We start from the raw sequence: 111,335 nt of genomic DNA, 5'->3' as shown, positions 1-111,335 counted from the left end.
AAAAACATTTAACACAAAAAAGTGAGATTGATAAATTATCAATGAAGCAGACGTAAAAAAGACAAAACTAGCCAAAACAAACAGAGATAAGATAAATGACCCACTATTACTTCAAACTAATGTGATAGTAGAACAAAATGCTCCAAAACATAAATAGTTAGTAAGCACCAAGTTATCCACAATGGGGTTCTAAGGGTCCGCGGACCGCACAAACGTCAGATATTCCGACGATTACCGATTTGCGCCGCATTTAAAAAGGGATTGTGGCGCACGCGATCAGATTTTGGTGCAATCGCGCCAGCGTTCATGCAACACAAATCAGGGGGCGGGCCGTCAGTCAATCCTACGGATTCGGACTGAGCGCGGGATTTACCATTTAAATTGTGTCGCAAGACAATGCATTTATATACACCAGGAGGAAGAAGGTGAACTCCGGCGGACCTAAGCGGGGAAGCAACACGTGCATGATATCGGGGGCACAATCTTAGGGAATCGCACTGGAGTCCATGAACGCATAGCGAGGATTGCGACAGGACCGGGTAAGTAAATGTGCCCCAATATCTGTGTTGGATATTATTATGCAAAAACAGGATTGGAAATGCTGTTTAACCCCTTAGACACTGCATTCAAACATGGACCACCAATTACAATAGTAGGGTGCCAATGACATCACCTGGCAACATGGGGTCCATATCTTTCTATTGGGCTATACCGGAGGCTTGGCCTAATTACCTTCTTTTGAATGTTATTCTTTTGAATAAAAACGTTATTGCCCTCAGAGTATGGCGACATATAGGCAAAGGCGGTTTCCTTAAAAAGTTATTTTACTTGCTTGAGTAGTAAAACATAAGAAAACCTGTAAATGATGTCTCTGCAATAAAACTAACCTGTAGAATAATTTTATCATGTTTATTATACGGTACGGTGAACTGCGTAGAAGTTTTAATTAACCCCTTAACGCTCTGCGCCGTAGCTCTACGGCGCAGAGGTATAAGGAGTGTATTAAGAGGGCTCACGGGCTGAGTCCTCTTCATACAAAGGTGGGGGTTTTTGCTTTTCAGAAAACCCCCACCGCTAATAACCGCGGTCGGTGCTTGCACCGATCGCAGCTTTTAACCACGTCATTGCCGCTGGCAAAGACACAGGCGGCGTTTAAAAAACGGCGGCGCGCGGGCGCCGCCATCTTTATTGCGATCGACGCGCCCCGAACGTCATCGGGGGGCGCCGATCGGTTGCCATGGTAGCCCCGGGTCTTCTTTTGACACAAGGCTACATGGCTTCTGCAGATTCGTTACAATGAGCCAGTGGCTCATTGTAATGAATGTGCTGCAAAAATGCCATATATTGCAATACAGAAGTATTGCAGTATATGGTAGGAGCGATCTGACCATCTAGGGTTAATGTACCCTAGATGGTCTAAAAAAACAGTGAAAAAAAAAAGAAAAAAAAAGTTTAAAAATAAAAAAAAAAAAAAATATATAAAAAATTCAAATCACCCCCCTTTCACTAGAACGGATTTAAAACATAATAAACAGTAAAAATCACAAACATATTAGGTATCGCCACGTCCCAAAATGCCCGATCTATCAAAATATAAAAACGGTTACAGCCGGCAGTGACCTCCGAGGCGGGAAATGGCGCCCAAATGTCCGAAATGCGACTTTTACACCTTTTTACATCACATAAAAAATGAAATAAAAAATGATCAAAATGTCGCACAGACCTCAAAATGGTAGCAATGAAAACGTCGCCTCAAAAATGACACCACACACATCTCAGTGCACCAAAGTATGAAAAAGTTATTAGCGTCAGAAGATGGCAAAAAAAATTTTTTCTTTTTTGTACACATTCATTTAATTTTTGAAAATGTATTAAAACACAATAAAACCTATATAAATTTGGTATCACCGCGATCGCACCGAACCAAAGAGAAAAGCTGAGGTGTTATTTTGAGTGCACAGTCAAAGTCAAAAAATCTGAGCCCACAAGAACGTGACGCATGTGCGTTTTTTTTTTCAGTTTTTCCACATTTGGAATTTTTTTTCAGCTTCGCAGTACACGTCATGTTAAAATAAATAACATTATGGGAAAGTAAAATTTGTTACGCACAAAATAAGCCCTCACACAGGTCTGTACACGTAAAAATGAAAAAGTTATGGATTTTTGAAGTTGGAGAGCGAGAAATGAGCGGAAAAACCCTGCATCCTTAAGGGGTTAAAAACTGTGTGGCAAAAGAGCTGTTTTATTCTGTTCCACTGCAGGAAAGAGTTAATACATTTAAATCATAATGCTTTTTTTACCATGAAAATGAAATTAAAAAAGTAATGTCTTTTGAAATTTAAATGGGAAAAATAGAGAAAAGTGCTGTGAAGCATTTTATAGGCTGTGTGCTTAAGGTGTTAAGGAGCATTGGATATGGCTTTGAACTTCACATGACGGAGCTCAGGAATGCAGACAATACAATTCTCTGCAGCTAATTCCACATCCACTTAAAAGGGAACTCTGCAATATTCACCTTTAACTTAACAGAGGTTAATTGCAAAACAAACCAAATTAAGACACAGTGGCGACACAGCAGTTAAGCGGGGGGCAGATGAGGGCGTAATACTCTTTATTATTTATAATCTCTTTTGGACTGCCCATAGTACATGTACACAGTGGCGTAACAACAGCCATAGCAGTCGTACAGGGCTGCTACAGGGCCCGGGTGGCACAGTAATGTGCAGTAATGCGGGCCCCTATGCCGTTCCTGTCCGCCCGCCTCATCTTTGACTCTTAATTTACGACCGCCTTGACGGCTCCGTCTGCGGCTGCTCGGCTCGCCTCTTCCATCTGAGGCGCACCTCTCTGGCCCACCGGCCACGTGTACCCAGCCCGCATCACCAGTCTGCCTCTCCCATCCATGGCACGCCTCTCCGAACTGCCTCAATTCTTCGTGGCATAGATTCAACAAGGTGCTGGAAGCATTCCTCAGAGATTTTGGTCCATATTGACATGATGGCATCACACAGTTGCCGCAGATTTGTCGGCTGCACATCCATGATGCGAATCTCTCGTTCCACCACATCCCAAAGATGCTCTATTGGATTGATATCTGGTGACTGTGGAGGCCATTTGAGTACAGTGAACTCATTGTCATGTTCAAGAAACCAGTCTGAGATTATTCCAGCTTTATGACATGGCGCATTATCCTGCTGAAAGTAGCCATCAGATGTTGGGTACATTGTGGTCATAAAGGAATGGACATGGTCAGCAACAATACTCAGGTAGGCTGTGGCGTTGCAACGATGCTCAATTGGTACCAAGGGGCCCAAAGAGTGCCAAGAAAATATTCCCCACACCATGACACCATCACCACCAGCCTGAACCGTTGATAGAAGGCAGGATGGATCCATGCTTTCATGTTGTTGACGCCAAATTCTGACCCTACCATCCGAATGTCGCAGCAGAAATCGAGACTCATCAGACCAGGCAGCGTTTTTCCAATCTTCTACTGTCCAATTTCGATGAGCTTGTGCAAATTGTAGCCTCAGTTTCCTGTTCTTAGCTGAAAGGAGTGGCACCCGGTGTGGTCTTCTGCTGCTGTAGCCCATCTGCCTCAAAGTTCGATGTACTGTGCGTTCAGAGATGCTCTTCTGCCTACCTTGGTTGTAACGGATGGCGATTTGAGTCACTGTTGCCTTTCTATCAGTTCGAACCAGTCTGCCCATTCTCCTCTGGCACCAACAAGGCATTTCCGCCCACAGAACTGCCGCTCACTGGATATTTTTTCTTTTTCGGACCATTTTATGTAAACCCTAGAGATGGTTGTGCGTGAAAATCCCAGTAGATCAGCAGTTTCTGAAATACTCAGACCAGCCCTTCTGGCACCAACAACCATGCCACGTTCAAAGGCACTCAAATCACCTTTCTTCCCCATACTGATGCTCGCTTTGAACTGCAGGAGATTGTCTTGACCATGTCTACATGCCTAAATGCACTGAGTTGCCACCATGTGATTGGCTGATTAGAAATTAAGTGTTAACGAGCAGTTGGACAGGTGTACCTAATAAAGTGGCCGGTGAGTGTATATATATAGATACTACTGTAAGAGTGTGAACCTAGAGGGCACTGGAGAGCGACCCACAACCAGGGTTGAAAAGGACCTTGACCACTCCCATCCCTGGCCAACACCAGAGGGAGAGCTCTCAGCAAGCCAGTGCCGTGTGTCCTGCAGTTAGCAGGTGGACTTGTTTGGTTGAGCTCACTGAGAGCCAGAGCGCTGAGCAGGAACACCAGCAGTGTTCCTTGAACTTAGAAGATAGCTAGGGTTCAAGAAGTGGGGTAGTGCCCTATGTAGAGGCTAAGCTGTTTGTTGTTTTTGTTCTTGTAATAGTTTTAAAGCTGAATAAAGCCGTTTCTGTTGGATTGCTACAAGCTCCTACATTATTGTTTTGGCGCTCAGCACCACAAAAGTCACCTGTAAGGTCCAGAAGCTTCTACCTTTGATGCTAAATTATCCCCAAACCCCACACTATGTATAAATAGAATGTGTATGAACTATATAATATGGGTGTAATTGGATGTGTATATATTATAAGTGTGTAAAATAAGTTTGCATAATGTGTACATACTGCATGAATTTCTATATACAGGCAGTCGCCAGGTTACATACAATTTGTATGTAAGTTGGAACAGTATACTTTATTATTGTAACCCCAGTCAAATTTTTTTTGGTCTCTATGACAATTGGATTTTAAAAATGTTGGATTGTCATAAGAACCAGGAAAAACAATAAATCTTAATTGCAGGCACCATTGATAACTGTTAAAGCTGTTTATTGTAGCCTAGGACTAAAGTACAGTAAATTACCAAAATCCAGAGGTCCGTTTGTAACTAGGAGTCGTATGTAAGTCAAATGTTCTTAAGTAGGGGACCGCCTGTACTTGTGAATATATAAATGTGTGTGTATGAGTGTATACATGTATGTATGCGTGTAAAAGTGTATAAAAATTGTGTACCGTATTTTCTGCCCTATAGGGCGCACCGGACTATAAGGCGCATTAGTCCGATGCGCCTTATATATGTAATAATTACATATATAAGGCGCATCGGACTATAAGGCGCGGGGTCCGGCGGCCGGGGGCGTGGCGGAGGTCCGGGGGCGTGGCGGAGACCCGACGTGACGCGGCGACGGGACGCGGCGACGAGACGCGACGCCGAGACGCGACAGGGAACGCGGGAAAGGTGAGCGGAGAAGGTGAGGGGGAGGTGGAGGAGGGCAGCGGACCATACTTACATAGGTCCCCGCTACCGGAGACAGCAGATCTCCCGCTGGAGATCTCCGGTAGCGGGGACCTATGTAAGTATGGTCCGCTGCCCTGTGCCCAGCGCCATACATAGGGCGCACCGGACTATAAGGCGCACTTTGGATTTCCACGGAAATCCAATGCTTTTAAGTGCGCCTTATAGTCCGGAAAATACGGTATATGAGTATAGAACTTTGTGTGTGTATATAAATGAGTGTTCAAATAGATATTTGTTATGGGGTCTAGCCTCTCCTAGTTACGCCCCTGCATGTACACCCTCAAGAGATTAAGGCTTTATGACTAAGCTTTACAGGCTGAACTGTTTCTATGCAGGATTATACAGAAGACACCTGTAGCTAACTCCTGCAATCACTGTTGCCATCAAAGATTACCATTTCACATGGCTGCTGCTGTTCTGCTACCCCTGACATGACCACGGGTCACTGATTGGTTGCCGTGACGGCTTGGAGCCTACGGGTGACTACTATGGCTGTCAATGAACACTTTCTATCACAGCCTGCTGGAGGCAATTTGCAAAACAAGCTGTATATATTTACAATATATTGCAATAAAGCAGCTTTTGCAGTACATTGCAATTTTTTGCAAGAGCAATCACCCCTGGGGTGAAAAAGTAGTTACATATATACTTGAATATAAGTCGCCACAAATATAGAATGAGGCACCTAATTTTACTACAAAAAACTGGGAAAACTTATTGACTCAAGTATAAGCGAAGAGTAAGAAATGCATTGGTCACAGCCGTCTCTCACTTATAAAGTACCCATCAGCCGCTTCTTCTCACTAATGAAATGTCCTGCAGCCTCCAATCCCTAATTAAATGCCTTGCAGCCTCTGCTCACTAATGAAATGCCCTGCAGCCTCAGCAAACCATTGAAATGCCCTGCAGCCTCCCCTCATTAATGAAATTTCCAGCAGCCACCCTCAGTAATAGATTGCCCTGCAGTAGCCTCCCCAGTAGTGAAATGACCAGTAGCAGACCCCATTAAATAAAAAAAATAAACTCAGAACTTACTTCACAGCTCCTCTTCTCTCTCAGCTTCCTGTGCAACACTGGGTAGAAACGGGTCAATGCACTATTCCTACACCCACAGTAGGATGTCATCAGTTCATGGACTCATCAATACTTGTGCAGTTAGACAAGAAGTTGAGACAGAAGAGGAGCTGTGGAAGTCTCTGAAGTAAGTACTGATTTTATCTTTTTATAATTGCGTTTTTAACGGACTGCTTAAAACGGGCCAAAAACTTGTTCAAAACGCCATGTGTGCCATCACCCTAAGTGGTTATATCTTTGAAATGTTTTAACATATCCAAGTGATTTTGAGACTGTTTTCTTGTGACACGTTACACTTCATATTAGTTGAAAAATTTGGTTGATGTATTCTGTGTTTATATCTGAAAAGAATATTGGCAAAAATTTGGAAAAATTCTGAATTTTTAAAATGTAAAATTTTCTACTTTTCTGACACAGCCATAACAGCAAAATAACTAACATTTACCAAATGTCTGCTTTATGTTGACATGTTTTTATGCATCCTCTCATTTTTATAGAATGTTACGAGTCTTAGAACTTTAGGTTTTCTCAAAAAATGTCAAAGTCAGACTCTTGAGGGACCTGCTCAGCTTTCGTGTCACTTTGAGAGACTTAAATAATAGTAAAACCCCATAAATTATCCTATTTTAGAAACACTTTAATTTAAAAGGTATTTTTAAAAGAAATTGACACATTCTCAGTAGAATACCAAAACGCTCCACAAAGTTTGATTTCTCCTGAGTATGCCAATACGCCATATGGCGTGGTAAACTGCTATATGGGCACAGGCCAGGGCATTAAAGGGGAGGTTCTCCATTTAGAGCAGATTTGTGCTGTCACATTTTAAAGGCTATACAATTTTTAATCTGGACATAGAAGGTCTTATTTTCTGCGAGATTAGATGCACTTTAAAAATACTCCATTTTAGTCAGGATTATTGATGTGATTTTATTTACTGTTTTATGTATGGAGGAAAAGAAAATCATCCGTTATGGTTTCAGATTTTGTTTATTTTTTAGGCCATTCGCCGTTCCATAAAAATAATATGTTATCTTTATTCTATAGATCACTATGATTACTGTGATACCTCATTTATATAGTTTTTTTTATATATTTTTACAATTTTACTGAAGGAAGACTAATATTGAGAAAATCTCATTTGTTTTAATATTGCCATCATTTTGGAGGCAAAACTTTAGTGTTTTTCAGTGGACAGAACTGTTTGAAGGCTTATGTTTTGCGCGATGAGTGGTACTATTTTGGCGCATATAATTTTTCATCAAATCCCTTCAATAAAACGTGATAAAAAAGGTTAATACTTTTGGGAAGTTTTTTTTTTTAGTACCGTTTATACTCGAGTATAAGCCAACCCGAGTATAAGCTGAGACCCCTAATTTTAACACAAAAAACTGAAAAAACCTATTGATGAGTATAAACCAAGGGTTGGAAATGCATTGGTCACAACCTCCCCAGTATATAGCCTGCCAGCCCCCTGTAGTATATAGCCTGCCACCCCCCTTAAGCATATAGCCTGCCAGCCCCCTGTAGCATATAGCCTGCTAGCACCCTGTAGTACATAGCCAGCCAGCTTCCTGTAGTATATAGCCTGCTAGCCCCCTGTGGCATATAGCCTGCCAGCCCCCTGTAGCATATAGCCTGCCAGCCCCCTAAGCATATAGCCGGCCAGCTCCAGCCCCCCAGTATACAGCCCGCCAGTCTCTGCCCCTAATATAATTCCTGTATACACATATGTTGCCCGGCCACGATAAGGTGAGCACACACAAAGCATTATACCATGCATGGGAAAAATGCATGCATGTGTGCTTCCATACCATGCATGGGAAAAAGATAGAGCTTGCTCTATCTTTTCCCATGGTTATGACCGGGCGCCAGGCTTCACTATGGAGCACTCATCCCTTGGCCTTTTCAGTGCACAGTGGTATACATTCCTAGACTATAGCCGAGTGAGCATACGTCCATGTAAAAAGCCTAACACGTACATAACGTATGACGTATGTAACAAAAATAATGAATAATAGCACCAGGGTATTTATGAGACACACACAGTTATTTAACATATCACTGTGCGAAGATATTATCTCACTTGCAAGCTTTAGGACTCAGAGTCCAGAGACCAAACAGAATGTTCATGGCTTCTTTGTGGTTTCCCATTCTTCCTCAACATTAGAAGGCAATGCTGCTTTTGAAGAGGATCCGGAAGCTTGTCCCATTTTTGAAGCACCATTCTTGATGATCATTTTTACAGGGAATCCACATTTGTAAGGGAATTTGGGGAAACGCAGCCTCCTGAAATTCCCTCCTCCTGGCAATTGTGGTACTGGATAAATCAGTAAACAGATAAATGTCCTAGAATCTTTCAGGGAGCTCTCCTATATCTCAAGCTGCCCTCTTGGCTTATCCTTAAAGTTAACAAAGTGCTATCTGGTTATCATATCTGTAGACACATTGGGGCTCATTTACTTTTGTCGAGTTTCCTGAATATTTCCGATTTGCGCCAAATTTTTGGCACGCGCGATTAGATTGTGTCGCATCGGCGCCAGGTTTCAAGCGACAGAAATCGGGGGCGTGGCCATCAGACAACCCAACGGATTTGGAAAAAACACGGAATTAAAAAAAATAATTGTGTTGCAAGATCAGCACTCACGTGCACCGGGACGAAGAAGGTGAACTCCAGCGGACTTCAGCGCAGCAGTGACACCTGCTGGATATCGGGTGCACGACCTTAGTGAATGTCAGCAGACCTGGAATCGCGACTGGACCGGGTAAGTAGATGTGCCCCATTGTGTGGTAGCATTTTGGATTCATACAGTCTATAGTCCCAATCAATTAGCATGTCAGGAGTATATGGTAAAAGGGCCACAAACATGTCAGTAACAAATTCACCCAACGCTTCAGGTTTAACAGATTCTGGTCAAAGAAACCAAATATTGTTCATGTTGATAGGGAGGACCGATCCTGAATAACAATGGTCCATTTCCAGATTGTTACTAAGTCATTATGAGCTCAAATGAGTTGTGGCATTTTAGACTCCATCTACACTGTATGGTCTCCAAATGCAGTGCATTCACGCTGAAAAGTTTGCTGGAGCAAAGATGTCAAATCACCCAACAGGGTTGTAAACAGGTCTTCAGAGACAGGCCCAAATGATGGAGAGCTAGTCAGCATTGCTGAGGGAGAAGAGTGTTGCGGATTGCTCACCTGTAAGATTGCTGACTGCAGAGAGGCATAAGTCCCTCTGCTGCTTGTTGGTGTCACAGAAGACTATGAAAGTCGGGTAAAACCAGCCAGGGAATTTAGTGAAAGAGATAGAGATCCTGCGTGTTGTGAGGAAGAGGCTGCTTCCCTTGTGTTTCCATCTCCATTTTGTTACCTTGTGGATGAAAAGAATTCCGCTGTGCAGTTCCCCTTTTCTTTTTCAGTTTACCTATGTCACAGGCAAGACACTACAAGTATAAATCACAGCGTCTCCCTCTATGCACTGCCGGCTACGCCTCTGCCCAGGTTTTATTTTTTTCTTATTAATGTGGAACTATTAAGATTTTTCTGTCTTAGAAATAAGGGCCCAACCTTTGCTACCCAAATATTATCCCTACTCCACCAAATGTTATTTGGAGAAATGCCATCAGGGAGGTAATGTTCTCCTGTAAGATATCAAACCTAGACTACAGACCACCAGATAGAAAGACAGGATTTGTCATTCCACAGAACTAATATGCATTTTTCTAGCATCCCGTTTCATTGAAAAAAAAGTCTTTTTGGTTATTTTCGCAAAGAGAACAAAAAAGCATGTGTAAAGTAGCAACATCACTTTATTGAAAAAATTGGACAACAGACAACATCAGCAAGACAAACAAAATATAAAACCATTTAAAAAGGAATGCACCCCAGTGCACCCATCAGTCCAAGATCAACCGGAGCCCGACACCTGATAATGTCGGGTTATTATTTTTGGTTATTTTCATCAAGCAAGTTCAAATTGCCCTTGAAAAATCCTACATATTACAGATTTGTTACAAGGTTTTGCGGAAGACAAGACAAAACATGAGTATGAATTTGTTGAATAGAATTTTTAATTTGTTACTTGGCATACCTTAATTCTTGATTTAAGCAATTTCACCAGGTAACATGGCTCATAGTCACAGGTTAATTTCCATTAACCTGTTCTGACAAGCTTTGTGCTGGCACAATTCTACATACTCCACCTAAACCGCACCCTTACTTGCTGGACATATTGTAATCATCTTTGCTTACAAGAGAAATTGATACTACAGATTATTTGCATTGTTATAAAGGTTGTAATGATATAAAGTAATTTCAACATTTTTGCTATACTAAGACTTAAAGAAGGCCTGCAAGACCTGTTATAGTAAAGACTTGTATTTTATTTGAAATAGAAACTCTGGATCCTAGAATTCTGTGAGCTATTCCTATGATACTATGAGTAAATTATGTTATTGTGTGTTGTTGTGTGTTCTACCACAGTTTGATAGTCTCATAATTTGTGCTGATAGTATCAGAAACTGCAGGGAAACACCCATAACATGTAATTATTATCAATCTTTATTTGTATAGCACCATTATATTCTGTAGATCATGGCATAAAATTGGTGTATAAGGTGCATAATTGAAAGGTAAGACATTAAATCAATAAATTATGTAGCAGAGTCCAAAGTGTTTGTGGCCGGCAGAATAACATGTATATTGGTATCTGGTGCCGATGGAATACATACTTAAGAGGGGAAAAAACAGCAGAGATTATTGGAAAGAAAGTGATAGTTACATGCATTTAGTTAGTAAGTGTGATAGGCTTGCCTGAAGAAATGGGTTTTTAGGGCACATGTTTTACTTTGGTATTTGGGTATTAATCTAATATTAGTCTGTGTAGGTTTGATAGTTCAGTTGGGCCTCATATTCACATGCCGATGCTGTCTCACAAACTAGGGCCCACAATTATTAAAGTGTTTCCACCAGCTTTCTGTCTGACTGTGCACTAGAAAGTATGTTCAAACTGCTTACACATGTATTTAAGAAGTGTTTGCACCACTTTTGTGTCGCTGCTGCACTGTGTCCCACAAAATAAAAAGTATGTGTACCAAAAGGGGCGTTCCAGTGCACAGTTGGATCATATGCTACAATTCGGCCTTGCAACATAAATCTGTCTGCGCCACAATTTTAAAGCATGAAGAAAGTGCATGTAGCTGGAGAAGTGCTGGGGGGTCTGGATTTCATGCACCCTCTACAGGCAAACTGCACATAGTGCAGTTTGTACTGTTTTTGAGAAATGCGGGCCTGGGACTCACCAGATGTCTTCAGCTCCATGCAGCAATTCAGCCCCACTGTGCACCTAAAAATACTACAGTCACTTACAGTATAATCGCCATAGAGAGTATATACAGGCAGACCCCTCCTGTCATAGGTAGTAGTATTAGTAATATATACAAGCAAGCCCTAGTACCCATCATAGATAGTATATACAGGCAGGCCCCCTCCCCTTATAGGTAGTATACATAGGCAAGACTCCCCATATATTGTATATGCAGACAGGATCGCCCATAGATAGTATATACAGACAGAGACCCCCATAGATAGTATATACAGACAGCCTTTACCCCATAGGTGGTATATACAGGCAGACCCCCCCCCCACAGATAGTATATACAGACAAGACCCCCTCCCCTCTTGTAAAAAAAATAAAAATAAAAGTAAATACTCACCTCCATGCTCTAGCGTTCCCCGGCCACTGTAGTCTCTAATGCTCTTCTCCCAGCTGCCGCATGCTCTCTGCAGTGACACAGGCCATTACACCTTTGATCCGCCTCAAACTTTACGGATCCACCTCTGCCACCTGAGATGTGGCCCTGATCATACTATAAAAGAGGTGCACCATCTTTTGTTGTATATAAAGTACTGTAACAGAAACCTTGTATCCTAATAATGTGTTATATATTATTTAGAACCCCCCCCCCACACCTAAAAAGAAAAAAATCTGTACCATATAATAATAATAATTACTTTATTTATATAGCACACACAGATTACGCAGCGCTGCACAGAGCTTGCCAGACAGTCCCCAATGGACAAGTTTAGTGACATACAGTCATTTCTTTTTCAATCTAGGAAGAATTATGTGAAGCAGTGAAGAATGCAGGACGTAAGCTTGTAGTTCTTGCTTTTTCCTCTGGCAACTGTGGACCATGCAAATTAACCAACCCCCGCCTGGAGGTAAGTTCACATGATTTAATGTCATAAATATTTTATGTCTTTGTAGTGATCATTTACCATATATACTCGAGTATAAGCCTAGTTTTTCAGCAAAAAAAATGTGCTGAAACCCCAAACTCGGCTTATACTCGAGTAAAAAAATATAGTTTTACCAGTTTTTTGTGGTAAAATTAGGGGCCTCGGCTTATACTTGGGTCGGCTTACACTCGAGTATATACGGTAGTTTATACAGAAAGAAGTCAGTTACTAAATAATCTCCAGAGGCTTTTGGAAATGGGCTTTTTAATACAAAATACAAAATGTACCAAAAAATGTGCAATATTAAATATAATACAGATAATATACAGATAGTGGATCAGGAACTATTTACACAACGAAAAACAAACACCATATAGAGAGTTGAGTAGGCACTATGTAGAGTGGAGTAGGTGCTATATACAAACATCTATGGAGGCACTATATATAGAGTGTAGCAGGCACTATATAGATATAAAACGGTAGGTGCTACATACATGGAGTCAATCAAGCGCTATGAAGCAGGTGCTATATCTAGAGACTAGAATACACCTATCTAATTTGGCCCACCAACTTAAAACAACAGCTCTTTGTGCTCCCACTTATAATAGTCCCATCGTGTGGTCCTTTTTTGGGACCATTTAAACTGACCTCCCTTATATGGCCCAGAAACTTATAATGTAAACCAAAATAACTGTATCCATAATGAAAATAAAGGAAAGGTGGTTACACATTTGCACAGATTTTTTCTATCCATTTCTAAGAGACAAATACATCATCATTCTTTGCATTTGTGATACATCGAGAGAAGAGAATGCACCCATAGATAATCCATTCTTAGAACTAACAAAAGCACTTTACATTTTTTTTTACAGGCAATGAGCATTCAGATGCCTGACATCTTGTTTTTCAAAATAGATGTTAACAAAGCAGATGTAAGTAACACAAAAACAGCAATTCTTTTGTTTTTTCCAATTCTAACCAAACCAAATCATGATCTTCTGCCCTTTTCCGTTTACTAAACCGTATGAGCAGCTGGTGGTGGTAGGCACTACCTATAGTGATATACAAACACCCATATTGTTACAATCAAGTAAATTGATAAATGTCCACCTGTGCTATATGATCAATATAAATGATTGCTGTATAAATGAACATTGGGAAATTACTTCTATTGGGGAATGGTATAATATAAAACACCCTAGATTATGTAATAATGCTGACAGTAAGTACAAGTTGAACCCTTAATGGGACCTCAACTTGTATTTAGAATTCCTGGGGAATAGATCATATATGTCTTACTTGATTATGCAGCAAAGTTCTGTTCTCCTTGATGGCAATAAAGATAACAGCATAGTGAGGATGCGCAGGAAGACAGAGTGAAGGTAATATTCTGTCTTCTATTATTTTTCCTCAGTGAGCCTCCAGCCGTTTTTCTCTCCCTCAAATTACAATGTAAGTCCCACCCTTCTGTGACATCACAGGTGGTGGAGACAAATCCACTATGCGGTTGAGGTACCATTAAGTTCGGGGTAGCACTTGTACTTACTGTCAGTATTATTACATAATCTAGGGTGTTTTATATTATAACATTCCCCTATAAAAGTAATTACTTTCTACTGATATTGAAGTGCCGGTGGACATTTATCAATTTACCAGTTTTTACAGTTCTACTAAAGCTGATTTTACTGCTTTTTATTTATAGGAAGTTGTAGAAAAATACCAGATCAAAGGAGTACCTACATTCCATTTCTACAGGAATGGTAAACTGGTATGTTCTAAATGTAACTTGTATTTACAAAGATCCTTTTCAATTGCTGATTTTAATTGTAGCATTTTTAATTAATTTGCACACAATTTGCTCTCTGCTAAAATGTCTTGTAAATAGCTGTGTTATGCACTGTAAATAATGCTGCCTCTTTTCCACTACCATTCAGATAAATGTATATTTTATACTATAAGGTCAAAGGTATTATATGACTTTTGATTTATGGCTGTGTACACACACTTTCACAGCAATCGATGGAAAGCATAAAAGTAGTCTACATGCTGACATCCCGTATCTCTTTCTGTGTTCGCTACAAGTTAGTTGGAAAACAAACCTTTTGGGTTGGAAGAACAAAAATAAAGAACTAAAATAATTTGGTTACAAAAGTATCCACACCTTTGAACTAATATTTGGAGAAACCTTTGTACTTTTAACATTTAAATGTGATTGGCCAATGCTCAATTTTAATAGGATGTTCACATTTATGAAAACGCATTATTTTATTTTTGTTATTTTCCCCAATGCTACGCATTATTGCCAACTTTTATTAAAGTGTTTGCACCAGTTTCCTGTCTGACTTTGCACAAAAAAGAACATGAAAACTGCTTGCACATGTATTTATAAACTGTCTGCGCCAGTTTTGTGTGGCTCTGCTCTGTGTCCAACAAGACAGAAAAAATGTTAGCGCTTAGTCAGACTGTGCGGCACAATTCTATTTAATGTATGTATCTATTCAGCAGCATGAACAAAGTGCACCAAAAAAAAAGTGGTGCATTCTGCAAGAGCAGGGCAGGGGGCGCCAGATTCATGTTAAACCTGCACCACAATTCATGGTTCTGGCTCATAAATGTGGGCCTATGGGTCATTTCCCTGGTAAAAATGATCTGAAATACTGTAACTTGCATTGGTCTAATTTCTTTACTTGGAAAAAAATGGCCCTTTAACAGGGCTGTTAACAGGGCTATTGTACTGTAAACGATCCTGTCAAATTAGAGTGCTTCCCAGAGAGGGTTTCCCCAGAATTCTGAGAAACTCTGGTGGGGAAAGGAAAAAATAAAGTTAACATTCGTCATACATTGAACTATTGTTTGTCTTTCCTAACATATTTTCTCCATTCTAGGTATATCAATTCCAAGGTGGAAATCCTGACTACCTGTGCAGAACAGTTGAAGAGCTAAGGTTCCAGATGTAATAAGTTACAGTTTCAATAAAATAAATCATTTTGAATAAACATCCTATAAATCCTTGTCAGTTATTTGTTCACCGCGAATGATAAACGTGGCTTATAGGCGCTATCATGTCAAATAAAGAAATTTCTTTTTTAGTGAATAACGAAAATTAGCATAAATTATAAGCATTTATAGCCGTGCATCCTATATAATATTTAGCAATATAGTCACAATCTTGTTCTACCGTTCTATAAATAGAAGGTCATTGTAGATGGCCTGCAGATGGATAGATTCATGCAGAAGTAATGGCCCTAATAAAGGTAATTTTCGCATTTCATCAAAAAATACCAAGCAGTGTGTATTGAAAGAATATTTTCTTTGTTTTTTCAAAAAATATTTTGTTTGCTTTTTCAATAGTTATTAAAACAAGATTCCTTAACCCCTACGGGACTCGGCCTCTTTTGGTCTTTAGGACACGGCCCCATTTTTCAAATCTGACCTGTGTCACTATAAGTGGTTATAGCTTTGGAACGCTATGAGATATCCAGGGGATTTTGAGATAGTACTTCAAATTAGTTTAAAAATTTGGATGAAATGTTTTGTGTTCAGTTATGAAAAAAAACAAAATTCAGCAAAAATGTTGAAAAATTATTTATTTTCAACATTGTAAATTCATTACTTTTGATGCAGATAGTTATAGCACCCAAATACATTAATAACTAACATTTCCCAAATGTCTGCTTTATGTTGGCATGTTTTTTAAGATTCCACATATTTTACTAGAATGTTATGAGGCTGAGAATTTAGTTATCATTTTTCACATTTTTTGTAAAATCAGCAAAACCCGCATTTAGATGGACCTGCTCAACTTGTAATTGACACTGAGAGGCCTAAATAATAGTGAGACTCGTAAATTACCCCATTGTGGAAACTACACACCTCAATGTATGAAAAACCACTTTTAAGAAGTTTTTTAACCCTTTAGGTGTTTTATAGGGATTAAAACAAAATGGAGGTGCAGTCTACAAATTGTAATATTTTTTCACAATACACTCATTGTGGGTGGAAAATTAAACATTTACAATGGATTAAATGAAAAAAGGCTCCACAAAGTTTGATGCCCAATTTCTCCCAAGTACACTGATACTATATGTGGTGGTAACCTGCTGTATGGGCGCACGGCTGGGCAAAGAAGGGAAGGAAGCGCCATCCAGATCAGATTTGCTATGTCACTTTGTACAGGATATATTTTTTTTTCTTTTTTTAATGTGGACCTATAGGGGCTTATTTCTTTTGCCACATGAGATGCACTTTTCTGGTAGGTAATTTTGGGGCATCTATAGCTAATTGGTGAGATTTTATTAACTCTTTGTTGGTGGAGGAAATGAAAATCATCAATTTTTAGGAAAATTTCTATGGTTTTTTTTGGCCGTTAACCATACCATAAAAATAGTATATTATTTTTATTCTATGGGTCGCCACGATTACAAAAAGACCTCATTTATATAGATTTTTTACTTTTTCCAATTTTTACTGAATAAAAAGTAATTTGGCAAAAATGTTGTTAATTTTAGCATCACAGTCTTTCATATGCATAACTTTTTTATTTTTCGGCTTACAAATCCGGTTAAGGGCTTATTTTTTGCGAGAAGGTTTGTTCTTTTTAGTGTTAATAATTTAGAGTGCATAACATTATTAAAATCACTTTTTAGAGCATTTCTTATAGGGTATTAATTAAAAATTATTTTTTGGAGTTTTTTTTTTTTTTTTATAGGGTCCACTTTGCGGATCTCATAACAATTCTGTTTTATTATGCAGATTGCTACGGACACAGGGATACCAAATATGTGGGTATTTGGGGTATTTTATTCATTTGTACTGAATAAAAACTAATTTGGAGAAAATCTTGTTCATTTTAGCATTTTTTCGGCTGACAAATCTGGTTAGGGGCTTATTTTTAGTTCTTCTTAGTGTGCTTATTTTAGAGTGCATAACACTTTTTAAATCACTTTTTAGAGCATTTTTATAGGGTATTAATTAAAAATTATCTTTTTTCGGAATATTTTTTTGTTTTGTTTTTTCCGGCGTTTACCATGCGGGTCCAGTAATGATTCTGTTTTATTATACAGATTGTTAAGGACGCGGCAATATGAATGTATTTATTTTTTATTCATTCTAATGTGTAGTATTTTAGTATTTTTACATGTTTTTACTTTTCCATACTTGATGCTCTGATCGCTGGTTCAGGTTCAATACACTGCTCTACAATACTATTTTATTGTAGAGCAGTGTAAACTGTCTGAGCCGGTAAGCGGCACAGGGGATCCGATCCATAGCGGAAACACCCGAGCTGACTCTGATCGAGGGTGTTACAGCGCAGTGTCAGCTGTGATAGACATCTGACAGCCGCTGTTTCTGGTACCGGCTCTGTTCGTGAGACAGTGCCAGAAGCAGGATGTTATAGCACGTCCCTGTGCACTTAGCATCTAGCCGCGGGGACGTACTATAACGTCCTGGTGCGTCTGGGGGTTAAAAAAAGGAACAACATATCCAAACATCAAAGGAGATCATATATTCAGGTACATAATCTAGTAATGCTGAAGTTTGACGAGCTGTGATCTGGTGGAACCGGTTCAGGAAAAAGAAGTCAAGTAAAGTGTCCAACCTGCTCCAATTAAGAAGAACAATAGGGTGAATAGGGACGTGCCCCTTTTCAGTAACATGCTGTGTCCCTGTGTCTAGGATTGGGAGCTACCAAGACGATCCGCTCCAAGTTATTGGAATAGGTTGTTTTTTAAGACCAATTATATGAGCAAGTATAAGTGAGTTAATAATAATTATAACAAGAAACAATAAAATTGAAAACCTTCCCCCCTAGCGTGACAGTTTCAGTCTCCAGCACCCCTCCCTCCCATTACCCCAGGCCACCTTTGCTGAAAAATGGAATCCCCCCAACCCCTCTCTAATATCTTCGGTGCAATACCACTGCATATATATAAAGGATTGAACTAAGGCTATAGTTTTCTTCCTAATGGGGTGATAAACTATAAAGACTTTCCATTTAAAAAAAATGTTTTTGCCCCCCTTCTGTTTGTGATGCATTGTGTCTAATTTATTTGTGTTCAACAACAATTTCGGCTGTTCAGCCAGTTGCATGATATCAGTTGGTAGTGGGAGCAACCAGCTGTGGAAAATATGCAACTAGCAGGTTTATATTTGGAAGCTAACATTTTTGGAGGACTGTAACCCGAGCCCACCTGATTCATCTGGATCCTCCTCATCACACACTAGGTCATGGAAGAAACATTCATGTGGTAGGAAATGAAGCTTCACGTGCCACAATGTGTTAATATATCTACTCACAGATAGCCAAAAACTCTGTATCCCTGGACATTCCCATACCCTGTGCCGAAGATCAGTGTGATGTTGGTCAAGCATGTTGTAAGGCATTCTGGCTGGGACAGAGATGTGTTAAAGTTAAAACCACAGACTGCCCAGTGCATAAGTTTAAAGTATGTTTCACTTCTCACTGATGACCCTGGCTGTGTGTTTTGCTTCATTGTCATACTGGAAGACCTGATGAAAACCTATCTTCAATGCTATTACTGAGGAAAGGCCAAAATCACATGATACATAGCCACATCCTCACTTCAAAATGTTGTAGTTATCCTGTCCCCTTTGCAGAAAAGCACCCCCAATGTATGATTTTTACTTTACAATTGGGACGGCGTTCTTGTGGTTGTACTCATCCTTCCTCTTTCTCCAAACATGGCAAGTGGAGTTGATAGCAGAAAGTTCTATTTGGTCTCATTTGTCACGTTTTCAGATGCCATCTCTAGATTATCTTCTAGATGGTCATTGTCAAATTTCAAACGGGTCTGGGCATGTGCTTGTGCGAGCAGTGGGATCTCAACAAGTCCTGCAGGTTTTTACGCGGGTGTAGTGAATTACTTTTTGGTCATGTAGTTTTATTTCTCAGTCGATCAAAACCATTTTTCATTTATTTTTTAATACATATTTTTTTTTTTTAATTGTTTATGTATACAAAAGGTTTGTAGACCTTTTTCACTTTAAAGTATTTTCATTTTTTTTCCTCTGGTTTCAAGTGATCAGGGTAGATAAAGGAAAAGTTTAGAACAGTTTAGGAACAGTTTACTGCCATAAGCAGTATATTTTTATAAATTCCTTTATTTGCATTTTATTAACCCCTTAACGCTGAAGCCACTTTTCGCTTTGCTGACACGGTCCATTTTTTAAAATCTGACTTGTCTATTTAAGTGGTTATAACTTTGGAACGCTTTACATATCCAGTTGATTTTGAGGTTGTTTTTCATGACACATTGTACTTCATGTTGGTTGAGAAATTTTATCAATATGTTTAGTATTTATTTATGAAATGAATGGAAATTTGGCAAAAATTTTGAAAAAAACAATGTTTTCCAAATTCAAAATTTTCTACTTTTTGGAAAGTTGGTCATATCACTAAAATAACTTGATAACTAACATTTTCCATATGTCTGCTTTAACTTGGCATCATTTTTCAAACATCTTTTCCTTTATTTAGGATGTTAGGAGGCTTATAGGTGCAATTTTTCAGATTTTCACGAAAATCATCAAAACCTACTTTTGGAGGGTCAATTTAGTTAGAAGTGACTTTATATGGCCCACATTACAGAAAACCCCCACAAATGACAACATTTTAGAAACTACACCCCTCAAAATATTCAAAACAACCTTTGGGAATTTTGTTAACCCTTTGAGCGTTTCATGAGGATGAAAAATAAATGAAAGTGAAATTACAGAAATGTCATTTTATCTTATAATAGATTCATTGAACACTAAAATTTGCACCTTCACAATGGGTTAAAAAGGAAAATGCATTTGACAATGTTTAGTGCAATTCCTCCTGAGCATGCCAATGCCCATTTTGTCACTGTACCCTGCTGTACGGGCACAGGGGGGCACTTGGAATGGAAAGAGCGTTGTTTCGTTTTTGCAGGGCAAATATGGCTGAAAAAGTTTTCATGTGTCAGGATGCATTTGAAGAGCCCTAATGGTACCAAAACAGAGGAAAGCCCCAACAAGAGACACCATTTTGGAAAGTACAACCCTTCCAGAGTTTAGCAAGGTGTAATTTGTGTATTTGCCCCAACAGGGGTTTGATTCAATTAGGCCCCAAAAGGGAAAAAAGGTGACATTTTTCTCAAAAAAGTCACTTTTACCCCAAATTTTTGTAAGCCACAAGGGATAAAGGATGAAACAACCCCCATAAATGTGTAAAACTATTTCTCCTAAACACATAATTGCACCACTTGTGCATATAAAGTGTTGTATGGGTACACACTAGGGCTCAGAAGGGAAAGAGGGGCTTTGGCCTTTTAGAAGCCAGATTTGACAGACATCCTTTACATGTGTCAGGATGCATTTAGAGAGCCGTAGTGGTACCAAAACAGAGGGGAACCCCAACAACTATCACCATTTTGGAAAGCACACCCCTTTGAGAATTTAGCAAGGTGTAATATGTGTATTTTCTGCTACAGGTGTTTGCTTCAATTAGGTCCCTAAAAGGAAAAAGATGGAAATTTTCCCAAAAAAGTCACTTTTACGGCTAATTTTTGTATCCCATAAGGCATTAAAGATGAAACAACCCCAAAAAAAAGTGTACTAGCATTTCTCCCGAGTATAAAATTGCCCCACACATGCAAATAAAATATTGTATGGGTACGCAGTGAAGCTCAGAAGGGAAAGAGGGGCGTTGGCCTTTTAGAAGCCAAATTTGACAGACATCCTTTAGATGTGTCAGGATGCATTTAGAGAGCCGTAGCGATACCAAAACAAAGGGGAACCCCAACAAGTATCACCATTTTGGAAAGCACACCCCTTTGAGAATTTAGCAAGGTGTAATATGTGTATTTGTCCATAAAGGTGTTTGATTTAATTAGGACTTACCGTAAATTGGAAAAAGGTTAACATTTTCCTATAAAGGTCATTTTACCCCTAATTTTTTATAGCCACAAGGGATAAAAAAAATGTAATAACCCCCCAAAATGTGTAAACCTATTTCTCTCAAGTGTAGAAGTACCCAAAATGTGTATATAAAATGTTGTATGGGCGCACTCTAGAAGGAAAGAGAGATGTTTGCCTTTTAGAAGCCAAATTTGAAAGAAATGTTTGACATGCATTTGGAGAACCCTAGTGGTATAAAACAGATAAGAATCCGAAAAGAGACCCTCATTTTTGAAAGCACACCCCTTGGAGAATTTTGCAATGTGTAATATATGTATTTGCCCCTACAGGTGAATGATCCAATTAGGCCCTAAAAATTAAAAAGTTGAAAATTTTCCTATAAATTTCACTTTTACCCCTAATATTTGTAAACCACATGGGATAATATATTAAATAACCCCAAAAAAGGTGTGAAACTATTTCTCACGAGTGTAGAAGTCCCCTACATGTGCATATAAAATGCTTTATGGACGCACAGTAGAGGAAAAGAGGGATTTTTTTCTTTAAGAGGCCAAATTTGACAGAAATCCTTCACATGTGTCAGGATTTGGAGAGCCCTTGTGGTACCAAAACAGAGGAAAACCCAAAAAGTTACCCTAATTGTTGAATGTACACCCCTTGGGGAATATAGCAAGGTGTAATATGTGGTGTAGTGTAATACACGTGGTGAAATGAGCATTTTGAACATATAGGGGGTTTCCAAATATGATGTGCAATGGAGTCCAAGATGGAAATTGCAATTATTTCTGGAAAGTTATGTGGTGCTTATTATGGGGCGCCCGTTATGTTGTGCCTGTTATGTGGCGCCCATTATGTGATCCTCAGTTTGTGCCACTGTAAATGTCAGCTCTCGGATTAGGAAGCCATATTTCCTGATGTGAGAAAGACCCAACATGCGATCCTAAACTCTAGCCAGAAAATCCAGCAGGGCTTTGGAATGATAAAGCACTTGGAATATAAATAAATAATAATAATAATAAATAAATAAATAACTTGGAGAATTATAAAGGATCTGCTAACAAATCCAGAGACTTAGAGGGAAAATAGAAGACCTAAATAAAAAACATAAAACCCACAAGTGCCTGTAGTTTGCAAACTACATCCCGCAATGAAATAATGGAGGCCTATAGGGAGCAAAGTGACCTAACAGTTGTTACAATTATTCATTTTACCAAAATGAATTCACAACAGGTTGGGCGTGAATTGTGAATGTGTGGAAAGAGGTGGAATATACCAAGGGACCAACTAAACTTTTGTCACTGTGGAGTTGTCACAGGTCTCTTAGTAGTATATAGTGTCCATCCTAACTCCTCTTTTGGAACAAAAGAGAAGCAGCAGAATTCACCGGAAAAATGCTGTCCTGGCAAAACACAGGAACATCTAAACCAGAGGTAGTGGGGCCCCCGTCCTTCTTGTCCCAATATTAGTTTCCTAATATCTTCCTCTTGAAAACTGAGAAATGATACGACAGGACTTGCACATTGGAACAGCTCATAAGAGTTGTACAGCATAATCTGTACTATGTACACAGCCAGCGCTTTGTTTTTTGTAGGGCAATTATTGCCAAGGGTTGCTCTTATTCACCCTAGCGATGCCCATTGTGACGAATATTGCTGCTTTTGGCTGGACCAAATTGACCAGCCAACAGCGGCACACATGGACAGAGGGGGGCAACAAAACCCCTCTGGACGGCAAGGAAAAATTGGTGGCTGTCAGGAACAGTCGCCACCCTGCCCTGATCACTTTGTCTACAGACATGGTGATCGGTATTACTGACGTCATAAGTAAATTCGCTGCTATTGGCTGGTCTGAATTGATGAGCCAATAGCAGCGATCATGAACTGGGGGGGTGGGAGGGGACGTAACCCTTCTGGTCCATGGGGCAGGATGGATGGCTGTCAGGAACAGCCGCCATCTTGCCCCGATCACTGTGTCTGAACCGTGTTGGAAAGTCACTACCCGCCGCATCGTTCTATGACACCGCGCGTTGGGAATAGACTATACAATCTTTATTTATTTTTTAAGCAATTTAGGAAAATAAGGGCTTATTTTTTGTGAGACAAGATGCACTGTAAAAAAAACCTTCATTTTAGTGGGTTTTTAGCTTATTGAAGCAACTTTATTAACTCTTCACGTGTGGAGGAAAATAAAATCATCAATTCTTGTTTTGGATTTTTAGCATTTTTTGGGGGGGGTGTTCACTATAGCATAACAATAATATATTATCTTTATTCTACGGATCACTACGATTATGGTGATACCTCATTTATATAGTTTTGTTTATATTTGTCCAATTTTATTGAAGGAAAACTATAGTATTTTTTGGTTGACGGAGCTGGTTGTAAGTAGAGATGAGCGAGCACTAAAATGCTCGGGTACTCGTTATTCGAGACGAACTTTTCCCGATGCTCGAGTGCTCGTTTCGAGTAACGAGCCCCATTGAAGTCAATGGGAGACTCGAGCATTTTTCAAGGGGACCAAGGCTCTGCACAGGGAAGCTTGGCCAAACACCTGGGAACCTCAGAAAAGGATGGAAACACCACGGAAATGGACAGGAAACAGCAGGGGCAGCATGCATGGATGCCTCTGAGGCTGCTTAAATGCACCATTATGCCAAAATTATGGGCAACAGCATGGCCATGACAGAGTGACAGAATGAAGCTAGATAGCATCTAAAACATCCAATAATTGACCCTGACACTATAGGGGACGGCATGCAGAGGCAGCGGCAGCAGCGGAAGGCTAGAGAGTGGCATGGCGACATACCCTAAATGGACTCAGGCTTCAAAACAATGGGTAGCAGAGAGGAACCAAAGGAGGTGAGCAAGAAGCGCTCAAATAATATCGGTACATGATAAAAGTTTGCCAGTATATTTTGTGGATTACACAGCAGGGTGGCGACAAAGTTAACATGGAAGCCATGAAAACAATCCAAAATTCTGCCTGACACAGCTCGTTTGATAAGGGGACGATGTATGGAGGCAGTGAACTAGTAGTAGATTAAAGGTGCTGCAGTTAAAAATATGTTAGTTGTTTCTTGGCATGGAGCTGGCGCTCCGCTGCCAGGCGAGCTTTCGCCAATCCAAGCCCCTGTCTCTAGGCTACTCCCCAAACAGCACTTCTAAGAACCTTTTGTATAAGATCAAGTGTAGTAGCGTTCTTATAAGTTTAGGATATGGCGGGTGAGGGGAATGTAAACATCTGCGCAAGAAGCGCTGAAATAATATCCGTAAATGGCAAAAGTTTGCCAGTATATTTTGTGGATTACACAGCAGGGTGGCGACAAAGTTAACAAGTTTGTTGTGGAAGCCATGAAAACAACCCAAAATTCTGCCTGACACAGCACGTTTGATAAGGCGGGCATGTATGGAGGCAGTGAACTAGTAGTAGATTAAAGGTGCTGCAGTTAAAACTATGTTAGTTGGTTCTTGGCATGGAGCTGGCGCTCCGCTGCCAGGCGAGCTTTCGCCAATCCAAGCCCCTGTCTCTAGGCTACTCCCCAAACAGCACTTCTAAGAACCTTTTGTATAAGATCAAGTGTAGTAGCGTTCTTATAAGTTTGGGATATGGCGGGTGAGGGGAATGTAAACAGATGCGCAAGAAGCGCTGAAATAATATCCGTAAATGGTAAAAGTTTGCCAGTGTATTTTGTGGATAACACAGCAGGGTGGCGACAAAGTTAACAACTTTGATGTGGAATCCATGAAAACAACCCAAATTTCGGCCTGACAAACCTCGTTTGATAAAGGGACGATGTATGGAGGCAGCTATATGGACGACTTTTGGAGGTAGCAATGGAGACAACGTGTGGAGGCTGCTATGGAGACAATTCAATTTGGATAGTGCCTGTATGTGGCAGTCCAAAAAATTTTTCAAACCAGAGGAGCAGGTAGGTGGCCCTCCAGAAAAATGGAATAGATTGAGTGCCTGTATGTGGCAGTCCAAAAAAGTTTTTAAACCAGAGGAGCAGGTAGGTGGCCCTCCAGAAAAATGGAATAGATTGAGTGCCTGTATGTGGCAGTCCAAAAAAGTTTTCAAACCAGAGGAGCAGGTAGGTGGCCCTCCAGAAAAATTGAATAGATTGAGTGCCTGTATGTGGCAGTCCAAAAAAGTTTTCAAACCAGAGGAGCAGGTAGGTGGCCCTCCAGAAAAATGGAATAGATTGAGTGCCTGTATGTGGCAGTCCAAAAAATTTTTCAAACCAGAGGAGCAGGTAGGTGGAGCTCCAGAAAAATTGAATAGATTGAGTGCCTGTATGTGGCACTCCCAAAAATTGTTTAAAACAGAGGACCGGTCGGTGGCCCTCCAGAAAAATTAAATGCATAAAGTACTATAGGTAGAGCCAGTGGGCCCTGTCAAAAAATAGCCAGTTTCCTCTGCTTTACTGTACAAAGAGCAGGAGAAGGAGGAAAATGAGGAGGAGGAGGAGTGGATAAATTATTCAGGTTGAGCTTCCTTCACCTGCTGGAGATTGGAAATTAGGAGAAATCCATGCTTTATTCATCTTGATAAGCGTCAGCCTGTCAGCGCTGTCAGTCGACAGGCGTGTACGCTTATCGGTGATGATGCCACCAGCTGCACTGAAAACCCGCTCGGACAAGACGCTAGCGGCAGGGCAGGCAAGAACCTCCAAGGCGTACAGCGCCAGTTCGTGCCACATGTCCAGCTTTGAAACCCAGTAGTTGTAGGGAGCTGTGTGATCATTTAGGACGATGGTATGGTCAGCTACGTACTCCCTCACCATCTTTCTGTAAAGATCAGCCCTACTCTGCCGAGACTGGGGACAGGTGACAGTGTCTTGCTGGGGTGACATAAAGCTGGCAAAAGCCTTGTAAAGCGTACCCTTGCCACTGCTGGACAAGCTGCCTGCTCGCCTACTCTCCCTCGCTACTTGTCCCGCAGAACTACGCACTCTGCCGCTAGCGCTGTCAGAAGGGAAATACTGTTTCAGCTTGTGCACCAGGGCCTGCTGGTATTCATGCATTCTCACACTCCTTTCCTCTCCAGGGATGAGAGTGGAAAGATTTTGCTTGTACCGTGGGTCCAGGAGAGTGAACACCCAGTAATCGGTGCTGGAATAAATTCTTTGAACGCGAGGGTCACGGGATAGGCAGCCTAGCATGAAATCTGCCATATGCGCCAGAGTACCAACGCGTAAGAATTCGCTCCCCTCACTGGCCTGACTGTCCATTTCCTCCTCCTCCAACTCCTCCAATTCCTCTTCTTCTGCCCATACACGCTCAACAGTGAAGGACTCAACAATGGTCCCCTCTTGTGTCTCGCCAACATTCTCCTCCTCTTCCTCCTCATCCTCCTCCACCTCCACCTCCTCCGATATGCGCTGAGAAACAGACCTAAGGGTGCTTTGGCTATCAACAAGGGAATCTTCTTCCCCCGTCTCTTGTGAGGAGCGCAAAGCTTCCGACTTCATGCTGACCAGAGAGTTTTTCAACAGGCCAAGCAGCGGGATGGTGAGGCTGATGATGGCGGCATCGCCACTGACCATCTGTGTTGACTCCTCAAAGTTACTCAGCACCTGACAGATATCAGACATCCACGTCCACTCCTCATTGTAGACTTGAGGAAGCTGACTGACCTGACTACCAGTTCTGGTGGAAGTTGACATCTGGCAGTCTACAATCGCTCGGCGCTGCTGGTAAACTCTGGATAACATGGTCAGTGTTGAATTCCACCTCGTGGGCACGTCGCACAACAGTCGGTGAGCGGGCAGTTGGAGGCGGCGCTGCGCTGCCCTGAGAGTGGCAGCATCTGTGCTGGACTTCCTGAAATGCGCACAGATGCGGCGCACCTTCGTGAGCAAATCAGACAGATTGGGGTATGTCTTGAGGAAACGCTGAACTATCAGATTTAACACATGGGCCAGGCATGGCACATGTGTCAGTCTGCCGAGTTGCAGAGCCGCCACCAGGTTACGGCCGTTGTCACACACAACCATGCCTGGCTTCAGGTTCAGCGGTGCCAGCCACAGATCAGTCTGCGCCGTGATGCCCTGTAATAGTTCTTGGGCGGTGTGCCTTTTATCGCCTAGACTCAGCAGTTTGAGCACCGCCTGCTGTCGCTTAGCGACGGCACTGCTGCTGTGCCTAGAGCTACCGACTGATGGCGCCATGCCCACGGATGGTCGTTCGGAGGAGGAGGTGGAGGAGGGGTGGGAGGAGGAGGAGGCATAGTAGGCCTGAAACACCTGGACCGAGGTAGGCCCCGCAATCCTCGGCGTCGGCAGTATATGACCAGCCGCAGGGTCAGACTCGGTCCCAGCCTCCACCAAGTTAACCCAATGTGCCGTCAGAGATATATAGTGGCCCTGCCCGGCAGCACTCGTCCACGTGTCCGTGGTCAGGTGGACCTTGTCAGAAACGGCGTTGGTCAGGGCACGGATTATGTTGTCTGACACGTGCTGGTGCAGGGCTGGGACGGCACATCGGGAAAAGTAGTGGCGGCTGGGGACCGAATACCGAGGGGCGGCCGCCGCCATGAGGCTGCGAAAGGCCTCGGTCTCTACTAGCCTATAGGGCAGCATCTCCAGGCTTAGCAATCTGGAGATGTGCACATTAAGGGCTTGGGCGTGCGGGTGGGTTGCACTATATTTGCGTTTCCGCTCCAGCGTCTGGGGTATGGAGAGCTGAACGCTGGTGGATGCTGTGGAGGATCGTGGAGGCGACGATGGGGTTTTTGTGGCAGGGTCCTGGGCAGGGGGCTGACTATCAGCTGACACAGGGGAAGGAGCAGTGGTGTGCACGGCCGGAGGTGAACGCGCTTGTTGCCACTGAGTGGGGTGTTTAGCATTCATATGCCTGCGCATACTGGTGGTAGTTAAGCTAGTAGTGGTGGAACCCCTGCTGATCCTGGTTTGGCAAATGTGGCACACCACAGTCCGTCGGTCATCCGGTGTTTCCTTAAAGAACCTCCAGACTTCTGAAAATCTAGCCCTCGCCGCAGGAGCCCTTGCCACGGGAGCTTCACTAGTTGACACATTTGGCGCTGATGCACCAGCTCTGGCCCTGCCTCTCCGTCTGGCCCCACCACTGCCTCTTCCAATCTGTTCTGGTCGAGGACTCTCCTCCGTCTCAGAAGCACTGTGTTCACCCGGCCTCTCAACCCAGCTTGGGTCTGTCACCTCATCATCCTCCGATCCCTCAGTCTGCTCCCCCCTCGGACTTCCTGCCCTGACAACAACTTCCCCACTGTCTGACAACCGTGTCTCCTCATCGTCGGACACCTCTTTACACACTTCTTCCACTACGTCAACAAGGTCATCATCACCCACAGACTGCGACTGGTGGAAAACCTGGGCATCGGAAAATTGCTCATCAGCAACCGGACAAGTGGTTTGTGACTGTGGGAATGGTCCAGAAAACAGTTCCTCAGAGTATGCCAGTTCAAATGGCAAATTTTGCTGGGAGGGGGCAGACTGGGGGGGAGGAGGCTGAGGTGCAGGAGCTGGAGGAGTGCCGATTTCGGTGACATGGGTGGACTGCGTGGAAGACTGACTGGTGGACAAATTGCTCGAAGCATTGTCGGCAATCCACGACATCACCTGTTCGCACTGTTCTGGCCTCAACAGTGCTCTACCACGATTCCCAGTAACTTCAGACATGAACCTAGTGAGTGTAGCTCTGCGGCGTTCCCCTGCTCCCTCATAAGCAGGTGGTGTCTCACCCCGCCCAGGACCACGGCCTCTGACCCCTGCAGTAGTTGGACGCCCACGTCCCCGCCCTCGTCCTCTACCCCTAGCCCTCGGGTTAAACATTTTGAAAATGAGAGTTATAACTTGAATTTTTTTTTTAACTTTTTTTTTTTTTTTTGTGTTTTTTAGTTTTTAAAACCAAACGATGCTATCCTATTGCTATGGCTATTTTATAGCCAAGTATGAAAGCACACTGCTATGCCAGATGAGATGACGCTGAGTTATGAAAAAAATAAACGTAAAATAAAAAAGGAAATGGCAGACTGTGCCTAATTGAAATACAACCCCGGGCCCTAATAAATTTTCCCACTTCGGTCTTTGCGATGGATATGTGCGTCACTAAAACACAGTGGTCGCAAGTCTGACTCCAAATTGCTCACAATTTACTAGTAGATGCACTGCAACAACTACAGCCACCAGCAGATCAACCAGAAATCAAATATATATAACGCTACTGTAGGCGTAATTAAGCCGTTTGTATTCTCCTATGGCTATTTTCTAGCCAAGTATTACAGCACACTACTATGCCAGATGAGATGACGCTGAGTTATGAAAAAAATAAACGTAAAATAAAAAAGGAAATGGCAGACTGTGCCTAATTGAAATACAACCCCGGGCCCTAATAAATTTTCCCACTTCGGTCTTTGCGATGGATATGTGCGTCACTAAAACACAGTGGTCGCAAGTCTGACTCCAAATTGCTCACAATTTACTAGTAGATGCACTGCAACAACTACAGCCACCAGCAGATCAACCAGAAATCAAATATATATAACGCTACTGTAGGCGTAATTAAGCCGTTTGTATTCTCCTATGGCTATTTTCTAGCCAAGTATTACAGCACACTACTATGCCAGATGAGATGATGCTGAGTTATGAAAAAAATAAACGTAAAATAAAAAAGGAAATGGCAGACTGTGCCTAATTGAAATACAACCCCGGGCCCTAATAAATTTTCCCACTTCGGTCTTTGCGATGGATATGTGCGTCACTAAAACACAGTGGTCGCAAGTCTGACTCCAAATTGCTCACAATTTACTAGTAGATGCACTGCAACAACTACAGCCACCAGCAGATCAACCAGAAATCAAATATATATAACGCTACTGTAGGCGTAATTAAGCCGTTTGTATTCTCCTATGGCTATTTTCTAGCCAAGTATTACAGCACACTACTATGCCAGATGAGATGATGCTGAGTTATGAAAAAAATAAACGTAAAATAAAAAAGGAAATGGCAGACTGTGCCTAATTGAAATACAACCCCGGGCCCTAATAAATTTTCCCACTTCGGTCTTTGCGATGGATATGTGCGTCACTAAAACACAGTGGTCGCAAGTCTGACTCCAAATTGCTCACAATTTACTAGTAGATGCACTGCAACAACTACAGCCACCAGCAGATCAACCAGAAATCAAATATATATAACGCTACTGTAGGCGTAATTAAGCCGTTTGTATTCTCCTATGGCTATTTTCTAGCCAAGTATTACAGCATACTACTATGCCAGATGAGATGACGCTGAGTTATGAAAAAAATAAACGTAAAATAAAAAAGGAAATGGCAGACTGTGCCTAATTGAAATACAACCCCGGGCCCTAATAAATTTTCCCACTTCGGTCTTTGCGATGGATATGTGCGTCACTAAAACACAGTGGTCGCAAGTCTGACTCCAAATTGCTCACAATTTACTAGTAGATGCACTGCAACAACTACAGCCACCAGCAGATCAACCAGAAATCAAATATATATAACGCTACTGTAGGCGTAATTAAGCCGTTTGTATTCTCCTATGGCTATTTTCTAGCCAAGTATTACAGCACACTACTATGCCAGATGAGATGATGCTGAGTTATGAAAAAAATAAACGTAAAATAAAAAAGGAAATGGCAGACTGTGCCTAATTGAAATACAACCCCGGGCCCTAATAAATTTTCCCACTTCGGTCTTTGCGATGGATATGTGCGTCACTAAAACACAGTGGTCGCAAGTCTGACTCCAAATTGCTCACAATTTACTAGTAGATGCACTGCAACAACTACAGCCACCAGCAGATCAACCAGAAATCAAATATATATAACGCTACTGTAGGCGTAATTAAGCCGTTTGTATTCTCCTATGGCTATTTTCTAGCCAAGTATTACAGCACACTACTATGCCAGATGAGATGACGCTGAGTTATGAAAAAAATAAACGTAAAATAAAAAAGGAAATGGCAGACTGTGCCTAATTGAAATACAACCCCGGGCCCTAATAAATTTTCCCACTTTGGTCTTTGCGATGGATATGTGCGTCACTAAAACACAGTGGTCGCAAGTCTGACTCCAAATTGCTCACAATTTACTAGTAGATGCACTGCAACAACTACAGCCACCAGCAGATCAACCAGAAATCAAATATATATAACGCTACTGTAGGCGTAATTAAGCCGTTTGTATTCTCCTATGGCTATTTTCTAGCCAAGTATTACAGCACACTACTATGCCAGATGAGATGATGCTGAGTTATGAAAAAAATAAACGTAAAATAAAAAAGGAAATGGCAGACTGTGCCTAATTGAAATACAACCCCGGGCCCTAATAAATTTTCCCACTTCGGTCTTTGCGATGGATATGTGCGTCACTAAAACACAGTGGTCGCAAGTCTGACTCCAAATTGCTCACAATTTACTAGTAGATGCACTGCAACAACTACAGCCACCAGCAGATCAACCAGAAATCAAATATATATTACGCTACTGTAGGCGTAATTAAGCCGTTTGTATTCTCCTATGGCTATTTTCTAGCCAAGTATTACAGCACACTACTATGCCAGATGAGATGACGCTGAGTTATGAAAAAAATAAACGTAAAATAAAAAAGGAAATGGCAGACTGTGCCTAATTGAAATACAACCCCGGGCCCTAATAAATTTTCCCACTTTGGTCTTTGCGATGGATATGTGCGTCAATAAAACACAGTGGTCGCAAGTCTGACTCCAAATTGCTCACAATTTACTAGTAGATGCACTGCAACAACTACAGCCACCAGCAGATCAACCAGAAATCAAATATATATAACGCTACTGTAGGCGTAATTAAGCCGTTTGTATTCTCCTATGGCTATTTTCTAGCCAAGTATTACAGCACACTACTATGCCAGATGAGATGATGCTGAGTTATGAAAAAAATAAACGTAAAATAAAAAAGGAAATGGCAGACTGTGCCTAATTGAAATACAACCCCGGGCCCTAATAAATTTTCCCACTTCGGTCTTTGCGATGGATATGTGCGTCACTAAAACACAGTGGTCGCAAGTCTGACTCCAAATTGCTCACAATTTACTAGTAGATGCACTGCAACAACTACAGCCACCAGCAGATCAACCAGAAATCAAATATATATAACGCTACTGTAGGCGTAATTAAGCCGTTTGTATTCTCCTATGGCTATTTTCTAGCCAAGTATTACAGCACACTACTATGCCAGATGAGATGACGCTGAGTTATGAAAAAAATAAACGTAAAATAAAAAAGGAAATGGCAGACTGTGCCTAATTGAAATACAACCCCGGGCCCTAATAAATTTTCCCACTTTGGTCTTTGCGATGGATATGTGCGTCACTAAAACACAGTGGTCGCAAGTCTGACTCCAAATTGCTCACAATTTACTAGTAGATGCACTGCAACAACTACAGCCACCAGCAGATCAACCAGAAATCAAATATATATAACGCTACTGTAGGCGTAATTAAGCCGTTTGTATTCTCCTATGGCTATTTTCTAGCCAAGTATTACAGCACACTACTATGCCAGATGAGATGACGCTGAGTTATGAAAAAAATAAACGTAAAATAAAAAAGGAAATGGCAGACTGTGCCTAATTGAAATACAACCCCGGGCCCTAATAAATTTTCCCACTTCGGTCTTTGCGATGGATATGTGCGTCACTAAAACACAGTGGTCGCAAGTCTGACTCCAAATTGCTCACAATTTACTAGTAGATGCACTGCAACAACTACAGCCACCAGCAGATCAACCAGAAATCAAATATATATAACGCTACTGTAGGCGTAATTAAGCCGTTTGTATTCTCCTATGGCTATTTTCTAGCCAAGTATTACAGCACACTACTATGCCAGATGAGATGACGCTGAGTTATGAAAAAAATAAACGTAAAATAAAAAAGGAAATGGCAGACTGTGCCTAATTGAAATACAACCCCGGGCCCTAATAAATTTTCCCACTTCGGTCTTTGCGATGGATATGTGCGTCACTAAAACACAGTGGTCGCAAGTCTGACTCCAAATTGCTCACAATTTACTAGTAGATGCACTGCAACAACTACAGCCACCAGCAGATCAACCAGAAATCAAATATATATAACGCTACTGTAGGCGTAAGTAAGACGTTTGTATTCTCCTATGGCTATTTTCTAGCCAAGTATTACAGCACACTACTATGCCAGATGAGATGACGCTGAGTTATGAAAAAAATAAACGTAAAATAAAAAAGGAAATGGCAGACTGTGCCTAATTGAAATACAACCCCGGGCCCTAATAAATTTTCCCACTTCGGTCTTTGCGATGGATATGTGCGTCACTAAAACACAGTGGTCGCAAGTCTGACTCCAAATTGCTCACAATTTACTAGTAGATGCACTGCAACAACTACAGCCACCAGCAGATCAACCAGAAATCAAATATATATAACGCTACTGTAGGCGTAAGTAAGACGTTTGTATTCTCCTATGGCTATTTTCTAGCCAAGTATTACAGCACACTACTATGCAAGATGAGATGACACTGAGTTATTAAAACAATAAACGTAAACTAAAAAGAAACTGGCAGACTGTGCCTAATTCTACTCAAACCCCTAATAAATTTTCCCACTTTGGTGTTTGAGGTGGATATGTGTGTCACTAAGAGCTAAACACAACGGTAGCAAGTCCCCCTGCAAATTCCTCGCAATATGGTACTAGCTGCAAATAATAAAAAAAAAAAATTAGAACATTATTGTAGCCCTAAGAAGGGCTGTTGGGTTCTTTTAGAATCACTCCTGCCTAACAGTAAGCTAATAGAACACCCTAACGCTTTCCCTGACCAGCAGCAGCTCTCTCCCTAGCGGCATCCAGACAGAGAATGATCCGAACAGCGCGGGCAGCGGCTAGTCTATCCCAGGGTCACCTGATCTGGCCAGCCAACCACTGCTATCTACGTGTAAGGGTACCACGTCATGCTGGGTGGAGTGCAGAGTCTCCTGGCTTGTGATTGGCTCTGTTTCTGGCCGCCAAAAAGCAAAACGGCGGGAGCTGCCATTTTCTCGAGCGGGCAAAATACTCGTCCGAGCAACGAGCAGTTACGAGTACGCTAATGCTCGATCGAGCATCAAGCTCGGACGAGTATGTTCGCTCATCTCTAGTTGTAAGCTTATTTTTTGCGTGACAAGTTGTTCTTTTCAGTGGTATCATTCTGGTGCTTGTAACTTTTTCGTATCACTTTTTAGAACATTTTTTGTAAAGCAATTTGATAAAAAATGTTCATTTTTGTCAAGTTTTTTTTACCACCTTCACCAAGCGGGTCCAATTATGATTAGAATTTATTGTACAGATTGTTACGGAAGCAGCAAACCAAATAAGTGGTGTTTTTTGTGATTTAGTGTTTTTTATACTTTATTACTTGTGTACAGGGAAATGTGGTGTTTGGGGGGGGGACTTTCACTTTCTTTTATTATTAATTTTTATTTTAAAAAACCTTTATTTATTGTTTTTTTTTTTACAGTTCCTGACATGTAAGCTTGAACAAGTGATCTTCTGATCACTTGTTCAAGCTCTTCTACAGGTTACACAGTACAATACAGATGCATTGCACTGTGTAATGTAAGACACTGAGCTGCTGCGCATACCCAGTTTCTCACAGCCGGGTCCTGCCAGAAGGCAGGGACATGGCACCCGGAGCAAGATCGCGCAGCCCCGGGACACTGGCATCGGTAAGCGCCCCGGGGGGTGATTCACTTTAAATGGCTCTAACACGCCGCGGTAATGGGGTTAACACAGAAATCTCTGATCGCGGGTGTTATAGGCGGGTGTCGGCTGTAAGGGTGTCGGCCATATAGTACTGCATTTTGCGGGAACGCACCTCCCGCAATGCAGTACTATTACGTCAAATGTCGGGAAGGGGTTAAAGGGGTTGTCCACTTTCAGCAAATAATTGATATGGTTTGTGTAAGGAAAAGTTATACAATTTTCCAATATACTTTCCATATCAGTTCCTCACGGTTTTCTAGATCTCCGCCTGCTTTCCTGTTATAGGAAGCTTTTATGTTAAACTTCCAGTTGATGGAGGTGCACATCTCATTATAACACACATCTCTGATTACTCTCTGTGATACTAACGAGACTAACACCTATGTGACCATGGACAGATTTCTTTCCACTGTATATTGGAAAATTGTATAACTTTTCCTTACACAAACCATATCAGTTATTTGCTGAAAACTGGACAAACCCTGAATGACCTTGCTGTTTTTCATTTTTGCATTTCCATTTTTCCCTCCTCAGCTTCAGTTTTTCCGTATTTATTCCATATGCCGTATTCCATGTTATGAAACACACACCGTTTTCATGGGGACTTTTATTTCTGGAGTCCAAATTACAACACTTCAGTATTAATTGGGTCAGTATAATCGACTAAATACCAAATTTATATAGTTTTCATTATATTTTAGTATAGCACCCGGAGCAAGATCGCGCAGCCCCGGGACACTGGCATCGGTAAGCGCCCCGGGGGGGGGGGGGGGGGAGGGGGGCGGCGATTCACTTTAAATGGCTCTAACACGCCGCGGTAATGGGGTTAACACAGAAATCTCTGATCGCGGGTGTTATAGGCGGGTGTCGGCTGTAAGGGTGTCGGCCATATAGTACTGCATTTTGCGGGAACGCACCTCCCGCAATGCAGTACTATTACGTCAAATGTCGGGAAGGGGTTAAAGGGGTTATCCACTTTCAGCAAATAATTGATATGGTTTGTGTAAGGAAAAGTAATACAATTTTCCAATATACTTTCCATATCAGTTCCTCACGGTTTTCTAGATCTCCGCCTGCTTTCCTGTTATAGGAAGCTTTTATGTTAAACTTCCAGTTGATGGAGGTGCACATCTCATTATAACACACATCTCTGATTACTCTCTGTGATACTAACGAGACTAACACCTATGTGACCATGGACAGATTTCTTTCCACTGTATATTGGAAAATTGTATAACTTTTCCTTACACAAACCATATCAGTTATTTGCTGAAAACTGGACAAACCCTGAATGACCTTGCTGTTTTTCATTTTTGCATTTCCATTTTTCCCTCCTCAGCTTCAGTTTTTCCGTATTTATTCCATATTCCGTATTCCATGTTATGAAACACACACCGTTTTCATGGGGACTTTTATTTCTGGAGTCCAAATTACAACACTTCAGTATTAATTGGGTCAGTATAATCGACTAAATACCAAATTTATATAGTTTTCATTATATTTTAGTATCTTAAAATATACAGTATATAAATATACTATAAATATATGAAAAAGTTATTTTTCATATATTTTTTTTTCTTTTTGCTACACATTTGTTTTTGTTTAATTTTTGAAAATGTATTAAAACACAATAAAACCTGTATAAATTTGGTATCACCATGATCGTACCAAACCAAAGGACAAAGCAGAGGTGTTATTTGGAGCGCACAATGAAAGACGTAAAAACAGTTTTTTGTAATTCTGTTAGGCCCCTTCCACACTAGCGTTGCATTTCACGTCAGGGTGCAATGCGTGAAAAACTGACGTTTTTGGCTGCGTTTTTGTTCCATTTTTCCTTGGAGTAATTAGCGTTTTTGCGTTTTTCACGCGCGTGTTGTTAGCGTTTTTTTTGCGTTTTCGGCGCGTTTTTCACGGGCGAGTCAATGGGAGACTCGAGCATTTTTCAAAGGGACCATGGTTTGGGATTAAAATGTGTTATTTAATTGAAAAATAATGTCTTCTGATAAGTTGCAAACATCTGCGATCTATTCTTCACTGTTCCCCGTGTATATTATCTCCCGACAAGTTAGCAGATGTGAAGAACAGTGAAGAATAGAATAAAAACAGTGAACACAGTGAACACAGTGAACACAGGATCATTTAAGAGAAAAACACAGTGCAGAACACAGTGCAGAATAGATTACAGATGTTCGGCACATCTGCTTACTTGTCGGGAGATACGCGCGGAACGGTGCGCCCAAAATAGCATGTGAAGAACAATATATATGTGTGAAGAACACATTGCAGATGTATTTAAACATCTGCAATGTGTTCTTCACACACATATATATTGTTCTTCACATGCTATTTTGGGCGCACCGTTCTGCGCGTATCTCCTGACTAGTAAGCAGATGTGCCGAACATCTGTAATCTATTCTGCACTGTGTTCTGCACTGTGTTTTTATCTTAAATGATCCTGTGGTCACTGTTTTCACTGTGTTCACTGTTTTTATTCTATTCTTCACTGTTCTTCATTGTGTTTTTTTAATTAAATGATCGTTCTCGAGCAGGGGAAATACTGTTATTCTGGTCACCTAGCAACCCTTACGTTTAAAACGCATTGCACTCGCATTGCACTTGCAATGATTGCGAGTGCAATGCGTTCTTGATGCATCTCCATAGACTTGAATGGGGCGGGAAAAACGCGCGTGACACGCAAAAGTAGAGCATGCTGCGATTTTGACACGCGTGAAAATGAACGCAAGCACGCGCGTGAAAACCAACGCTAATGAAGAAAGACCCATTGAATACAATGGGACAGAGTGCAATGCAAGTTCTGCGCGTCAAATGCACGCGCAGAACTCGCGCGTGAAAAACGCCAGTGTGGAAGGGGCCTTAATGTATTACTAGATTTACGTCCATATAATGGAGACTGCCATACAAAAGCTTCTAGAAATATTGTAATGCATGTACGCTTCTATCTGTTTCATGTTATTTTTATTATAAAATCCAATAAAAAGAAAGATCCAAAAAAGAAAACGGACAACCCACTTTCAGCAAAATTCCCTCCAGGATTGACCTGCATTTAGTGCCATCCATATCTATTCTGACCTGGTTAGAAGCATCAGCAAAGGGTATGGTATGTTCATAGCATTTGGCATTTAGGACACAGAGTACAATTTTGGTCTTAGGTTAGCGCAGCAACTTTTCCCATATTCTTTCCATGTCCCCTACATGGGTTTTTGTAAACAGCAAACTGGACTTTGCTTTCAAATACAACTCTAATATAAAAGCCAGTTTTATGTAGTACATGACTAATAGTTGTCCTATAGACCTTCCCATGAGCTGTGTCTGCAGCTCCTCCAGAAGGACCCTGCACATTTCGGCATGTGGCTGTGAATGTAATCTGCACTGTTCTTGGCAATGTTATTGGGGCCCTGTTGGAGCTTTTTTTGCAAGTGCTCTAAATGACTTCTGTTTTTTAAGGGAAAGCGTCTCCATAAGCCCCTTCTTTGACTATTTCTGAATACACTTTAAATGTGAAATGTGTGAGGGCCTGATTATTGTGATTCACTTTTTGCTACCTCTCTTCAATTTTTATTGAATAGGATTTATAAGCCTCATACATGGACAAATGAGAACCTTAAAAACTAATCACATGTCTTTATATGCTTTATTTATGTAGTAAATATTCATTATTTATTCAGAGAAATCAAACCCTCAAAAAAAGATATAAAATATGTAAACAACTATTTACATATTTACAATTACAATTTATTAAAATTCAGACAACGGAATGAACACAACTTAATAACTACTTTTATTTTCTTGCTGCAACAGAAAAAAAAATGCTTACTGTGGACTACAGCTTCTTTGTGTTAGCTAATTATCATAGAATTTCAGATATTCGAAATATTAATAGAACAACAACAATTTAATTTAACCAATTTCAATAGAAATGAAGGCATTAGAATTGATTATTTGGCAGTTATGATGGCTTTCCCAGTGTTGTCTCCTTTAAGCATCCCAATAAATCCAGCAGGCATGTTGTCAAATCCCTTGGTAATGTGCTCATGGTACTTCAGCTTCCCCTTAAAAATAATTTGTAAATAAGATGCATTGTAGAAATGAAATATAGTCAATGTATTCTAAACTATTAGGGAACACAGAAGCCTAGGGCAAATAATATATACAGTCCATTGGTAATACTTTTACAAAGTAAGGGTTCATGCACGTGGCTTTAAAGAGGACCTGCCAGGACAATTTGGGACAGTAAACCACCCACGCACTAGAATGAGGTAAGTATAAAAGTTTTTTTTATTTTAATAGTGCACATAAAGGGGCTTGATAAAGGGCGATTTGGTACACTAATCTACTAGTCCATAAGGAACTGTGGGTTTGTTTAGTGTCCAAATTCGCCCTGACAGGTCCTCTTTAGAGTATTACAGAGATGCATATACCCTCTACTGAACCTTTGAATATATAGTGTAGAGGTTTGTATTGTAAAGAAATGACCAAATTTGAGACATTGCACATATTTGGTGTTTTAGCGTTGTGTTTTGTAAAACACCATATTACATATTAGAGGTCTTATAGAGATTTTATATTTCTAAGTATTGCAGTCAAGTTCACTATAATACGGTTTTAGTTTGGTGGGGGGGCTTTTTGGTTTCCAAAAAATTTGCACAGTCTAGACTGTGCCATAACATAATAACATGATTATTTTCCAGTTCATAACCATTGTGAAGACACCAAAAGTTTTCATTTTTACAGCTTTCACCAAAGGGCTGACTATTATGCTACTCTTATGTGTAAGGCCTCGTCTGAATACCCAGCGTTCTGCGCATGTGCAGTAGCCCCGGCCTCAGAGCTATGGCCGCGCACCCGCAGGCCTGCGCATGCGCAGAACGCAAGGTATTCGGACGAGGGCGCGCAGCTACGAGGAGCTGGTAGTCGGAGGAAAAAGGCTACTGGGGCGTGGATTAGCCGCAACGGTAGCCTCATGTCCCGCTACTCCACGCCCCAGTAGCCGCTTAAAAAAATGTGCGTACCCGCGGATTAAAGTTTACTAAAGGATAGCAGGGACGTGAGGATTAGCCCAAAAAAGGGCTATCCTCACGTCCCATTCATCCACCTACCACCCGATCTACCTTTATAGGTAGAATCGTGGTGGTAGGTGCCCTTTAAGGGCTTTTGTGAACCACTGTGCATACAGCTTAAGAGTTTCTCAAAAGTTTAGTGATGATAATGAAGAAGTTACCTCAATAACCCATTGCATTAATTTCTCCAAACCCTCATCATATCTGTCTTGCCAACGGTGAACTGTAAAGCCTTCCATTCGCAATTCATGAAAGATTAAAGGGAAGTGGACATATTCTCCTGCAACAAATGAATGCCACATTATTTAAAATCATTTCATGTCTTAACCAATTGTCTATAAGAGGCTATTGAAAAACATATATAGAAGAATTAAAGGTTATTATTGTATTATGATATAATCCTAATTAGCAGTAGATGGTTACTCTTCTACAAATTAAATAGTCACATTAATGAGGGTTTTACCCATAAATTCATAGAGGAAAACATCCCATTGAATAGATTTGCAGTAATCTCTGCAGCAAAATCAGCGCCAAAAACTGTTTGTTTCGGGGATTGCACAGCTTGGACAGGTATTTAACAGGTGTCTGTCCTGGCATTGTGTCACACGAAATCAGTTTTTGGCGCAGCTGCACCGGCTTTCATGCGACGGAAATTGGGGGGCATGCCGTCAGATGATCCGACTGATTCAGACTGAGTGGGGGATTTAACTTTCAAATCGTGACGCAAGACAATGCACTTACATGCACCATGAAGAAAAAGATGAACTCTGTCGGGGAAGCGAAACATGCAGGATATCGGGCGCACAGTGCATTATCGCCAGACAATGCACTTTTGGGGATTTTCGTGGACAGGTTAGTAAATGTGCTCCAATATCTCCTATTTATAAAACTAGAGTGTAGGAAATGATAATAGTGTGATAGCCATTATGTCTTTTTTATTATATGTTACTGGTGATTTTCACAAATTACACTTCATAAATTGAATGAGATATAGTGAATGGGTGTAGATGCTGTATTTTGGTAATGGAGCTTTATACAATTTATACCAAATTAGCACCTACTGTGTATTTTGCTTAAAATATGGTCAATACCTTTTCTAGGTGTTGTATCATTGTATAGGGCAATAGCTCCACAAACAGCAATTCTTCCATATTTTCTCATCTGAGGTAAGGCCACATCTGCAAAGTATCCTCCAACCTAAATTACATGTAAGCACATACACAATGTCAGTAAGGTCGGACTGAAAAGTCTTCATTCAATAAACATGGTGTTGTCAATCATTTATTGACGGGGTATTCCCATGAAGACAAGATTCTTAAATATACTCACAAAATAACACATTCTCTAATTCAATGTTATTAACAAAAATACAGCATTACACATATATAACTCCAACCTGTCTCTATCAGTCCTGGAGATTATATTTTTGTTGTCCCTATAAACTTCTGACTATGGTAGGGCAGATTCCTCTTGCACAAATAGCTTCTCTTGGAATCCCGGGGGACAGGAAGGAGGCAAAGAGCACTACAGATAGAGGCACGTCCTGTCCAGTGCAGAGTAAACTTTCTCTACAAACTCTACAGATAAGATAAGGTCTTGATCCTAGTGGAGGTGGGCATAGCAGTGCTGACTGTGTGTTTTATTGGTTGAGTAAGGTTGCAGAGCTCAGTGTGTCATTGTGTCTTATCCATACATATCAAGTGTAGAAAAGCCCTAGACCCGGATAGTCTAAACACTTTGTCAGCACATAGCAGAGAGGAATCATGAAGTGTCAGGTCAGATAGTGTTCTGCTACAATCTGTAATCTTACAATGACCTACCTAGACAGTGATAGCAACACCAACAGCAATAAAACCTACTCAAATTGCAAAATAAGTGGTAAACATCACTAGAGGAAACCCCTTCAACAATAGTAGTATGATATGGAGAAGGACTCATGGGATGAGACCTCTCCATACAGAGTGGTCGAACAAGTCTGTAGCACTTAAATAGCAGTCAGACATGACTGTGGCACTCAGGGTTTTTAAAGCTGTCAAAAAGCAATCTTTAATAGATGGACCGTTGTGTTAATGTACTGCAATACAGCGTATATAAAATATAATAACAGGATGTAAAAATAAATAATCTATAAAGTGAACCCTATGAATAGAAGAAATGTCTGAAACATTGCTCTTCTGTCATTTTGCCACTCATAAAAAAATGTATAAAAAGTGATCAAAAGGCTTAAACTCTGTTTAATAAAGTGCAGTATTAAAAGGTTACAAGTGTTAGAAGTTGGTGAGAGTGATAGAAATAGTTTTTTATTTAAGTAAAACATAAGACACTATAAGGCTTTAATATTTCTGTGATGGTGACTTTTAGAGTGAAGTTGACATGTCACTAGAACTGCAGAAAAAAGTCGTATAAACAGAGTTTGTGAGAAAATGCCGTAATTATGTTTTTACTCAACTTTGCCACTTTTGAATTTTTTTTCAGCTTCCCAGAACATTACAAGGAATATTATACAGCTTTATATGGTACAATTATGGTAAAGTACAACAAAAAAAGGGTGTCTGTTTGGCTGCCCAAGCGTGAGATGCACAACTATGTTTAAACAATAAAAATAGTACTTACATTCTCAAAGAAACAGTCATAACCTTCAGGAGATGCCTTCTTTAATGCCTCCTCCAATGAGCCCACAGTCTTATAGTTGAAGGCTTCATCAAAGCCAATATCTTTCAGATATTGTACTTTGTCATCTGAACCAGCTGAACCAACCACCTTACAACCCTAAGATGGACATTAGATTTTAGCTGCCAGTAAAATTAATAATTTACTTTCCATTTAAATTGTGCCATTTCACATTTTACTAAAACAAAGCAATAATGTTATAATTATGATTCATACTCACAAATTCTATTGACCAGACACAGACAGGGGTCCTCTTATCATCTGATATCATGACTAAATATTTAAAGGGGATAGACAACATTTAAACAACACTACCCATATTCTCTGGTGGCAAACTAATAACTGCAGTTGAATCATAAAATATATTCAACATATCTAAACTTTAGATAAAATGAATTCTGGTAAATCTTCTTAATTTTCTATTTCTAGCAGTTGTCCACCCTGTAAGCTCTATGTATGGTTGTCAGCCCTTTCAGAACTGGTGGTTGTAGACTTAGCTGCTGCGACTCATTGCTCCTGCTACCATTTACATAGAACTTCTGTGTAGTCTGAGACATCACTGTTCTGTACCTTTTAGATTGTGGGTTTATTAGACAGTAAATTTAGGGGAAAAAATGTTGCTGAAGCTCATCTATAAGATTGTTTCTTCTCTTCTATTTCTATTAATAAATATAATCAAGGATTGATGCTGTTAACCTTGATATAATATTTTTTGTCAAATATTTGTCAACTAGCACAAATTTAATGTAAACAAACTAGAAGTTGTTTAGACCATGAACTAGACTGTTGTTATAGAATAAATATGTGTGAAATCAAAACTGTAAACCAATGGAAAATATAAGATGCAAAAATGTTCTCAAAGGTAATCATACTCACTATAATTTTTGCGATCTGGCCTACTAGTGACCCAACAGCCCCAGCTGCTCCATTGACCAAAACTATTTCTCCTTTTTTGGCAATGCAAATCTCTTTTAAGCCAAAATAAGCTGTTAAACTGTAAAACATAATTATGGTTGTCATGTCATTTACCCTCAGGTATGTTTCTTTTAATTATAATACACAAAAATACCAAATTGCTATTTATAAGTAAATAACCTGCCCTAACAACATATTAAAAATATTATAAAATGACCATAAACATTAATGACAAAATTCTTCTACATCTGTTCCATAAGACAAGTAAGAAAATGTTTGTTTGCGCCTCGAATAAATAGTGAATTAAATGTGTATAAGTTTATATAGTTGTTCTATGGTTATATAAATCATGAGATAAATATGTTGTGATAATAAATACTAATAATCATAGTAATTATTATTTACTTACCCAGGCATTCCAATTGTTCCAAGAGCCAGGGACTTAGGAATATGGTCAGGCCAATTTGGTATTAAAGGAGTCAAATCTTTGCCTTGAGAGATAGAATGAGTTGTCCAACCAGCATTTGAAAGAACATAACTGCCAACTGGAAATGCCTTATTATTACTTTCCAAAACTCTATGGAGAAAAAATGGTAAACATAAATGTAGTTCACTTCTGTATCTCAATTCATTGAAATAAACTAAGTAATTATATTACCCTTATTAAATGTATCTCTGCAATTTACAACTCCAAATTTAAAAGTTGGAGTTGTAAAGAGTCCCGTGTGCCTTTTGTCATTGCATATTGGTGTCTTTTGCTTGAATAGAGCTAAGCTGCAAAGCACACTTCATGACCAATCATAGCACTATTTTTGGACTGGGCTACATAAACTACAGAGACTTTATGGTAAGCATTGCTGGAAACAAAAGGGCACATTTACTTATCCTGTCCCTGCACGATCCCCGATCCGGAATGTCCGACGAGGATGAACTCTGCTGCGATTCACAAAGATTGTGCGCCCGATATCCTGCATGCGTCGCTTCCCTGCTCAGGTCCGCCGGAGTTCACCATCTTCTTCCCGGTGCATGTAAGTGCTTGGCTTGCGAATCCGTCGGTTCGTCCAACGCCCCTCCTCCGATTTGTGTCGCGTGAAAGCCAATTGCGCCAAAATCCAATCGCGTGCGACACAATGCCCTTCTAAATCTCTGTCCCGGCAGCGCAATCCCCAAAAAGTCCCGGTGGAAATGCGGCAGCGGGACCCTTAGTAAATAAGCCCCATAGTGTTTGCGTGGGTTTCATCCAAATCCTCCGGTTTCGTCCCACACTCCAAAACATACGGGTAGGTTGATGAGATTGTGAGCCCCATTGGGGACAGGGACCAATTTGGTAAGCTCTGTGCTGTGCTGCATGATCTATTGATCTATGTGTGCTACATAAATAAAGGAATTATTATTATTATTAATAAAAAAGTGCTTTAGAAATACTTTTTTAGGTGTTCTATGCATTCCTTAACAGTTAATATTGTTGAGTAAGTTTTCATATGCATTTATTATAATTAATAGATAATTAATCATTTATATAAATGGGACCTAGACAATAGTATATAGCTAGTATTCACAGCTACTGCTAAATAAAAAATAAATCCTGCTTGTCAGGTGGGAAGGCATGTTTGCTTATCCTGGCAGCTAGGGTGCAGTATTATGGTAGTTATACTCAGGGCCAGATTAAGGTTGGTTAGGGGGCCCATGAGCACTAAATCTGGGGGAGGCCAGGGGCCGTGAATACATCTATATACAACCGCCTCTAGCCCCTGACAAGTAATACATTTTTGTACAGCCGCCTCATCCCCCAGTAATACATCTATATGTAGCCATCTCACTCCGCACAGTAATACATCTATATGCAGCCTCCTTACCACACTCAGTAATACATATACAAACAGCCGCCTCACCCCACACAGTAATACTTCTATATACAGCCTCCTCTCCCCGTCCACTAATACATCTGTATACAACAACCTCACCCAGCCCAGTAATACATCCATATACAGCCGCCTCACCCCGCTCAGTGATACATCTATATACAGCCGCCTCACCCTACCCAAGAATACATATTTACAGCTGCGGAAAAAACTATAGAAATATAGCCCACAAAATTAGCTAGATAACAGGCCATGAAAAAACAAGAGTGAGAAGTCAGTCATCAAAAAATCACAAGCTATCCAGTAACATTGGTAGTCAGGGATACTCACTAAATGTCCAGGTGTAGGTCCAGGAGGTGTCAATCAGAGACACTGCATGCAGCGGAGCTCCTAAAAAGAGCACTGCAAGCAGAAAAATCTTGTCGGAATCCGCTGCGTGCCACGCCTAGGATTGGCCAGTCTTTGAGGTGTGCGTTCATATGTACAATGTACATACAGTACAGACCAAAAGTTTGGACACACCTTATTCAAAGAGTTTTCTGTATTTCCATGACTATAAAAATTGTAAATTCCCACTGAAGACATCTAAATTATGAATTAACACATGTGGAGTTATATACTTAACAAAAAAGTGTGAAACAAACTGAAAATATGTCTTATATTCTAGGTTCTTCAAAGTAGCCACCTTTTGCTTTAACTACTCTTGGCATTCTCTTGATGAGCTTCAAGAGGTAGTCACCAGAAAAGGTTTTCATATCACATCCCTGTCAGGTTAAATAAGAGGGATTTCTTGCTTTATAAATGGATTTGGAATCATCAGTTGTGTAGACTGTTAGAATTTTTATTATGGAAGAAAAGCAGCTAAGTTAAGAAAAAGAATGGCCATTGTTACTTTAAGAAATGAATATCAGTCAGTCCGAAAAATTCGGAAAACTTTGAAAGTATAACCAAGTGCAATTGCAAAGCCCATCAAGGGCTACAAATAAACCGGCGCACATGTGGGCCACCCCAGGAAAGGAAGACCAAGAGTCACCTCTGCTACGGAGAAGGAGTTCATCTGAGTCACCAACATCAGAAATCTTCTACAACTGTTAAGATGAGACTATATGCAGCAGCCTTCATGGTAAAATAGCTGCTAGGAAACCACTGCTGAGGACAGGCAACAAGCAGAAGAGACTTGTTTGGGCTAAAGACTTGTTTGGGCTAAAGAACACAAGGAATGGAGATTAGACCAGTGTAATTCTGTGCTTTGGTCTGATGAGTCCAAATTTGATACCGTGTCTTTGTGTGACGCAAAAAAGGTGGACGAATGGCCTCTACATGCCTCGTTCCCATCGTGAAGCATGGAGGAGAAGGTGACACTGATGGGGATTCATTCAAAATTGAATGTATACTGAACCAGCAGGGCTACCACAGCATCTTGCACCGGCATGCTATTCTAACATTTATTTGGCTGTGTAAGGGCTATTTGACCATGAAGGAGAGTGATTGGGTACTACGCCAGATGACCTAGACCTAAACCTAGGATGACCTGAACCCAATCGAGATGGTTTGGGGTTAGATGGACTGCAGAGTGAAGGCAAAAGGGCCAACAAGTAATAAGTATCTCTTGGAACTCCTTCTAGACTGTTGGAAGACCATTTCAGGTGACAACCTCTAAGCTCATGAAGAGAATGCCAGAAATGTGCAAAGCAGTAATCAAAACAAAGGTGGCAACTTTGAAGAATTTAGAATATAAGACATATTTTCAGTTGTTTCACACTTTTTTGTTAAGTATATAAAATTCCATTCATAGTTTTGATGCCTAGAGAAAACTCTTTGAATGAGGTGTATCCAAACTTTTGTACTGAACAAGCACACACTGCATTGTGCCTGACTCGACTCTCTAGGATGGGAGCCATACGCGCAGATGGTGGCAAAGCACTGCCACAGTATCCCGGAATGTGAGCTGACTGTCTTTCACTGTGAGAGATGCGCTAAAGCTCCACCACCCCCAATTACGACTATATCAAATACCAGTACAGTACCAAAAAAACCTCTTTTTAGGTTTAAAGGCTCCAGACATGCAGCTTTGGGACCACGAAAAATGGGGTTTCAACTGCATATAACATCGACTAATACGTATTGATAGGTATATACGGTATATATAATACCTATTGAAAGGTGTATATATATATATATATATATATATATATATAATACTAAATTGATAGGGATAAATTGGTCATTAATATATCCTTGTATAATTTGAAGGAGTTTGATATGAGACTTCTCATAAAAGGTCTATCATTTACTCACACCCCTGCTTTTGATAGATTCCTGTGGGTTAAAGATATTAATTTGTATGCCTATACATTACCCTTAAGGAAACAACATATGAAAGAAATGAATGCCATCAATTCTGAAAATTGGAGGGAACAGAGAGCTATGAAGAGGGCCCTGTGCTGCGGCCTGCGCCTCTGTATGCCGCTGGGTGCTGTGCTGCAGCCTTCTTTCTGCAAATGGACCCAGAGCTGCTGGCTGCGTTAGTCTGCACCTTTGGATTCCAGGTGCCAGGGCAGTAAGATTTTATCGCCATATCCCTCCACAATGTTGTGGTGATCCAGGCAGCATGAGATGACAATTGCAATGCGGGGCACTTCACGGGCCGTGAGTAGAGGAAGATCTGGCTTGTCAAATAAGATCTGGCTTTCTAGAGCGACATGAAGGGATATGGTGAGGCTCACCATATCCAACTGTAAGTTTCTATGTACTTGTGTCATTCATGTTGCTAAGTGTCCGTGCCCCAAAATCTACGTTGCCAAAACTTTTCAAGAACTAAGGAGGAGGATGCCTTCACATCTGAGTACAGTCCGAACAGACAAAGACACCTCACTAGCTAAACATGTGCAACAAGTCCATAAAGGTGACATGGACCAATTCTGGGACCAATTGATGAAGTTAAATCTGGACCCTGAAAGGGAAATATAGATAGGTGTTTGTTACAACTAGAAGCCCGGTGGATTATCTGTTTAGGCCCATATGGTTTAAATGAGGGCTTTACATATGCTGCCTTCTTATAGTAGTAATTCGTAGACTACTATCCTCCAGTTTTAGTGTCTCTATCCTTTTCTTCTTTTTTTTCCTCTTATTTATTTTTCCGTCTTCCATTCTCACTGTGTTTTTTGCCCAATATTTGGACTACGGACTCGGTCATAAGTATAACATAAATTTTATAAAATCTTCCAGTTGTTATGATTTTTACTTGTAAGTCAATCAGTACTATATATCACTTTGGAGACTAGTGTTAGCAATATTCAACTGTTTATAATGATGAACTTAATGCTGCTTAATTACAGCTTATCCTAGCAACAAATCATTTTACTGTGCCTCTACACTAATAGCAGTTTTTCCATAAGCCCTTAGAATATGGTACTGTCATTTTTGCTGGGAACTTACGGTACCTATACCTAAATAAAGCAGTATTATTAATGGTCTTGTAGATATCAGGATTTCTGAAGGCTCCAACTTGCAATTAATACTATTGAACACTGTATCCGATGCTGTAACTTGTTACCGAAGGAATGAGCACATGCACATTGCTAGATTCCATATAAGTGAAACAGTGCTACACAACCCATTAGTATCACTTCAATGTATTAACATTATAAACAAGATACACTGTAACAAATTGTTTATTACTAACCTCCATCTCATTTTCTCATATGTTACAACAGTGACCCCTTGTGGCCCTCTATTTACAGGGACATTCATTTCCCATTACACTATTATTAAAATGATGGTATCCTCTACCCCTGGGTCGCTTTAGGCCTTTATTTGGATAAATAGATATTCATTTGTAGATTTTTAACCCAGTGTCTTTGTGTTGTTTGTTGTAATGGTGCTGTACATTTTTATTTGGACATAATTAAAGACTACATTTTAGTTCAGACCAATGGTTTTCAGTGAGGTCTTCAACTGACCTTTTTTTGTGAATATGCAGTACTGCTACTGCACATCCCTCCCAGAGAGTGGCAGTCAGCTCACAGCTGAATGTCTGGGACAGTGAGCTTCAACGCTTGTGCGTGGCGACGGTGCAAATCAAACCTGGTTATACTCACAGCACTGCAGTTCCACACACAATATAGTAGAAACCCACTGAAAAGATTTCAGTTAAGGACCTCATTGCTACCAATTTGCTATTCAGTTGTAACCTCTATTCTTTTTAATTACATTTGGCATTTATCTTGCATATCTTTTGTTACTCCCCTTTATACTCTTTCATCTCTAGTCTGTTCTAAAACTCTTTATGGACTCTCCTCCACTCCTTAAGATCTACCTTTAATTTTGAAGCAAGTTTTTTTTCTTATTTAAAGGGGTATTCCGGGAATATGAACGTCTGACACAAAAACCCATGATGATATATAGATAAATGAATACAACAACACTCAGTGTCATTAGTCACAAAATGGAAGTTAAATAGTTTGATTTTATGATTTACAAAATTTATGGCCTCTATATAAAGTAGGTTAAGTTATCACTAAGATGGCCGCCACTGGAAACTACAAGTTACATGATCCTTTAGTTCTCAGTAACTCCTCCTACCTCTTATGCTCTGCTCCCAGTGATGATGCAACAGGTTTTCTTGCTCTGTTACCATAGTAATGATGTGTAACTGTCATCCCCACAACACTGGCCATACTGGATGCACTGCAACCAACCGACTACAGCCAAACTTAGTGGTGATCACATGTCCTGCCCAGGCAGGTGCAGGACATGTGATGTGAACATGTGACCAGCGGCCATGTTCTGTTCTGTGTCTGCTCCACAACGCACCGCGCGGAGGGAATTAATGGACTGATTGAAGGGCCAGTAGCATTTTAATTCTTCATTACAGTCTATGTCATCAGCTTTTTCTGCTAAGGGAAGCAAAATTTTAAATAACAACTAATTACATATATGCTTATATTTTGAGTACCCATTTGTATATGAATTATGCAGATTCCTAGAATTAAGAATTAAAGAGTCCACAAGACAGTTACAAATTTTTCAATGATTTGTTTAGGAAAAAATTTCCATATTCTTTGTTTTGCTCATTTCTCCTGTTATGAGCAGTGTTTCTGAAAGCCTTCTCAATTCAGATAGATAAGGGCGCGCATTTAAAGTCTAACGCTTTCCATACCTAGAGAATAGTTCACTTAATGATTCAGCTCTAGAAGGGATTAGAACTATCCAGTCACTTTTGGTAAAGAGTTAAATCTTTAGAACTATAACCCCTTAACGACTTGGCCTTTTTTAGTTTTTTCACTTCCATTTTTCACTCACCACCTTCAAAAATCTTTTTTATTTTTCCACATAAAGAGCTCTGTGATGGCTTATTTTATGCGTAACAAATTGCACTTCATAGTGACGGTATTTAATATTACATGCCATGTACTGGGAAGCGGGAAAAAAATTCAAAATGCTGTGAAAATAGTAAAAAGACACATTTTCAATGTTTTCTTGTGGGCTTGGATTTTACAGCTTTAATTTTGTGCCGCAAATTACATGTCTACATTATTCTTTGGGTCGGTACAATTACGGGGATAACAAATTTGTATAGGTTTTATAATGTTTTCATACATTTACAAAAATTAAAACCTCCTGTACAAAATTTTTTGGGGGGGATTTTGTCATCTTCTGGCGCCAATAACTTTTTCATACTTTGGTTTACGGAGCTGTGGGTGGAGTAATTTTTTGTGACTTTAGATGCCATTTTCATTGCTATAATGTTTAGGACTGTACGTCCTTTTGATCACTTTTTATTAATTTTTTTTATATTTTTCAAAATGGCAAAAAAGTGCCATTTTTTTACTTTGGGCACTATTTTCTGTTACGGGGTTAAACGCGGTGAAAAAGCGTTATTATATTTTGATAGATCGGGCATTTTCGGACGTGGCGATACCTAATGTGTTTATGATTTTTACTGTTTATTAATATTTATATCAGTTCTAGGAAAAGGGGGCTGATTTGAATTTTTAGGTTTTTTTATTATTTTTTTTTTAACTTTTTTTATTTTTACTTTTACTATTTTTCAGACTCCCTGGGGTACTTTAACCCTAGGTTGTCTGATCTATCCTACCATACACTGCCATACTTCAGTAGGGCAGTATATGGGGATTTTCCTCCTCATTCATTACAATGTGCAATTAGCACATTGTAATGAATGGGTTAAAACGAGACAGCTTTGGGCCTTCGTGAGACCCAAAGCTGTCATGGCAACGGATCGCCACTCCCCGTGACGTCATCGGGGAGCGACGATCCGCTCATGCGCCGCCATCTTTTTGAAGCAGCCGGCAGCATTGCCGGTGATCAATGTGAGAACACCCTTTTCTCTCCTTTGCTTATTATATCTCTTCTTTTTCTCTTTATGTCTCCACCCAGCTAATTTTTATTTCTCCTCCCACTGTCAGATTTACTCTGCCTCCCTCGCCTGGATAAAAACCTTATCTGCCTTATCTGCCTGTAGCCTTACTCTCCTCACTCTGCTGTTTGCCAGCAGGAAGTCTCCGTGTGAGCTTGTTTTGGAATGCAAGGGTGGGGGCCACTGCAAAAATCAGCTCTGTGTAGCGTCATATAGGAGAACAATATGTCTTCCCGAACCTAAAGTCAGAAGATTATTGGTTGGATCCTGGGGCAATCAAAATTGTGTACAGGAGGACTGATAGAGAAAGGTTGGAATTATATTTGTGAAATGCTGTATTTTTGTTGATAGCAGTGAATTAGAGAATGTGTTATTTTACTATCCTGAGTATATTAACCCCTAGGGGACACAGCATCTTTTGGCCTAAAGGACGCGGCCCCATTTTTCAAATCTGGCCTGTGTCACTATAAGTGGTTATAGCTTTGGAACGCTATGAGATATCCAGGGGATTTTGAGATTGTTTTCTCGTGACACATTGTACTTCAAATTAGTTTAAAAATTTGGATGAAATCTTTTGCGTTTAGTTATGAAAAAAAACAAAATTTGGCAAAAATTTTGAAAAATTCTTTATTTTCAACGTTCTAAATTCTCTACTTTTGATTCAGAAAGTCATAGCACCCAAATAAATTCATAACTTACATTTCCCAAATGTCTGCTTTATGTTGGCATGGTTTTTTCAGATTCCACATATTTTACTAGAATGTTATGAAGCTCAGAATTTGGGTGCCATTTTTCACATTTTTTGTAAAATCGCCAAAACCTGTATTTAGATGGACCTGCACAGTTTCTAATTGACACTGAGAGGCCTAAATAATAGCGAGACTCGTAAATTACCCCATTGTGGAAACTACACCCCTCAACGTATGAAAAACCACTTTTAAGAAGTTTGTTAACCCTTTACGTGTTTTATAGGGGTTAAAACAAAATGGAGGTGGAGTCTGCAAATTGTAATATTTTTTCACAATACACCCATTTTGGGTGGAAAATTAAACATTTGTAATGGATAAAATGAAAAAAGGCTCCACAAAGTTTGATACGCAATTTCTCCCGAGTACACGGATACCCCATATGTGGTGGTAACCTGCTGTATGGGCGCACGGCCGGGCATAGAAGGGAAGGAGGCGCCATTCAAATCAGATTTGCTATGTCACATTGTACAGGCTATAATTTTTTTCTTTTTTTTATTGTGCACCTATAGGGGCTTATTTCTTTTGCCACATGAGATGCACTTTTCTAATACATAATTTTGGGGCATCTATAGCTAATTGGTGAGATTTTATTAACTCTTTGTTGGTGGAGGAAATGAAAATCATCAATTTTTAGGAAAATTTTTATGTGTTTTTTTTTTTGGCCGTTAACCATACCATGAAAATAGTATATTATTTTTATTCTTTGGGTCGCCACGTTTATGAAAATACTTCATTTATATATATTTTTTTATTTTTTCCCATTTTTACTGAATAAAAAGTAATTTGGCAAAATTGTTGTTAATTTTAGCATCACCGTCTTTCATATGCATAACTTTTTTATTTTTCACCTCAAAAATCTGTTTAAGGGCTTATTTTTTGCAAGAATGATAGCTCTTTTTAGTGGTCTTATTTTAGATTGCGTAACTTTTTAAAATCACTTTTTTAGAGCATTTTTAAAGGGCATTAATAAAAAATCATCTTTATCAGAGAGAGTTTTTTTAGGTTGTTTTTTACGGGGTTCACTTTGCGGATCTAATAACGATTCTGTTTTATTATACAGATTGTTACGGACGCAGGGATACCAAATATGTGGGGGTTTTGTGTATTTTATTCAATTGTACTGAATAAAAACTAATTTGGAGAAAATCTTATTCATTTTAGCATCACCATCTTTTTATATGCATAACTTTTTAATTTTTTGGCAGATAAATCTTGTTAGGGGCTTATTTTTTGCGAGAACAGTTGTTCTTTTTAGTGGGCTTATTTTGGAGTGCATAACATTTTTTAAATCACTTTTTAGAGCATTTTTTATAGGGTATTAATTAAAAATTATCTTTTTTCGGAACGTTTTTTGCGTTTTTTTCCTCCGGCGTTTACCGTGCGGGTCCAGTAACAATTCTGTTTTATTATGCAGATTGTTACGGACGCGGCAATACCAAATATGCGGGGTTTTTTGTGTTTTTATGTTTTTTATACTTTATTAAGTTTTTTTATGGGAAAGTGACATTTTAGGGGCTTATATTTTTATGTATTAATTTTTTATTTATTATAATGTGTAGTGTTAACTGTTTTTGCATAATTTTACTTATACATACTTGAACTTAAACCAGTGATGCTCTGATCACTGGTTTAAGTTCAATACACTGCTCTACAATACTATTTTATTGTAGAGCAGTGTAAACTGTCTGAGCAAGCTTGCGCATGCTCAGACAGTTTACAGTCAGACCCGGAAGGGGTCTGGCTGCCATGGAAACCGGGCAGCTCCGGGGCACATGCCAGTCCTCGGAGCTGCCCGGAAGAGGATCGGATCCCCCGGTAAGCGGCACGGGGGATCCGATCCACAGCGCTAACACCCTTACACGCCGCGGTCATGTTTGACCGCGGCGTGTAAGGGGTTAACACCCGCGATCGGAGCCGGCTCCGATCGCGGGTGTTAGCGCAGGCTGTCAGCTGTACTAGACAGCTGACAGCCGCTGCTTCTGGTACCGGCTCCGTTCGTGAGCCGGTGCCAGAAGCAGGACGTTATAGAACGTCCCCGTGCGCTAAGCATCTAGCCCCGGGGACGTACTATAACGTCCTGGTGCGCCTAGGGGTTAAGAATCTTGTCTTTGTGGGAATACCCCTTTCATGGCAGTTTTTCCATGTCACCATCTCTGGCTGGAGCTATACTCTCACTTACATGTAATATCATTGATAACAAAAGGCAGGTCCTTCTTGTGCAAATAAGTACAGGACCTGACAGATGTCTACTCGAATGAACACAGGAACCTGCCAGTAGCTTGTGCACCTGTCGGTTCACTGTTCACTGGCACAAGTGCAATGTGCCTGATTACTGATCTATGCATCGCAACCCCACTCCTCCCTATAGGTCTGTACTTCTCCCACAGTTTGGGAAACAAACTTCTCTCTCCTAGTTTTGTACTCATGTTCTCTTTGACCAAGCTGAGTGTGCAATTGTATAAACACTATGCATAAATGAAAAAGTATAATTATTTGGAAAATAACAAATATGAATTGATGCTAAAACTTTGATCTCAAAAAAGAAAAAATCTTTTACAATTTTTACCTTGCAACCTGAGTCCCGATCATGATGTCTCCCTCCTTCATCATTCTTTTACTGTAAGGCCTTTAAAATCCAAAACAAAACACCAACATTAGAACAAAAGTATCTTTTTTTACAATAAATTTCTAATTTCTAAACAAAAGTTTAGAGAAATTGGTACAAATGCATACGAGGCAAAGCTTCACACTGCACACAACCACACGCTAGGCTCATTCTTCTCTTTACCGAACATCAGGGCAGCCTATCCAGCTCCCCACAAAGATCCATGGATTGCCGTTTTAACTGATTGGACCTGAAGAAAAGAGCAGTACTCTCTTTAAATGGGTTGTCCACTTTAGTGAAAAATAAAAATCCACTTATTTGTACCTAACATGCCTGCTCATTGGTAGCACGTCTTTCCACAACCCTGTATTTACCTATTGCTTACATCCTGACTGGGAATCAGGGTGATGCAGCAACCAGTAATTTCAATCAACTCATACCTGATCCACATGAGGATTCACAATGCTGTCAGAAGCACTGTGTATCTTATATTTATATAAAAATTACAGGGACATGAGGCAGCACTGTGACTACCTAGGGGCAGCATTGGCTAGTGGGACATGGGGGTAACTCTGACTACCCAGAAAAGCATCAGAAAAGCGAGTGTGGGAGCTTGGTGGCGAGTGTGCATTGATCCAAAGTGTGTGCAGTGTCTTAAGTGTGACTTACGTTTAAGGGACTTAAGTTTGAGGGGCTTTAGCAGGTAACTGCTGTATTTTGTGTTACTTTGACTGTAAATTCTTCTTTCCGTGCTTATTTCTATTGTAATCCCCATTAGAACAATGGACTCCATAAGTGGCATTGCTACACAGTGTACATCCTGTGCCATGTATGCTTTCCTTGAACAGCCGTTCGAGGGGGAATACTGCTGTGTGGGATGTGTGAAAATTGCTCATCTGGAAGCCCAGATTCTGGATCTAAATGAGCAAGTTTCAAGGCTGCGGGCAATTGACAATATGGATCGAAGTTTGCTGCTCCTGGAGCACAAACTCTCTGGGGAAGATGGGTGTGGGGAGGGAAGTATGGAGGTGCCAAGTGAGGGGGCAGCTAGTTGGGTAACATGTAGAAGGCGGGGTAGAGGGAAAAGTTGTAGGGAGTCTAGTCCTGATCTGGTGCACCCCAATAAGTTTGCCAGGCTGGCGGATGAGGGGGATATCAGCTCTGGGGTAGCAATGCTGCAGCAAGACATGGCCTCTAGCAACCAGGGGACTGTCTGCTCCAGTAAGAAGGGTAATGGGAGCACAGGCAAGATCAGACAGGTGCTAGTAGTGGGAGATTCGATTATTAGGGGAACACACAGGGCAATCTGTCACAAAGACCGCGCATACCGAACAGTGTGTTGTTTGCCAGGTGCTCGGGTTCAGCATGTTGCGGATGGGGTTGAAAGATTACTGGGCGGGGCTGGTGAGGAACCAGCGGTCATGGTCCACATTGGCACTAATGACAAAGTAAGAGGTAGGTGGAAGGTCCTTAAAAATGATTTCAGGGATTTAGGCCATAAGCTCAGGGCAAGGACCTCAAAGGTAATTTTCTCCGAAATACTGCCTGTACCACGTGCCGCACCAGAAAGGCAGCGGGAGGTAAATAAGTGGCTCAAAAGTTGGTGTAGGAAGGAGGGTTTTGGGTTCATGGAGAACTGGTCTGACTTTTCTGTCGGCTACAGGCTCTACAGTAGGGATGGGCTGCACCTCAATGGGGAGGGTGCAGCTGTTTTGGGGGAAAAAAAGGCTAGAAGGTTGGAGGAGTGTTTAAACTAGAGACCTGGGGGGAGGGCAACTACACTTGTGCAGGGCAAATAGACAGTGTAGATAGAGAGCTGGGAAGAGTCATAGTCCATGGGGGAAGAAGGGGGGCTGGAATGAGATTGGGGAATAAGAACAAAAGGAATACCGACAGGGAAAACCATATAAAGTGCATGTACACAAATGCCAGAAGCCTCACAAACAAAATGGAGGAACTCGAACTCTTGATGTTGGAGCGGAAATATGATATAGTCATGGCTGGACAGTAGCTATGACTGGGCTGTTACTATAGATGGTTATAGTCTTTTTAGAAAGAATCGTATAAATAAAAAAGGGGGAGGGGTTTGTTTATATGTGAATTCTTGCCTCAAGCCTATCTTGCGAGATGACATCAGTAAAGCAAATGCAAATGTGGAGTCCCTATGGGTGGAGATAAGGGGAGGGAAAAAGAATAATAAAATATTACTAGGGGTTTGTTATAAGGCTCCAAATATAATGGAGGCAGCAGAGGAAATGCTGATAAGTGAAATGGATGCGGCTTCAAAGCATGGTGAAGTACTTATCATGGGGGACTTCAATTACCCAGATATTGACTGGGGGGTAGAAACTTGCAGGTCCTTCAAAGGCAGCAGGTTCTTCTCAACAACAAAAGACAATTACCTGTCGCAGCTAGTCCTGGAGCCAACAAGAGGGGGGGGCACTGCTGGACCTTATCCTAACCAACAGACCTGATAGGGTATCAAAACTACAGGTAGGGGGAACCTGGGGAATAGTGATCATAATATCATTGATTTTGTATTACGCTTTACTAAGAACGTTAGGGAAGGGGCAACCAACACTCTAAACTTCAGGAGGGCAAACTTTCAGCAACTAAGGGAAGACCTTAAAGGCATAGAATGGGATAATGTTCTCAAAGACAAAAGCCCCCCCCCAAAAAATGCATAAGAGGAACAAGAAAAAGCCTATGTGGCTAACTAGTCTTGTAAGGAAAGCAATAAGAGAGAAAGATAAGGCGTTTAAGGTGCTAAAACGTGAAGGTAGCGATGAGGCATTACAGGATTATAGAGAGAAAAATAAATCCTGTAAAAAGCAGATAAAGGCCACAAAAATAGAGACTGAGAGAAATATTGCCAGGGAGAGCAAAAATAATCCCAAATTATTTTTCAAGTATATAAATGATAAGAAACTAAAAACAGAGAGTGTGGGTCCCCTTAGAAATAACATGGGGGTCATGGTGGAAGGAGATGAGGAAAGGGCCAATCTACTGAATGTCGCCTTCTCAACTGTCTTTACCCAGGAAAATCCCCTGGTGGAAGACACAATGAGGAATAATGTAAATTCTTTTTGGAATGTCAACAGTTTAACCCAGGAAGAGGTACAGCGCCGCCTCCCAACAACTAAGATAGATAAATCACCGGGGCCAGATGGCATACACCCCCGGGTTCTGCATGAACTATGTACGGTGATAGACAGACCGTTATTTTTAATATTTGAAGATTCACTGAGCACTGGTTATGTTCCACAGGACTGGCCCAAAGCAAATGTGGTACCAATATACAAAAAAGGATTAAATAGCGATCCTGGAAACTACAGACCCGTGAGTCTAACTGCTGTGGTGGGGAACATATTTGAGGGGTTTGTTAGAGATGCTATCCTGGAGTATCTCACTGTGCACAACCTTATAACCCAGCGTCAGCATGGGTTTATGAGAGATCGGTCCTCTCAGACTAATCTGATTGGTTTCTACGAGGAGGTAAGTTCAAGACTGGATCTGGGGGACGTTGTGGATGTTGTATATCTGGACTTTTCAAAGGCATTTGACACCGTGCCACATAAAAGGTTGGTATATAAAATGAGACTGCTGGGAATAGGAGAAAATCTATGTATTTGGCTAAGTAATTGGCTTAGTGATAGAAAACAGAGGGTGGTCATTAATGGCACATTCTCAGATTGGGTTGACGTTACCAGTGGAGTGCCACAGGGGTCAGTATTGGGGCCACTTCTTTTTAATATTTTTATTAATGGCCTTGTAGTGGGTTTACACAGTCAAGTTTCAATATTTGCAGATGATACTAAGCTGTGTAAAGTAATAAATACTGAGGTCGATAGTTTAGCATTACAGAGGGATTTGTGGAAGCAGAGAAATGGTTGATGAGGTTTAATGTAGATAAATGGAAAGTTATGCACTTGGGCCATGGAAACAAAAAGTATAATTATGTTCTAAACGGTCAATTACTTAGTAAAACTGGAGCTGAAAAGGACTTGAGGGTATTGGTGGATGGTAAACTTAATTTTAGTGACCAGAGCCAGGCGGCTGCTGCTAAAGCAAATAAAATTATGGGATGTATCAAGAGAGGAATAGATTCTCATGATAAAGACATAGTTTTGCCCTAATACAAATCCCTGGTCAGACCACACATGGAATATTGTGTACAGTTTTGGGCACCAGTGTATAAAAAGGATATAGTAGAGCTGGAACGGGTGCAGAGGAGAGCAACCAGGATTATTAGGGGAATGGGGGGATTAGAATGCAATGATAGATTACAAAATTTGGGATTATTCAGTTTAGAAAAAAAACGACTGAGGGGAGACCTCATTACAATGTACAAATACCTGAACAGACAGTACAAGGATCTCTCCAAAGATCTTCTTATACCTAGGCCTGTGACCAGGACAAGGGGGCATCCTCTGCGCCTAGAGGAGAGGCGATTCTACCATCACCATAGACAAAGGTTCTTTACTGTACGAGCAGTGAGACTATGGAACTCTCTGCCGCAGGAGGTTGTTATGGCGGACTCTATGTACATGTTCAAGAGAGGCCTGGATGCCTTTCTGGATATCACGGGTTATGGGGATAAAACATTTATTCAATTCTTAAAGGTTGGACTTGATGGATTTGCGTCTTTTTCCAGCCTTATATACTATGATACTATGATACTTGCAGGCAGCAATGTGACTACTTGGGGGCAACTCTGTGACAACTTGCAGGCAGCACTGGCTACTGGGACATTGGGGTGGCACTGTATATGTCAGTTGGAACACAATTCATGCAAAGTGGGGAGGAGTATCTCCCGATCGCATGTGCATATAGTAAAACACATGGTGCTTGTTCCCATAAGCATTTCCCTGTACGGCTCATTATAACACACAGCTCTGATTACTCTCTGTGATACTAACAAACTGTACACCTGAGTGATCTCGGTCCACTGGAAGTAAATACTGAAGCTTTCTATAGCAGGACAGCAAGCAGAGATCTAGAAAGTATGAATTAATACAGAAAGTATATTGGAAAATTGTATTAATTTTCATCATACAAACAATAACATTAATTTGACAAGGTGGGAATACCCCTTTCATATGAGGGAAGGAGAAACAACTGGTTGGGAGAGAAGGTTTGTTAGAGGAAGGTCTGATGATCAGGGAGCACATATTCAAATTCAGGAGTGAGACTTAAACGGAATGTACCTTCAAAATCAAGCATGTTAAACAAGGCATACTTACTCATAGATCCAGATACTGTTGTCCATAGCCTCCTTCCTTCTAAAATTAACTAATGAGCTAATGAGGCTAAGACCTGTCACCCATAAAAAAGGCACTAGGAGCTGTTTACTAAAGTAAGCAGCTCCTAGCACTACCATATTTTTAGCAGTGTTACACTAGTCCCGTCCCCTCATGGATACGCCGGACCCCTTTGATAAAGCTAGCAGTTTATTATTGCTAAAAATGGGGTAGCGCTAGCAGCTGCTTACTTAGTAAGCAGCTCTTAGTGCCTTTTTTTATGGGTGACAGGGGTTTTCCCACAAAAGAAAATTCTCACATCTCAATCCCCTAAAGATGTTAACACAATAAAGATCATTTTATCCCCTTACTTTACAATGTTACTAAGTGTTATTGCTGTTTAAGCTCATATCTCTCCCTAGTCTACTCAGTATAATATTCCATGGTGTAGATGGAAACTCTCTAAGCAGACACATTATAATCCATCTAGTTCTGTTGGGTGACAATGTTGTTAGATTATCAGGGTACAGGTGTATATACACTTTCATCTGGCTACTGACATTGTACTAACACATTGAAACATAGAAAGAGAGATGAGATGCATGAGAATGCGCAGAGGCTTACAGACAGATGATGATGACTTTTACACTGTTACACTGTGAGCTTTGCTACATCTCAGATATGTACCTGCCTCCCCTTTCCCCCAGATCACTTATCTCCTTGTAGTTTGGAGTTTGCAGCCTCTCTCTCGGCTCTTGATCTCCTGACAGGAATTGAATCAGTGAGAGTCTCTGAGCTCTGTGCAAGTGGCGTAGCTACAGGCATTCAGCAGAGAGACAGAAATCTCACACAGAAATCCAAGATGGGCGCCCAACCCTAAGTCAGAAGTTACAGGGTCATTTCTAAGAGCAACTGCAATTGTGTACAGCAGGACTCATAGAGACAGATTGGACTTATATCTGTGAAATGCTGCATTTTTGTTAATAACAGTGAATTAGAGAATGTACATATAAGTACATATAAGAAACTTATCTTCGTGGGAATACCCGTTTAAGTAAGCCAAAGGCAAGAACCATGTCATAGGAGTATACTGTGTTAACCTCCGTTATATTTACAAGCAAAAACTTAGTTACAAACAGTTCAGAAAATGCCCATATTTCGGCTTTACTTTTATTTGTAATATTATAAGATCCATGAGATCAGGTGAGCCAAAAATATATACTGTTTTAATCATTTGGATACTGTTATATCTGCCTACAAGATTTTTTTCTTTTTGTAGTATGATACAATACACACTTTTGAGTGTATAATATCCTCACTACGAGTACTAAATATCTATATATATACCGTATATTTCTTTAGGAACATCTGGGGCTATTGCAGGACTTGGCCTTTGCTCACATGTCTGTGTCTGCTGTGTGGAGAGTTTACTGTCTTTGAGACTTGCATTTGATCTGTGGGTGGATGTATCTATTTGGTTTGGTGATCCAGTGTTCTGCAGATTGCTGAGGTGGCTCCTTAAGGTTTAGCAGCGCACCATGCATTGTATTTTCCTTGTTGCTACAATGATTTTTTTCCTTTTATCTCTGTGTTACTCTTATTGAAAATCCTATACACCTATTGCAACAGATCCCCAGCTCACATATATGTTTAATCCCAGTGGTGAACCCCATAACAAAAAAAGTTATTGGCCTCAGAATATGGTAAAATGAAGAATTTTTTGTATAAAAGACTAAGCGAGAGGGTTAGCCGGTCCAGATAAAATACTGAGCAAAAGAGTTTAATGGTATCCATAGACAAAGCACCAGGCTCAGATGGAATATACCCCCAGGTAGTGTATGAATTATGTGCTGTAATAGACAGACCAATATTCATAATATTTAAAGATTCTTAAAGCACAAGTTATGTTCCACAGGACTGGCGCATAGCAAATTTGGTGCCAATATAGAAAAAGGGATCAAAAAACAATCCTGGAAACACAGACCTGTGTGTTAAACTTCTGCTGTGGAAAAATATTTGAGGGGTTCGTTAGAGATGCTCTGATGGAGTATCTCACTGTATATAACCTTATAACCCAGCATCAGCATGGGTTTATGAGGGATCAGTCCTGTCAGACTAATCTTTTTGGCTTCTACGAAGAGGTCAGTTCTAGTAAGGACCTAGGGCAGTGATGGTGAACCTATTGGAGACAGAGTGCCCAAAGTACAACCAAAATCCACTTATTTACCATAAAGTGCCAACATGGCATTTTAAGCAGTAACTTACTGCTGCCTGTTCTTCCACATCTTTCAATCATATTGGCCCCCAGAGGCAGCCAATACAGTTGAAAGAACATCATTGTAGGGTCCAGGGTCTCTCTGTAGAGGAAGAATGAAGGGTCCAGCGGGATGACCTCCAAATATAATGCAACCCTGTCCACTCCTTCTCACTTTTCCTGAAATTCCAAAAAGCCAATAAAGTATCACTTTAAAATATCTTTATATTTAAAGCATCTCATAAGTTGCCTGGGACTACTGGAAGTTTTGATGGATTTGGTCCTGTCTGGTGAACTCTGTCCTGGGGTGATGGTCTGAGTGCCCACAGAAAAGGCTCTGAGTGCCACCTCTGGCACCCGTGCCATAGGTTCGCCACCACTGACCTAGGGGATGCTGTAGATGTTGTTTATCTGGACTTTTCATTTGATTCAGTGCCACATAAAAGGTTGGTACATAAAATGAGACTGCTGGGACTAGGGGAAAATCTGTGTATTTGGGTAAGAAATTGGCTTAGTGATAGATAACAGGGGATTGTCATGAATGGCCCCTTCTCAGATTGCGCTGTTGTTATAAGTGTGGTGCCACAGGGGTCAGTAATGGACTTCCTTCTTTTAAATATTTTTATTAATGACCTTGCAGTTCGTTTACACAGTCAAGTTTTAATATTTGCAGATGATACTAAACTGTGTAAAGTCATTAATGCTGAGGCCAATAGTATAGCATTACATAGGGATTTGTGAAAGCTGGAGGAACGGGCTGAGAAATGGCTGTAGATAAATGTAAGTTTATGCACTTGGGCCATGGGAACAAAAAGTACAATTTGCAACAGATGTGGAACATATTTTCATGATAAGGACTTGCCCTGATACAAATCACTGGTTAGACCATACATGTAATATTGTGTACAGGTTTGGGCACTAGTGTATAAAAAGGACATATTAGAACTGGAATGGGTGCAAAGGAGAGCAACCAAGATTATTAGGGAAATGGAGGGACTACACTACAAGGACAGATTAAAAAATGTTGGATTCAGTTTAGAAAATAGACAACAGAGGGGAGACCTCTTTACAATGTACAAATATCTGAATGGTCAATACAAGGATATATTTTTATACTTAAGCTTAGAGTAGAGTCTAGAGTAGAGGTGGTTCTACCATCACCGTAGACAGGGATTCTTTACTGTAAGAGAAGCCTGGATGCCTTTGACCTTTGTGACCCCTTAACTGCTTACTGTCAAAAGTAGTGTAGATGTTGTACCGTATTAGCCATGGAGAGCAGAAGAAGAGTGAAGAAATCAGGTGATACATTTTTGAGGCTAACTGAGTATATTTGATGGGGAGCTTTCAAGAAAACTGGTTCTCTTCATCAGACATGATGTTATGCATGAAACAGAAAATTCAAAGCATTTTATACTCACCCGGCAGTGATCATTAAGGAATATTAAAAAAACCCTTTAAAACAACAGATTGATAAATACAAAAATTTTCCATAGTGTGGTCCTCTCTGTAGAAATGTGCACCCCTGGGAGATCTTTCCTGTCATTTTTATGATCTGATATTAAAAATAAAAGGAAAGATCTCCCAGTAGCTGCATATAGAGGACCAAACTATGGAAGATTTTCAGATTACTATTTTAGTGGGACATTTTAAGACACAGAGGGAAAGGAAAGAATGGGAGTATAAATTAATGGGGAGATTCAACACCTTACAAAGTGGTCTTAACATTCATGCCAGCTTCATGACCTCCTACCTCTGACCTGGAGGCCACAAGCAGATAAGAGCCAGGGCTAATGTGTCTCGCCTCAAAGGTTTTTATTGTGTTTATTGCCGATGCCCCTGTATTTATGTATCTGTTGTTTTAAAGGGGTTTTTTTATATCATTTGATGATCATTGTTTAGTGTGTATAAAATGCTGTGAATTTTCTGCTTCATGCATAACATCATGTCTGACGAAGAGAACTAGTTTTCTCAAAAGCTCACCATCAAATTTACCCAGCCTCAAAAAGGTATCACCCGATTTCTTCACTCTTCTTCTACTGTCAAAAGTGACTTTAGTTATATTTAGTTACATGTGCCCCACCAGTGTACAACTACTCCGCAGATCTCAGTTTTTATACATTTTGCTGAATGACTCAAAAATACCAGTGGGGATAAATGGCATATGTATTGTTTGTATAGGAGAGGTATAGAGATGGTTCAAGTGAGATGCAAGTTAGTATCATAGGAATATTTGGAGAAACTGTCTTCCACTTCACTGATAAGATGCAGTATAAAATTGGCAATTCTGTTTAGGATAATGTTTGCAGGGGATAATACTGGAATACAGAACAACTAAAATAATGCAGAATATAAACCCTTTAATAACACAAAAATAACAGCTTAGCACACTTATTCTAGCAATTGTAAATGCAAATTTAATCAATGAAATCAATAAATTTTATTATACCTCATGTATGGATCCACACTGAAATATTCTGCTTCCACCAAAACCTCTGTAAATTGAAAATTTACATCATTCATTAATAGCATGAAATAATTAAACATAATTTAAATGATTATTTTATAGATGCTACCAAATTTTACTTTTAATAATATATCTCCAAAAATGCTTTCAAAGTATGGATTACATTCTGTATCCATAATAACTCGATAACTTGATAATTTATTGGGGCATTAATAAGGCAAAGCATCTGGGGCATTGGTCACACAATCTTATGCCTAGAGCAGTGGTGGCGAACCTATGGCACTGGTGCCAGAGGTGGCACTCTGAGCCCTTTCTGTGGGCACCCAGGCCATCACCCCAGAATGAAGTTCACCAGACAGAACTCAAAGAATCTGCCTGCAGAATATTCCTACAATGATACAAGAATTTGCCCTCCTCTTTTCAACTGCATCCGTGTCCTTAGGAGGCTGAAGGATTGAAAGTTGTCAATGAACAAGGAAAAATACATTACTGCTTAGATTGCTGCGCTGGCACTTTGCAATAAATAAGTGGCTTTTGGTTGAAGTCTGGGCACTGAGGCTCTAAAAGGTTCGCCATCACTGGCCTAGAGTCTTGAATGATGTTATATATAAAGACATTATTATTGTGTGGCTTTATTTCCTTGTGCATTATACAGTATATACTATTGTCTATATTTATACACAATGGGGCACATTTACTAAGGGTCCGTCGGACGCATTTCCGTCCGGTTTCGCGATATTTTACGAGTTGCCCTGAATTTCCCCGGGTTTTTGGCTCAAGCGATCGGATTGTGATGCATCGGCGCTGGCTTGTATGCGACACAAATCGGGGGGCGTGGACGTCGGACAACCCGACTGATTCGGACAAACCGTGGAATTTAAAAACCAAATTGTGTCGAAGGTCAGCACTCACATGCATCGGGAAGAAGAAGGGGAACTCTGAAGAACCACAGCGGGGGAGGCGACACATGTGCAACATCCCCCACCGGGGCCTAGCCCTTGAGGTGAGGCCTGGAGACAGCCGGGGCCCGCGGTACCGGAGTGGCTGGCGGTTGCGGCCTAAGCACGCTATTGTCACGGTGCTTGGTACGGGGGAACCGGAGGGCTGTCCTACAGCCTGGCAGGTCTCCAGCAGGGTGGTGTTGGCAAGAAAAGATGAGGGAGAGGCTGCTGTAGCGGATCTCCCTGGGGCAACCCCTTAATGTCCCGAGTGTGAGTCTCTGGGTGATGGACAGGGTGCCGGTGATGAAGGCAGCCGTATTAGCAGGGACCAGACGGAGACAGAAGTTGAAGAAAACAACTTACAGTTCTTTATTTGAACCGCAGGAACCGCAGCAACGTGCCTTTAACAGGTAGATGGAGTGCCGAGATGTGAGTTGGAGGGAGCCTCAGGAGATAGTTCACCAGCCTGGATGTATAGGGCAGGCTGGGAGGCAGCTGTGTCCTGGTAGGAAGCTTCAGCTTGTCCTGTAGGGCTTCAGGTATCACCTTTAAAGGTAAGATGATACCCCTTTTCCTCACTACACTAACTCTAGTCTAATGCTCCACTCTTCAGAGGCAGGGGCTAGGCTCTTCCTGCTCTGGTATGGGCTAGACAGAGATTACTCACTCACTCACTCTAAGATTCTCCTCTTCTCATGAATCTCTCTGAGAGAACTCTGGAAAGACCCAGAACATTCCTGGCCAGGGAGTTTTGTTACCTCCCTTTGGTCAGGTGGTGGCTGCTCCTCCAATCACATCTCAGCTTACAGAGCACAGGATGTAACACATATCATTGGATAACAGCATCTGGCATTATACAAAATACTTAACTCCTGCCTTGCCAGGCAGGATTCACCACTGCAATACCCCTATGTCCTATCAGGACCATGTAGTGTAAGGTGATTACATGCAGGTGGGACGTATTCGCAAACCCTACCTCGCCATTGCATCGGCGAGGGTGTTGCATACCCCGGGGGCAATTGAAAGAGCCGCCCTCGGCTCGACTACAGATGGTTTGGGGCACAGAGGGGGCTAAGGGCACTTCTGGGAAGTGCAGGCTATGTGAGGTGTAGGGACAAACCGCCCATGGTCCTGGAGACAGGCACCTGGGTTGGTGTCGGACTAAGACAAAACATGTAGCTGTATGACAGTTGGTCGCTGACGCCATTAAACCGAACTGTACAGTAGGAAAGGTGTGGTGTCATGTCCTGTAATCCACTCCTTGCACCAAGGCCTGTATATTTGTTTTATCAACACTTCTTCCCTGGCGGCAATTATATAGTGTGTATATCTGCATTGCGTTAGTATATGCGACACAAGTACCTCCTGACTGGTATCCTTACCCATGTATGAGTGGCATCCAGGTGCTAACTGTGTAACACCCCCGGTCCCCTTAGGACCCGCAGTTTACGGACTACCCCCATGTGCAAACCTCAGTTTGAGGGATCAGGTAGCGGTCAGTGTGTTACATAGAAAGACGGTCCGACACAGCCACACTACAACCTGAAAAGCCTATGAAAGGGTTAATGCAGACTACTGGCAGATATGACAGTGTGCAACAGGTTAATTCACATTGGCTTAGGAGCCCAATGGGTACACATCTTGAACGTTACAAACGTTACAGAGGTAGATAGGCTACTCAGGGTAGCACGATAGTAAATGTCTCTTTTCCTGCAAAGAAAAGGCATAAAAAGTGCAAACAGAATGTCCATACCTAAAAAGGAAGGCATTAAGTGCAAAATAATAGTCAATAGCAATAGCAACTTTTCCCTGGAGTATCTGGCAAAAGTCTCTCAGAAGGTCTCTAATGACAAAGTCCATCTTCTGGGTACAGCCCTTGATGTGGGGAAAAGTGCAATGAAGAGGCAAAGGGTCTCCTCTTTTTGGAGAGGGACAGAGTCCTTTGAAGAAATCTCTGCTGCGGCAGAGGAAGGGTGCTATCATAGCACAGGGCAATGTATAATCTCTTGACTGAGATAAATAAGGGTAAGAGTCTCAGGAAAGTCTCTGGCTCTTTGGGGTAAATGGAGATAAATATATACAATATGTACATAGTACAGTACCTGAAGTGGGCTACAGCCCTTCAGGGGTTACTCTGCATCTTCTTCGGTGGTAAGTACTTCGGTGTCAGAAAAACGTACCTGCCTCCTGCTCCTGCGGGTCACCAGCTGGTACTCCTGCAGGTACGCAGGAGCTTTACCTTTTGTCTCCCTTTGAGACCTTCGAAGTTCCGGCCTGGAGAAGATCACAATCTCCTCATCGTCGTCCTCTGATTCAGGCGCTGGAGTCGGAGTCTCAGCTACCTCTGATGCTTCAGGGGTTGCAGACACTGGAGCCGGATCATCCTCCACAGGCAGCAGTATTGGAGACTGCGGTGGGGATGATGGTCTCTCCGAGGTACCTCTTACTGGAGTGGAAACAAAACAGAATTGAGGCACAGTCACAAGTTCCAAGAAACTGGGGGTAGGTGAACACAAGGAGGTCTGTAAGTTGGGGGTCGAGGTGAGAGGTGTAGACATAGGGGCAAAAGGACGAAGACATCTCTTCAGCCGGTTCCTATGTACCCGGAGTGGTGGACGGTCTCCTCTTGAAATCTCGTAGACTTCAGGGGAGAGACTGTCCCTAACTAGGTATGGCTCACGCTCCCAACGCCCATCTAGCTTACTGGTAGGATGGTTGTTGCGCAGCCACACTCGATCTCCTGGGGCAAAAGGCTCAGCACAGGCATTACGATCAAAGTCCCTTTTTTGTTTCTCTCGGGCCTCTTCCAACCGCAGATCCACAACTTCTCTGGCATCCGCCAGGCGCCTCTGGTGTTCGTGAACCCAGTCAGTCTGGGGGAGTAAAGACTGGGAATCAGGGGACTCCATGTCCCAGGTCATATCCGCAGGGAGATGTCCGTGTCTCCCGAACATCAGATAGTACGGGGTGTACCCTGTGGAGCAATGATTGGTATTGTTGTACAGGTACACCAATTCGGGCAACAGCTTTGGCCAGTCAGCCCTTTTTGCAGGGGTCAGAGTCCTCAGCATATTGATTAGAGTCTGGTTCATCTTTTCACAAAGCCCATTGCCTTGGGGATGATAGGCTGTGGTCCTCAGCTTCTTGCAGCCATATAGAGTGCACAGCTCCTGGAAGACTTGGGACTCAAATGCTGTTCCTTGGTCTGTAAGGATCTGGTCTGGACAGCCATAGGGGAGGATGAAGCTCTTCCACAGGGCCGCTGCGGTGGTCCTTGCAGACAGATCTCTGACAGGTACTGCAACCACAAATTTGGTATAGTGGTCGATGATCGTAAGAGCATAACTGTGACCGGATCTGCTGGGCTCCAACTTCACGTGATCCAATGCCAGGATCTCCAAGGGCCGTTGGCTCACAATGGGACGTAGAGGGGCCCTTTGATTGTGTCGCTCTCCTCGAGCGATGGCGCAGGCTGGGCATTCTCGACACCAGGCTTCAATGTCGGACTTCATGTTGACCCAGAAGAATCGCCTTCGGAGGGTGGCTTCAGTCTTCTGAGCGCCAAAGTGTCCGGACTGGTCATGGTACATTTCCAGTACTATCTTGGCGTCCCTCCTGGGAATCACAATCTGGTATAGCCGGTCATAAGTGATAGGGTCCAGAGTTCTTCTCTTTAGCAGACCCTGGTGCATGCTCAGAGTCTTTCTCTGGCGCCACAATTGAGACAGTTCTCCATCAGCTCTTCTGCGCCGGATTCTTTCAGGCACTCGCCCACTAGAGAGATAGTCCATTACTTCTCTTATGGCACGGCTATCAGCCTGAAGACTCATCCAGAGGTCCTTTTCCGCAGGGGGCTCTGACTCTTCTTGAGGAGTAGCTGGCGCTGCCTCTGTCGGTAGGGAGTAAACTCTCTGGGCATCTTGACGCACAAACCGGGCATAGAACGCTGGCATCTCCACATCTTCCCACTGAGCATCCGTGGAGGGTCCCTCCCACTGGTCAGGGAGACGGGACAGAGCGTCGGCGTTGTCATTGGTCTTACCAGCCCGGTACTTGATGGTAAAGCTGAAATTGGCAAGTCTGGAGGCCCACCGTTGTTCCAGTGCTCCAAGACGTGCGGTGTTCAGATGCGCCAAAGGATTATTGTCTGTGAAGACAGTGAAAGATGATGCAGCTAGGTAGTCCTTGAACTTTTCGGTCACAGCCCAGACTAACGCCAGAAACTCCAACTTGAAGGAACTGTAGTTCTGGTCGTTTTGCTCCGGTTCTCGGAGGGAACGGCTGGCGTAGGCTATGACCCTTTCAGTCCCGTTTTGGAGCTGGGATAATACCGCCCCTAGACCTTGCTTGCTGGCATCAGTGTATAGGGTGAAAGGCAGACTATAGTCTGGATATCCCAACACCGGGGGCTCAGTCAACCGTTGCTTGAGCATCTGGAAGGCAGCTTCTCGTTCGGCCGTCCACTCAATGGCTACTCGGGAACGTTGGCTCTCTTTTGGCAGGCCCCTTAGAAGCTCTTGCAGGGGAGCCGCCAGCTGGGCAAACTTCGGGATGAAACGCCTGTAATAACTGGCAAATCCCAGGAAGCTTTTGATGTCCCGTACGGTTGATGGGGTAGGCCAGTCGTGAACAGCTGCAATCTTCTCTGGATCTGGCTCAATTCCATGAGCGCTCACCACATGTCCCAGGTACTTGACGCTAGGTTGTAGCAGGTGGCACTTGGATGGCTTGACCTTCAACCCATGTTGGGTCAGGATTTGGAAAACTTCAGCCAGATGGTGGAGGTGGTCTTCATAAGTCTTGGAGTAGATGATGATGTCGTCCAAATATAGCAGGACGGTCTCGAAGTTGCGATGACCCAAACATCTCTCCATCAGCCGTTGAAATGTGCCTGGGGCGTTGCATAGCCCAAACGGCATGTTGTTGAACTCGAACAAGCCCATTGGGGTGGTGAAAGCCGTCTTCTCTCTGTCTTCCGGCGCCATGGCCACTTGCCAGTAGCCACTGGTCAGGTCCAGGGTAGAGAAGTAGGCAGCTGACCCTAGAGCTGCGAGGGATTCCTCGATTCGAGGCAGAGGATAGGCGTCCTTGTGGGTGATATTGTTGATCTTCCTATAGTCAACACAGAATCGAAGGGTTCCATCCTTCTTCTTCACAAGGACCAGCGGGGCAGCCCATGGGCTGCGACTCTCCCGGATAACGTTGGCTGTCTTCATCTCTTGTACCAGCTTCTTCACCTCTTGGTAACGGGCTGGAGGTATGGGCCGATATCGTTCCTTGATAGGAGGATGAGAGCCAGTAGGGATGGTGTGTTGTATCAGAGTAGTCTGCCCAAAATCCAGTGGGTGTTTGCTGAAGGCCTGGTGGTGCTTCATAACGACATCCAGGACACCTTGTACTTGGTCTGCAGGAGTAAAATCGTCGTCTCCAATATTGAGCTCAAGCCACCAGGATTGCTCGGCAGGCTCATCTTCAGCACCTTGCTTCACTTCCAACTGTTGGGAGGCAGACAGAGTGGTTTCCACCAAGTCTTCCGGATGGACACTGAAGAGAGTGGCTACGGCTTGGTACTTTCTCAGATCCACTGGGGATTCTCCCACATTTAGTAATCGAATGGGTACTTGTCCTCGGGATACAGTGACTAGGCTCCTGGCGGCTAGAATGGGCAGGTCTTCATCAGCTGGTAGAGGTTCTACTATCGCCTGGTAGTCTTGACCTTGGACGCCCATGCAGGCTCGACACCATACTAGCGTCTCAGTCCCAGGTTGAAGGCGGACAGGTTGGGGATCCTTGATCCGGGCTCTGCAGATTTCACCATTAGGGCCAGCAAACTTCTGTTGCGCCGCTAGAACCTGCATAGTCTCCTGAATTACCTTCCGGGAACCGTTGGGCACTGTTGGCAGGGAGTCGTGGAGAGCCTTCAGCACTTCAGGGTAGCAGTTGCGGAGGACATTGGTACCCAGTACCAGGGAGAAGTTACCGTTTTCGGGCACACGTGTCACCACTACGCCCTGTCTGGTTAACTCAGTGTCTCCAATGGTTAGCGTGGGTTCCCAGTAGCCGCGGATGGGTACGGGTTTTCCGTTCGTAGCAATGATATTCAAGTAAGCCTTTGGAGGCTGGACTAAGGATGCTCTTCCTCGGCATTTCTCGAAGGCAGCACTCCGGAGGGTGGTCACTTGAGAGCCGGTATCAATTAAGGCCGGTAGGGTAACTCCATTGATGGTTACATGAACCATGGGGCGAGTCCCCACGAACCTGGGCATCCAGTTAGCATCTCGGGGACTTACAAGTTCTTCCCTTGGAGGTCGTCCCTTAGCTCCAAGGGTTTGTCGTTTAACTGACGACAGTCATTCTCTTCATGCCCATATTTATGGCAGTAGCTGCACCGCTGACGGGGTTTCTTCTGACTCCAGGTGCTTAACGACTTCGCTTCTTTTGGGCGCTGTTTAGTCGGAGATTCACGAGGAGTAGCTGACCGTACCGGGTTCTCTGGAGGTTTCCTCCTCATAGCGGAGACAGTTACTTCCAACTGGGTCAACCGATCGAGGATTTGATGCAGGGTGTCCGCCAGATTAGGGACCGGTCCTGATATGCCAGTAGCTTCCATAGCCGCAGGAGTAGGTGATGCTGACTGCGTGGGATGGCAAGCGAGAGCAGATTCTTCCATTTCTACGAATTCAGGCTCTTTCTGCGATCCAGTAGGTGGTCGGTCTCCTAAGATGTCAATGGCAATTTCCTTAAACTCAAGGAAAGAGGCCTGGGCATGTTGAGAAGAGATGATCTTTAGTTGACACCTTTGATTTCTATCAACAAGTCCATTGATAAATTGCTCCCTTAAGGTTTGGTCAGAGGTTTCAGCGTCTTTGGGCTCAAGGCAGGTGATGGCCTTCCATGTCTCCTGTAGGGAGAGGGCAAAGTCACGGAGGGACTCTTGGGGCTTCTGTCTTTTCCCGAAGAATTTCTGCTTCAACTCGGAGACAGTACACTTGTCAAAGGTGTTGCGTAGCCTATCAAGAATTTGGACCACATTCTGACACTGTGCTCGGGGCCAAGACTTGACTTCCCGGAGAGCGGGTCCTTTCAACTGCCCGATGAGGATGCCCACTTTCTGTTCCTCCGTGAACGGGAGCAAGGCGAAGGTGGCTAACAACTTGTCCCTGAATTCAGGGAGAGTATGTGCTTCTCCCTCGTAGTAGGGTAACCAGGGGGCCCCCAGATAGTAGGGCATAGTCAGAGGCATCATGGTGGGAGTCCCAGGGACACTAGCTGTAGCAGGGCTGAAGGGACTCTCTGGAGGACTTAACATGCTCCGGTACCCTGAGGAGGGACCAGGGGACGGGACTTGCGCCAGTCCCGTATCTTCGTCCTGGGCGGACATGACTGGCCTAGCTGAGGGAAGTCTGTAGGGTTACACAATGTCCGTTGCTATGGGCGATGGCTAGAATGGGACGTGGGCACTTTAAGACACAGTCACTATTCCCGGGGAGGTGAGCCAATAACCTAGCGTCGGAAACAATCTCTACCCCCCTTTAACTTCCCCAGTGGTACTCACTCAGGATCAGCCGCGGTGACAGGACAGCTCCGGTGCACGAAGGTCTCCGTTCCCGATGTCCGGCAGGCAGCAGGGCTCGGTGATGCTCAGCGGTGTTCTCCAGTCACAGGACACGTGCGCCGGAACTCCGGATGAGGCGCACACTGCTGGCAGGCTTCAGGCGCGGCCTGCGCCGAAATCCAAGATGGCCGATTAACCCTCTTCGTTGCCGGCCGCACACGCTCCAGCTCCTCCTCTACGGTACTTCGCGCCACTCGCGCAGGGGGCGGAGCCTAGTGACGCCTCTGGAGTTCCCGCCAGTGAGGATTTGGCGGGCTGGAAATACTTGCTGCGCCACACGCCTCTGAGGTAAATGCTTCAGGCGCAGCAGCGCCGGATGTAGCAGAGCTGACACAGTTCTTGCAGGAATTAACCTCTTGAGTGCTGGAGCGGCGCTCGACAGCACGTGGCAGCAGTATAAAGTTCAATGTAGAAACACACAAATACTTGGGCCTAAACCCGGATGGCAGCAGGGTTAGGCAGCACAGTCTTTTTCTTAATAAAGTACAGTCTTTAGTGCCAGGATAAGGCACAGAAGTATATATCCTGTGATTCGTGACGCCACTTGCAACATCCCCCACCGGGGCCTAGCCCTTGAGGTGAGGCCTGGAGACAGCCGGGGCCCGCGGTACCGGAGTGGCTGGCGGTTGCGGCCTAAGCACGCTATTGTCACGGTGCTTGGTACGGGGGAACCGGAGGGCTGTCCTACAGCCTGGCAGGTCTCCAGCAGGGTGGTGTTGGCAAGAAAAGATGAGGGAGAGGCTGCTGTAGCGGATCTCCCTGGGGCAACCCCTTAATGTCCCGAGTGTGAGTCTCTGGGTGATGGACAGGGTGCCGGTGATGAAGGCAGCCGTATTAGCAGGGACCAGACGGAGACAGAAGTTGAAGAAAACAACTTACAGTTCTTTATTTGAACCGCAGGAACCGCAGCAACGTGCCTTTAACAGGTAGATGGAGTGCCGAGATGTGAGTTGGAGGGAGCCTCAGGAGATAGTTCACCAGCCTGGATGTATAGGGCAGGCTGGGAGGCAGCTGTGTCCTGGTAGGAAGCTTCAGCTTGTCCTGTAGGGCTTCAGGTATCACCTTTAAAGGTAAGATGATACCCCTTTTCCTCACTACACTAACTCTAGTCTAATGCTCCACTCTTCAGAGGCAGGGGCTAGGCTCTTCCTGCTCTGGTATGGGCTAGACAGAGATTACTCACTCACTCACTCTAAGATTCTCCTCTTCTCATGAATCTCTCTGAGAGAACTCTGGAAAGACCCAGAACATTCCTGGCCAGGGAGTTTTGTTACCTCCCTTTGGTCAGGTGGTGGCTGCTCCTCCAATCACATCTCAGCTTACAGAGCACAGGATGTAACACATATCATTGGATAACAGCATCTGGCATTATACAAAATACTTAACTCCTGCCTTGCCAGGCAGGATTCACCACTGCAATACCCCTATGTCCTATCAGGACCATGTAGTGTAAGGTGATTACATGCAGGTGGGACGTATTCGCAAACCCTACCTCGCCATTGCATCGGCGAGGGTGTTGCACATGCAGGAAATTGGATGCGTGATCTTAGTGAATTGGCGGCGTCAACAAGACGGGCAAGTAAATGTGCCCCATTGAGGCACATTTACTGAGAACAGGGCAAACTGCACTAAATGAAGTTTGCCTGTGTAGTGTGCAAAGTGCACACAATTTCGCAACACAATTTTGTCGCACTTTGCATGATAAATCTGGCGCATGGTCACTGAGCACTGGAATGCCCCCTAAGTTGTGTTGCATGAAAAAAAGTGAAGCTGCACCACAAAAGCATTCTTTGCGACATATTTGTGGTGCATACAAAAAACAATGGACCTTATTGTCACGGCAGGGATTAGACTCAGAGGAAATATTTTAAAAAACTGCCTTTGGGCAGTCAAGATTAACCCATATCCGGACAAATGAAAAAATAAAGTAAAACATCACTTTTATTAGGGATTCTTAAAAAAGATTGCACTATATTACAAGGTGTTGTGGCACAAACCACTAGATGCACAGGACAAACAGTGGATTAAAAGCACAGTGTGAACTGGGTCATAGGCAGTTTGCAGGTGGTCAGTGGTATGAAATGTGAGATAGTGGGCACAATACGGGGTCCATATCCACCTATGATAATTGCTATAAGTCCACTATTGGCCAGATAAAGAGGACTGTCCTAAGCAGTATTGTCTGCTACAGTAATGTATCTTATTGTATCATATTTGTGGTGCAGACACTTCTTAAATACATGTGCAAGCAGTTTGCAACTAAAAGAACATACAAAGTCTACCAGAAAACTGGAGCACGGCCCTAAATGAATGTGCCACAATACATGGATCTTTTGCATTAATACATTTGCGGTGATCCTTTGGGACAGGTACCAGAGGTGAAGCACAGATCCAGCCCAGGATGTGCTGCGCTCAGCAATATTTTAAAGGAACATGTCCTGGATTTCTTGGGACTGCAGAAATTGCATAGAGTCTTGAATAGGGCTGGAATATCACTGGAGCTCCTGCCCCATGCGTCTTCCTGGTCAAGAGGACCCTGGAGGGAAGCTACAATTATAATCTGAATTTCTCCTCATTCTTTCAACAGTATTGGTGTCCTAAAGAAAACAATATGATTGTAAGCTATGGAAGAACAGAGGGCTATGACAGTCCAGGCCTCACTGAACTGTTTTCTTTTCTGATTTTTACGATTTTTGTACAACTGACAGACACATGTATGTATGTATGTATGTATGTATGTACGTTGTGTGATGATGTCAGGGCTAATAGGGAGTTATATCTCTGTTTAGGAAAGGCCTCATAGAGTGGGTGTCTGTTGAAGAGTCTTTGATACCTCCATGAGTAAAAGGTTGTGCAGCAATCACATAAATGAAATTGAGAGTAAAGGTGCATTGCCCTAGTGATTAGATATAGCCACAGAGTTGTAATAAATCTACAGCCTGAGCTACAGTCATGAGTCTACCCCAGGGGGAGGAGACCAGTTTACTTATTGCAAGATAAATTTGTTTTGAAGGTGACTTTTCATATTTTATTTTCATTTTTTTAAAGTTCTTCTGTCATACCTAAAAGGTATAACATTTTTATCTCTCTAAATTTGTAATATTACAATCATTATTTTAAAATCAATTCTTCAAAGATTGCATTTCATTACCATTTCAAATATTATTTCAAATAAAACCTGTACATAGAAAACACATGACTCATGATTTATACAAGCGTCTCAAGTCTATGCATATGGTCCATATGGCTGCTGTAAAGAATATTGAAGTTGATCAGATAAAACAGCTGCTTTAAAATTATGTCTAAAAAATAATTGATTCCATGGCACTAACTTATTTAAATGGGACCTGTTGCCATTTTCGCCCCCCCAAACTAGCAGTACTCTGGTATGGCAGTAAATATTCTAGAAACCCGCATTTATGTGACATCTTGCCCTTTTGCTCATCCATTTAATCATAAAATCTTCTTCAAAGTCACATGAAAATCAGCAGAAATCTGTAATCTTTGCAGAGACGAGTCAGGCTTAGAGGCTGGAGGAGTAGTGTCACTTTAGACACCTATATCTTGGGTTCTATAGCAGTAATAGCAGATTATATGTCATTTTGTTATCTACAGAGCTGTAGATATAAGATAAAAAGATAAAAAGGCGAGAGTGGGACGTATATGTACAACTCACTACTATGATTTTACCTACCCAAATCTCTTTGTTGAAAGATAAAATGTTCTTCTTTAATTCGATACCAAAACCATGGTTCAGGAGATTTATTTTATAGGGAAACTGACAAGATTTTATATAAATGAGGATATACTAAAAAGGACTAAAAAGACACCGTACTTAAGGGGGTACTAAGTTTAGTGGGGTTGAAGTAATCGACAGGTTGTCTATAAGTGTCTTGATCTTATAAATTTTACGCATGTAAATACTGTATGTGGGAATGTATACCAAGTGTTTTTTAGCGCACAGCCTAATAAACTTATTTTCTGGTCTATTCCTTGTTTGTTATTAAAATTAAATTTTGCTCTGTTACTTTGAACCAAGCATACAGCATTGATGATGAGATGCCAATGCCTCTCTATATTATTTACTATTGCTGCAATCCATTCCATTCTAGACTCCCATAAAAATCAATAGTATAAAAAACATATTTTTAAATGTTCAAACTTACCTCCATTTTTTATTTTTGGTAATTGCACCTCCTTTAACTTGAAGTCTGATAGTTTTGGAGTACCCTCAAAGTGTTTGATGAGGGTCCAGGCACGAGACAACACCATTCTGATGATGTTGAGGGTCAAAAAACCAAGGAGTCTGGTAAAGGTTTCTCCTATGAAGCCTTTTAATACTGAAGGAGGAGGTTTTTTAACAATAAAAATGTGCTCAATAGTTGGCATGATCAACGATGACACATTCTTCACACTGAATAACCTTGCCAACAAACCAATCCTTATTTACATTTCTTACTAGTCATGCCAAAGTTATCATTTATTGATATGATCAGCATAATAACCAAATCTGCAAGAGAGCCATGACTTAGCAAATGTCATTTTTACCTATGAAATTGGATTCATTGTATTAATAAAAAGTTTAGCTTTTTTTTCAATCTCATTGTTTTTACTTACACTTCAAAACAACCAAAGTCTCAGAATTCTTTGCAGAATGCAGAATTAAATTAAATTACTTCACATCTCTCATTTCCAAAGCAATCTACACCATTATAGACAGAGAATAAGGAAAATCACATACTGGAGGTAAATGGAAACCTTTCCTTCAACATTGTATATATTAGAATTGCTTTATGTTATTTTCATTTTTCTTTTACCTTATCAGAAGAAGATATGATGTCTCCAATATATCTTGCCTCCATACCACGAAACATGGAGATCCTGTTAACCAGATAGTGAATGCACACATACACCATTTCATCCATTAAAAAAACAGATTAGAAGGGAATTTTTGTGCTTCCATATTGAAATCTGTTTTTACCCACTTTAGACGTTAGCGGGTGCAGGTCTGGAGTCTGCAGAAATGTCTTTAGATGTCACTGCAGTTTCTACTGGTCCGCACTAGGCAGTTTAATACCGTTTCTCCCTTTTCCACTCCTCACAGCATCGCGCTGAAGTAGCGTGATGCATGGAGGAGCAGAGCCAGCCCTGCCGCTGACTCTATAGACTCAATGGTCACATGGCCCCCGGGTCTAAATAGGTTAACCAGTGCTGGTGGTTCTAATTAGACCCAGTCCAGCAGTATCTCCATGGGGCACATTTACTAAGGGTCCGTCGAACGCATTTCCGTCGGGTTTCCCAAATATTTCCAATTTGCCCTGAATTGCACAGGGGTATTTGGTGCACACGATTAGATTGTGGCGCCTCGGCGCCGCCTTTCATGCAACACAAATCCGGGCCGTCGGACAATCCAACTGATTCGGACAAACCGCAGAATTTAACTTTCAAAATTTTGTAGCAAGACATGCACTTACATGCACCAGGAAGAAGATGGGGAACTCCAGTGGACCTGAGCGGGGAAGCGACACATGCAGAAAATTGGACACACAATCTTAGTGAATAGTGGCAGCTACGAATCCTCGTCGGACATTCCAGATCAGCGGCGTCAACGGGACAGGTAAGTAAATGTGCCCCAATGTGTCCTGAGAAAACACTGTAAAAAAAATTTACAGTAGCATGCAAAATAAAAAGTTATGGCCCTTAAACCACTGCGTACGAAAATTTGATAAAGTGCCCTGGTCACTAGAGCCTCTTCAGGTTGCATCACTGAGGAGTTAATATTACACTGTGAACAATCTAAATGTAAAGAAACATTATCAGATTGTGAATTTTAATGAAAGGAAATATACCGCAGGATGAAGGATTGTAAACCAAGCACACTTACATTCTGGTGTGTGCTCACTCTGGTAGGACCTTATCTTCTTTTAGCTTTTTTGCCCTTGTTTTTAAATAAATTAGTCAAAGAGGCTCCTGGCTCCATTAATAGCTATGGAGCCTGCAGCCTTTCAGGCTTATTTGCATAATATTTAAAGCATTTTTATGTAAAAAAAAGGGACAAACAAAGCTAAAATAAGAGCAGGTCGCACACCAGCATGTAAGTGTGCTTGGTTTACAATTCTTGATTCTGGTAATAGATGGTAAAAGTTTGATGTTATGAGATTACTTTAGCTGCCAAGGGAACTTAGCATATTTCAAAAATATGTGATACCTTATAGTCTTATAGGAATAGATCGGATTCCATTAAAAGTCTCTATATAGGTTTGGTAAGTATTGTAAAGTTGTCAGAAGATTGGTGCTTGGGCTCCAAGTGTTGGATGCAAGGAGGGATGCCAGCAAGCCACTTGGCATAACATACACGAATTGAGAGACAAACATTAAGAAGAATGGTCACCAGAATTATACTCCTCACTCCAGTAATACCTGCTGGTAAATGGGTTAAAAGTCCTCCCCATATTACCTAAAATTACCTGCCACTGAACCTTAATTACAGCTGTTTTTCTGATATGCAAAGTATAGAAGAGACAAATTCTGAAGAGAAGAGTTTCGCTTTCTCTAGGCTGCTAGTGAACCGTACCTCCTTATTTTGACTGACAGCTGTGTGTCCCTCTTCAGATCTCAGCCGGAGCAGATAGGAAGTCCTCTGTCCACTTCCTGTCCGTACCAGAATGCTGTCTCTCTCACTGCATGGTGAATTTAGTAGTCAGCATTGTGTGCTGCAGATCTTGTTATCATCGCTGCAGCTGCAGATCTTGTTATAATTTCACACACGCTGTGATGGGTGAAGCCATGTGATGATGGGCGGAGCCCTTCGTTGATGGAAAAGCCAACATAGACATAGGCAGAACAGTTAAGGGCGTGATTTTAGCACATCACTGACCTGTCGACATTCAGATCTCATAGCACACTTATGGAAGTCTGTTACTGAGATTTTGAGCAGACAAATTGATATTAGTAGCCCGCTGGATGTCATTTTGCAGGGCTCTGGCACTGCACCTCCTGTTCTGACTTGCACACAGGAGAATGTAGTTGTCCCGTTGCTGAGTTCTTGCCCTCCCATGACCTCCTCCATGTCTCCTAGTGTACTGGCCTGTCTACTGGTATCTTTTCCATGCTCTGGACACTGTGCAGACAGACACAGCTAATGTTCTTGCTTGAGCTCGCATTGATGTGCCATGCTCGATGAGCTGCACCACCTGAGCAATTTTGATGCAACTAACTCGCATCAAACTTGCATCGTGTGCTTGTCCAGCCCAAACACTCAGGGACTGGAACTAAACTGAGATGCCAAGTTCAGTTTCGGTCTTTGAGCATTCTGGCAGGACACGCTGGCAAGCACATGATCCAAGTTTGATGAAAATTAGTTGTATCAGACTCGTTAGTGGGTTTTGGGCCTAAATTTAGGGAGAAATCAGTTTTAGAGGCATCCCTTGTTCTGTAACAATCTTACTGTTGAGAATTATGCAATTATATTCGTTAACACTGCAAGGGATCTTTCCAAAGAAAAGAGGCTTAAATGATCATATGCTGCACCAACAGTATAATCCCTTAGTAACCCTTATTTGGAACCTCAAGTTCTTTACCCCCAGGTGTCTTTTTCAAAAAAAGTAGGTGAATACCCCTGGTGTTGGCAATGTAAAGACAATTAAAGAGTTGTCCAAAACTAGTCAAATGATAGACATGAGAGCAGTCTATCCACTTCCTACCAATTACCGTACACTGCTGTACACAATCCCTAAAAACATGTCATCAGCTAAAGATTCAGATAACAACCATCTTCAAGCACAAGGGCAAAATCCACAAATGTGTTATACCAAAATAAAAAAAAAGAAGGTGTAAGAGTGTAAGACCGTTTCTATGCGGCCCCCGGCAGCCCTCCGGCAGTCGGGCAGGGGCTTCCGTCCGTCACAGTATAGTGCTGGATGCGGCCGGAAACGGCCGCTCGAGCACTATTATTGCAGGTGGAGCGATGTGGCCGGAAAACCACCCTGGCGCACATCGCTCTTTGAACCTGCATGCACAGCCGCGTGAGGACGTCATCACGCGGCCGCGCACCTTTTCCTGTCCGGCAGCCGCAAGAAGAAAGAAGACGTGGGAGCCAGAGGTAAGTATAGGATTTTTAAATTTTTTTTAAGCAGCAGTAAAAACATTGTGCCAGCGGGGGGCCCTAATATATGAAATAATTCATGATGGGAGCATCATATAAAATAACTAATGCTGGGGGGACATATAAAATAACTAATGGTGGGGACAAATAAAAAAAAATAATAACTAATGGTGGGGGGCATATAAAATAACTAATGGTGGGGGCAAATAAAAAAAATAACTAATGGTGGGGGGCATATAAAATAACTAATGGTGCGGGGGGGACATATAAAATAACTAATGGTGCAGTGGGGGGACATATAAAATAACTAATGGTGGGGGGGTATATAAAATAACTAATGGTGCAGTGGGGGGGACATATAAAATAACTAAAGGTGAGGGGCATATAAAATAACTAATGGTGGGGGGCATATAAAATAACTAATGGCGGAGGGGCAGCATAGGAAATAATTAATGGTGGGGGTATAGGTAATAATTAATTATGAGGGACAGTCTAGTAATTAATAGGGGGGGCAGCATATTCAATAATTAATGGAGAGGGGTCCCAGTATATTAATAATTAATTGACCCAATTAATTAATTCATTGGGCCAGTATATAAAATAGTTCACAAGGGTGTGCAGTATATTAAATAATTAATTGGGGGGGCAGTGTATTACAGATGCGGTCACATGTACTGCTATTTATCCGGCCCTCCAACGGTCTGAGAGGGACAATGAACGCCCCCCTATGTAAAAAGTTTGGGGACCCCTGGTGTAAGACAAACAAGCAAATCCATTTTAAAATCAAATTTATTCCACTTCACAGATGTTATTGCTTCATAGTAATATTCATATGGTCAAGGTTAAACTTGTATGATTGCTTTCCCAGTGTTTTCTCCTTTGAGCATTCCCATGAATCCTTTTGGCATGTTCTCAAATCCTTTGGTGATGTGTTCACGATATTTCACCTTACCCTAGGAGAGAAAATAACATGTTAATGCTGTGCATCTAGACAAGCCCACCACTTTCTGCAAGTAATGTGATTTGATGTAGAAATATGGTACATCAATGTGGAATTTCCTAACAAATTTGTACTATAATGCATTTTATAAAGTTAAAAAACAACTAAATTTAAAACTTTATTTTACATTTATTTAAACCCTATAGAATATCATTGGTCATACAAAGATAGCCTTCCAAATATTATACCATTCAGGTCTGCCAGAGAGCAAGAGATATACTTTAGAGGGGCCCTCCACTCTAGATTGGGAAAAGTGACCAGGTGGTGCATGGGACTCCTCCACCCATATCATTTTTTTGTCGTTTCATGATCAAACTGAATAAGCTAAAAAAAAAAAAGCGTACATGGAGAATACTTTTCTTGAGGGAGGAAATTCCCATAGCAAAAATAAGATGTGTCTACATTGTAAAAGCTTTGCAGGCAGTCATTTTTCAGCACTTGTGGATGAAAGGGAATTTTTTATTTAGTTCTTTCCCACCGTTAACCTCATATAAGAATGTAATTACCTCTAAAACCCATTGTAGGAGTTGTTTTTGTCCTTCTACAAATCTGTCTTTCCAGCGTGTTACAAGGAAACCCTCCATGCGGAGTTGTTTGAAAAGAATGAGGGGTTGTATATAAGGTCCTAAAAGAACACATAGTCATAGTCATAGTTACACAGCAATATAACCAACTAAATATATCATTATTTTATAAACAGTTAGTGGGTCGGCTAATTATACTTTTGAGTAATATTGTGCAGTAGGACAATCTAACGTTAGTCTAGCGTATTACAGTTTCTAGCCGCTACACATACCATGTGCTCAGCAGGAGAGCTGTCCACTTACTGTTCTTGCTTTACTACCTGAAGACAACCCCGGCGCACATCCCTCCTTGAACCTGGATGTGCGTCCGCGTGATGACGTCATCACGCGGCCGCGCACCCCTTCCTGTCCGGCAGCAGCCAGAAAAAAGAAGATGCAGGAGCCAGAGGTGAGTACAGAGTTTTTTATCTTTTTTAAAACAGCAGTAAAAAGATTGTGGCGGCCGGGGGTCCAATATATGGAATAATTAATTATGGGGGCATTATAGAAAATAATTAATGGTGGAGGGGCAGCATAGGAAATAATGGTGGGGGGCAGCATAGGGAATAATTAATTATGAGTGGCAGAATATAAAATAATGGTGGAGGGGCAGCATAGGAAATAATGGTAGGGGGCAGCATGGGGAATAATTAATTATGAGTGGCAGAATATGAAATAATGGTGGAGGGGCAGCATAGGAAATAATGGTAGGGGGCAGCATGGGGAATAATTAATTATGAGTGGCAGAATATGAAATAATGTTGGAGGGGCAGTATAGGAAATAATGGTGGGGGCAGTATAAGGAATAGTTAATTATGAGGGGGAGAATATGAAATAATTAATTATGAGGGGCAGCATAGGAAATAATGGTGGGTGGCAGCATAGGAAATAATTAATGGTGGGGGGCAGCATAGGAAATAATTAATGGTGGGGGGCAGCATAGGAAATAATTAATGGTGGGGGGCAGCATAGGAAATAATTAATGGTGGAGGGGCAACATAGTAAATAATTAATTATAAGGGGCAGTATCTGAAATATTTAATTATGAGGAGCAGCATAGGAAATAATGATAAGGGGCAGTATCTGAAATAATTAATTATGAGGGGAAGCATAGGAAATAATGGTGGGTGGCAGCATAGGAAATAATTAATGGTGGGGGAAGCATAGGAAATAATTAATGGTGGTGCAGCATATGAAATAATTAATTATGAGCGGTGGCATAGGAAATAATTAATGGTGGTGCAGCATATGAAATAAATAATTATTAGGGGCAGCATAGGAAATAATTAATGGTGAAGGGTCAGCATAGGAAATACATAATTATGAGCGGTGGCATAGGAAATAATTAATGGTGGGGGCTGCATATGAAATAAATAATTATGAGGGGCAGCAAAGGAAATAATTATGAGAGGCAGCATAGGAAATAATTAATGGTGGGGGGCTTTGAAAATAATTAATTATGAGGGTCAGTCTAGTAATTAATGGGGGGGGAGGGCAGCATATTCAATAATTAATGGAGAGGGGTTAATTTGGGCCAATATATATAATAGTTCACAAGGGGGAGCAGTATATTAAATAATTACCATGGGGGGACCCAGTATATTACGGATGCGATCACATGTACCGCTAATGCTGTGTTTTCAAGGAAGTTCTTATTTTTTTTTATTTTTAAACTTTAGTCCGGCCCTCCAAAGGTCTGAGGGGGACAGTAAACGGCCCCCTATGTAAAAAGTTTGGTGACCCTTGAAATAGAACTAGGATATTTGGAATCCCATTCCAATGCAATATTTGGTCCATTGAATGTGACAGCACAAGGTCTGTGTTTCAGTGATTAGACGTATTTCTCTGAAACAAGCATAAAGCAGGCTAGACACAAGCTAGTTTGTTTCCTTAAACATGCTGTGTGTGCCCGATTTATTAATCAGACCAAAACAATTAGCAACTGAACTGAACTCTGCATGTCAGTTCAGTTATTCTGCATTTAATCCATTACATGCCACAGCAACTTGAATCGAACAAACAAACTTGTGTGCTCCACTAACAGTAGGGAATAGCATGTGTGGCATTTTAATCGGTTGTTATTACCAATTCACGAGTAACCTAGAACTAAAAATATGTTATACTGCTTATTTTCATTAGAAAAGTACCTGATGGTGGCACTGCATCATTATACATGGATATCACACCACACACAGAAATTCTTCCAAAATCTTTCATTTGTGGTACAGCAGCATCAGAAAACTTCCCTCCAACCTATAGAACAAAGAAAAATCTTTTCAATTCATTTTATTGCTACATCATTCTTCAAAGTTCTTAGTTCTACAAACCTGCTCCCAGTCGCAATGCTGACAGATTATTTCTCTTCTTGTGGACTTTTCTATAGGCAATGCCATGCAAAAGAGGTTCCCTCCAACTTCCTTGTTGTCTGCTGTTAGTTTTGGACCACTAGCAACCCAGATTGGTCAGAACTTTAAAGGAGTTAACTTATGGGATAGAGTTTAAGGTTTCCTTCTTTGCAACGATGTTGCAAAGAAGAGTTTATTCATAAAGGAGTTGGTCACTCTTTTACAAAAATTGCCCATGTGCCATTACCGCATTAAAGGGTTATTTCCACGAAGACAAGTTTCTTTAATGTACTCAGGATAACAAAATAACACATTCTATAATTAAATGTAATTAACAATAAAACAGCATTTCACAGATGTAATTCCAACCTGTCTATCAGTCAGGTTGGATACACAATTTTGGATGCCCCTGAACCCGACCCTAGATCTTCAAAGTTTAGGGTCGGCAGGCATCTTGTTCTTCTGTTGACGCTGCACTGAGCTGAACTGCTCCCTGCCTCTAGCACCCACCCTTGCATTCCAGGATCAGACACACATGGAGACACTTCCTACCGGAAAGTGAGGAGAGTAAAGCTATGGACAGATAAGATCTTTATCCAGGGGTGGGGGAGGGAGGCACAGCAGATCTGACAGATCTTTATATTGTATGCCTGCAATAGTAGAGCTGTGAATTTCATGTGTAATATGCATCTCATGGATGTCATCATCTCTCATCTCTGATCTCCTTTTCTGTGCGTCAAATACCAGTCCCTATATTGCTGCCTCATCCATGTTTCACTATTTCTTGTAAAGCTGGCTATTGGTTTTTAAACTGTATTTTATGTATATGCAGATTACCTCCAGAAGCCTCTGCAGATCCGCCTCCATGCCACTTTTGAACAAGGTGGCCCGCGCAGGCGCAGTGGCTCCGGCACATGGCTGGCTAGAGAGAGCTCTGCACTTCACTAAGTGCAGAGCTCCTCTCATGTACAAGGAGGAGGCAGCAATCTGGAATCCACTTATAGATCTACTAAAAAAAAGATAGATTCCAGATGGTAGATTAGCTTTAATTGTACTAAACTTTGTAACTTACATTCTCAAAATAGCAGTCGTAACCTTCCGGAGATGCTTTCTTTAGAGCTTCTTCCAAAGAGCCCACCTTCTTGTAGTTAAAAGCTTCATCAAAGCCAATGTCCTTTAAAAATTGGATTTTATCATCTGAACCAGCAGATCCAACTACTTTACAGCCCTGAGGAGAAATAAGACAACTGCATGTAAGGCACAGTTCATAGTACTTCTATTTTTTTATATTTTGTTCTTCTGTTGTAGCCCGTCAGGCTCATTTGCATAATTTGTAAAATCCTTTATTTCTTAAAAACAAGGTCCTAAGACGCTACAAGAAGAGTGGAGTGGCTGTTAAGCACAGGGCGCTATAATTTTTCTGTAACCTCTATTTACTTCTATGGGAGTTATAGGAACAGTGATATTTGCCTTTCTAAATAACTTCCAAGCACCTAAGGCAGAGGTGGAAATAACCCTTTAGGAAATCTACCATTAAATTTTCTAATTATTAACTATTAACGCTACTGGGTAGCCCTTTGGGCCTAGGGGTCTCTGACTTATTACATGCTTCCCGAAGTGATTGTAACCCGGCTTCCTCCATACTTCTCCCTTTTTGAAGTCTGTGGAAAATATTGGTGCATCAGTGAGTTAATACACTGTGCTGCCACAAGATTTCTGGCAGAAGAAGTGAGAAAGGAAGGGGGGGGTAGTAGTGCTTCAGAGGGCTCTGCTGATGTCCCTTAAGCACTTGTGCCTCTTTAACATAAAAATAAAGTTCATTTTATAAGTATGGTACAGGAGAAAAGCTCCTAATTCACATATAGTTTTGATCACACTGTTGGGAGCTACCCAGTACCATTAATGGTTAATGAAGAGGAAATCTTGTTGGTATATTACCTTTGAGTTTCTCGGAAAAAGAAATAATATTGTCTTTCATAATAACTTACTTTTAACTTGGCAATTTGTCCCACAATTGATCCAACTGCCCCAGCAGCACAATTTACAAGAACTACATCTCCTTCCTTGGGATTGCAGATTTCCAAAAAGCCAAAATAAGCAGTTAACCTGATAAGTTACATACAAAAATACATTGATTAATGTGCACAAAAATCATAAACTGCATGCTATATATAAAATGTCTTACCCTGGCATGCCTACTGTTCCAAGTGCCAGGGATCTGGGCAGAGATTCAGGCCATTCAGAGGGCAGTGGATTTAACTCTTTACCGTTAGATATAAAGTGTGTTGTCCAGCCCATATTTGCAACACAATAAACACCTACTGGGAATGCTGAATTTTTGCTTTCTATTACCCTAGAGAAGGAATGGAAAGATATAGGTGAAATATGAAATCCATATCACCACACAGAAGAATTATGTAATAAGAGTTAGTTTATTTGGCTCTCTTGAACTTTAGTAGGTTTTGAAACTCATTATAGTGTACCTGTGCTTTCACTGAAAACAATGCCCATCTTTCCATGTGCCATGCAGGCACTGGATCTTTCCTGTTCTAACAAGTAATAGCACACATTATAATAAAAACTTTCTAGGTCTAGGGGTACATGGCATACACTGCCTAATAAACCACTGCAATTAGGGTGAGAATTAGCTTAATGGGAACCTGTCACCACATCTTTCACAAATACAGCTAGTGGCTGGTTTCCATAGACCCCTTTCTTTAAGATATTTTCCTCTAAAGAGAGTCAGGGGGCATGGCCTAATGTCATGCGACATCATCTTATGCCCTTTAGCCTAACACTAGGAAACTATACACATGCACATATCTGAACACATAAAATGAACTTCTAATCCTCTCCATGCAGGCTGCTGTGATTTTATGTGGTCAGATATATGCATAAGGTATAGTTTGCTAATGTTAGGAGGCTAAAGGACCTGCGATGATGTCAGTCTGGTCACATGACATTACTGATACTGAGAACACATGGGGATGAGCTGTCTGATACAGCCCAAGGAGGCCATGCCTACATCAACTTGCTATAGTTATCCCGGGATACCAGGTAAAATGATAAAGTTGAATATATGGGGATCTGAGGGAAACAATATTTAGCTAAAAGAAAGGTGTCAGTTACTAAAGCTCTATGGGAACCTGCCACTAGCTGTATTTGTGAAAAATGTGGTGACAGGTTCCCTTTAACATGGCCCTGTGTGATTACATTATCTAGAAAAATCAACTTTGAAGTAAGATGTAAACTGGTTGTATTAAGTCACAGAAGAGAAAAGTTTGACATAATGTTCAAGCATTTCACGCCTCAGAACACCGCCTCCCTCTGCTTTGACATCATTCACCAGAAGTCAGGAGAATCGGTTAGCGATTTCCCTGGAAATAAGGGAATCAAATACAGCAAAAGATGCATTCAGGTAGTGAGAGCTCTGGATGATGCCCCTATACTGGAAGGTGTTAATCTATTTGACAACATACAGAAAGAGGTTTTAGGTCAATTTCTGATGTCAGAATGGTAGTGCAATTGCATTTGTCATTACATGTGAGAAAAAAACTCATTGGCCAACATTTACTAAAAACAGTTCTAACTGCACTATGTGCAAAAGGCCCCAGATTCATGATCTGTGGTGCCCTTTCTGCATAAATCTAGCGCTCCATGCACTACTCCAACAGAGTGCACCAACTTTCTTTGGTTGACATTTAACATGGGGCGTACAACACACTTCTGTCATACTCTGCACACATGAGCCGCGTGCAACACATACAGTATGTGACACTGACACTTAAATACCTGTGCAAGCAATTTGCACATAAAAGAATGTGCAAAGTTTTACAGAAAACCTAAGTAAATGTGCCCCAATATACTGTGATTTTTGGCCACACAAAGTTGCCAAATTTTGCATGGTCAAAACTGCTTACAGATTACCATTACACAGATTGTAAAGACATGTAGGTACAGTATATATTATAAAGAATATATAAGAAATATATTACCTGCCAACCTGCGATCCTATCATTACATCCCCCTCCTTCATAAGTCGCCCACTATAAGGTCTGTGAGGAAACAATTAGGGAAATATTATATGCATGATTTAAAAATTATTAATTTACATTTAAAATGTGTAAATTCTCTGCTATATAACCCATAGAGGATGCAATAAGTTGTGGCCTAACAGTCATAGCTTCTTTTTTTTACGTTTTCCATGTACCGTATATACTCGTGTATAAGCCGAGAAAATGTGCTGAAAAACCTCACCTAGGCTTATACGCGAGTCAATAAAAAACATAAACTTATATACTCACCCTCCGGTAGCCCTGGTGCTCAGCGCGGCTCCTCTTCTTTCTTCGTTCTTCTTTAACAGCCGGCAGGCACTGGCCATGTTATCTCCCGGCCGGCACATACTATGATGAGATGAGATAACATGGCCGCGCCCTGCAGGCTGTTACTAAAGATCGAAGAAAGAAGAGGAACCGCGGGGAAAACAGAAGAGGAGCCGTGCCGACATCGGGGAGCCGCACTGAGCATTGAAGCCGCTGGAGGGTGAGTATGTAAGTTTTTTTTTTTTTAAGTTCTGGATGGGCTGGCTGTATTCTACTGGGGGCTAGCAGGCTGTATACTGTAGGGAGCTGGTTGTATACTACAGGGGGCTGGGTGGGCTGTATACTATAGGGAGCTGGCTGTATGCTACAGGGGGATGGATGGGCTGTATACTATAAGGAGCTGGCTGTATACTACAGGGGGCAGGCTGTATACTATAGGGAGCTGGCTGAATACTACAGAGGGCAGGCTCTATACTATAGGGAGCTGGCTGTATGCTATAGGGAGCTGGCTGTCTGTATACTACAGGGGGGCAGGCTGGCTGTATACTACAGGGGGCAGGCTGGCTGTATACTACAGGGGGAAGGCTAGCTGTATACTATATGGGGGCTGGATGGCTGTATACTACTGAGGGGTGGCTGTATACTACAGGGGGCTGGCTGGCTATATACAACTGGTGGCTTGCTGGCTATATACTGGGGGGGCTGTGACCAATGCATTTCCCACCCTCGGCTTATACTCGAGTCAATAGGTTTTCTTAGTTTTTGGTGGTAAAATTAGGGGCCTCGGCTTATACTCGGGTCAGTTTGTATTCAAGTATATACAGTCACTGGTCAATACTAAAGGTGGGGTAAAGTGAAGCCTCCTTTCTTTTACCTCCTAAGCTGTTATTCCCTCCATAAAATGGCCACAGAGGGGGGGGGGGGGGTCATGTGATCTTAAATGTCCAATCTGTGCACGTTACACCATCCAGGACCTTATGATTGTGTTCAATCTCTTTACAGTCAGTCTCCTGATCTGCGCTAGGGCAACAACAGTGAAAGTTGTGAAGATTGAAGTGAATTGTTAAACTGTGGACCTTGGTTCCAGTGCATGGGAGTGACAGTAGCAAAACTATATGCAATCATAAGGTCCTAAAAGGCAGAGCATACACATGTACAGATTGGTCATAGACATTTATGAATCATATTACCTATCCCTATGGACATTTTGCTTAGCTTAACATTTCCTGGAAGTTGTGCATAACTTTTAATAGATGTACATTTGTACACTATCTATTATCCTGCCCTCCACATTCACTTTTTTTTTTACTTTGCTTCAGGAAATTAACTAGTAGAGGCAATGCGGCTACCATTGGCAGGCCTGGGAGCCTTCATTAAGCAGCCAACTGTAATAGCAATGCAATAGCAAGCCATGATCACGGTGCAGGGGGGTTTAACATAGAATTTCTTGTATGCTGCAGTCAGTACTGACCACAAGTTGTGGCCCACACCCTCTTGCCAAGCAGGGGAAGTATAAGAAACCAATGAATGCTTCCATCTTAGTACTTACCGCTTCCTGGTCCCCTCCTGCTGCTGTGCCATGGGTCATGATGACAGTACTTTGTGTCAGCATCAGGAACCAGAGCAAAGGGGTGCCCGGAGCAGAGGATTACACGGAAACAGTAGTTACTGTTCATGGTTCCTCACATGCTCCAGGTGCAACTCTGCTTTGGGTCTTGAGGCTGGAAGTATGCACAGGTATCAGGACCCAGCACAAAATGGCACATCGATAATGCAAGAATGTTCAGTGTGGCACAGGGTGCAAAAAATGAGGAGATGACAGGTGAATATTAATTTTATTTTGTCTGTTCTGGGCATGACCAGTTATTTCCTTATGTAGTAGGATAGGTGCGGGGAATTCATAATGGTACTTATTCAGACTGCAATCTGCATTTATAGGGTCACAAACAGCCTAAAACTGACCAAATTAGATAAGCCACATTAAACCAAAAAGTTTATACCATCATTACAATAAATCTAATTTACCTCATATATGGGTCTACACTCAAAAAGACGGATTCCAGCAATATTTCTGAAAAAACACACAAATGTTGAAACATAATAACTAGAGATGAGCGAACATGCTCGTCCGAGCTTGATGCTCGGTCGAGCATTAGGGTACTCGAGACGGCTCGTTGCTCGGACGAGTATTTCCCCTGCTCGAGATCGAGCATTTAATTAAAAAAACACAGTGAAGAACAATGAAGAATAGAATAAAAACAGTGAACACAGGATCATTTAAGATAAAAACACAGTGCAGAACACAGTGCAGAATAGATTACAGATGTTCGGCACATCTGCTTACTTGTCGGGAGATACGCGCGGAACGGCGCGAACAAAATAGCATGTGAAGAACAATATATATGTGTGTAAAGAACACATTGCAGATGTTTCCATACATCTGCAATGTCTTCTTCACACATATATATTGTTCTTCACATGCTATTTTGTACGCGCCGTTCCGCGCGTATCTCCCGACAAGTAAGCAGATGTGCCGAACATCTGTAATCTATTCTTCACTGTGTTCTGCACTGTGTTTTTATCTTAAATGATCCTGTGTTCACTGTGTTCACTGTGTTCACTGTTTTTATTCTATTCTTCACTGTTCTTTACATCTGCTAACTTGTCGGGAGATAATATACGCGCGGAACAGTGAAGAATAGATCGCAGATGTTTGCAAATTATCAGAAGACATTCTTTTTCAATTAAATAACACATTTTATTCCCGAACCATGGTCCCTTTGAAAAATGCTCGGGTCTCCCATTGACTTCAATGGGGCTCGTTACTCGAAACGAGCACTCGAGCATCTGGAAATGTTCGGCTCGAGTAACGAGCACCCGAGCATTTTAGTGCTCGCTCATCTCTAATAATAACCCATAATACATCACTTCACTCCTAACTACATTTAGTACATATAAAGGCTTTGCTTGATATTGCAGGTATCTCCAATTTACTTGAATGAAACTGAGCTGACCAGTGGATGATCTCAATGACCTGTAAAGCAGGAACAGCACTGCCTAGAGCGCCACTGCCACTTCAAACAATTATACTCCATGAAAGAATAAAAAAGTTGACTCTAACTTGAGTTGCTTTTTTTTTTTTCTTGATTAGTAGTTTAAATGTAATACTTTGTCAAGAAAACAGTTTCAAGATTAGTGAGGGTCCTAGCAGCTGTCACTCCTGATTCCGAACGGTATATTGGAGTAAGAAATATGTCAACACCGTCAATACATTTTCATAGAGACTTAAAGGAAACCTACCATCTCAGATCTACCCAGATCTACTCAGATCTAATGAGTAGCCGAAGCTACACGGCGCGGCTACTCCACGCCCCAGTAGCCTATTTCGATCTTCCTACAATATCTTCTGCATGCGGCTCCTGGTAGCTGCATGCACTCATCTGCGTGTGAGCTGGTGGCTGCACGTGCTGGGTTCTGGAGCCAGAGCTACTGCGCATGCAGATCACAGGGTCGGAGGATCAAAAGAGGCTACTGGGTGTGGAGTAGCTGCGCCTTGTAGCTTCAGCTCTGGCTACTCCATGCCCCAGTAGCCTCTTTCACTAATTTGCTAATTAGGGCAATAAAAGATTTACAAACTTATAGGGCAATGAAGGATTAGCCCTAAAAAGGGCTCCAATGGCATCTATTAGAGGAACCTGCCACCGGATCTACCTTCCTTTACTGGACACATTTAAGGCCCCAACTATGTAAAAGAGGGCCCAACTATTGTATACAATTTTAAAGAGTGTTACGATACCCCCATCTTGCAGTGGTGGTAGCTCTTTTTCTATAAGCTTGAAGTCCTCAGGTTTTGGTTCACCATCAAAGTGCTTCACCATTGTCCATGACTTAGATACAACCATTTTTGAACACCTGTAAAATGTGAAAGAAAAAAAAACTATTAAATAAAACCCCACAATTAAGTAAGGACTCACTGCCAAGTTTACCAAGTCCAGTTACAACCCTGGAATATTTTTCACAGTTGCTTCTACCAATAACACACACAAGAATGATAACACACATCTCCAAGGCTGCTACCTAACAATCATGCAAGAACCTGTGGAGGGAAGATGAGGGAGTGGACCAGCGCTTGGATGTCCAATAGATAACTGGAGACTCATCTATATTACGAGGCTTTATTAAAATATAGCGACGCGTTTCAGCTCTGGACCCGAGCTTTCATCAACTTTCATCAACGGCCAAGTGGGGTAGGTCATAGTTCATACAAAAAACGTTCCTATCAAAATAACAATAAAACAGATAAAAACATTCCTAAAAAGGATACAATATGATCAACTCACTAAAAAAGGGGGGTTCTTCTGATCCTTATGAATTTTAGGTAGATGGTAAAAAATAGGGAGGGAGGGATGATTGACTGTCAAAAAACATTGTTCTTTTTTAGTTATTATTTCAGCTTCAAAAGCTTCTTTGACCTAAACAGTCTCTGACAAGATCGCTAAATTTTATCACCACCTTTGATAAAGGGAATGCCAGAATTAGGGCCATTTTAGCTAACATTGGGTATTCTTTTAAAAGACCCTTTTCTTGGAGATATACTCCCTAAACAACTGGCTGTAACATTCAGGAGATCCACAACAATCAAGAACTTGATTTCACCCAGTAAACTTAAGTAAAAAAAATACCCGAGCATTATGCAAAGCTTCCCCTGGGGTTATAAAATGCAACCACAAGCTATGACTTTGTTGTGAAATAATCAACCACGGGACAAAAACTTTTACATCAAGCTGCACTGGAGAAACTTTTAGTATTAAAAACAGATTATCCTGTTCATCCAATTTTGTTATTTATTTGGTGGACTGTGTGTGTATACAATCTGTGAAAATGAAGATGAACGGATACCGCTTCAAAACTGAAACAGTATTTTTAAAAATAGAGCCTATCAAAGCACTTAACTTTGGATCATAGAGGGGACTTCGGTGTAATTAGGGTGACCCCGAAAGAACAAATATCCCAAAACTAATCAGATTGGGTCGGGACCCTCAATTGAAACCTACTGGATCTATAAATTAGGTACACTAACCCCTAACGGTTTAAAAGAAGCAATAAAATCAGTCAAGGCTTCTAAAAACTTGGCCTATTCTGGGTCAGAATGCTTTTATATAAACCCAAATACCTTTTGAGCAGATCTTCCTTTGCCCTTTGCTATCCCATGGCCACTCTCAATCTTCACTGCTTCAAATCCCTGCCAAAGCTTTGCTAAACAATCCATCTTGACCATCTGTGCGATCCATAGTTCACATAAAGTGCACGATAAACCAATACCGGTCTACCCGGCCACATACTGATTATGCACTCCGTTTGTGTGGGGTAAAATTAGACCACAGTATGGCCTTTTATTACCATTTTTTATGTTACGTATTTTTTTAAATTATATTTATGAACAGTGATCAGCAACCAAGTATCATTCTTTTTATGGTATACTATAATCAAATGCTTTAGGTCTTACATGTGCTTTTCTAGTGAGTTGATCATATTGTATCCTTTTTAGGAATGTTTTTTATCTGTTTTATTGTTATTTTGATAGGAACGTTTTTTATATGAACTATGACCTCCCAATACCCCACATGATCTTGCCGTGGTTTCCGGTTTCCCGGTTTTTTAGTGTATATATTGAGTGACACTTTGTGATTGTATTATGCCTGATGAAAGCTCCGGTCCAGAGCTGAAACGCGTTGCTTTACTTTAATAAAAGCCTCCTAATACAGACGAGTCTCCAGTTATCTATTGGACATCTGAGCGCCGGTCCACTCCCTCATCTTCCCTCCAAAGGTTCTTGCATGATTTATCTCGATTTCCTGGGTTCCTGGTCCCGGTGTAAATGTGGATTCTTCTGGACTGGCTGCCACTGTACCTATCAAGGCTGACATTCACTTGACATCAGGTGAGAGTCCTATCACTTCTATATCTACCCACCATTTTAATACAGTATCACACTAGGGTTGCACCTTTGTTTTGTGCTTATCTCCTTGTGGCCAGACATACGGATCTCTCAGTTTGCCTCCATCCTCCAGTTATCTTTGATTGCTACCTAACAATGTCTGTAGTTCTGTATAGTCAAAACTGCTGGCATACTCCCTTTAAAGACAACTGAACAAACTTCGGGAACACAAACAATTCACTGTACTGCATGTCAACCACATTCCATCTCAACTCCTGGGTGATGCTTTCACAGTCACATCCTTCATATCATTGATGGCGAACCTTTTAGATACTGAGTGCCCAAACTACAACCAAGACCCACTAATTTATTGCAAGTACCATAAACAGGAAGAATTGTCAGGAGCTACAATGATAATCCAGATCTGTCCACTCCTCCGGTAGTCCCAGGTAGCACTGTCACTTTAAAATAGCTCTGTGCACAGCAAGTTCTGGGTGGTCTGGGACTGCAGGAAGATACCTTGAGTCGTCTGTGGTAATGGCCTGGGTGCCCACAGAAAGGGCTCTGAGTGCCACCTCTGGCAACCATACCATAGGTTCGCCACCACTACTTTATATACAGGCGGTCCCCTACTTAAGAACACTCGACTTACATACGACCCCTGGTTACAAACGGACCTCTGGATATTGGTAATTTATTGTACTTTAGTCCTAGGCTACAATAAACAGCTGTAACAGTTATCACAGGTGTCTGTAATTAATATTTAGTGTTAATCCTGATTCTTATGATAACCCAACATTTTTAAAATCCAATTGACACAGAGACCAAAAAAGTTCTGGCTGGGATTACAATGATAAAATATACAGTTCCGACTTACATACAAATTCAACTTAAGAACAAACCTACAGACCCTATCTTGTATGTAACCCGGGGACTGCCTGGTACTTGTGTGAGGAGGGATTTTGGATCATTTCATTTAGGAGTCAAAATGTTTTTACCAAGTGTACATGTTCACGAAATGCAGCAGATTTTCAATACAGATTTGATTGTGAAAAATCAAATTACACAATGTCAGTTTTTGTTGAACTGCAACAGTAATCACCTCACTAAATAGATGTGGAGAAATTCTCTGTTAATCCATATCAAATTCTACAGTGTAAGCTTGGTTTCACATTGGTGTTTTTATTTCACATCAGTGATTTTTCACTGAACCCATTTTGGCTTATGGACACATACAGGTTGGGTTTCTCTTCCTGACTTCAGTGATTTTTCACTGATACTTTACTGAACCGTTCTTTTCAATGGGTTTTTTCACACTTCAGTTTTTTTTTTCAGCTGAAGTGTGAAAAAGCCCATTGAAAAGAATGTTTCAGTATGAAAAAATCAATGAAAAATCACTGAAGCCAGGAAGAGAAACCCAACCTGTATGTGCCCATAATTCAAAATGGGTTCAGTGATAAATCACTGATAAGAAAAAAAAAAGCCAATGTGAAACCACGCTAAGGCTACGTGCACACACTATTTGGATTGAAGATCAACAGATATATAAACCCATTTTAACATCCATATAGAGATTATGCAACCCTAGAAGTTATTAGATAATAGAGGGCAATTCAAGTTCCCTTTTGTACACAGTGCTCATTGGACTACATAAAAACTTTTCTTACAGTTAACCCATTGTAGTATTTTTAAGAATCCAGTAATTTGTTGAGTTTTCCATTTTTTTTTAAATTAATACTTAATCCAACATATTTCAAAACCCCAATCTTTAAACACAAAAATATAAAAATCTGGATCCACCCTAGATGACTGCCGTTGGGCCAAATTACAAGGGAATTTTTTGTAGTTTTACTTATTATGCATATTCTGCTCTATGTGCTCAGACTCTTAGGTTATGTTCACCGGAAGATTAAACATTTTGATCAGTGGAGGTCTGTCTCTTGCACCCCTGAATCTATGCATTGGATGATGAGGCCAGGAATACTAAACATTATTGGAGGACTCCACATTGAAACGCGGGGTATTAAACAATGTCACCTTATTTCATAAAAAACCCCACCTACTTATTGTAGGAGCAAAGGTTCCAGCACAGCTAACATTTCATATACATTGAATGTATCTTCAATTGCAGAGATATGCATAAATAATGTTTTAGAAACATATGGAAGGATTTCTGCACACCCCTTTCAAGTAACTGCAGATATTTCTTCTACAAACCTGCTGCATGTGAATTCTAGTCTAAACACAGGCAAATGACACTTTACAAGAGGAATTGCCATATAACATATCACCAGATGTTAATGTTTACTACATTTTTGTGTTGTGTGTAGAAAGATATTACACAGTGTACATACGTAACAAGCTACATACTTGCTTTGGATTACAGAGCCCCTTGAATACAGCATAAAGCTCTCTATACATAGAAAGAATACAAGCCATATATCATCTTCGCCTTCTAGGAATAAGTAGATTTACCTGTAATCTAATCCTGTTGGGAGACTTGGAAGGAAAATGAGCTGTGGAAGTTGTCACTTTATGAGCACAGACTGTTCAGCATGCAGGAAGAAATCCCTTTACACAACTTCCCCTTGTAATGGTGTGCGGCCCCTCCTCTAATATGTAACCAGTGTTACAATACTGAGCTCAATGGCAGACCTCTGTATCCCCTCCCTACACAGAAGGCTGCAGTCCTGAGACCTGACTTGTAAGCAAAGTTCTACCCAAGCATTGAAAGACACTTGTGTATTATGAAGATAGTTTACAGTACCAACACGAGGACAACCACATGCAATTAAAATGAAAGCTGTGTCATTTCTTTCTACTAGGAACTGAAATTGAGAGTGTATTCACACATTCAGCTTCTCAGATGCAGTTTTCAATGTCAAAACCAGGAGTGGAGTTAAAAAAAGAGAAGGAGCAGCACCTCTCAATCATATGTTCTCCACTATTATGATCCACACTTGCCTTTGGCTTTTAAAACAGCTACTGAAAGACTGAATATATGAACGCAGTCTCCAGGGCGGATTAACATGTGGCGTTTTTGCCGCTTTTTAAAAGCACCCAAAATGTAGGTGGGAGGGGGTTGGGCCAAAACACATGCATTTCATTGGAAACACATGCTTTTTGTTCAAACCCACTCCCACTTGCGTTTTGGATGCATTTAAAAATGTAACAAAAACGCCATGTGAGAATCCTCCCTTAGGATAAAGCATACAATAACTTTTATCATTATTTTTGCACTGGCAGATATTCAAATAGAGCTGAGAACTGCAGCTAGCTGTTTCACTTGAAAAACCTTTACATGTGCTTCCTTGTGTATCCTTGCCCAAAGTTATTTATTAAGTATTCAGCCACAACACCTGTACACATACAAGTCCCTTAAAGAAAGTCTTCCATAAAAATCAAACATGATAAACCAGGGACACTTACTCATAGATCCAGACACTGTGAGTTTGGTGCCTTGCCATTCCCCCTGCTCCCTCAGCACTTCCCCTCCCTCTGTGTGCTGCTGCCAGGAGATTGCAGCAGGCAGAGAGAGGGTAGAAGTCCTGAGGGAGCAGGCTAAAGTGTGAGAACAGTATATAAGTCTGGGAAGACAGAGCATGGAGGGGCTCAGATAGACTATTAGCATATTTTAACAGTAGATTTTAGAAGAAAGGAGGCCATGGATAACAAATATAAGAATATTACTACAGTCACAATGCCTGGACCTATGAGGAAGTGTCCCTGGTTTATCATACTGGATTTTGATGTTATCCTAAAGCTCCCTATCAAGGGCTGGGTCATAATACATACAGTACACCCATCTCAATAAATCATGTGCAGTAGAGTAAATCATATATAATCATATATATCTTCACACAACAGAACAAGGAGTTGCATATCACATATAAGTATACAATAATTTACCAGTGGCTGTTGCCAAGAACCCGCCACCTTACAAATATCCCTAACTGCCTATACTACCCCTCCCTGACAAAGAGTTTTAAGACTAACTGTATCCCACCTCCCCAAAACCCCATGTGTGGCCCCTATACAAAAATAAATAAGGGTGGGGTGGGCGGGTAAATTTTTGGGGAACTGCCAGCTATTTTAAAGACTCTAACTCCACCCCCTTCTTCAAATCCCCCCTATCACCTAATTTGTTATTTTACACCCCCAATCACCTCCACCCAAAAGTATTATGAGTCCTTCCCAGCCCAGCCTGTCATGCCCACTCTCCGCCTAGCTGTCGCAGGCTCCACGCTCCCATTGATGTCAGCTTACCCCACTATGAACTCTGTGAAGAAGCAAGAGGGAGTTGTTCTGGCACCCTCAATCCATCCCTGTGAACGAGTTGTCAGACAGCTAAACTCTTTCCTATCCATGCATTGAGCTTGATGTAGGGGGTTCCTTTACAACTTTTATTAATAGGATCAGTGTAAAACTACATGAAAATAACAGTATTAAGAACAAGGGACACAGCACATCTCAGTACATGTAAGATACATGAATGATATAATAACTCACCAACTGTGCCACGATGAGGAAAACAACAGATAAACTGTCTAAGGCCTCATTATTTATATACGCTGTATTGTGGCCATAAATACTGGACGTATAGTAACCGTATGGCAACCTATTGCACCGAATGGCACAGTATCTGTTCCAAATCCGTATAAAATACCATGGGCTGGCAAATGATGGATGGCTGACTACTGATTGGCTGACAGATTGCACCTCCCACCGTATGCAGCATGTATGCAATCCATATTTTATATGTTCCCATTGACTTCTATGGGCTGTACGGGATGGAAATAGGGTGGATTATAGGACATGCTCTATATTTTTATATGTCCCACTCACAGTACGGTACGATGGACAATATGGCCATGTACATGGATGGCCGTATTGCCCAGATGTATGAAAACATCTGCAATGTGTTCTTCACACATATTGTTTTTCACAAACTATTGTGAAGAACACCGTTCGGCACGCGTGTCTTCGGACAAGTATGTACGGAACATCTGCAATGTGTTCTTCACTGTGTTCTTTCAATGTGTTCTTTCAGTGAAAACATCTGCAAACATCTGCAATGTGTTCTTCAGTGTTCTTCTTTCAATGTGTTCTTTCAATGTGTTCTTTCAGTGAAAACATCTGCAAACATCTGCAATGTGTTCTTCAGTGTTCTTTCAATGTGTTCTTTCAATGTGTTCTTTCAGTGAAAAATGCTCAAGTCTCCCATTGACTTCAATGGTATTCGTTATTCAATACGAGCACTCAAGCAAAAGTTCAACTCGAGTAACGAGCACTCAAGCATTTTAGTGCTCGCTCATCTCTAGTTGGTTGCGATTTGCATTGTATGGTGTAGAGAAGATAGCTGTAATTAGATATACAGTATTTATTTGTCTTATTAAGTGTAGAAATCCTCCCAAAAACATTCCTCTAGATACATTCCTCTAGATACATTGCAATACGCTACCTGTGAGGTGTAAAGTTGTGATGCGCATGTGGGGGAAATGTGATACATCAGTCTGGTGCACGGCTGGAAGTGGGTCTTGCTACATTTCCTGCTTTATGGCGTGAATCAGGGATCTGATAGAAAAATTCGGAAGATGACGTAGGTGCATGAGGACTGATTCAGCATCCCCTTGACAAAGCAAAGTGCGAAACACTCGTTGGGGTGGCCAGGACCGTGTGAAGCAGATATGGGTAAGGTGCCTAGGAGTCACACTACTGATTTACTTTTTATAGGCTTCCTTACTATACACTTATATTTGTTATTGCCACAATTTACCTGGCCTAATTGCAATCCCTCTGCCTGATTTTATATGTGACTATTTTTTATAAATTTATTAAAAATTATTTTATACTAATATGTCATATGCAACTCCTTTTTCTTTTGTGTAAAGATATTATATATCAAGTGGCGTGCTAAGGTCATAAAAGATCCAGGGCACAGGCCAATTTCCATGTAGTGAATTTTCAGTAGTGTCCATTCCTGTACATTCACATCTCACATGAGCTTATGCCAAAACGACTAAATAATCAAAAACCTAGGAGAGATCTCTCCTCCATTAGCTCAACCATCACATATCTCCTGTTTCAGCTACGCTTCATGCTTATGCAGTTTACTACACAGACATCATATGTTCTTCATTGTCCCGACACCTTAGTATGTTCCCAAAACAAGCCTAGATATGTAATATTGCACTTAATACACTTAATACCTATGGCCTCTACTTATGGCCCCTCAATGTGACCTTACAATTAATACCCCATGATTGTGGTCCCTTTCTAACCATGTACAGTGAAAGGTACTGCACCTAATAATACCCAGACTAAATAATTCCCCCCTACTGAATAATTCCTCCACGCTATATAAGAGAGTCTCACCAGTAAGTAATGTCCCCAAGGTCCCCAGTATACAATGGTACCCACAACCCCCTGTAATGTCCCCCACAGCCCCAATATTTAATGTCTCCCACAGCCCCTAGTAAGTAATGTCCCTTACAGACCCAGTAAGTAATGTCCCCCACAGCCCTCAGTAACTAATTCACCCCACAGCCCTCATAAAGCAATGTCCTCCTACAGCCCCAGTAAGTAATGTCTTTCAAAGCCCCCATTAAGTAATGTCCTTCAAAGCCCCTAGTAATGTATCCACATCCCTCAACAAGTAATATCCTCCCACAGCCCCCAATAAGTAATGTCTTCCCCAGCAGTTAATGTCCCCAATAGCCTCCTCCATATGCATGTCCCCCACAGTCCCTCCAGAAATGGATATCCTCCATACTTAAATCCCATCAATGTGTCAATCCCCTTACACTGTAAAATTTTTAAAAAATGGACCATAATACTCACCTGTCTTCGCTCCTGCTTCTCCTCTTCATACCGGTTTTTGGAACAAGGCGTGGTGACATGATTATACCGCATCTCCCGCGGCACTGTAGTCAGTAGAAAATGCAGTGTGATGTCTTCTGCAGTGTGATGTCACCGTGTCTTCTTCCTCCACTTAAAGTAGTCACCTCTATCTAGGTTCTGATGACATGGAAACACCACCCGGAAAGCGGGACACTTCCCACCGACCCAGGGACATTCTGGGCTTTGCCTGTAAGATCCTGGGGAACAGGCCCTGGATCTTTTGGCCAAGCGATGAATCTGATTGTCAAGGAAATACTATTCTTGAATGTGTAAGATTTGTTGATCTATTGGGCAATTACAAACTTGGTTGAAATATGTGGCATCCATTGAAGCGTCCAGGCCTCATTTACAACATCCTGGACATCCTTACAACCTGATAAACTCTGACCTGCAGAATGTTCTCTGGTGACCTCAAAAGCCATTTGGTCACCTCTCCTCTGCACCTACCCCCACCCCTGCATCTAGCATTTTGGAAACAAAGAACTGTTTAATTATTCCTGGACTCTCCCCCCTCATTAACACTTTGCCCAATCGTGAATGACCCTCTGGACTAATTAATGAATGGGAGGTTCTGAAATCTGAACCAAACTGAGAAGTTATAAAACAATATGAAATCCAAGAATTGGTGTTCACATTTTGGGGGCTGCTTGACAAGCTGAGTGTGTCCCTTATTTCTCCCACCTCCAGGGATCAGGATTTACTATAAGTTTGTAAGTTTCTGTTATTTTTCTCCCTTTTTATTTTATAACTGTTTTGCCGTGTTGTGTGTCATTTTATTTTGTAATTCTTTTGTTTTTAATATCTTTTTATGCACTGATCAACTTTTTGTAATTAAAGCTTTTCACTTTAATTTTGGTCCCTGTATGCTCTGCGAACTCATAGCCTTGTGAAGTGTGCTTAGCTGTGTGACTGCTAAAGTGCTGAGTGTGACAAGCTGACTGCTTGAGAGCAAGAGTTGATGTAGAGTGGGATACTTATTGGTCCCGGTATAAATGCAATAAGTGGTGGCAGCGGGTCTGGTGCTGGAGCTGTATGAGGTGTGATTTAGGCTCAATTTGTGTCCTGAGTGAAAGGTGAGCGCAAGTTTGAGTAGGCTAAATTAACCTGTACAGTTGCACCCCACGTCACGTGACGAGGCGGCGGCGTCCTCGCCGTGACACTGATCATTGTTATTTGGGCCCTACCTAGATTCTACTTTTAAAATTTCCATATTTATAAGCTGAGCACTGTATTTGCTTTTTAATACAAAAAGTATTGTCCACAATTAGTAAAACTAAATATTTTAAAAGCCAAAATGATATAAAAATGATAAAACCATAAGGCCATTTATTAAATGAGGTGCCTTAACGTGAGGTACATTTTTTTTTCTTTGATTTAGAATGTAAAAGGGTATTTGTCTTTACTACAGACACAAAATCCATTTACGTAGGCATATTCAGTCCACAAAATACAGACCAGACATCTGCATCACAGAGACTGATATGCAGTAGACCAAGACTTGAGGTTATATGTCAGAAAGAAAAAGGAATTTCCAGCCTTCAATTGTTAGAAAAATATAAAAACTTCACTTTATTTAGACATGATAAAAACTAGAGATATACTTCTACGCGTTTCGAGCCATTTTTCTGGCTCTTAGTCATGATTCATTGAGGTTCTAAACATTCCTTTCCACACTGTGCTTTCCACACAGATAACAAATAAATAAAATTAACAATAAATTATTATATAAATAAGTTATCTTTGTATTTTGGACAAGTCATAGTATCACATAACACAATCAGGTGCAGGCATATGGTACATATTATATGTGTATATATTGTTAGGGTGGTCTCCATAGGACCAATCTGTATATTGCAGCCATAACAGCTGGTATAGGGTCCGTAGTGTCCTGGGACCCAACCAGCCATCCTGAAACACAAAGAATTGACATCTTCCACAGCACAAGCGGTGGTCGGCGCAGAGAAGAAATACTGGCAGAGGGGGATGCAGGAGAGCAGGACTATGTCAAGCCATCTAATTCCTCCATGTGCTTGGCAGCTACTGTGCTGCTTTCTCATATGTGGCCTTCTGCCGCCGGTAATGAGAAGGTGACAGTAGGAGGTGAAGATGAGAAGACTGCTGGACTATAAGTATCTATACTGTATGTATGGTGTGTATTTTAGTGTACATGATGTGTATACGCACGGGGGTGTGGGAGAGTCTCTTGAGGCTAAAGTCAGTGGAATCCCTGAACGACCGCGGGGGATGATGGTACTAGCCCCAACTTGGGAACGGAGTCTAAGTGGACCCCTGGTCTTCACCAGAGCCCGCCGCAAAGCAGGATGGTCTTGCTGCAGCGGGGAGCCACCAGGTCGCTTCAGGGGTGCGACCAGGCCCATGGTGGCAATCAAGGTAGGGACACAGGGAAGGCAGGACCTTGGGTAGGCAAAACCTTGGGTAGGCAGGACCTCTGGATGGCAGGACCTCTGGATAGCAGGACCTAAGGATGGCAGGACCTCTGGATGGCCACCGAGATACAGAACTGCCACAGGAACACAGTATCTCCACAGAAACACAGGACCGCCACAGGAACACGGGAATGCCACAGGAACACAGGACCACCAAAGGAACACAGGACCGCCACAGGAATACAGGACCACCACAGGATCACAGGACCGCCACAGGATCACAGGAATGCCACAGGAACACAGGAATGCCACAGGAACACAGTAAACACAAAGGTGTCAGAAAACGCACACGAACATGGAAGCATCGGGAAACGCTCAGGAAACAAAGATGGCTTTCTCTTAAGTGGAAGGACTTGAAGATCCGGCAGGGGATGCTGGGAGCCGCCGGATTATATAGCAGAGCCGGGAATGCCAGTGCCAAATAAGAGGACGCTGGCACTTTAAATTCTTGGAGAGTTGATGTGCGCGCAACCCTGGCAGCGTGAGCGTGTGGCATAGTCGGAGGAAGCGTGCGGCCTGGACAGAACCACAGCCTGGAGAGGTAAGTACGGGCCGGGGATGGGGCAGCACATATCGGGGCATGGGTGTACCCGCGATCCGCAACATGGATCGTAGGGGCACCCGTGACAAAGGGCCGGGGCTGCACAACAGAGAGGAACACGGGTGCACCCGTGATCCGAGACATGGATCGCGGGATCACCCATGACAGTATATAGTGTATGTATTTGTACTTATGCTGTCTATATAGTATATATACATGTACATATATATATATATATATATATATATATATTAGTATATGTATGTAAATATATGATTCATAAACATTGAATGGACTTGTAAATTATGTTAATATACTGTATGTATGTGTATATATGATGTGTATATGCTGTATGATGTTTATAGGGTAACTTTTATGTATATGCATGGTGTATATATACTGTATATGAGTGTATATGATGTATGTATACTGTATGTGCATGTACATGTGGTGCATATACTGTATGCATGTGTATAGAAACGTGTGTGAGTTTATAAAAAAATATTTTTATGTTTAATGGGAAGGGGGACCCCATGCAGAAGTAGGCTATGGGTCCTATCGTCTCCTAGTTACACCAATGCTTTTATGCAAACATAGGTAGGGCGTATCAGTATAACAAGTTCTAGTTATTTCTTTATAAGGTTATGAACAGTCTCTTTGGATAATAGTTTAAATACTTCTAACGTATCTAATGTTGTTGCTTTACTTGGAAAGCTTCCTAATTAAACAATAAGCAAGAACTCTACTGCGTATATTGTGTTATTATAATTTTTGGATTTGATAAATCCTATCAATATGATTGTATCGAATGACATATGTATAATGGCTTGAGCCTTCAATAAGTGTTCAATAAGAGTTGTATGTTTTGCTACACATATGAATATGACATGACTATGAGAGGCCATAAAAAAGGACATATTACAATCCACTACTGCATCCCTGTAATACAAGTTTGCTTGTTAGTAAAAGTGGCTTACTGGCTAATGCTGGCTTGCAATGTATTGTGGAACTGTACTGTCCTAGATCCCTCAGATGCTAGGGGTCATAAATCTGGTAGAAGAGGTTAAGAGGCACTATTACCCAATCTACTCTTCTGTTACTTTTGCTGATTACAGGCTCTTTAATCAATTTTCAATTTTCTGCGACAATGTCTAGAGATCGTACTTGAGAATAATTACTTCACTAACATATACCATCAGATTCTAGGGACGGCAATGGGGACCCGTGTGGCCCCCTCCATCGCTAACCTTTTTATCAGGGCTTTCGAAGAAATACACATACAAAGTAGTATGAACCCGTTCCACAAATACATCTTCCTTTACAGACGTTATATTGAAGATTTGTTCCTCCTGTGGACCGGCCCCAGAGAGGAAATCGATAGATTTCACGAACACCTAAATAACAATGACTGGGGTATCAATTTTACACTAGAAACCAACAACCTCAGCATCACCTATCTTGATATTGAAATCTATCATGACAAAGAAACTTTCAAAACAAAAACCCATTTCAAAAAAGTAGACTCGAGCAGCTACTTAGAATATTCAAGTTCACATTACAAAAAATGGATAAATAATGTCCCATTTTCCCAATACAAAAGGATTAGAACTGTACTGACACTGAGTCCTTCAACGAACAAGCTGAGACCATACGAAACCATTTTAAAGTAAAGGGGTATCCTAATCACCTCCTAAAAAAAGCATATCAAAAGGCGAAACCGCTCAGCCAGAGCGAATGTATCACTACCAAAGCCAATACCGTACCGGAAGAACACCAGCTATCAAATGCAAATTTCATCACAAAATATAATGATAAATCTCAAGAGATCAGGGATGCCGTTCAAAAACATTGGCATATTCTCACCAACGACACATACTTACGAGACCTTTTACCCAAGCATCCCAAAATCACATATAGGAGAGCAGCCACTATTAAAAATCTGTTGGCTCCTAGCGTCATAAGACAACATAAAAAGCCACTACATCCCAACAAAACAAAAAAGGGATGTATCTTAAAATGTGGTAAAAAAAGGTGCCTCTGCTGTGTATCTATGAAAACGGGTTCTTCATTTATTTGTAATTCAACCAAGGAAACATTTACTATCCCGCTAAATATGTCTTGTGAAACAAAATATGTCATTTATATTATTGAATGCCAGATATGTCACCTCCAGTATGTCGGACGTACTGTCCAAGCTTTACGCACCCGTCTTAATAAACACAGGGAAAATGTAAAAAAGAAATATCTGCTACACGGTGTATCCAAGCACTGCAGTATATTTCACCCCCAGGTTAAATTTCCCTTATCCATTATGCCCATAGACCATATACCTAACACAGCGCCCAATCGCTTTCAATTACTGTGTAGGCGCGAGGTATATTGGATATATACGTTAAACACCCTTGTCCCTAATGGCCTCAATGAAGCCAATGAGACGATCCAATGAAAACATGCATCTAAACTCTTTTACCTTCTCACACTCAGCTACTTATTCCGATCCATTCTAGCCTTTTTGTCCTATTCCGGCTTCCGTAGTTGTAGTTTCTCATGTCCCATGCCAGCTTCCGTAGTTGTAGTATCCCACGTCCTAAGCAGGGATCTGTACCTGTAGTTTTTTCTGCTTCCAGCAGCTTTTCATTGCCCACAAAACCAAGTCTATCTTAATGCTCTGTATGTATAATAATATTATGAGTTCACAATGAATTTTTGTCTCTAAATATGTTTATTAACTCTAAAATGAAGTTGTATGTTATTTTATCATCTGTATTGTTCATCTCAAGCTTATGTAACTATGCTAATTACCGGATACTGTCATTTACCAATGAGATGACACCGGTTTATTTAAATAGTCTCTCACTTCCAATGTATATGTATGAACCAGAAGAAGCGCTCGGCTCGAGCGCGAAACGTGTTGTTCGGAACTAATTTTATAGACTTTTATTTATTTATTTATTTATTTATTATTGTGTACCTATTTTATAAAATTAAAAGATCTTGAAAATACCAATTGGGTCGTCCTAGCGCCATTCAAACGCTCAACATCGCTACATACATCCATAGGATTCATCATTCAAATGACCTTTATAAAGAGAAACTATTGAGCAGCATTATTCAATATACAGTACACAGCAAGGCTTTTAGTTTTAAATCTTAGACACTCAGCTTGGAATAGTGTATGAAAATATTTCAGGGACATTGGCAATGAACAATTGTTGCCACACTACCTGAACTCAGAGTCATTAGTGCTGAGTGATATCGATTCTTTTGTTACTGCTGTTGAGTTATGGCTTTGTACAAATATAGATAATTCTGATGCTAATGTGGTCATATTGCAGTCCAAAGTACATGTATGTAGAAGTTAGGATTAATAACTAGTAAACCTCCATAAAGTCATACATAGGGTGGTCCCATGAACAAAGTCACTTTTCCAAAGATTGTAATCTGGAGAGGGTATCAAGAATGTATATTGCTTGGGGTTGTCCAAAGGTAAAAACCATGGCTTATTTTTTTTCTAAAAACAACACCACACCTGGCATGAATATTATTTTATAGTATTTTTATATTTTGTTTCCTTTTCCTGGTCTGCACTGATAGAACTGAATGAAAGAGAACACCATACAGACCTGATTTAAAAGGGCCAACAGTCAATCATAACATATACTAAAGTCTCAAGTCACAACAAAGTACTAAAGTATCTTAAAAAATAAGTACAACTGGCCATTCAATATAGAGACATTCCATAGTTCTCATGATGGAGATACCAATAATAAGAGCCCCACCAATCAAATTTTAGTCCTGATTTTATTAATTTTTTTAACCTTTTTAATCAAACCAAATCATTTTGATATCTAGAGCAAAATAGATTTAAGAGTCAATAATAAAGCGGTAAATAAGAGATGTTATTTATGTTATAAGTGATGTTATCAGATCAGGAAGGGTATAGGACACCTCATACATTAATCAATTTATTACTGAAATATTTTTATTAGTTTATAGTTTTATAATCTAAGCTTTTATAATCGCTTGCGGTAAGAGTATCTTTTAAATGCTCAAACCACATAGGTTATCCCTAGTTTCTTTACCCACTTTCTGATCGATATGGTGTGAATTCATTTTATGGACTAAGAAAAATAGAAGGAATCTTTTCAAGACAGTGGACTTTCTTTTGCTAGATTTGACTTTGTTTAATGTATACCCCGCCAGTCCAACTACAGATTCCCTGCAGCAGAAGAATTCCTATAGATGGCTAATTCGGTGTAAGGGTCTTCCCCCTAAGGATCAAATCCCCTGTGCCGCTTACCAGGGGATCCGATCCTCTTCAGGTCTGCCAAGTGCCCCAGAGCTGCCCAATCTCTTCTGCAGTCAGATCCCTTCTGGGTCTGACTGTAAACTATCTGCTTATGCGTCAGCATGCTCGGACAGTTTACACTGCACTACAATTCATTAGTATTGTAGTGAAGTGTCTTAGACTTGAAACAGCGATTAGAGGAATGCTGGTTTAAAGGAAACCTACCACCACAAATCTACCTATAAAGGTAGATTGGGTGGTAGGTGGATCAATGGGACGTGAGGATAGCCCTTTTAAGGGCTAATCCTCACGTTCCCACACTTTTTTGATAACTTTTATTACACATATATTCAAATTTACTTATGCGGCTACTGGGGCGTGGAGTAGCCGCATCTGAGGTTACACGAGGCCGCTACTCCACGCCCCGGTAGCCACTTTACCCCTCCTACTCACCCATCCTACTCCGCGTAGCTGCGCGCCCTCGTCCGGCGATCCTGCCGTCTGCGCATGCGCAGAAGAGCAGGCCCGCGACTGTTTCGGAGCAGTGACCGCGCAGGCGCGGGCCTGCTCTTCTGCGCATGCGCAGACGGCAGGATCGCCGGACGAGGGCGCGCAGCTACGCGGAGCTGCGCGCCGAAGATGGGTGAGTAGGAGGGGTAAAGTGGCTACCGGGGCGTGGAGTAGCCGCCGCGTGTAACCTCAGATGCGGCTACTCCACGCCCCAGTAGCCGCATAAGTAAATTTGAATATATGTGTAATAAAAGTTATCAAAAAAGTGTGGGGACGTGAGGATTAGCCCTTAAAAGGGCTATCCTCATGTCCCATTGATCCACCTACCACCCAATCTACCAATATAAGTAGATT

At 41.5% G+C, this 111,335-nt stretch overlaps 3 protein-coding genes across 4 annotated transcripts in view; 1 reads left to right on the top strand and 2 right to left on the bottom strand.

The window, feature by feature from the left end:
• Positions 1–15,596, top strand: part of LOC140088367 (thioredoxin-like) — a 16,662-nt gene extending 1,066 nt beyond the window's left edge. Inside the window, exons 2-5 of the mRNA XM_072126536.1 lie at positions 12,478–12,582; positions 13,473–13,532; positions 14,303–14,368; positions 15,486–15,596. Coding sequence (XP_071982637.1) covers positions 12,478–12,582; positions 13,473–13,532; positions 14,303–14,368; positions 15,486–15,557 — 303 coding nt within the window. The 3' untranslated portion in view covers positions 15,558–15,596. The remainder of the gene's footprint in view (positions 1–12,477; positions 12,583–13,472; positions 13,533–14,302; positions 14,369–15,485) is intronic.
• Positions 15,597–38,881: 23,285 nt separating this feature from the next.
• On the bottom strand, positions 38,882–78,362 carry LOC140133727 (prostaglandin reductase 1-like). Its single transcript, XM_072154288.1, has 9 exons — positions 78,190–78,362; positions 65,450–65,495; positions 55,471–55,530; positions 44,321–44,488; positions 43,873–43,990; positions 42,940–43,095; positions 41,418–41,523; positions 40,488–40,606; positions 38,882–39,318 (listed from the first exon to the last, which is right to left on the bottom strand). Exons 1-9 carry the CDS (start codon positions 78,293–78,295, stop codon positions 39,205–39,207), a joined length of 993 nt encoding a protein of 330 aa, XP_072010389.1. The 5' UTR covers positions 78,296–78,362; the 3' UTR covers positions 38,882–39,204.
• A 4,536-nt stretch (positions 78,363–82,898) lies between these two features.
• On the bottom strand, positions 82,899–99,026 carry LOC140133712 (prostaglandin reductase 1-like). Of its 2 annotated transcripts, XM_072154275.1 has the most exons (10): positions 98,771–99,026; positions 94,154–94,269; positions 92,383–92,428; positions 90,031–90,090; positions 88,221–88,388; positions 88,024–88,141; positions 87,108–87,263; positions 85,838–85,943; positions 83,634–83,752; positions 82,899–83,080 (listed from the first exon to the last, which is right to left on the bottom strand). In XM_072154275.1, exons 2-10 carry the CDS (start codon positions 94,257–94,259, stop codon positions 82,970–82,972), a joined length of 990 nt encoding a protein of 329 aa, XP_072010376.1. In that variant the 5' UTR covers positions 94,260–94,269; positions 98,771–99,026; the 3' UTR covers positions 82,899–82,969. The 2 variants fall into 2 exon arrangements, with proteins under 2 accessions (XP_072010376.1, XP_072010368.1); XM_072154267.1 differs by lacking the exon at positions 98,771–99,026 and having other exon boundaries at positions 94,154–94,302.
• Between the last annotated feature and the right edge of the window lie 12,309 nt (positions 99,027–111,335).

Source organism: Engystomops pustulosus, chromosome 1, assembly GCF_040894005.1.
Source record: "Engystomops pustulosus chromosome 1, aEngPut4.maternal, whole genome shotgun sequence".
Lineage (NCBI taxonomy): Eukaryota > Metazoa > Chordata > Amphibia > Anura > Leptodactylidae > Engystomops > Engystomops pustulosus.
The sequence above is the reverse complement of the archived record's forward strand: the minus strand, read 5'-3'. Positions and strand labels throughout refer to the sequence as shown.

Coding starts and splice junctions, on each gene's coding strand:
- LOC140133727 (XM_072154288.1), bottom strand. CDS start 78,295: ATGGTGTTGTCTCGTGCCTGGACCCTCATCAAACACTTTGAGGGTACT. Junction 65,496..78,189: donor ACCAAAAATAAAAAATGGAG/GTAAGTTTGAAC, acceptor TTCAATTTACAG/AGGTTTTGGTGGAAGCAGAA. Junction 41,524..42,939: donor ATGACTGTTTCTTTGAGAAT/GTAAGTACTATT, acceptor CATGTAATTTAG/GTTGGAGGATACTTTGCAGA.
- LOC140133712 (XM_072154275.1), bottom strand. CDS start 94,259: ATGGTTGTATCTAAGTCATGGACAATGGTGAAGCACTTTGATGGTGAA. Junction 92,429..94,153: donor ACCACCACTGCAAGATGGGG/GTATCGTAACAC, acceptor GTGTTTTTTCAG/AAATATTGCTGGAATCCGTC. Junction 88,142..88,220: donor GGAACAGTAGGCATGCCAGG/GTAAGACATTTT, acceptor GTAACTTATCAG/GTTAACTGCTTATTTTGGCT.